A 132746-nucleotide genomic window follows, 5' to 3' on the forward strand; every position below is an offset into this window, starting at 1 on the left:
TAATCAATTTTTTTATTCATTTTTTATTCACACACGGCTAATTTTCTAAACACAATGGTACACTTTGGTTGTTTTAGGTCTTCGGACTACATGCAAGTTAACCAACTCCTGATAATCTCCAGCATTAATATTTGCTTAATAACTGTGTTGCAGGGATGCCCAGATGATGGTTGAAGATGTCAAGCGCATTGTGCAGGAACTGGAGCAGGGGCAGCAAATGTCCTCCATTGGAGTGGAGATGGTGGATAATGAACTGGCTGTTTTGTATATGAACAGCAAAAAATCTGAGGTGAGCCTTAACCTCCATTTTTGAACTGAACACATTTTCAGAATACAAAGGACAAGTAAAGCCTTCTTTAAAGGGCATGTAAAGGCAAAAAAATAAAATCCCTTTTTACTTTCTTTAATGAAAAAGAAACCTTTCTCCAATATACTTTAATTAAAAAATGTGTGACGTTTTTATAAGAAACCTGACTGTATGCAGTGAAATTCTCCCTTCATTTACTGCTGTGGATAGGAATTGTCAGACGGTCCCTAACTGCTCTGCAGGGAAACAATCATACTTATGAACAGCAGGGGGAGCCCCCGCCTTACGTCCCAGCCATGCAGAACTCAAGCAGCTTTGTTTATGACGATCCCTAAGCAGCCCATATCACACTGAGCATGTGCACAGTCTTAGTCTTGCAAAGATGTATAACAAAGTTACAAGATGGTGACCCCCTGTGGCCAACTTTGAAAGCATAAATCATTTGTTTGATTAGGCTTGTGGTGCAGTAAGTTTATGTTTAGTTTACAAAATACAGCATTTCTAGCCTTATTCTATTTTAGACTTTATATGCCCTTTAAACATAAGGAAGTGGGCAACATTGGAGCAGCCTACAAAGGCATGTATGGTAACTTAACGGACACAGGGCTGCTGGCTGTTGAAAGTTGAAGCCTTTACCCAATATTAATAAAAATAATGTTCTCTATATACATAACAGACAGATTACCGAGACTATCCTCCAGTTCTTCGTCAGGCTGTTTCCATTGCGCGGCGTATCCAGGACCCCTTGGTTGAATTCTCTCAGGTCTGCAACAGTGATGACGATATTCTGTGCTTGAAACTGCATCCGCTGCAGGTACACCTCAATCTCTCCTCTGACATTTTAAGCAGGGATAGTCATCAGCTGTTGTGTATACTCCATTTCCAAGTCATAGAATAATAACTAAGTTTTTTTTTTTTTTGTTTTTTTTTTCCAGGAACATGTAGTTAAGGAAGAGCTACTGAATGCTCTGTATTGCGAGTTCATTAACAGGGTGAATGAAGTGGGAGTTGATGTTAACAGAGCCATTGCTCACCCTTATACACAGGCTCTAATCCAGTATGTCTGTGGTCTTGGGCCACGTAAAGGTGCACATCTCCTCAAAGTAAGTTGTGTGTTTATAACATGCATTGCCTTTTAAATAAAACAATGAGCATTTAGGAGGAAAACTAGAAGGACCTTGCACAGGGCACGTATCAGCGTGCTACATATATCATATTAATACAGAGAGGTATTCCAAAAACTTGTAGTAGTGATGGTACATACGACATTGTACAATGTAAAGCAACCTTTATCCAACCTTTTGGCTTCCCTGGGCCACATTGGAATAAGAAAAATTGTCTGGGGCCACATGAAATACAGAAACACTTTTGATTTGTAAAAATAAAGAAAATGCACAGAAAAGAACTACAATACCAGTTGGATAACAAGATGGTGTTATACACTGGAATATGGGACACCTGGATATTAAATAGTAGGGATGCACCGAATCCACTTTTTTGGATTCGGCCGAACCCCCGAATCCTTCACAAAGGATTCGGCCGAATACCGAATCCGAACCCTAATTTGCATATGCAAATTAGGGGTGGGAAGGGGAAAACATTTTTTACTTCATTGTTTTCTGACAAAAAGTCACGCAATTTCCCTCCCTGCCCCTAATTTGCATATGCAAATTAGGATTCGGTTCGGCCGGGCAGAAGGATTCGGCCGAATCCTGCTGAAAAAGGCCGAATCCCGAACCGAATCCTGGATTCGGTGCATCCCTATTAAATAGACTTATATTATTACTACTAACTGGGCAATGGGCAGAGTCCCCCCTCCTGCCTATTCCTAAGCGTTTCAAGATGGGCCACATTCATATCCATCCTGGGCCGCATGTGGCCCTCGGGCCGCAGGTTAGACACCCCTGATGTAAAGCAAATGAAATTACCTTATTATCTAAATGTTCATCAGTATCTATGAAACACTTAAAACAAAACATTTCTCTTTGTGTGTGTGTTTTTTTTATCCTACAGATTTTAAAACAGAACAACACACGTCTTGAAAACCGCACGCAGTTGGTCACTATGTGCCACATGGGGCCAAAGGTTTTTATCAACTGTGCCGGCTTTATTAAGATAGACACAAATTCTCTTGGTGATAGGTCAGTTCCCTTTTCTTTCATGGTTTTAATGGTCTGCTAACAATGCATAGGCTTTTGTTCCTCTTCTTCCATTCATGTTCATAGCCATTTAAAATGTTATTGTTTATCCTACTAGTACGGACTCTTATATTGAGGTTTTGGATGGCTCTCGCGTACATCCAGAGACCTATGAATGGGCCAGGAAGATGGCTGTTGATGCATTAGAATATGATGAATCAGCGGAGGATGCTAACCCTGCAGGAGCCCTGGAGGAGATTCTGGAAAATCCAGAAAGATTAAAAGACTTGGATTTAGATGCTTTTGCAGAGGAGCTTGAGAGACAGGTAAATACAAGTAAAATAGGCATCCAAATAGTTTACCCAAATTTTTGAATGGAGCTGCATGATATTTCTGAAAAAATCAGATCATTAGTCCAATACTGAATGTAAAGCCTACATTTTCCTACAATGTATATAAGTTGGGCATATCTTCCCCACCCAAGTCGCATCATTTGTACTGCATATACCTCTTCATTTGCCAGCGCCATCACATTTTCCTAAAAAAAATGGCAGCTTTCACCTGGCAGCCATTTCCCCTCATCAGTAACATTGAGACATGTATGCTGTAAAGTTCATACAACGCAGAATGCAGGTTACACAGGCACAACATACTTTGATAAAAACTTCTGCTGGGATTCAGCACTGTAATGGTTAAACTGAGCTCAGGAGATATTTAGGAGAAAGAAATAGGATCAGACAGCTAGAGTTTCTATGGGAACCAGTAATGCTATCTCTTCATTGGTTGTTAGACTGGAGGGTGTGTTTAGTAATCTGAGCTGTGAAGAACTGAGCATGCTTATAAGCCAACAGCCAAAGTAAATTCCTGAGGGAGGGGCTGAGTGGGTTAGGGGAGGAGAAGGATTTCTATGTGATTAAGTGGATGCTGCAGCCATACTGTTAACATTTTAACATCCAGAGTGGCAGTTATCTAAAGATAAGGCTATTGGAGAGGGTTTTCTTGTCCTTTAACTCAGTGGCTGTCATATAATTTATCTCAATCTGTTTTTATCTGACTTTTCTGTAGGGGTACGGTGATAAACATATTACTTTGTATGATATTCGTGCTGAGCTCAGCTGTAGATACAAAGACCTTAGAACAACCTATCGGGCACCTAACCCAGAGGAGGTCTTCAACGTGTTAACTCGGGAGACCCCTGAGACATTTTATATAGGTAAAAAAAAAAAACAAGCATTTTGACTTCATCACTTTTTAAATACTAAAACTGTTTGGTTTGATGTGGGTGCGTTTCCTTTTATAGGCAAGCTGATCACGTGTAATGTGACTGGAATTGCACACAGGCGACCCCAAGGAGAATCCTATGATCAAGCCATTAGGAATGATGAAACTGGTCTCTGGCAGTGTCCATTTTGCCAACAGGACAACTTCCCAGAGCTTAGTGAGGTAAAGTCTTAACAAGCAAAATGTTGCTGCTTCCCTAACCCCCAGGGTTTAAGATTTGCAACACCTTTGTTTTTTAATGTTTTGTAGGTGTGGAATCACTTTGACAGTGGCTCTTGCCCTGGTCAGGCAATTGGAGTTAAAAGTAGACTAGACAATGGTGTGACTGGATTCATCCCAACCAAGTTTATCAGCGATAAAGCAGTGAAGCGACCAGAGGAGCGAGTAAAGGTATGTGACTTAAGTCCTGAGAAATGTAACGGCTTCATTTCTTTTTGTAGAAAATAAGGTACCTTGTTAAGGGTTAAACATGACCTATTTGTCTTTCAATTAAAGGGGAACTCCACAAAAACATAATTTAAGCTTTTTGAAAAGTAAACATAATTTCAAGCAACTTTGCAATATACATCAATTAAAAAATATGCAGACTTTTCATGATTATAAATGGTTTCTGACAGTTCCCTAAACCCAGCCCCCTGCTCTCCTGCTGATCTGTCTGACTACTTTGCTGAGCTGTCTGACTACTGTTACTTTGTATCAACAGCCATCTGTCCTCAGCCTGTATCCTCCAACCCCCACAATTCCCTGTACACGTGATTTCAATAAGGAAAGGAACATCCCAGTGCAATGCATTGTGGGTTATGTAGTTCCTGCATGCTGTCTGTAAGCCGTGGAGAAGTTGTTACACTTTGTTACATCAGTGTTTAGTCCCTCCTTCCCTGCCAGGATTTCAAATGATGCAGAAAGAGAAGAACTGTTAAACAGCTGGATTTCAAATCCAACCTGTGGCCCAGTCACCAGATGACATTTCTGGGCTTCGAGTTCAAAACCCTGACTCAACGGGTAACCCTACCTCGAGACAAGCAGTTAGAGATCAGAGACCAGATCAACCTTCTACTCCGCAACCGACGACCCACGGTTCACTTAGCAATGAGAGTCCTAGGACTGATGGTCTCATCCATCGAGGCGGTTCCCTTCGCACGGATACATCTCCGCTACAAGCCAACATTCTCTCAATGTGGAAGGCAGGCTCTCTCTCACAAACGTTCACCCTATTAAACACAACAAAAGAGTCTCTTGAAAACCTAGCCATTGGTCAATCCTGGGCATTAACAGACTGGACTGTTGTCACGACAGACGCAAGTCTACTAGGTTGGGGAGCAACATGGAACAATCTATCTGTACAAGGTCCATGGTCCGCTGAAGAAGCCAAGTTATCCATAAACATACTAGAACTTCGGGCGGTACGACTAGCCCTCAATCACTGGTCTCGCCAGCTTCAAACCAAGTCTGTATGTGTGCAAAGCAACAACTCCACCACGGTCGCTTACATAAACAGACAAGGAGGAACCCGCAGCAGGGCAGCTCTAGCGGAGGTACAGCAAATTCTAACTTGGGCAGAGTTCATGTCGGTAAGACTATCCACCATTCACATCCCAGGGGTGTCCAACACACGAGTGGATTTACTCAGCCGAAACCAACTGGATCCAAGCGAATGGGAACTCCATCTGGAAGCATTTGCAGAGTTGGTAGAAATATGGGGTCTTCCTCAAATCGACCTGATGACATCCAGAACCAGCCGCAAGGTACCCAAATTCTTTGCTCGTTATCGGGACCTGATAGCAATGGGAGTGGACGCCATGATTCAACCTTGCCTATGTCTTTCCTCCTCTACCTCGAGTGTTGAAGATCAGACGGTCGCAGATCACAGTAATCGTTATAGCACCATATTGGCCCAGGAGAACCTGGTTCTCAGATCTTCAGGAGATGGCCATAGCTCAGCCAATTTGTCTCACTCCCAGACACAATCTACTGCAGCAGGGTCCCATAGTCCATCACAATCCGGGGCTCTTTGCTTTGATGGGATGGCTGTTGAAGGAACCATTTGGACAGGACAAGGTGTAGCTGAAAACCTACATCATCCAGAGCTTACCACAGAGTCTGGCGAAGCTACTGGAACTGGCGCAAAGACGCAGACCTACCGCTTTTGAACCTCACTGTCCCAAGGATTTTGTCCTTTCTTCAGAGGGAACATTAGTTGGGATTGATGGGATTAAGTTCCTTGAAGGTGCAAGGATCCGCTCTGTCCGTCTTACTACAATCACGTCTGGCAATGAACAAATTCCATCCGTACCTTCTTACAGGGAGTAGCACGCATCGTTCCCCCCTTCCAGCCACCGCTCCCAGGGTGGGATCTCAACCTGGTCCTAGAAAGGGCCTGGCAGCCTCTAAGACGTCGGTTGCACGGTGGATCAGAGAGACAATTAGTCAGGCCTACCTATCCAAGGGCAGGCCTCCTCCAGAGAATGTTCGAGCACATTCAACCAGGTCCTTGGGACCATCTTGGGCATGGCATAACTCTGCTTCCTTGGATCAGATTTGCAGAGCAGCCACCTGGTCCTCAGTACATACATTTACAAAATTTTACAGCCTTGACACGTTTTCCTCAGCTGAGGCCGCCTTTGGCCACAAGGTACTGCACACTGTGGTCCAGTAACATGTCCGATCCAAATTCGCTCCTGCCCTGCTGTTCTGGGACTGCTTTAAGTCCCCAAGAGTCCCTGTGTCCCCCTGAGACAACAGAGAAAACGGGATTTTTTTGATACCTTTAAATCCGTTTCTCTCTAGTGGATAGGGGGACACAGGGCTTCCCAACCCTGCGTGAAAGTTGACCAGTTGGTCCATGGGAAACATTTTCCTGTTTTACCTTTCTTCAAGTTGTTAAATTATGATCATCCCTTTTTCAGCAGTCTCTTTGGTACAAACCGAGGGATTATGGCAGTGTGGGGTAAAAACGGAGTCCCGGACACGCCCCCTGCAAATCAGTTCTAAGTGTCCTGCCTCCTAGAGGGTGGAGCTTAACCCCAAGAGTCCCTGTGTCCCCCTATCGACTAGAGAGAAACGGATTTAACGGTGAGTATCAAAAAATCCCGTTATCTGGAACAAGCCTCAATTAATGATTAGGTTACACAGAATCAGCAGCATGTCATGTCTGTTGGTTTTCTATTACTCTACTACACCTACTAGTAAATTTGCCATGTAGGAATATAATTTCTACCAAAAACAGTGAATGCCAGGTTAGTTATGTTGGACTGCTATCATTCTGAATGCAACTGTACATCCCGTTGTGTAATTATCTGTTTTCCAGATGGAATAGAGTTAACTGTAAGTAATGAAAACCTATGTGAATTCTTTAGGTGGGAATGACTGTTCATTGTCGGATAATGAAGATTAACATTGAAAAATTTAGCGTTGACTTGACCTGCCGGTCATCAGATCTGATGGACAAAAACAATGAGTGGAAGCTGCCCAAGGACACGTATTATGATTTTGACAGTGAGTCGGCTGATCACAAGCAAGAAGAAGAACAGAAGAAAAAACAGCAGCGTACAAGTAAATGCTTCTCTTTGCCTTTTGGAGATATTGTATAGTGAATTTAATTTTTGACATTGTTGATATTTAAGAACTCTATACAGATCTTGAACCTTTGCGACTTCTCTGTTGATCTCCATTGCAGCTTACATAAAACGAGTTATTGCTCACCCTTCATTCCACAACATTAATTTTAAGCAAGCTGAAAAGATGATGGAAACCATGGACCAAGGAGATGTTATCATCCGCCCCAGCAGCAAGGGTGAAAACCACTTGACTGTAACATGGAAAGTCAGCGAAGGTATTTACCAACATGTTGATGTAAGGGAGGAAGGCAAGGAGAATGCTTTCAGCCTGGGATCTACACTCTGGATTAACAATGAGGTATTGGACTTAATATGCATCTTCATCTTTCAGGTTTATTCTGGTTGTAATGATCTACCATGTGATGGGTAAATGTATAGTCTGAATAATGGGTTCCTGAGAAAACTGACCATAGTGTGTATGAATGTGATAAGTACTTTAGACTGTAAGCTCCACTGGGTCAGGGACTAATGTGAATGGAATAACATCTTTAAAGGGATACTGTCATGGGAAAAAAATTTTTTTTCAAAATGAATCTGTTAATAGTGCTGCTCCAGCAGAATTCTGCACTGAAATCCATTTCTCAAAAGAGCAAACAGATTTTTTTATATTCAATTTTGAAATCTGACATGGGGGTAGACATATTGTCAATTTCCCAGCTGCCCCAAGTCATGTGACTTTTGCTCTGATAAACTTCAATCACTCTTTACTGCTGTACTGCAAGTTGGACTGATATTACCCCCTCCCTTTTCCCCCCCAGCAGCCAAACAAAAGAACAATGGGAAGGTAACCAGATAGCAGCTCCCTAACACAAGATAACAGCTGCCTGGTAGATCTAAGAACAACACTCAATAGTAAAAACCCATGTCCCACTGAGACACATTCAGTTACATTGAGAAGGAAAAACAGCAGCCTGCTGGAAAGCATTTCTCTCCTAAAGTGCAGGCACAAGTCACATTACATGGGGCAGCTGGGAAATTGACAATATGTCTAGCCCCATGTCAGATTTCAAAATTGAATATAAAAAAATCTGTTTGCTCTTTTGAGAAATGGATTTCAGTGCAGAATTCTGCTGGAGCAGCACTATTAACTGATTCATTTTGAAAGTATCCCTTTAAAGTGCTGTGGAATCTGTCAGTCCTTTCCTGTATGGGGCCCTCCCAAGGCTCTGCCCAACCAATATCTGGACAAAAATCATCCTTTTACCATTGCTGTGATCGGAAATTATAATCTCTTGGTGACCTCGACAAAATCTTTTTTAAGTGTATGGCCAGTTTAGGTTACAAGTTGATAAGAGCAGTGATCCTACCGGAGCCTTTTACGGCTGAAAACAGAGCACTAGCTTTATGCCACCAAGTATTCGTTTTACTTATTAATTGTCAAAAATGCCGTTGCGTTTGTGTAGTGTTTGAGTTCACAGCTTTTTGGAAAACATTGGCTGATGGCAAGTTATGGCCTTTTGCAGGAGTTTGAAGACCTGGATGAAATCATTGCCAGGTTTGTGCAGCCAATGGCATCTTTTGCAAGAGATCTGGTAAACCATAAATATTTTCAAGATTGTAACAACGGAGATAAAAAGGTAAGTAACCAGGCTTAATAAAAATCACATTATACTTTACCATTAATACTGAGGGAAGGGATACAAAGTATTACTTTGGGGCAGATTTACCTAGGGTCGAATATCGAGTGTTAATTAACCCTCGATATTCAACTGTCGAATGTAAATCCTTCGAATATTGAAGTCGAAGGATTTACCGCAAATAGTTTGATCGAATGATTTAATCCTTCTAATCGTTAGATTCTAAGGATTTTAATCCATCGATCGAACGATTTTTCTTCGACCTAAAAATTGTTACAAAGCCTATGGGGACCTTCCCCCTAGGCTAAAATGGCACCTCGGTAGGTTTTAGGTGGCGAACTAGGGGGGAAGTTTTTTATTAAAGAGACAGTACTTCGACTATCGAATGGTCAAATAGTTGAACGATTTTTAGTTCGAATTGTTCCATTCAAAGTCGTAGTCGAAGTAGCCAATTCTATGGTAGAAGTAGCCAAAAAAACATTCGAAATTCGAAGTTTTTTTTATTCTATTCCTTCACTCAAGCTCAGTAAATGGTCTCCTTTGTGTCTTCTATGTCATTTTCTGAAAAAGTATGTGAAATTCTGTTTGTATTGAAGGCCCTACAGTCTTTATACATTTCTGTGCTTCGTATAAAGAGACCTTTTTTATAACCTGGTTGCAACTTACTATTTGGTTAAATCTCAACTAGGAACACAGGGTAGCTATTTCCTTCCATCTTCACTCCCGGCATTTTGCTCAATTCTAATGTCCCAAAATGATTAAATGTTCTCTCTACTCACCCTATCGGCCCTTCCAGTTTCAGTTGACTATAAAGTCGTCTTTTGCACTTTGAATGTAAAGTCACAGGGGCAGCTGAACGATGACCGACCCCCGAGATAAGAGAGACGTTACACGTGACTGGTAGACGTTCAAAGCAAACGTAATAAATACAGATTTACCTGCCAAAGTGCGGGTCACAAATGGTCAGATGTGAAGCAGGTGCCTGACTGCTTAGCATTTATACCTGAACTTAAACAAATCTTCAATCATCCCTGTGTGAGAACTCGTGTCATTGTAATGCTTCTCAGAAATGTACCTTTTGGTTTTATCCAGAAACTAGAAGAACTGTTGTTAAAAACAAAAAAGGAAAAGCCAACGTTCATTCCATATTTCATCTCTGCCTGCAAAGAACTACCTGGCAAATTCCTTCTGGGCTACCAGCCACGAGCTAAACCAAGGTAGGTGTCATTTATTAAGTAGATGTAATAACTGGATGTTCATACCTTCTGATCACTGCCAAATTATATCCTTCTACGTGCCAGACATGTTAAAGGAATACTGTCATGGGGGAAAAACATTTTTTTCAAAATGAATCAGTTAATAGTGCTGCTCCAGCAGAATTCTGCACTGAAATCCATTTCTCAAAAGAGCAAACAGATTTTTTTATATTCACTTTTGAAACCTGACATGGGGCTAGACATATTGTCAATTTCCCAGCTGCCCCAAGTCATGTGACTTGTGCTCTGATAAACTTTGATCACTCTTTACTGCTGTACTGCAAGTTGGAGTGATATCACCCCCTCCCTTTCCCCCCAGCAGTTTCTATATCAATATCTGATGATTCAGCTCTACATAAGTGTATTGAAACGAAGAATCTTTCTTGGAAAGATGTTTTCCAAGAAAGATCGTAATTGTTACGTCTATGGCCACCTTAACAAGAGAACAATGGGAAGGTAACCAGATAACAGCTCCCTAACACAAGATAACAGCTGTCTGGTAGATCTAAGAACAACACTCAATAGTAAAATCCAGGTCCCACTGAGACACATTCAGTTACATTGAGAAGGAAAAATAGCAGCCTGCCAGAAAGCATTTCTCTCCTAAAGTGCTGGCACAAGTCACATGACCAGGGGCAGCTGGGAAATTGACAATATGTCTAGCCCCATGTCAGATTTCAAAATTGAATATAAAAAAATCTGTTTGCTCTTTTGAGAAATGGATTTCATTTCAGAATCCTGCTGGAGCAGCAATATTAACTGATGTGTTTTTGAAAAAAAACATGTTTTCCGATGACAGGATCCCTTTAACCTTATCTACATGCATATGCTGAGGATAATCCCACACACTGCGTAAATAAACCAGGCGGAGAAAACATAAACTGCTGTTTTTCACCCAATCTGCTTTTTTGACACCATTTCTTCCTCTGAAGCTGTTTTTTGCATACGCTCGTGCAACAGAGTCCATTCGCAGCATTCACTATTTTATACCATTGTCTGGATTTCTTTGCTGTTAATCCTCCGTTTCAAAAGAAGGAGAGAGAGCTAATGCTCCAAAAGCCCTGGAGGAAACAGAACAACAATATTTTTTATGATATAGTGTATCTTCTGTCTTTGTAAGGAGTAAAAGAAGAGATTAAGCACTTTAATAAAATCCTTTTACTTGAGTCAAATGAGACTCATTAGATAAAGGGGTTGCTCATGTTTCGATTAAATTTAAGTATAAAGTAGATGGTGATATACTAAGTTAATTAAAGAAGTAGGTAGAAATGTTGTACATGATATTTTGTGCTTCTGTACCAGCCCAAGGCAACCACAGCCCTTTAGCAGTAAAGGTCTGTCTCTCCAAAGATGCCCCAGTAGCTCCCCATCTTCTTTTCTGCTGATTCACTGATTCACATGCTCTGTGCTGCTGTCACTTACTGAGCTTAGGGAGCCACTCACAATATACAGTACACATAGAATAGAAATGTCACAATATAAGGCTGATTAGTAATTAATACACATAATTACTACATGGCAGCACAGAAACCAGTGCAATTAGCATCAGAATTGAATAATCAGCAAACCTGTAGCATCAGCTTATATTACAGCCAGGGAAGCTCATTTTCTGCTGGATAATTAGTGACGAGCCCTAAGCTTAGCTTCTCAACAGCCAATCAGAGCCCACTGAGCATGTGAGTGTCACAGACACTTTCCAAGATGGTGACCCCCTGTGACAAGTTTGAAGTCCTGGATCATTGCTGCTATTGACAAGCTCAAACTTTAGCCTCGTGCAATAAGTTCACTATAGAAAATAGGACATTTTCAGCCCTATTCAATTTTAGAGTTTAGTTCTCTTTAAAAGGTGAACCACCCCTTTAAGGGATGACCATTCTTCTTATGTCTCCTACATTCCTTTGCAAGTTGTGAGTTATCCTTATTTGGTTTTCTGCTGAATTCCAGGCATAATAATTTCTTTATGTTCCATAGACCCAATAACAATCTCATAAAACTTTGAGGGTTTTCACTTTTCTGTTTAAAAACGTTTACGTTAAAGGGGAACTATTGTGAAATTAAAAATGTAATAAGCTTCCTCATACTGACGTAAGAAACTTTCTACATACAATCAATTAAATATTCTGCATTGTTTCTGAAATAATCAAGTTTATCTTCACTATTCCTCTATCAGAATCTGTTTCTCTTCATTCTCTCTTCATGCAGCAGTTGGGTGTCAAATAAATGATCCAATATATCTTATAGGGGGGCTCCTTTTGCCTAGAAGATATATTAGAGCTCACTCTATTAAACTCACCAGACATCATGTCTCTCTACATGCAGAATTTGCGAAAAAGGCAGTTATTTTGTTTGTACTGGAATCAGTTATTTGAGTGAGCTCTAAGGGTTGGGGCAGACGAGCCGATACTGGGAGATTTAGTCGCTTTGCGACTAATCACCTCTTCTGCATGGCGACAGTCTCCCCAAACTGCCTTCCATCTGCTTGAATGAAGAATCACCTGCGCTAATTCATTTGTGGCGATTTGATTGTCGCCACGCAGAACAGGCGATTAGTAGCCAGGCGACTGAATCTCCCCAAATCTGCTTGTCTGCCCCAACCCTTAGAGCTCACTCAAATAACTGATTCCAGTACAAACAAAATGTAACAAAATAACTGCCTTTTGCACAAATCCTGCATGTAGAGAGACATGATGTCTGGTGAGTTTAAGAGTGAGCTCTAATACATCTTCTAGGCAAAAGGAGCCCCCCTATAAGATATAGTGGATCTAACTGTCAGTGAATATCTGACACCCAACTGCTGAATGAAGAGAAATAGATGTTGAGAGAGGAATAGTGAAGATAAACTTATTTCAGAAACTGTACAGAATATTTAATTGATTGTATTTACAAAGTTTCTTATTTCAGTATCCTGAAGCTTATAGCAGATGTATTAGAGCTCACTCAAATAACTGATTCCAGTACAAACAAAATGTAACAAAATAACTGCCTTTTGCACAAATCCTGCATGTAGAGAGACATGATGTCTGGTGAGTTTAATAGAGTGACCTCTAATACATCTTCGAGGCTAAAGGAGCCCCCCTATAAGATATATTGGATCATTCATCTGACACACAACTCTGACTGAAGACAGAATGAGGACAGATGCTGAGAAAGGAATAGTGAAGATAAACTTAATTGATTGTATTTAGAAAGTTTCTTATTACAGTATGCTGAAGCTTATATTACATTTTCATTTTCCCGATAGTTCCCCTTTAATTAAACGTCTTTTGTAATCGTGCATTTTGCAGCCAGTGGTATCCTAGAACTTATTGAATGCTGAATTTGGTTTATTCCGCCCCAAATGAAATAGTTTGTGGGCAGTGCTTGCAGCTGAAATCCTTTTTCTCTTCAAGGGTGGAATATGTGACTGTGACGCCTGAAGGCTTTCGCTATAGGGGACAAATCTTTTCAAGTGTCAATGGACTTTTCAGGTGGTTTAAAGACCATTTTCATGACCCCGTACCAGGTGAGTAAAGACCCCCACCAGCAGTCATGGTTACAGTGTGGATTTGTGTAAATGAATAGGTGTAGAGTAAGTTTAATAAAGTGCAAGCTTGTTGCTCTTTATCTGCTAGAACTGACATGAAACATTATTTTCTTTCCTTCAGGCATCACACCCAGCAGCAGCAGCAGTAGAACAAGGACTCCAGCTTCTGTCAATGCTACGCCGGCTAATATCAACCTCGCAGGTGACTGCACTATTACTTGTAGGCCATGTACCTGCCGTCATGTCTGCATTCAACTTTTATTCTCTCCCTGAATCAGTGGTACAGGCTGATACATTAGATAGGTACAAGGAAGGGTCGGATGCTTTATTCACCAGTAGCTCCTCCCAGCAGACAGGAGGGAGCCAATGAGATTAGAGGAGGGAAAGGGGTGTTACAGGGAGAGCTGGGAAGTGAATCAGTGGTACAGGCTGATACATTAGATAGGTACAAGGAAGGGTCGGATGCTTTATTCACCAGTAGCTCCTCCCAGCAGACAGGAGGGAGCCAATGAGATTAGAGGAGGGAAAGGGGTGTTACAGGGAGAGCTGGGAAGTGAATCAGGGGTACAGGCTGATACATTAGATAGGTATAAGGAAGGGTCGGATGCTTTATTCACCAGTAGCTCCTCCCAGCAGACAGGAGGGAGCCAATGAGATTAGAGGAGGGAAAGGGGTGTTACAGGGAGAGCTGGGAAGTGAATCAGGGGTACAGGCTGATACATTAGATAGGTTCAAGGAAGGGTCGGATGCTTTATTCACCAGTAGCTCTCCCAGCAGACAGGAGGGAGCCAATGAGATTAGAGGAGGGAAAGGGGTGTTACAGGGAGAGCTGGGAAGTGAATCAGTGGTACAGGCTGATACATTAGATAGGTACAAGGAAGTGTCGGATGCTTTATTCACCAGTAGCTCCTCCCAGCAGACAGGAGGGAGCCAATGAGATTAGAGGAGGGAAAGGGGTGTTACAGGGAGAGCTGGGAAGTGAATCAGTGGTACAGGCTGATACATTAGATAGGTACAAGGAAGGGTCGGATGCTTTATTCACCAGTAGCTCCTCCCAGCAGACAGGAGGGAGCCAATGAGATTAGAGGAGGGAAAGGGGTGTTACAGGGAGAGCTGGGAAGTGAATCAGGGGTACAGGCTGATACATTAGATAGGTATAAGGAAGGGTCGGATGCTTTATTCACCAGTAGCTCCTCCCAGCAGACAGGAGGGAGCCAATGAGATTAGAGGAGGGAAAGGGGTGTTACAGGGAGAGCTGGGAAGTGAATCAGGGGGTACAGGCTGATACATTAGATAGGTTCAAGGAAGGGTCGGATGCTTTATTCACCAGTAGCTCCTCCCAGCAGACAGGAGGGAGCCAATGAGATTAGAGGAGGGAAAGGGGTGTTACAGGGAGAGCTGGGAAGTGAATCAGTGGTACAGGCTGATACATTAGATAGGTACAAGGAAGTGTCGGATGCTTTATTCACCAGTAGCTCCTCCCAGCAGACAGGAGGGAGCCAATGAGATTAGAGGAGGGAAAGGGGTGTTACAGGGAGAGCTGGGAAGTGAATCAGGGGTACAGGCTGATACATTAGATAGGTATAAGGAAGGGTCGGATGCTTTATTCACCAGTAGCTCCTCCCAGCAGACAGGAGGGAGCCAATGAGATTAGAGGAGGGAAAGGGGTGTTACAGGGAGAGCTGGGAAGTGAATCAGGGGTACAGGCTGATACATTAGATAGGTTCAAGGAAGGGTCGGATGCTTTATTCACCAGTAGCTCCTCCCAGCAGACAGGAGGGAGCCAATGAGATTAGAGGAGGGAAAGGGGTGTTACAGGGAGAGCTGGGAAGTGAATCAGTGGTACAGGCTGATACATTAGATAGGTACAAGGAAGGGTCGGATGCTTTATTCATCAGTAGCTCCTCCCAGCAGACAGGAGGGAGCCAATGAGATTAGAGGAGGGAAAGGGGTGTTACAGGGAGAGCTGGGAAGTGAATCAGGGGTACAGGCTGATACATTAGATAGGTACAAGGAAGGGTCGGATGCTTTATTCACCAGTAGCTCCTCCCAGCAGACAGGAGGGAGCCAATGAGATTAGAGGAGGGAAAGGGGTGTTACAGGGAGAGCTGAGAAGTGAATCAGCGGTACAGGCTGATACATTAGATAGGTACAAGGAAGGGTCGGATGCTTTATTCACCAGTAGCTCCTCCCAGCAGACAGGAGGGAGCCAATGAGATTAGAGGAGGGAAAGGAGTGTTACAGGGAGAGCTGGGAAGTGAATCAGTGGTACAGGCTGATACATTAGATAGGTACAAGGAAGGGTCGGATGCTTTATTCACAGTAGCTCCTCCCAGCAGACATGAGGGAGCCAATGAGATTAGAGGAGGGAAAGGGGTGTTACAGGGAGAGCTGGGAAGTGAATCAGGGGTACAGGCTGATACATTAGATAGGTTCAAGGAAGGGTCGGATGCTTTATTCACCAGTAGCTCCTCCCAGCAGACAGGAGGGAGCCAATGAGATTAGAGGAGGGAAAGGGGCGTTACAGGGAGAGCTGGGAAGTGAATCAGGGGTACAGGCTGATACATTAGATAGGTTCAAGGAAGGGTCGGATGCTTTATTCACCAGTAGCTCCTCCCAGCAGACAGGAGGGAGCCATTGAGATTAGAGGAGGGAAAGGGGTGTTACAGGGAGAGCTGTGAAGATGTGGAATTGTCTCCCTGAATCAGTGGTACAGGCTGATACATTAGATAGGTACAAGGAAGGGTCGGATGCTTTATTCACCAGTAGCTCCTCCCAGCAGACAGGAGGGAGCCAATGAGATTAGAGGAGGGAAAGGAGTGTTACAGGGAGAGCTGGGAAGTGAATCAGTGGTACAGGCTGATACATTAGATACGTACAAGGAAGGGTCGGATGCTTTATTCACCAGTAGCTCCTCCCAGCAGACATGAGGGAGCCAATGAGATTAGAGGAGGGAAAGGGGTGTTACAGGGAGAGCTGGGAAGTGAATCAGGGGTACAGGCTGATACATTAGATAGGTACAAGGAAGGGTCGGAGGCTTTATTCACCAGTAGCTCCTCCAGCAGACAGGAGGGAGCCAATGAGATTAGAGGAGGGAAAGGGGTGTTACAGGGAGAGCTGGGAAGTGAATCAGGGGTACAGGCTGATACATTAGATAGGTTCAAGGAAGGGTCGGATGCTTTATTCACCAGTAGCTCCTCCCAGCAGACAGGAGGGAGCCAATGAGATTAGAGGAAGGAAAGGGGTGTTACAGGGAGAGCTGGGAAGTGAATCAGTGGTACAGGCTGATACATTAGATAGGTACAAGGAAGTGTCGGATGCTTTATTCACCAGTAGCTCCTCCCAGCAGACAGGAGGGAGCCAATGAGATTAGAGGAGGGAAAGGGGTGTTACAGGGAGAGCTGGGAAGTGAATCAGGGGTACAGGCTGATACATTAGATAGGTATAAGGAAGGGTCGGATGCTTTATTCACCAGTAGCTCCTCCCAGCAGACAGGAGGGAGCCAATGAGATTAGAGGAGGGAAAGGGGTGTTACAGGGAGAGCTGGGAAGTGAATCAGGGGTACAGGCTGATACATTAGATAGGTTCAAGGAAGGGTCGGATGCTTTATTCACCAGTAGCTCCTCCCAGCAGACAGGAGGGAGCCAATGAGATTAGAGGAGGGAAAGGGGTGTTACAGGGAGAGCTGGGAAGTGAATCAGGGGTACAGGCTGATACATTAGATAGGTACAAGGAAGGGTCGGATGCTTTATTCACCAGTAGCTCCTCCCAGCAGACAGGAGGGAGCCAATGAGATTAGAGGAGGGAAAGGGGTGTTACAGGGAGAGCTGGGAAGTGAATCAGGGGTACAGGCTGATACATTAGATAGGTACAAGGAAGGGTCGGAGGCTTTATTCACCAGTAGCTCCTCCCAGCAGACAGGAGGGAGCCAATGAGATTAGAGGAGGGAAAGGGGTGTTACAGGGAGAGCTGGGAAGTGAATCCGTGGTACAGGCTGATACATTAGATAGGTACAAGGAAGGGTCGGATGCTTTATTCACCAGTAGCTCCTCCCAGCAGACAGGAGGGAGCCAATGAGATTAGAGGAGGGAAAGGGGTGTTACAGGGAGAGCTGGGAAGTGAATCAGGGGTACAGGCTGATACATTAGATAGGTACAAGGAAGGGTCGGAGGCTTTATTCACCAGTAGCTCCTCCCAGCAGACAGGAGGGAGCCAATGAGATTAGAGGAGGGAAAGGGGTGTTACAGGGAGAGCTGGGAAGTGAATCAGGGGTACAGGCTGATACATTAGATAGGTATAAGAAGGGGTTGGATGGTGTTTAGCAAGTGAGGGAATACAGGGATATGGGAGATAGCTCATAGTACAAGTTGATCCAGGGACTGGTCCCATTGCCATTTTGGAGTCAGGAAGGAATATTTTCCCCTCTGAGGCAAATTGGAGAGACTTCAGATGGGGTTTTCACCTTCCTCTGGATCAACTGACAGTTAGGCAGGTTATATATAGACTTAAAAGGTTGAACCTGATGGACGTGTCTTTTTTCAACCTTACTTACTATGTTCTTTTTGTATTTTGCTTTCAGATCTAACCCGTGCAGTCAATGCCCTTCCGCAAAACATGACCTCACAAATGTTTAATGCTATTGCGGCTGTAACCGGGCAGCACGGCCAAAATCCCAATGCCACACCGGCCCAGTGGGCTTCCAGCCAGTATGGTTACAGCGGTGGCAGTGGTGGTGGAAGCAGTGCATATCATGTGAGTATGAGAAGAATCCTGTTTCGGGCAAATTGTAAGTTCAGTCTAGGGGTGTTGGGGATGATGCAGAGCTTGCTTTAATAACTGTGTCTACAAAACGGCGGTTGCCTCCTTGCTGTGATTGTCTCATTCTTAGTCTGAAGAAAGCAAGTTTTAAATAATCTATTTAGTGTAGGGAACGTTTATTTTGCTTGATAAATACAAGAGAGATACATTTGGAATTAAGTCTTAAGGTGACGGGTCCCCTTTAAGATGCCAAAGCCAAAGGAGACCAAACCTCTGTAACTTTAAAACTATAAAGGGAAAATGACACTTTAGCTTTCAATTCCGCTTTAATTTCAATATTTCTTGGAAATGTAAGTTCATTTATGAACCCTGGACAATTTTGCCCCGTGCTGTAACCCATAGCAACCAATCAAAGACTTGCTTTCATTATGTGCCCTAAAGGAAATTGTTCAAAGCTAACTGCTGATTGGTCGCTGTGGGAGGCAGATGTGCCTCGTTGTATCTAGTAAATAAAAGTTGGCTTTACAGAGCATATCCCATTGATTCCATGCAAAATAAGCCTCTCACTGGATAGGCTTGTGTAAAACCAGCCTTATAAAGGGGATTTGTGCAGAGAATTTAATTGAAAACTTTTTGTCTATTAAATTGTTTTTCAGGTCTTTGCTACCCCAGCACAGCAGCCTGTGGCCACGCCTCTAATGACGCCAAGCTATTCATATGCAACCCCCAGCCAGCCAATCACAACCCCTCCGTTCCATCAGCTTCCAGCCAGCGGCACACCCACCCCAGCGCCAACTCCTCAGTCCTCCCACTCGCAGAGCTCCTCCCACTCACAGAGCTCCTCCCACTCACAAAGCAGTTCCAGACACAGGCAGCAGTCCAAGTAAGTAAAAGTTTTGGGGATGGGGAATTTACCCAAAGTAAATCTAATGTAATTCTTTGTCTCAGATTTCCTACAAGTCATTGCTTGTGAAAGCTCAGCATGTATTCTGATACTTTTCATAATATTCATTTACATTGTAGATTAGGTTATTACATGACTGGGACCAGTTCCATAAATAAATACAGATATAAGGATAAATAAAGCTCAGTGTGCTAGCATTCTGTGGCCACTATGTTTTATGGAACATTAAAGGGGTGGTGTTACAGAATTACCAATTCTAAGCAACTTTTCAATTAGTCTTCATTTATTTTTTTATAGTTTTTTAAATATTTTCCTCTCTTCCAGCTTTCAAATGGGGGTCACTGACCCCATCTAAAAACAAATGCTCTGTAAGGCTACAAATTTATTGTTGTTGTTACTTTTTATTACTGATCCTTCTATTCAGGCCTCTCCTATTCATATTCCAGTCTCTTATTCAAATCAATGCATGGTTGCTAGGGGAATTTGGATCCTAGCAACCTGATTGCTCTAAACTGGAGAGCTGCTGAATAAAAAGCTAGTTAACTCCAAAACCACAAATGAAAACCATTTTCAAATTGTCTTGGAATATCACTCTCTACGTCATACTAACAGTTACCTGAAAGGTGAACAACCCCGTTAATAAAAAACGAACTGCTGATAACCCTTTTAAAGGCTAGAATTAGCTTTTTAGAAATTTGTTTTTAAAGGGATTCTGTCATGATTTTTATGGTGTAGTTTTTATCTCTAAATTACACTGCAAATAATTCACTGTACAATATAAAATGTCATTCCTGAAGCAGCAAGTGTATTTAGTTGTAATATTGGTGTGTAGGTGCATCTCAGCTCATTTTGCCTGGTCATGTGATTTCAGAAAGAGCCAGCACTTTAGGATGGAACTGCTTTCTGGCAGCCTGTTGTTTCTCCTACTCAATGTAACTGAATGTGTCTCAGTGGGACCTGGATTTTACTATTGAGTGCTGTTCTTAGATCTACCAGGCAGCTGTTATCTTGTGTTAGGGAGCTGCTATCTGGTTACCTTCCCATTGTTCTGTTGTTAAGGTAGCCATTACGATCTTTCTTGGAAAAGATGTTTCCAAGAAAGATTGTTGGTTTCAACACACACGTGTAGAGCTGAATGGTCAGATATACATATAGAAACAACAGAATTCTACCTGTATCTGATGATTCAGCACTAACAATGGCCGATGTTTGGGTTCCTTCAAAGGCACCCGATCAAAATTTTCAGTCCAGCCCGATCGACGAGCCGACCGATATCTAAGTCTTCTGCCGATATCGGTCGGCTCTTTTTCCACCATACACGCAACGAATATCGGACGATAATTCGTTTCGTACGATATTATCTGTGCGTCTATGGCCACCTTTAGGCTGCTGGGGAGCAAAGGGAGGGGGTGATATCACTCCAACTTGCAGTACAGCAGTAAAGAGTAACTGAAGTTTATCAGAGCACAAGTCACATGACTGGGGGCAGCTGGGAAATTGACAATATGTCTAGCCCCATGTCAGATTTAAAAATTAAATATAAAAATCTGTTTGCTCTTTTGAGAAACTGATTTCAGTGCAGAATTCTGCTGGAGCAGCACTATTAACTGATGTGTTTTGAAAAAACATTTTTTCCCATGACAGTATCCCTTTAATGCCTATGTTCTGTGTAGTTGCACAAAACAAAAATAAAAGCACTTCAAAAATGTAACCTTTATACAGGCGCCTAGAGCTTTTTGCAGGTTTCCTATAGGGAGCATTTATTTCGAGTACATCATAAATTACTTGGCACTTAAAGTCGACATGTTTAGGCCAGAGACACAAGTGTGTGTTTCACTTTCTACTTTTAAACACAATTTTTTAATCTTCTCCTCAGATCAAACAATCACACGGCTGTAGACTGGGGGAAAATGGCAGAGCAGTGGCTGCAGGAAAAGGAAGCCGAACGCAGGAAACAGAAACATCGGGTAACCCCGCGGCCGTCTCCCAGTCCCATGATCGAGAGCACCCCTATGTCAGTAGCGGGGGACGCCACTCCACTTCTGGATGAAATGGACCGATAGGAATACAAGAGATCCAACCGATACGGCGCATGGAGCGCCTTGAATTTTTATTTTTTAAGATTGTATAAAAGGGTCGTACGCGGTCCAGCCTGACGACGTCTGTGAATGAAGCCTTACACCAGTATCATGGACCCTAATATTCAAAGGCTGCATTTCCTCCATGAACGCAACATCTCCCTTTTCTCACCTCCATTACTATTTAAATTCACAAAAAATTAGTCATTTAAATGAATGACAATATCATATAGTGTTGCCCCGCACTGGTAAAACTGGCGTGTTTGCTTCAGAAACACTACTATAGTTTATATAAACAAGCTGCTGTGTAGCCATGGGGGCAGCCATTCAAGCACAGGATACACAGTAGATAACAGATAAGTACTACTATAGTTTATATAAACAAGCTGATGTGTAGCCATGGGGGCAGCCATTCAAGCACAGGATACACAGTAGATAACAGATAAGTACTACTATAGTTTATATAAACAAGCTGCTGTGTAGCCATGGGGGCAGCCATTCAAGCACAGGATACACAGTAGATAACAGGTAAGTACTACTATAGTTTATATAAACAAGCTGATGTGTAGCCATGGGGGCAGCCATTCAAGCACAGGATACACAGTAGATAACAGATAAGTACTACTATAGTTTATATAAACAAGCTGCTGTGTAGCCATGGGGACAGCCATTCAAGCACAGGATACACAGTAGATAACAGATAAGTACTACTATAGTTTATATAAACAAGCTGCTGTGTAGCAATGGTGGAAACTGAAAAAAGTCTATATGGCACAGGTTAAATAGTGGATAACAGATAACACCATTTTGTTCTACAGAGCTTATCTACTATCTGTGTAACCTGAACCTTTTTTCCTTTAAATGGCTGCCCCCCTGGCTACACAGCAGCATATTTATATGAACTATAGTAGTACTTATCTGTTATCTACTGTGTATCCTGTGATTGAATGGCTGCCCCCATGGCTACACATCAGCTTGTTTATATAAACTATAGTAGTACTTATCTGTTATCTACTGTGTATCCTGTGCTTGAATGGCTGCCCCCATGGCTACACAGCAGCTTGTTTATATAAACTATAGTAGTACTTATCTGTTATCTACTGTGTATCCTGTGCTTGAATGGCTGCCGCCATGGCTACACAGCAGCTTGTTTATATAAACTATAGTAGTGTTTCTGAAGCAAAAAGATCAGTTTTACCAGTACAGGACAACACTGCATTATATTTCTATTACTTATAAACACTTTTATTTTTTTGATGTTACTGTTTCTTAAAGGCAGAGGGAGCTGTTTCATGGTCTCTACACTGTTTTTATTGGCGATGTTTTAAACTTGTGAACGGGGTTCTAATTTTATTTTTACTTGTTGCATATTCTGCCAAAGAACGCAAAAAAAAACTAGAAGGAAAGGATCAGATGTGCAGCAAAGATCCCTCTCCTGAATGAATGCGCAAAGTGATGCGACCTGCTGCAACTGCTTTATAAGGGCTGATGGGAAACGTATGAAACACTCTTTCTTGTAAGAGGGATAATGTAGCTGCCGCCTCTGTTCAGCTCTTACTCGTGTCTCAAGGATTTAAAACGAGACGTGGCAAAAAAAAAAAAATCCCCAGTATCGTTGCCATTGTTCTAGAGCCGGGCAACTGTATTTATTTGTGTTTCCGCTGCTTTGTGCAGCTCTCGGCGAGGTTTCTTTCATGGCTGCAAAGACTGCGCAGTTACAGATTCAGCATTTTCTTTACCCTAAATGTTGTAGCAGTGTCGATCGATCTGAAAATACTGCTGCCATTTATAGCGTTACTAACCAATCCCTCATTTCATGGGGGTTTTTTGGTTTTTTTTTTTAGGGTTCTTTTTTTTTTTTTTTTTTGTAATTGCAGCAGACAAATAAACGGTCTGAAAAATGAAACCATATTTTGGTGTTATTTTACTCTGAAACATAAAGGGGGGAATTCACAAAAGTGGAGAGAGCAAATTTTCGGAGTAAAAGTGGTGGTAAAATACTTTCTTCATATTCACAAACAGAAATCCGCCTAAATTCCGACTCAGGCGCCACTTTTCATATTTTAGTGAAAGAGACGGTTTACTGACACTTAAATTAATTTGTCTTTCAAAATGGAGCAAAAACGAAATTTCAAACAACATTTTTCTCCCGACATTTTCAAAATGGAGTAAAGGTCAGCGTAACTCTTCCCCATTTGTCAGATCAATTCTAATATTTAGTTCAGCCAAACTTTATTTCACACCTCCTGTAGGCGCCTTATTGGGGAAATATTATCATATTAATAGGGATCAGCATTTTATAGTCGGCACAAGTTTCTGTCTCATCTTTTAGGTGTAAAAGTCTCATTACAAAGCAAGTAAAACACTAATTAAACAAAAAAGTGTATTTTATATCATTTTAACTTACAGTTGAGTTATTTTACTAGTTTTATCTGAAAGGGATCCTGTCATTGGAAAACATGTTTTTTTTCAAAATGAATCAGTTAATAGTGCTGCTCCAGCAGAATTCTGCACTGAAATCCATTTCTCAAAAAAGCAAACAGATTTTTTTATATTCAATTTTGAAATCTGACATGGGGCTAGACATTTTGTCAATTTCCCAGCTGCCCCTGGTCATGTGACTTGTGCCTGCACTTTAGGAGAGAAATGCTTTCTGGCAGGCTGCTGTTTTTCCTTCTCAATGTAACTGAATGTGTCTCAGTGGGACCTGGATTTTACTATTGAGTGTTGTTCTTAGATCTACCAGGCAGCTGTTATCTTGTGTTAAGGAGATGCTATCTGGTTACCTTCCCATTGTTCTGATATCACTCCAACTTGCAGTACAGCAGTAAAGAGTGATTGAAGTTTATCAGAGCACAAGCCACATGACTGGGGGCAGCTGGGAAACTGACAATATGTCTAGCCCCATGTCAGATTTCAAAATTAAATATAAAAAAATCTGTTTGCTCTTTTGAGAAACTGATTTCAGTGCAGAATTCTGCTGGAGCAGCACTATTAACTGATTCATTTTGAAAAAAAAAAATGTTTTTCCCATGACAGTATCCCTTTAATGAATGAGGCATTATTTGCAACTTGAGTGAATATATTTTAACAATCTAAAGGGAAAGTAAAGCCTCCCAGTCAATTTTTTAGTTTTAGCAGCACTGAGACACTTGACCTTAAATAATAAAACATTATTTTTTAAACAAATCCCTATGTTATACAAAATAGTATTTTTTTTATATTTAGACCCTTATCTCTTGTTACTGAAGTGGAATTACACAAACATCCCGAAAAAAATGATGTATAATGTTCCTAGGTAAAATAACCCCCCTCCCCCAGAAATTCCAATTTAATGTCTGTCTGACTGACAGTTGTAGTAAGAACTAAAGACAAATTCGTTAAAATGTCGCGCGAAAGACAAAACCTGAAAAGTGTAGGTTTAAAAGACAAATTCACAAAAGTGGAGATAGAGGTTTGTGAATTTGGTTTTTATCTCTACATTTTTATTTTGTCTCAATATCATCAGCACTTTTGTGAATTCCCCCCAATGTGTCTGTGATATTTACACAAACGAGGGAAAATGGAATATGATAAAACACCCGGTGGAAGTGCTAATGGTCATGTGATTAACCAGCGAATACAGTAAATATATTATAATTATATCTGTTACATGTGCAAAGGGTTGGCCAGAAGAATCAGGCAGATATCAGTCTGACAGTGTTACTGTTCAATACAGGGGTCCCCAACCACCAGCTGCGGACATTCCTGAACTGGGCCACTGAGCCTAGACCACAATTAGCACCGGCTCGCTGAATTGGACACACCGTTGCCGATGGCCCCCCTGGACCTTGCAAAATGTCTTTTCCTTTACACCGGTCCCTGGGCCAAAACAGTTTGGGGACTGCTGCTTTAATAAGTAATAAATATAAATAGTTCCATTTATTAAAGTGAAAGTAGTAAAATAGAATAAGGCTAGAAATGCTGTATTTTGTATACTAAACATAAACATGAACTTACTGCACCACAAGCCTAATCAAACAAATAATTTATGCTTTCAAAGTTGGCCACAGGGGGTCACCATCTTGTAACTTTGTTATACATCTTTGCAAGACCAAGACTGTGCACATGCTCAGTGTGGTCTGGGCTGCTTAGGGATCGTCATAAATGATCAAAACAGCACAAGTCAAATAATATCTGCCAGAAGCCGATACAACAAGACTGATTAATAATCAGAATATACAGACTGCACTGGCTCCTGTGTTGTCATGTAATCTAATGTGGATTTTATAGTTTTTGTATTGTTAAATATAAACTTTCTCCAACTCTGCAGAACCAGTGGCTGCAGCAAAATAATCCTCCCAATAGAATCCCAGTTTATCTGTTTAAATCTGGCTCCATGATCTTTGTCCCTGCAGCTGGAGTTGGAAACAGTAAAGGGGATGTAAAGGCAAAAATAAAATCCAATACAAATCTATCATATCTACTGTGTATCCTGTGCTTGAATGGCTGCCCCCATGGCTACACAGCAGCTTGTTTATATAAACTATAGTAGTACTTATCTGTTATCTACTGTGTATCCTGTGCTTGAATGGCTGCCCCCATGGCTACACAGCAGCTTGTTTATATAAACTATAGTAGTACTTATCTGTTATCTACTGTGTATCCTGTGCTTGAATGGCTGCCCCCATGGCTACACAGCAGCTTGTTTATATAAACTATAGTAGTACTTATCTGTTATCTACTGTGTATCCTGTGCTTGAATGGCTGCCCCCATGGCTACACAGCAGCTTGTTTATATAAACTATAGTAGTACTTATCTGTTATCTACTGAGTATCCTGTGCTTGAATGGCTGCCCCCATGGCTACACAGCAGCTTGTTTATATAAACTATAGTAGTACTTATCTGTTATCTACTGTGTATCCTGTGCTTGAATGGCTGCCCCCATGGCTACACAGCAGCTTGTTTATATAAACTACAGTAGTACTTATCTGTTATCTACTGTGTTTCCTGATTTGCAACAACCCTTAAAGGAGAAGGAAAGCTACAGAGGCATTTTATTGCCAATAGATTAGCTGCAATAGTGCAAGCTAGAATTCTATATTTATTCTGCAGAATGCTTTATCATACCTGAGTAAAAAGCTCTAGAAGCTCTCTCTGTTTGTTTAGGATAGCAGCTGTAGTATTAGCTTGGTGTGACATCACTTCCTGCCTGAGTCTCTCCCTGCTCACTTATAGCTCTGGGCTCAGATTACAGCAGGGAGGGAGAGTAACAAACTGAGCATGCTCAAGCCCTAGCCCTGGAGGTTTAAGCTGAAAACAGTTAGTCTGATACAGAAGCCCATGAGTACACAATAGAAGGAAAGAAATGTGCTGTTTCTTTTGACAGAGGACTCAGAGCAACATTACTTTGAGGGGTTACTGGTGTATTTATATAGACCTTTCTGATAAAGCTTACTTACTTTTAACCTTTCCTTCTCCTTTAAGATAAGCTTCTCAGTAACTACTCACTGAGCACGTGCAGTGTTACTGACACACTTGACAAAGTTCATGATGGTGACCACCCTGTGCACAACTTTAAAGGTCTGGATCATTACCGCATCAACCTAAAGGTTCTGCATCTCAATAAGTTCAGTAAAGAATATATTGCATTTCTAGCCGTTAATTATTCTGGTTTAGTTCTCCTTTAATATTTTATACCAATAAATCTAAAGATCAGTGCCACCAATTCCCTGCATGCTGTGAGTGTGCTCATCCAATCTGCAAACCCTGAATGATCGGGAAGATACCCATGAGATATGTGTCCTCAAAATACAACCTGATTGTTCAACCACTAGTTGATAAAGACTTTGCATTGAAACAAACGAGTCAATCAGCAGAATTCTGAAGATGACGGCGTCTGGTTTGATAAGTGAGGCCCAAGTTTTATTTAAGATCAGCCAATGAAAACCGCTGTCCATTCCACACGTTGGAGATATTCTCTGCTCATGTGTAATGGATCTCAGTATTGCGCATCAAGTACTTTTCACTAGTTTTGACTTTTTGTCATTTGGCTGAATCTGGATTCTTTTGCAAAAGATAAGGTTGAACCCCAAACTCAATCTGAACTCTAATTTCCATATATTTTATATACAAATTAGCACTAGTAGGGAATTGTGTATTCCACACAGATTTCAGATTGTCGAGCTTAACATGTACCACCGATTTTCTGACAGTTCTAATTCGGTTCTGCTGGGCACTTATTTACTAAGTGGCGAAAATTCGCCAGCGACGGCTTCGCAGCCATTGCAACACTTCACCAGGCAAAAATTCGCACAGACAACACTAATTTACTAAAATGCAAAGTTGCGTCCAGGGCACCGAACGCTGGCGAATTTTCTCTAGCGTTACTGCGACAATGCGAGCAAATCCTAGCGCAACTTTGTTAGGGGTCTTCGCTCAGGCTAATTTGCATACAGTGGGAAATGATTAAGTTGAATGGACGTATATGTTGCAGCAAATACATTACACTACACAAGTCCAGGGAACCTTAATAAAATAAAATAGTTGTTATAATGCCCTACACATGAGCCCACTGTATCGTATATGTTCCATATGTTAGAAAATGTATGGGGGAACCCGGTTACCCCAAAAAAAATGTAAGGACTTTTGCAGCCAATCACTCTGAAAAAAGGAAAAGACGCCAGTGTTTTTTGGACTTAGAAGATTGAGGAAGATCTATTCACTCCATTGCACTTCCCTGGTCTGAGCTGGTGAAAGCAAGTCTGGTGTTTAACGTTCAGTAAAATCCACATCTTAGTGAATTTGCGGAGTAACCTCCATTTGCCAGACCGAAAATTCGCCTGGCGATAAGAGTGAGAATCACCGCTAGCGTCTGTCTCCTTCAATAGAGAAGTGACGTCTGCGCCCGTTAGTGAATCAGTGAAGTCCCTGAAAACCGTAACGATGGCAAATCTTCACAGCGTTACTCACTGCGCCCTTTAGTAAATCTGCCCCTTGGATTTGGCTGAATCCTGGATTGGGGGCATCCCTAATTATTATATCAATGGTCATGTGTCTGATTCCATAGCTAGACACTTTAATGGTTCACTTAATTGGTTACCCAGTGAGCTAAACCATTTTTACACTTGAATGAGTCCCACTTGCTGCATCACTGGAGAAAGACGTTAAACTTAGGGCCCAGTTAGTGGGAATCCAGGGAGCACAAGTAAAAGCTCACACTCACATCTAGGCCTAAATAATGTAAGTGAGAAAGAGATTCATTAAAGGGATACTGTTGTGGGAAAAAAAAATTCTTACAAAACACATCAGTTAATAGTGCTGCTCCAGCAGAATTCTGCACTGAAATCCATTTCTCAAAAGAGCAAACAGATTTTTTTATATTCAATTTTGAAATCTGACATGGGGCTAGACATTTTGTCAATTTCCCAGCTGCCCCAAGTCATGTGACTTGTGCTCTGATAAACTTCAATCACTCTTTACTGCTGTACTGCAAGTTGGAGTGATATCACCCCAATTAGCAGTACTGCAAATTTCTTAAAGGGATCCTGTCATCAGAAAACATGTTTTTTTTCAAAACACCAGTTAAAAGCGCTACTCCAGCAGACTTCTACACTGAAATCCATTTCTCAAAAGAGCAAACAGATTTTTTATATTCAATTTTGAAATCTGACATGAGGCTAGACATTTTGTCAATTTCCCAGCTGCCCCTGGTCATGTGACTTGTGCCTGCACTTTAGGAGAGAAATGCTTTCTGGCAGGCTGCTGTTTTTCCTTCTCAATGTAACTGAATGTGTCTCAGTGGGACCTGGATTTTACTATTAAGTGTTGTTCTTAGATCTACCAGGCAGCTGTTATCTTGTGTTAGGGAGCTGCTATCTGGTTACCTTCCTATTGTTCTTTTGTTTGGCTGCTGGGGGGGGAAAGGACGGGGGTGATATTGCAGTACAGCAGTAAAGAGTGATGGGAAGCTGGGGACCTGGGAAACTGACAATATGTCTAGCCCCATGTCAGATTTTAAAATTAAATATAAAAAAATCTGTTTGCTCTTTTGAGAAATGGATTTCAGTGCAGAATTCTGCTGGAGCAGCACTATTAACTGATTCATTTTGAAAAAATGTTTTTTTCCCATGACAGTATCCCTTTAAGCATAAATAAATGCTTGGCACACACTACATCATCAGCATTTAGTTTCCCTGTAATAACTGAACCAGATAAAACCAGCGTGTTATTACATGATTAGCCAAGCCCAGTATAGGCAGGTAATGTTTTTTTTCTTCTTTTTTAGCCAAGGTTTAGCTGTTAGTGAAGACACAGACCAGAATCTTTGATAAAGGCCCTAAGATGGTCTGAAACGTTGGATACACAGATTTATGCAATAAAGAAAATTGTATTCGCTGAACATAGGAGTACGGCTTTATGTGAATTTTTATGAAAATGATTTGATCCATATAAAATGCGGATCAGAGTGCGGCTGCCTAAGACTATTTATATATATATAAAATCACTTGGGGGTGTCTATTAAAGAAGAAGGAAACCCCCTGGGCACAAAACCCCTCCCTGTGTTGCCCCCCCTCCCCCCTGGCCTACCTGTCCCCCTGGGCAAATGCCCCTAACTTGTTACTCACCCCTCTGCGCAGGTCCAGTCCACAGAGTACACAGTCGCCATCTTCTCCCACGCGCGTCACAAAGTAAAATCGGAAAACTTCGTGACATTCGGCGCATGCGCAGTAGATCCGTACCGGTAAATGCTCCTACTGCGCCTGCGCCAGAAGACGCCGGTCAAAGCAGGCAGAAGACGCGCGTGGGAGAAGATGGCGACTGTGAACTCTGTGGACTGGACCTGCGCAGAGGGGTGAGTAACAAGTTAGGGGCATTTGCCCAGGGGGACAGGTAGGCCAGGGGGGAGGGGGGGCAACACGGGGGAGGGGTTTTGTGCCCAGGGGGTTTCCTTCTCCTTTAAATATGCCTTTCCTTCTGCTTTAATTGTGGCCTATTGTGCATCTACAACTGCAGAGCCAAACCACAACCATGTCATTTCTATAGTAATAAGTCAAATCAACAGAACTTGCTGTATTTTTTTTTCTCTTGAAGACATTTCGCTAGTCATTCAACTCTCCTTCTCAATTCAGATTGACCGGTACAAAAATCTTTCTGGAGTTAAAGAGAAAGCCAATACGGCATATTCCAGTCTCTCATCGAAATCAATTCATGGTTGCTAGGGTAATTCAGACCCTAGCAACCAGATTTCGGAAATGACAAACTGGAGAGCCGCTGAATAAAAAGCGAAATAACCTTAAAACTACAAATAATACAAATATGAAAACTCGGAATATCACTCTCATCAGACTTATAACGTTGCACCTACAATTATTCTTTTGTTTATAAAAAAATCTTTTTACTGCTGTACAGGGAGAGTAGAGAGGTGAGTCAGTACTTGACAGAAATAACTAACCAGTCCTCTCTATGGACTATTTTAGCCAATCACTGTTAGATGCCGATGCTGAACTACAGCTCTATACAAAGAGGTGCACATGAACCAGGAAACAAAGGTGTATAGTTTTTATTCTTTATTGGGAACATTTTGCAGACATTTTTATTAGGCTCTTGTGCCGAAGTTGGGACCATGGTCCCCTCAATGAAGAATTAAAGCTACAGTTCTAGCTCAGAATGGAAACTTACAAAATTTTCAGCTTGAAAACAAGTAAAATCTGAATGGGACTGTGGTAGAAAAAAAATATAAAAAATAAATGCAGTTTAATCTTTATTTCTTTTTCAGTGACCTCAGCGTTTGGGGCTTGATTGGTTCTGTATAGCAGATCTAAGTTCCCATGTGAAAGTGCTTTGTCCTTCGCAAGCCGCCACCAATCGAGTAGTTTAGCAGCGCCCGTAGGTGCCGGGGGTTAACGTCTGACGGCGAGAGGGTGATGTCCCCAGTTATGTCCGTGTCCTGTTCCACTTGAATCTCTTCATCCAGGTACAACAGTGTTTGTTTCCAGTGTGTTTCCTCCCCATACGGCGACGTAGATAAAGTGACCGTTTTTTCTCCTGGAAATGTGACGGTGAACCAGAGTGCGAATCCGTGCAACAAAGACGAGCCGAAGCAGCTGAACTGGAATGAGCCGTGGAGATTTCGTACCTCCTCCTGCGTGCAGACGTTTAAATCCAGAGAGGCGAATCTGACGGGGAAAGAAAGTACATCCTCGGGCGAGAGCAAGTTGACGGCCATCTCCTTGTTCATAATACAGGAATGGGCAAAGGGTCTCATGCAGCTCATGTCTACGCCGTACAGCCCTTTAACCTCGTTCCAGAAGTCCAGGCGACTCTCGACTACGCGGTCGTTAATGGGAGCGATAAAGAGATCGGCAGCAGACGGCAGGATGATTCCTCCAGGTTTCAGCCACTTGTCGCGGGCGTAGATAACAGAAGGCAACATGGACTCATACATTAATGCGTATCCCATCCATTCACTCACAATGGCGTCCACTTGTTCAGGGATCTCAGCGCTTTCCACTGGACTGTTCAGCACTTTCACCTTGTTGTCCATTCCATTTAACGTGACCACGTGACTGGCTAGTTGGGACACAGCGCTGGCCTCCACTGCGTACACTCGTGTGGCTCCCGCTTGTACACAAAACACACTGAGAATGCCGGTGCCAGCGCCCACGTCCAGCACAGTGAGACCCTGCAGAGCACAATGATTGTGCAGAATCGCCTGCTTGTAGCCATTAGTGCGAACTGTATCCGCAATCATCTCCTCATGGATTGACACATCCGAGTAGCACTGGAAATACTCCTGGTCCTGCTCACTCCTCTCGTGCTTTCTCTTTTTCAGCAAAGCCATGTTTCAAAAGATCCCGTTTCCTCTGTGCCGTCCCAGGTCTTTGTTACAAGTCTTCCTATTGGCTCATTAAAAGCGCAGGCTCATTGGCTGTCAATTGCTTCCTGATTGCTGGACATGTCCCGCCTCCCTGTGCTCCTTTGTTTTCACTCACAGGCCCCTCCCTTTCTTGTTCTCGTGTCTGTGGAAAATGTAAAGTTTTTGTGATCCCTTTTATTGACTCAATAAGTAACGACGTGAAGCTTTCAGAGCTCACAGGCCCCTCCGTCAGGCAAAATACAAATGGAAAGGCACATTATATCAATATACTATTAGATCACTCAAAATGACTGCTGTTTCCTATATTAAACCCTTCTCTCTTGTGACTCCTTATATTTATCATTCCTGAAACTCTCCAGAGAGAATCCTCCTTCAATATCTTTAGAACTAAACTCAAAGGAAACACCTGAACTGGGAACTGGCTCTTATATAACAGTGTAACGAACTGTAACCCACAGCAGCTTAAAGGAATAGTTCGGTGTAAAAATAAAAACTGGGTAAATAGATAGTCTGTGCAAAATAAAAAAGGTTTCTAATATAGTAAGTTAGCCAAAAATGTAATGTATAAAGGCTGCAGTGAACAGATGTCTAATAAAACAGCCAGAATCTGCTTTTCAGCTCTCTAACTCTGAGTTAAGGTGGCCATACACGGGCCGATAAAAGCTGCCGACAGACCGTGTCGGCAGCTTATTGGCCCGTGTATGGGGGCCCCCGACGGGCTTCCCCGATCGAGATCTGGCCGAAAGTCGGCCAGATCTCGATCGGATGGGATTAAAATCCCGTCGGATCGCGGACGCATCTGTTCGTTGATGCGGTCCCGCGATCCGACCGCCCGTTTGGTGAACGCTAGGATCCGATCGTTGGGCCCTAGGGCCCACGATCGGATCAGCCCGATATTGCCCACCTCAAGGTGGGCATATCGGAGGGAGATCCGCTCGTTTGGCGACATCGCCAAACGAGCGGATCTATCCGTGTATGGCAACCTTTAGTCAGTGACTATAAGGGGGGCCACATGGGACATAACTGTTCAGTGAGTTTGTAATTGACCCTCAGCATTCAGCTCAGATTCAAAAGCAACAGATATGACCCATGTGGCCCCCCTTCAAGTCTCTGATTGGTTACTGCCTGGTAACCAGGGTAACCAGTCAATGTAAACCAAGAGAGCTGAAAAGCAGGAAGTAGTGTCTGACTGACATGTTATACGTCAAATCACTCCAGCCTTTATACATTACATTTTTGCCTAACTAACTATATTAAAAACATTTTTTATTTTGCACAGACATCTATTTACCCAGTTTTTATTTTTACACTGAACAATTCCTTTAATACCCCTCTGAATTGTGTCTGTATGTTACCCTCCCATTTAGACTGTAAGCTCTACGGGTTAGGCTCCTCTAGCCTTTTGTTTCCTTGACACTGAGCACTTAATCTGCATTGTAATTATATTTTATATTTATGTGAATTGTATTTCTAATAATACACTTATTGTTACTTTTTATTCCAAAGACCCCTTGTTTATTATTAATTTATTGTTTTGCTGTACAGTGCTTTGCCCTCGAGGAGCAAATAAAAATATACATACATATACATACAAAAAGGTTTCTGGGCAATAAATGAGAATGTTACAGAGAGACAGAGATAATAAAAGCAATTAGGGTGGGTTGAAAATAGTCCATGGGTCTGGATTCAGTCAGGTCACATAGATTGAACTAGACCAAGACATAATAGGGTAAGGTTAAGGGTAAGGTCACACTGGGCGATTCGGGGAGATTTAGTTGCCCGGCGACTAATCTCCTCTTCTTTGGGGCGACTAATCTCCCTGAATTGCTTCCGCCTGCTAGAATGAGAAATCGCCTGGGGCATGGTACTTGCGGCGCTTCGTTTTCTGAAGTCGCCTGAAGTTTCCTCGTGTGCCATGCCCCAGGTGATTTCTCATTCTAGCAGGTGGAAGCAATTCAGGGAGATTAGCGACTCAGAAACGCCTGGGTGCAGAGTGGTAGTTCAGCAAGTACATCCATAGCATTAACTCAAGATTATAAAGGTCTGACCTTGCTAAAGGCCTGAATATGTGACAGAAACATTGATTTGGCACAATAAAAAGGAGTTTTTTTTTCACTTTTTAAGCAAGTTCTGTGAGTGCTGAGTTATTGCTGTAGATTTGTGTGTGTATTTTTTTTCTCAGATTCAGACCTGTAGTTTTGCTGAGATGCAGTAGTCAGCCATTTATAATTCACTAAATATAAGGGCCCTTTAAGCAACTAACCCTCAGGTGGTTTCTGGCTTGTCTCCTGATACACAGATCAGCCCACTTGGAAGTAACAAGAGTCTAGAAGGTGTTTCAAACCAAATGAACTTCTTTATTGAACAAGACGGATGGTTTAACTGTATCACAGTGGTCAAATAGTAGACTCTTCAAGCACATTCAGTTCGGTCAGTGGAAAACCTTCACAACTTGAGATAGATTAATTTCAATAGTAGTACAGCCTGTCTTGGTGATTCTTCCCCAGCACTAGGGATCCCAGGAGGTATCTTGGGACATTCCCTACTCTTGAGCTCACCCACCAGTCTGGAGGCTTGTCACTGCAAGGGTGCTAACCCCAACTTCTCTCCTTGTTGGGGCACAGGGCCGCAGCCAGAATTAGCGAGGACCCATACAACAACATTTTCTAGGCGCCCTACAAGAAAATAAAAACATTTGTGGCCAGACCACTAACTAAACTGCCACTAACTTTAGCTCCTGTCCTGAAACAAACTATAACATATACTTCTATCACTAACTAAAACTGTCCCTGACTTGGCCTGACACCAACCAAGTCCCAGTCCAACCACAAATTGAGATCCAGAAGAAGAACCCTAAGCTCGTCTGCTCTCCTTTTTATATTTCTAAATACCACTACCTACTGAAAAAATACTGAACCATCAAACGACTGATATCCCCAGGCAAAGGAAAATAGCTGCCCCTAGAGTGAAACAAAGGCCTCTTTGGGCGTCCAAACAAAAAGGGGACTGTCTGAGTCAACGTACCTTCAGGGCCTACACGAAAGTATGAGATGGAAGTGCGACTTATTGTATGAGCATTTAATTCCCTCTCCGTATATTTGCAGTTATACAAATCAAAGGAAAGTGCCATAATAATACTGTTCTCTCTACCCCATCCCCTAATAGTCATATAACCACGTGGGTGACTGTGCAAATGCAAAAGGCTCCAAATGAAGAAGCCGTGAGTTCACATTGTAGCAGTATTATAAGGGGAATGGCTAGGTTATGAGCAGTACATGTGCCAATGCTTCTGGCTATACCCGTTGCTTTGCGGCGATGCGAGGCAACTTCGGTCGACTATGGAAAATGCATTGCCGCGTGTTCTTTAGTGCAGGCGACTTTTCATTATAGCCTATGGGAAAACACGCTGAGGCAGTTTGGGGAGATTGTCGCTCAGAAGACGAGGCGATTAGTCAACAGGCGACAAAATCTCCCCAAATCTCCTCGTGTGAACTAACCCTAAGGCTGTGGATAATCTTGCATAGTTTACACACTGGCAATTCGGGAGACATTTGGTTGCTTTGCATTTGAATATATTATTACTGGACACAAGGTCTGGGTTTGGGGGCATTATTATAATAGATGACGTAGTGCGGGTTGTTGCTGGATGACCCCAATAGGCACGAAACGCGTTAAGCTTTCACCTGTAATGTCCTAATAAATGTTTTTGTATTTTTGGTTGATTCTTTTGGAGAAACAATTGTTGTTTTTGCGTCTTGGTTCCGTTTGCCTGAGCCAAGCCCATTTACATCTAAACAGTGATCAGCTTTATCAATAACCAATTAACTTGTCTGTATATTTTTGGGATGAGGGAGGAAAACGGCGTAACACGTTTTTAAACAGTGCCTCATTATTGCTGTTTTCACTCAAATATAAAACACACATATAATACTACTAATAACAATAAGGCTAAAATAATCTATGATATTAAGCATTGCTGAAAATTAAAATAATGTGAGTGTAAAGCCTTGGTAGAAATCTCTCTATAATTTAAGGAATAATGCAAAAGTACATAATCATTGCATTTTACACTTTTAGTTACAGTCCCTTTTACTATATTGTATTCCACTTCAAAAAGTCAAGCTTTCATTTTTGATCCTCTTTTACCTGTGGGCCCCCAGTAGTTACAAAGCTGATATAACCAATTTATCACTTTCCCTTATGAACTGAATAAAAAACAGACCCGAATATATAATTATTTTCTTTTGCTTCTCCTATAAAAGACTAATTGGCTAAGATTGCAGTTTTGGTAATCATTGTCTGTATAGAAGGATTGCCACATGGTTCCTTGTGCCGTCTCTTAAGCCTCCTGTTGTGTTATAATGACAGATGATAGAAGGCATATTGCCCAGTAATCCAGGAATGTTGCAGCGTGTGCCATTTTTAATTGTAATTGTGGACAATTAATTGGGACTCTGTTCTTTGAAAGGGAAACTCTCACTCCACTGAGCATACCTGAAAACCTATGGCAGCATTGGTATCCCCCTCTTTAATGCCTATGAAACATGTCAGTAGAGTCTGTCTGCTGCCATTTAGGTGAATAGAAGCTACTGTCAGGCAGTGTTTGGGCAGGCAGTGTGTGACCCAAAATTGAACATTTGAGTTTTTTGGCCCAAAAACCAACCGTCACAGCTGTAATAGGTGGTTTCTATTCACATAAATGACTGGAAGCAAAAGGGAGGGTGGGAGCAGTTATACAGCCCCTAAGGGTAGGACTACATGGATGTTTTCGGCGCTATCCGACACGCTACAACAAAACGCCGGCGTCAAATCGCATGCGACGGAAATTAAGTAAGTGAATGCATTGTCGGATTGATCCGACGCGACTTTCGGATGCAGACGCTGCACGTGCTTCTGCATCTGACAGTCGTGTTGCATCAGATCAACACTGCAACGTCATCCGACATTTCCATGACTTACCTTATCTCCGTTGCATGCAATTTGACGCCAGCGTTTTGTTGGAGCACCGTGGAACGCGCCGAAAACGTCCATGTAGTCCTACCCAAAATACTGGATTTATGACAACTGTTGGCTAATGAAACTGTACTAAAACCTCCATTTGCTTTAACATAAATCAACCTTCCATGTATTGCTATAGATTCTCAGACAGACAGACATATTTTAGATTTCATGCAGCAACTGGGAATAATGATTTGTATAAAGTTCATTTCTCAGGGAGCTGCTCCAAATTCAGGAATTGGTTCCCCACCAGCTGCTAACTTGAACTCCAGCACAACAACATAAAAAATGCAGTTCTGAATATAAAAGCATGGTTTAAAAATATAATGATGAACTATAAGAATAACTTTTCTTTAAATTGCATGAGCAATACAGTTGATTGTCACTCTAGGGGTAAATTTATCAAAGAGTGAAATTCCGCAGCTCTCCATTCATTCCTATGGGATTTTGAAAGGCGTATTTATCAATGGGTGAAAGTGAAAGTTCCCCCTTTGATAAATACGCCTATAAAATCCCATAGAAATGAATGGAGAGTGGTGGAATTTCACTCTAGTGGCGGAACTTCACTATTAACTTCACGCTTTGATAAATATACCCCTTAGTCCATTAGAAAACCCTTTGACGACTCCTAGAACAGAGTAGAGCTGCAGGGCCTTTGGATTCATTTACTCTCTAAAATTGGTCTATAAAATACTTTGGTCTTCAGAAGCCGAGTGCAAATATTAAATGTGGCAGCAGAAAAGATTCACTGGCAGCAGGTGGATTTGTTTTTCTTTGTGCACTGGTACACGTTTCTGTCATTGCTGTTAATGCCTGAAATGAGAGAAAACAATATATAGGAAACTGGGAACATTTTGGACATGCGATGATCTCTTAAGAAATGCTGTTTTAAAATAGGGTGGCTGCTTTTGGGATTCCCTGGAGTTGGCAAAAGTAATGGTATAATTCCATACTACAAAATAAAGAATCTGAAAACAGTGTTTTCAGCACATCACCAAGTGGATGCTTGCCGTATAATAAATATATTGCCCCATATCTTTAAATATTAATATGCCATACTCTGCCTGCCCTATGCTCCCTGTGTGTGTCATACTGTTCCTGTGGGGTGAACCTGGGGGGTTTATTAGCATTTGAAAATACTTCCTAAGGATTCCCAAGGTGTTTAATTATGTGCTGGTAGTTGCTATGCTGTCCATAGGGAAGGAGGAGGCATATGGATTTAAGGGTATGTCTTAATATGTGTTAAAGGGATACTGTCATGGGAAAAAAAATGTTTTCAAAATGAATCAGTTAATAGTGCTGCTCCAGCAGAATTCTGCACTGAAATCCATTTCTCAAAAGAGCAAACAGATTTTTTTATATTCAATTTTGAAATCTGACATGGGGCTAGATATATTGTCAATTTCCCAGCTGCCCCAAGTCATGTGACTTGTGCCTGCACTTTATGAGAGAACTGCTTTCTGCCAGGCTGCTGTTTTTCCTTCTCAATGTAACTGAATGTGTCTCAGTGGGACCTGGATTTTTACTATTGAGTGCTGTTCTTTGATCTACCAGGCAGCTGTTATCTTGTGTTAGGGAGCTGCTATCTGGTTACCTTCCCATTGTTCTTTTGTTTGGCTGCTGGGGGGAAAAGGGAGGGGGGGATATCACTCCAACTTGCAGTACAGCAGTAAAGAGTGATTGAAGTTTATCAGAGCACAAGTCACATGACTTGGGGCAGCTGGGAAATTGACAATATGTCTAACCCCATGTCAGATTTCAAAATTGAATACAAAAAAATCTGTTGGCTCTTTTGAGAAATGGATTTCAGTGCAGAATTCTGCTGGAGCAGCACTATTGACTGATTCATTTTGGGAAAAAATGTTTTTCCATGACAGTATCCGTTTAATGAACCTTTACCACATATGAGTGATGGGTGATATCCCTGCAGTGAGCACCAACCATTTTATTTGGTGTGCCACTACCATTAATGTGGGTTTCATCTTAACATTTCTTGTGGGAGTAGTTTAAAGTGGGTGTGGTTTAAAAAGGGAGGAGTGGTCAACACTGGCTTCCATTATGGACCCATCACCGCGTAGGCCAGGAAAATTGCGTCCCTCAGGACCATAGCAGTTGGACAGCACTGATGTAATGGATCAATTCAGAAGTCTGTGGTACCATAAAAGTCTCAGGATAGGACAGTCAGACAAGCCCTGGCTTAACGCATTACCCACTACATACAGGGAGCAGATCAGATTAGTTTGTAGAAGGTCAGGAGGAAATACCTCATTTTATTTACATATCCCCACATACAAAATATGGATCTGCTGTGAGAATAGCCAAGGTTATCCACTCAGTTCCCTTGTAGTTGGATGCAGGGCGTCAAATAAATTGGGCTCTTTTTTGTTAAGATCTCTTAAAAACTGGAAAATAGTTGACTAAGATCAATTATTTATTTGCAGGAAACCAAGCTCCTTGGTACACTACACACTGGATGAGAAATAATTAGCATTTATAAATACAAGTTATAGCAAAATCCAACAGAAAAATGTGTCTATTGAGCTTTTGTTGCCTAGGAAAACACAAAAAACAGCTGGACATCCACCGACACTGAAGGAATCAAGTTGTCATCATCAGCACAGGAATATTATGGAATTTCTTACTAAGAGAACTGGCAAATAGTGATTCATTGGCTTGGGCATAATAGAGGGTGGGTGACATTTTGGCAAAAAGGGACTGTCACGGTCGGCACCCAACAACAGAACAAATGCCAAGCACCCAGGTCTCGGCTCGTGCTTCACCAGTAGTGTGACTGCCTTTGGCCTCGGGAGGAGCCCTCAGCTACTTGGATGCCACCAGGACTTAAACTAGAGGTGCAAGGCTAGAGGTTCTGGATAGACAGAGGGGCACGACTGTTAGTGAGAGTCTTAAGGCCAAGGGTCACGGTACAAAACAGGAAACCAGAATCGTCGTCAGAACAGGCCGGGTCGAGGCAGGCAGATGTAAATCGTAATCAGGCAGGCAAGGGTCAAAACAGGGTAATCAATCAGACAGGAGGATACAGCAGAAGGGGTAGTCGACATTCAGGCAAGGGTCAGATATAGAGGTCAGAATAGTCAATAGCCGGCAGGGGTCAGAATCAGAATCAGAATGCAAATACAGAAGCTCACAAAGCACCAGGAACAAGATCCTATCACAGGCAAGGTTCCACAGCCCTAATGGGCTTTAAATAGTGTTCGAATTTCACGACACTGCGCGCTGGCGTCATCACGCCAGCACCTTTATATTTCACAAGAGCACGCCGCGCGCGCCCTAAGACACCGGCGCCTGCGGCCTAATGGAAACCGCTTGACTTGGCAGGCGTCCCCGCCGAGGGGGCTGCAGGCGTCCCTGCCATCCCCCCTACTAGACCACCAGGTACGTTCCTCACAGGGCCCTAGCATTGATAGTTATTTGAGCCAGGGAGGTCATGTTTAATCTCTTGTTCAGATGAACTGGCAACTGGCCTACGGACATTCTTGCTTGCTGACAATTGCTGAACAATTCACATATACATACAGTCAATGGTAGGTCAATGTTTGTGTATGAGGAAAAATACTGGTCACCCAGACAAGTACATTCTGGTCATGTATGTCAGATATCCTAGAGCAGCTTTTCAGCTCCACGCCTTGTTCTACTCCTTCCATTCATGTACAGGGTGTTTATCTCTTCCAAACCAGCTTCTGGCATCTTCTCCTTATGTTACAAAACTACTAATGTATAATATTGAGTCTACTTTCAGAAAATACCACCAGATGGACTTCAGGAGTAGACTACAGCAATATTGCTCACTTATTACTTGTACTTGAACATTATACAGCAAAAGAATGTTAATATCATGACAAACATGCTGCCCTCCTACAAATAACACACTGTGCTTGGATAAGATGATAATTATCTGGATAATATTACTCAAATTCCATCTCTCATCAGCTCCTGTACTATCTGAGAGAGGTCAGTGCATTTCTACCCTCATGCCCAGCTGTTCTGTATGCATTTCATGTTCAGCTTGGCAGCAAACCCAAACCCCAGTTCCCATGCCAAGACAAATGTTATGTAATACATCCGACTGGGTTTATTAGTGAATAAGAAACTAATTTCAAAAACTGCTTTCAAAAACTTAGTAAATCTTCAAACTACAGTGTCTGATATTGTATTAACTAGAGTTAAATGCTTAACTTCATTAACCTTATCTTCTGTAATCTTCTTTCCTGCGGAGTCTATTTTTCCAAACTCCCAAGGCCACATTGTAGGCATAACCATCAAAGGCCTGCTGTATTTCATGGCTGTTCGATTGAACTATAATTGGGGTAGGTAGTAGGAAATGGTGTAGCTATACCAATATATCTTTAGTTGGATTATTAGCATCAAGGAACAATTTTGGCAGCAGAGGATTTAAACATGAAACATGCAAATTACACACAAATATTAACAAAGGTACCGTATATACTCGAGTATAAGCCGTCCCGAGTATAAGCCGAGGTACCTAATTTTACCTCCAAAAACTGGGAAAGCTTATTGACTCGAGTATAAGCCTAGGGTGAGCAATGCAGCAGCTTCTGGTAAGTTTCAATCAAAAAATTGAGGGTTTCTGCTCCCATTGGAGGTGCCGGCGTCTTGTTTTTGGTTGCGGCGAATCTTCTTGGAGACTATTCTTGGACGCCGGCGACTATTCTTGGCGACCGTTTTTGCGCTTGACCTGAGTATAAGCCGAGGTAGCATATTTTGGGGGCTGAAAAACTCAGCTTATTCTCGAGTATATACGGTAAGAGGGCCCTGCTCATTAGATTATAGAAATAATATGTCCTGCTCTCCAAATTACTTACGCACAACTTCGCCGATCCTTCTAGCATAAGTCTTCTCCAGCTCTGCCAGCACATTAGACTCAAAGGTTAAGGATGCCACACGGAAGAAGAATTCCTTCACGTTTTCCCCTGAAAGAAGAGATGTTTAATGCAGCTGTATATTTATGGCTAAACAACGTATACGATTAAGGTGAATACCGGATAATAGCCAAGCAACAGAGCATCTTACATAAGTAGACATTTAAATATGCACAAAATTAAATGTGTTGTACTCACTACATCATCGGCATGTACAGCAGTTTTCCTGTAATACCTGACATGATGGAATCAGCTAATTATTATATGATTATCCATGCCCACTATAGGCAGACATTCAACAAAATCTTAGCGTGGTGTTGGCGGAGCCCACCCAACATTGGGGGAAATTTACTAAAGGGAGATACGGCTAACGGCGTGATGTCATTTCAGCACTTCGCCAATTTACTAATGGTAGCTGGCGTAAATTCGCTGGTGTAATTTCGCCAAGGAAAAAGACTCTGACGCAACTTCGCACTCTAACGCCAGGAGAATTTTCGGTCTGGCAAAAGAGCTTTACTACGCAAATTCACTACGTTTTTTATTTTACTGACCGTTACCTCTATCGCCAGACTTGCCTTCACCACCTCAGACCAGGCGAAGTGCAATAGAGTAGATAGGACTTCCTCAAAAAAAAGTCCCAAAAAACACTGGCGTTTTTTCCTATTTAAAGGGTAATAGACTGAAAAAGATCGTAAATTTTTTTTTGGGGTACCCTCCTTCCCCCCTACATTTGTCAACATATAGCACCTTAACTATACAGTGGACACATGTGTAGGGCAATATAACAACTTTATATAATTTTTTTAAGGTTCCCTGGCCTTGTGTAGTGTAATGTATTTGCTGCAGCTTATACGTCCATTGTACTTTAACTGCACGCCGTATGCAAATTAGCCAACGCTGGCGTAACTTCGAACTGCTGAGTGTAATTTCGCTGGCGTAATTTCGCCATCATTCGGTACCCTGTGCGTGATCTTCGGGAATTAGCGTTGTCCAGGTGAATTTACGGCTGGTGAAGTGTTGCGATGTGCACAAAGCCAGCGCTGGCGAATTTTCGCCGGTTAGTGAATTTGCCCCTTCATATCCCCTGATCGCAAGATCACTTCTGAGCGCTGAAGCACACATAATCAGATTACAGCCAAGGTTTACCTGTTAGTGAAGACACAGACCAGTACTCGGCCTGCATTTCCTTTGCAACCTTTATGGCATCTTTTTCCATTAGTGCATACTGAGATGGGGACTAGAGAAAAAAACACAGACAATTAGATACAGTGAGTAAAGAGAATGTGTTTTCAGTACAATTGATCTACTGATATTGTATGGTAAAAAATTGTGAATATGTAGTAAATAAAGTTCCCCTATTTTAAAATATAAGGATATTATAAGTTACCGAGGAGTTTCATGACCATATAAAAGTATGAGGCCAAAGGCCGAGAGGTAACTTCTAATATCCTCATATTTTATAACTGGGGGTACTTTATATATTATAATACACAAATTTCAGTGAGTCATGTGACAGAAATGACATCAGAACTCACCGTTTATAACTGATGACATCAGAACTCACCGTTTATAAAGATATAATTTACAAGATGTTCATTGCAAAATGCCGGCTGTATACATACAATGCTACTATATTGTATTATTTACTGCAGAGCTCAGAAAAACATTGATACTTACACTGAGGTCCTTCTTTGATCCAACTAGGAAAAGGAGCACAGACGAAGCGTCATTTTCCTTTAGTGCATCTTGTAGCCACTGCCTGCCAATCAGATAAAGCAGAGTTAATTGTGCATAGCAATCCATGATCATGCTACATGTCCCTAGATTATTTACCTTTCAACAGAGTTTAGATCAACAATTCTGGCCACTGCTTCCTCATTGTTGGCTTCAGATACTATTAGGGTTGCCACCTTTTCTGGAAAAAAATACTGGCCTTCCTATATATATTATTTCCTTAAATTGGGTCACTGACCTTCCTATATATTTATCTTTATTCCCCTATTAATAACATTGGGATCACTGACCTTCCTATATATTTATCTTTATTCCCTATTAATAACATTGGGATCACTGACCTTCCTATATATTTATCTTTATTCCCTATTAATAACATTGGGATCACTGACCTTCCTATATATTTATCTTTATTCCCCTATTAATAACATTGGGATCACTGACCTTCCTATATATTTATCTTTATTCCCTATTAATAACATTGGGATCACTGACCTTCCTATATATTTATCTTTATTCCCTATTAATAACATTGGGATCACTGACCTTCCTATATATTTATCTTTATTCCCTATTAATAACATTGGGATCACTGACCTTCCTATATATTTATCTTTATTCCCTATTAATAACATTGGGATCACTGACCTTCCTATATATTTATCTTTATTCCCTATTAATAACATTGGGATCACTGACCTTCCTATATATTTATCTTTATTCCCTATTAATAACATTGGGATCACTGACCTTCTATATATTTATCTTTATTCCCTATTAATAACATTGGGATCACTGCCTTCCTATATATTTCTCTTTATTCCCTATTAATAACATTGGGATCACTGACCTTCCTATATATTTATCTTTATTCCCTATTAATAACATTGGGATCACTGACCTTCCTATATATTTATCTTTATTCCCTATTAATAACATTGGGATCACTGACCTTCCTATATATTTATCTTTATTCCCTATTAATAACATTGGGATCACTGGCCTTCCTATATATTTCTCTTTATTCCCTATTAATAACATTGGGATCACTGACCTTCCTATATATTTCTCTTTATTCCCTATTAATAACATTGGGATCACTGACCTTCCTATATATTTATCTTTATCCCCTATTAATAACATTGGGATCAACCATCATTTGTAACGGCCAGGTCAGTAAAATAGCGGCCAGGTGGCAACCGTAGATACTATTCATGGCTGTTGCAAACCACAAACACTCTCAGTATAGGACTTACTGAGCCATCTATATAGCCAGAATTTAAATACTGTCAGCTTTTATATATGCTTTCAGTGCTGACACAGCAGCCATTCTAGCATATGTTTGTTCATTAAGTCTAGACCAGTGAATGGCTGCCCCCATGGCTACACAGCAGCTTGTTTATATAAACTATAGTAGTACTTATCTGTTATCTACTGTGTATCCTGTGCTTGAATGGCTGCCCCCATGGCTACACAGCAGCTTGTTTATATAAACTATAGTAGTGCTACAGGAAGGATAATAAAAATAACGACTTCTGCTTACCTGGTGTGTTCTAAGGTGGAAACATCAGTCAAATCGAAGGCAATGATTATAGCTGGAACAGAAGGAGATAGAAGAGATCAGAGATAGGACAAAATGTAGCAGTTATGTCATCTGTTTTTGACATGTCATTTGTAGGATTATTTATCATTTCAGTGGTTTTATAGTCTTTAAAAGCAAGACTAAACTCACATTCTCTAAAACCACAAATATCAGGAAATTTATTAAAAGATTTGAATATAAAAATCTGCTTAACAATGCCCGAATTGATTAAAAGTGGTCCTATAAGATCGGCGAAGCTCCTATTGGCTTATATAGCACCTCAACAACTTTTACTTGTTTTGCATTAAAGGTTTTCGTGGTTTTTATACTGAATAAATGTTACATTTTTAGCACTTTAGCAGCAGGAAGGAGCAATTACTGCAGGCACTTTTTGGGGTATTTTCCTTAGTGATTTACAATAGGATTTCTTCCAATAGGGTTTATAGTGGCAAACATGAAACATGAACTAAGGTTAGAGGGGGTGAAATGTGCAGAGTGTGTTTGCACTGGAGCCAATAAGCTTCTGGAGATGAACAGAGAAGAAGATTCTGCTAGTGGTCAGGGGCTGAAATTGGCCTGCGGATTTTAGCAGGCAGATGTCAGCCCTGTCTGGCCATAGCCTAATAGTGTAAAAGCTTCTGCCTTACTTATCTATCTTAATGGTGCAGTTTATGTTAACATGGCTTAAGGTGGCCATACACGGCTGATAAAAGCTGTTGACAGATTGAGTTGGCACCTTATTGGCCTGTGCGTAGGGCCCTCTGACAGGCTTCCCGGTCGATATCTGGCAAAAGTCGGCAGATGTCGATTGGGCAGTGGTAAAAATCTTGTTGGATCGTTGACCACATCTGTCCGTTGATGTGGTCAGGCGATCCTACTGCCCGTATTATTTACATTATGATGTGATCGTTGGGCCCTAGTGCCCATGATCGGATCAGCCCAATATCACCCCCCTTAAGGTCGGTATATCGGGGAGAGATCCGCTCGCTTGGCGACATCGGATATCTCTGTGTATGGCCACCTTAAGGTGAATGACTAGAATAATGCAGTGATATAGACAGTGATATTTTGAGACATTTTTTATTCAGATTTAAAGCAGTTTTTGTTTATAGTTTTCTGTTGTGTGGTTCTGGAAACAATGCAGCCAGTCAGATCTCCTTTAGGTCTGTAAGGGTAAAGCCACGTGGGGCTGTTATAACTTAGCGTAAGACTGACTCATAGAGCTCTTCTGAGCACTTTTTAATTTTCATATATTACCATTTTTCCACTATTAACAACATGAATGTGGAATCTGACGACCTCTGCTGTTTGGCCCGGATGAAGGTCAGACAGATTGGCAATCTCAGTTCTATTGACAGGAGTAATAGCGCAATCAGCCCAATTTGCTCAATATATGGGTGGTAACATCAGGTTAAGATGTGCTTAAGTGTATGACCAACTTTAAAGAAGAGATGAAAATAATATGCCAATTTAAACCTCAAGGTACAGAAAACTAATGGTTTAGGGAGCTGAAAAGAAGGTCTCTTGGTGGAAGGAGCAGGACAATTTACCAGCTACAACTGTATTGCAACCAGAAATAGGTTGGATTTTTGAGTTTCCTTTTTTATAATATGATTGTGATAACTAACCTGTAGCATTCCTTGTCTCGCTTTACATCTATTGCATTTACATGATCACTAAAAACACTGTATAAAAGGCAAGTATATGCAGTAGTTGAGGCATTTAAGATATTGTGCTCTCAACCAATGCTTTTAACTGTCAACTCAATCAAAGCTTTCATCTCTTACTTTCTGTATTTACAGCTTTGTGACTGTCCTCCAATAAGCAAACTGTCAGGAAGGAAACTACCCCAGGCACTTTGCTCTTTCATTTATTAGTTAGAAGGTGGAGATGGGATAAACCTTATTATAACAGTTTTGAACCAAGAATAAAAACATACCTTGGGCCCCTCTGTAATATGTAGAAGCAATGCATTTAAATCTCTCTTGTCCTGCTGTGTCCCAGCTACAGAACAAAAAAATATTCACTTTGTGATGGACAGACACAAAACACACAGTACATGGAAATGAACACGCTGGATAATAAACATACATGTTCTTCTGTAAAGTGTGAGTACATATTAAGGGCTGAACCTTTTTTTTAAAGGGCCAAAAACAAGGACTCTTACACCCATATGTAATAAATGGCACTAAGTTTGCCCAGTGGCAGTGACCCATAGCAACCAATAAGATGATTACTTTTAAACAGGTGACCAGTAAATGCTACCTGCTGATTGGTTGCTGTGGGTTACTGCTCCTGGGCAAACTTAGTGCCTATTATTACATAACCCCCTTAGACAGGGGCACATTTACCTGTATTCCTGTGTAGTGGTTTTGCATAATGCATGAATTAACAGATCCATTCTCTTCTATAGTGACAGTACCCACTGAATCTAACCTGCATTAAGAGGTTTAATGGGTAGGACAACTATAGGATACAATTAGTCAGTTAACTCATGTTATCTCAAGTGTTCATTTCAGTGTGTTTGTTATATGATCTGCTGTGTTTGTGGACAAGCCTAATAATGACCAAAAAATCTTGTGCCACAAAAATGATGAGGGGAGAGCAGGGGTTCATAAATTAAGGGGCACATTTACTTAGCTCGAGTGAATGAATAGAATAAAAAATACTTCGAATTTTGAATGTTTTTTTTTGGCTACTTCGACCTACGACTCGAACAATTCGAACTAAAAATCGTTCAACTATTCGACCATTCGATAGTCGAAGTACTGTCTCTTTAAAAAAAACTTCGACCCCCTACTTCGCCAACTAAAACCTACCGAACATCAATGTTAGCCTATGGGGAAGGTCCCCATAGGCTTTCCTGACAATTTGGGATCGAAGGAAAATCGTTCTATTCGAAGGATTTAATCGTTCGATCGAACGATTTTTCCTATGATCGATCGAACGAATGAAATGCGGTAAATTCAAAGTCGAAGGATTTTACTTCGACGGTCGAATATTGAGGGTTAATTAACCCTCGATATTCGACCCATAGTAAATGTGCCCCTAAGTGTCACTGAACTGCTGTAAATAGGAAATACTACAGCAGTCCTCTGCATCAATCCAAAGTTATCTAATTTTGTTAAAGTACTAAGCGATCCCACAGAAAGAGTAAGAAAGAGATATTGCCTTGGTACTTACAGCTGCAAGCTGAATGGCACCCCTAAAATTTCAAATCGCTCCATCTCAAAGTCCACTCCAATTGTGGCTTTATAATTCTTGTCAAACGTGTCTTTACAAAACCTTAAGTCATGAAAAAAAAATTGGCAAATGATTAAAAATCTGTACTCGGTATCTGAATCAGTATATACAGTATAATTAGATCTGTGGAACCAGCCGCCTAGGGACTGAGCTAAATCAAGGTGCCAGAAATGCTTTATTCCATGATCATGGCTGGTACAAAGACCAAAGTCGGACTGGGCCACCAGGATACCAGTAAAACTTCCAGTGGGGAGAGGTGTCAGTGTATCTATTGCTTCTAACCATTTGGCCATTGTCATGGCAACTCCATATTTCTTTATGGGAACAAAGAGGCTAAATACATTGAAGCATAGGTTATAGTATGTAAAGAAATGAGACAAGGAGAATAAAGAGGTTGAGTGAGGAGGAAAATCAGTTGGGCCTATAAAGAGTAGGCCTATGGTCTAAGGTTTTCTGGTAGACCCATGGCATCCTAGTTCTTTTTGCATGCATCAATCAGGGAGATGGCGGAAGGAGGGCCGCAGACAAGGCTCCACTGTATATGAGTCTGGTGTTAATCATTTTCTCACAGCTGAGAAACAGATAACAGGTTCTTAAAGGGGTTGTTTACCTTTAAGTTAACCTTTAATATACAATGTTCTAGTCTTAGTAACTTTTCAGTTGGGCGTTACTTTTTTTTAAAATTATTTTTGTTTTTCTTCTGCCTCTTTCCAGCTGTCAGAAGGGGGTCACTGACCTTGGCAGAAAAAACTATTAACCAAAGTGACTACAATATTGTATTGTTGCTTTTGTTTTTATTACTTCTATCCAGACCCTCTGCTATTCATCTTGCATTCTCTCATTCAATCCACTGCCTGGTTGCTTGGATAAACTCACATAAACCTCACAACCAAATAACAGCTACATTCTAAACCAGATAGTTACTGAACAAAAACCTAAATAATTAAAAAACCATAAAAAATTAATTGTAATTACTCTTAGAATATTCCCTCCTTCATCATGTGAAAAGTTAGTTCAAAGGTGAAAAACCCCCTTTAAATATCTGAATCCTGTGGACAATATATCTGCCCCCCAGAACTTCTTTGCTCTCTCAGAAAAAAATGTGTCTTTGTATTCAGAGCTACTTGCACTTGCATATCACTTCTCCCTCTCACAATTTCAATCCTGAACAACCTCCCTATGGAAATGACAAAGTACTTTGTGTATGGTGTGTATGGGGCATGATATCGCACTCTTTAGATCACACAGTAAATGAACCATGAGTTCATCAAAAGAACAAGTCTCCTCTTACCTATTGATCAAGCATGTCTTTCCCACTGACAGGTCCCCAACCACAATCACTTTGGAGATCCTATATCTGCTGGAAGATGAAGACATTAGCTTTTATACAAAGGGGAAACAAATATTTAAATAAATAACGTATAAATGGCCTGTTGACAAAATATATTATGTAGTAGCAAGTAGTCAGCACATTGTCGGACACTCGCACTGGGAGGGAGCTCCCACTCCAAGCGGCCATGTCGGTCAGAGCACATGAGCATAATGTGCAAAGTGCGGCATTCACTCATTATGCGCATGCGTGTGCCCCAACATGGCCGCTCAAATAGGGAGCTCTCTCCTAGTGCGGGTGTCCTAGCGCTGGCGGGGGGGCATTAAAAAAAATAAAACTACTGTTACTGTTCATTGAATGTATGCTCCGAGCCAGGTGAGACAGTACGTTCTAACATTTGAGATGTGGAAACACAATACACTTTATAACAATACCAAAAATAGCACACCACTTCCACATGGGTGTCAAAGCAAATAAAAATACCTTGCGACTGGAAACTGTGGGGGTCTGGGGCCTAATGGGGTTGCCACGTCAAGGCCCCCCCCTACAACAGCCCCCCATGCCAGCCCTCCACCATGTACCTTTATTCTTGATGAAATATAATGGGGCCAGTAGGGGAGGTCCGAGAGCAGTGCGGGGTCTGGGTCAGCGGGACCCACTGTTTTTTTCAAATCACTGTGTGTAAAACATGAATTACCTCTGAGGACAATCTCACATGATTATGCAATTTATATTTTTTACCCACTGTGGCTCCTGTGCAATAAAGAGGTATTTTTTGAAATTGTCTCTTCAGTAGGTGAAGAAATTCCAAAGGCAAGACCAAGGAATGGGAGATAAGGAGATCTTCATTCTCTTCCACACTGTATATCTAGTGGGTACCAAAAATCCCATTCTATTGGCAAAAAAATACTTTTGTTTTGTAGTCAGACTGAATCTCCAGACTATTATTATTAACATTAAATAAAAGCAGCACCAAAGTCATCACTGCTGTACAAAATCTTACCCTCTGTTTCCCCCTTAAAACTATAGTGTTAAGAGAAACCACCTTGGGAGCAGGTTTCCACAGACACTGAATGAGTTAAAGTGTAAAGTCAAGTTATTCCATCAGGAGAGTGGTCACCATAGCAAACATGATGCTACTATATCTTTATATTAATGAACAGGGACCACTGCTACAGGGAAAGCGCTGGAAAAAATAACGATCAGCTGCCAATTTGCCTTAAAGAGGCGCAGCCTGGGTGGGAGATGAATAAATCCACCCCGGGAGCAATTCATGTACAGTATGTATAAAAATCCAAACCCAGCCCAGATGATGTCCTTTCCATGAACTGAACATTCCAGCAACATTACTTAAAAAGCACAGACTCATGCAGCCACAAATTACTATAGCTCTGTGACACTCTGTGATTAGAGTTGTCAGCTTTTTTGGAAAAACATACTGGGCTCCCTGTATTTTTACCTTTCATCCCCTATTGATAAAATTATCATTAATCATAATTTAATGGCAGTAAAATACCGACCTGGTGGCAACCCCATGGGCGTCCACCAATAGGGGCATGGGGGGCCCCTTGGAATTTTGTACGCCTTAAAGCTCACAGCCCACTGTCCCAGATTTCTGTTGAAATGGCCCTGCTTGACATAGTTTCTTCTCAGCTCCCTGCTTCTAAAGAAAAATAATCTAAGATGGCCGTGCATTCCACTGTGGAACAAACAGCCATTTTAGTTTTTTTTTTTTACAAGAACCAGGTAGAGAGACAATCAGCGTGGGGGCAGCAAGAAACCAAGTGTAGGTAGGGTTGCCACCTGGCCAGTAAAAATGCCGGTTGACCCCAATGTTACTAATAGGGAAAAATGATAAATCTATAGGAAGGCCCGTACTTTTGTCCAGAGAAGGTGGCAACCCTAAGGGGCCAATTCATTAACTTCGAGTGAAGGAATAGAAGAAAAAAAAACTTCGAATTTCGAAGTATTTTTTTGGCTACTTCGACCATCGAATGGGCTACTTCGACCTTCGACTACGACTTCGAATCGAAGGATTCGAACTAAAAATCGTTTGACTATTCGACCATTCCATAGTCGAAGTACTGTCTCTTTAAGAAAAAACTTCAACCCCCTTGTTCGCCACCTAAAAGCTACCGAACCCAATGTTAGCCTATGGGGAAGGTCCCCATAGGCTTGCCTAACTTTTTTTTTCGAGGGATAATCCTTCGATCGTTGGATTCGAAGGATTTAATCGTTCGTACGATTATTCCTTCGATCAAAGTATTTGCGCAAAATCCTTCAACTTCGATATTCGAAGTCAAAGGATTTTAATTACCAGTCGAATATCGAGGGTTAATTAACCCTCGATATTCGACCCTTGATGAATTTGTGTAGGTGAAGGAATCCATTCAATCTATCCACTTCTGCATTCATTTTACTGGAATATCTGGAGTTAATGGACTGCTCATTGGCCATTTTTCTTTGATCTCATTGGCTGTCTGGGGTTAAAGGAGAGCTCATTGGTCATTCCTACAGTGATTATACTGGCACGTATGTGGTTAATATGCAGGTTATCCATTTTCCATAGTAATTATGCTGGCTCCCCAGCCCATGGCCAAGCCTATCTGTAATTAGGTATACAGCCCAATGATCACAAAAGGCATCCAGAGCCACCAGTGAAACAGTGCTCTCTAGGTAGTCAACAGATGGTTAGAAGACTAGTGGCTAGATCAGTGATCACCATCATGAGTAACATGTTGCTCTCCGACCCCTTGGATGTTGCTCCCAGTGGTCTCAAAGCAGGTGCTTATCTTTCAATTCCAGGCTTGGAGGCAAGTTTTATGAGTCTCTTGTAGGTTGACAATCCACAAAGGAACTACCAAATGGCCAATCAAAGCCAAACATTTTTCATACTTGTGTTGCTCCCCAACTCCTTTTACATCTGAATGTAGCTCATAGGTTAAAAAAAGGAATGTTAGCATATTTAGTGTTTGCATAACACACTTACCCCACAGTCCCTGTACGTTGCTGCTTACAGGCACTGGTGACTTTAGAATGAAAAGACTCTCGGGTGTGCAGACATGACTCTTTACTGAAGCACTATAAGTGGAAGTAAAATATTAGCTTGTGTCATAGACAACTATAAGCAGATTAGTCGCCCCGAAGAAGAGCAGATTTTTCGCCGGGCGACTAATCTTCCCGAATCTGAGTGTGTGTCTCTGCTCTTAAAAGCAAAATTCTCATATATACTCTGAGGCTTATTTTGCAAACTGTTAGGTGCAATGCTTCTATGGTAAACTGTAAATTTGTTTTTCAAAGAAAGAAAGAATTGGTTTGGCATCCCTAAAAAATAACCTTTTTCTACATAAAAACTCTGTCTCCCCCCTACCCCGTGCTGATATTGATGCTTGTCACACATAATATTTGCTGTGTCTATGCTCCCATAGCAGATAATCTAGGCAAAAACTGGGGGAGGTAACTGTTACTGTATATCCTGTCTGGAATTAGATTACTTGCTTAAATTCGCTTGCTCAGACACATAGGCTGCACCCATAAGATAGAAAGCTGGGACCACACAAGCAGAACAAGGATACAAGCTAAATAACATGACTGGCACAAGAAGCAGGTGTATTCTGTATAAAATGAAATTAGCCCTAATCTTAATAAACTAAACTACACAGGAGATTTTGTGGGTCAGACTTTATCTGATCTTGCCATGCAACATCACACAACAGCACGAGATTTTTGTAGGATCCTACGAAATCAGATCCCCCTATATTTAGAATATAAAGTCGGATCAAATAAAGTCAGATAGTGTCGTATGTTTATGCAACCACTTTCAACATTAAAAGTACTGTATTTCAATGGGGAAAAAAGACACCAAAAGATTTTGTCGCTGGATGAAGTCACAGCATACTGCGTTCACATACGACAGTTGTGTGTTATGTTGGATGGAAAATTTTCCACGCAGTTTACCCATCAGATTTTTGAATGAGTCCCATCGGGACTAGACTCCACTGGAGGTTCCGTAGGATGATGTCAGATCAACAAAACACAACTTACAAGTCGATGCAGTTGCATGGGCCAAAATATTATGGGACTGATTTAAAAACCTGATTTGTAAACTACATGGAAAGGATGGGAACACAGCATGCTATATATTCATCCACGAGATAACGTCTGATGGTGTCTGACCAACTTTTCTTCCCATTGGAATACAATGACTGTCGAATGTTGATGCACAAACAAATTACACCACCCAACTTTACATTCTAGCAATAGGGGGATCAGATTTTGTAGAATGCTACAAATCTCATGCTGTTGAGTGGTGTTGCATGGCAAGATCAGATGAAATCTAAACCATAAAATCTGACCAAAATCTCATGTGTAGTTTTCCATGATATTTTGACCCATGCGACTATATCCAACACCATCCTACAAAATCTTCCATTGAGTTTAGTCCTTAGTATCCATAGTCATCTCTAGACCCATATAAAGTAAGATTTAGGAAGCATTTAATAGTTTGCTGTTTGAAACCAAATATCTGATTAGTCGTTGTGGGTTACTAGAGTTGTACCTCTTATTATATTGCAGTTACAATGAAGGGATGGATAATGGATGCACTTTAAACCGTGTTACCTGTAACCGATGTTTCATCAGCTACAGTTCACGTTATGTGGCAGCCACAATGTGCTCCCTGTATAATAGTCATGTGATCACTATACAGCCTTGCGTGACAGCTGGGATCCAGGGACCAAATGGCAGGACAGACAAGTATAATCCCTTATAAAAAATAAAGGAAAACTAAACCTGCAACTGAGGGATACAAATGTTTTAACATAGGATCATGTTCATCAGCCACAGGCCCCGTTATGTGGCAGCCACTATTTTCAACCTATTACAACTAAGTAGTAGCTGTGTTTTCTGCATGGCAGTCGGGACCTAGGGAACAAATGGCAGGACAGAAAAGTATAAGCCCTAATAATGAAATAAAGTAAAACTAAACCTGAACTAGGGCTTGCTCCTATCAGAGAGAATGAAGTAACAAACAATTTCATAAAACTATATGTAAGAAATGGCCAGCTCAGTGTGTGTGTGTGGGGGGGGGGGTGTTGTTTTGAACAAACTATGGGGTATATTTATAAAAGAGTGAATTTAGAGATCACTACAGTCACCACAGTGATCTCTAACTTCACTTTTTGTATAAATATACCCCAATATATATGGCCAGGTCCAGACTGAGAATTAAAATAGGCCCTGGCATTTCAAGTACACAGCAGCCCAAAGAGCATCCCACCAGCCCAATATACAGTGACTGTCTATGGAATTTACAGCAGCCCTCTGGCATTTGCCACAACGCACAGATTGCCAGTCGGGGCCTGTATATGGCTTACAGGACAAGCATAGAGAGAGAATCTGGTTTGTTACCTGGGGTAGCTCTGCCACAATCCTGTCCCTGCGCACAGGAGGAAGGACGCTCATTATTAGATGTTAATACTCACATTGGCTTCCTGTGGGAAATAAAGCAGACAATTAGTCACCAATGTAAAGGAATGAATTAGCAATTAAATAGCTAAATAACAAGTCATTCAAAATGTAAATGTAACCCGCTTCTGCAATAACAAAATACATCCCCTGGGGGCTTGTGTACTGACATAAAACATGTCTTGGTTTATTTCTGTTAAAAAAAACAATTCTCTAGACTCTACTAACTACCCAAAGGGGTTGTTTACCTAATGCTCCACCATCAGCTGCCGCCTTGCCCCATACTTGGTACCAGAATTCCATCAAGGAGCTGGGGCAGCCACGTTGGCTCGGCTCACTGCTGATGTGGATACTCCCTGCGTTGACTGCATCACAATTAAATCCAGGACACAATCAGCTTCATTTTGCTTTTTCCTTCTCAGCAATCACCGTTTGGAAGCCAACATATCAGACATGGCAGCCATCAACCCTACTGAACTACTCTCTTTTCGGTACAGGGGTTTTTTCCCTTTTAAGATCAACTTTTAAAATGGACAGCAGAATTCTAAGACAGTTTGCAGTTGCTCTTCAAATGATATCCATTATTTGCTCTGCAGGTCTCAAAGTAAACTAAGCCTCTGTGGGGCATTTTATTTCACCTTTGATAAATGTATCCCATGGAATTTACTAATAATAACTGATATCTCTTTGCTTGGGGTTAATTACCTTGGCAACTATAGAGCAATCTTCAAGTCAATGAAAAGATGAACAGTAAAAGTAATTGATAAAATAAAAAGAATATTGGTAAAGATAAACAGTGCAGTCAATTTATTGTTTTTGCTGCTGGGAGTCAGGGACCTCTAACAGCCAGATCATATTTTCAGCTGGAGGCTGGAAACAGTTGGAACATTGAGGCATATCATACAAACCACATACAAAATAAATAACGTAGACCAATTTAATAGTTGAAAGAGTTATTTTAAGACTTTGAAAGTCTAGAACTATTCTTAATTGTGCCATATAGAGTAGCTGCATTATTTGCCTATACGTTGCTTTCTGTTCAGGAAAAGGTTTCCATTTGGCCGGGCAGCCAAGTTCAAAGTATAATTCCATTGTGAATGATATATTTGACACTGACAAGACTCAGGAGGCCTCTTTGACACTGTAGAAACAAACACAACTAATCCCAATCAGTTGGGTTTATGTAGAAAGTTGTTTTAACTATCTGAGCTTCAAAAAAGACATCTATGATTCCAAGAGACCTAAACGAAATCAAGATAGTCTTGTGCAAGCCATTTCCTTGTCCCCGTAGGCTCGCAGAGTCATTCATCCCCTCCCTCATCTTTTTAATTTGTAAAGTGCTAATGTTAGTAGATCAGTCCCTGAGTGACGTATAGTTTAGTAATGTGATCCTGATATTTAATAATATGAAAGCAATACATTATTCATTGGCAGCTTGTGGTTCCTCGGCAACATTACAACAGGATAAACACATGCATCATGACATGGTAGTTATACCTCTGCAGAACACTACCCTACTAAATTAGACACAACATATTGTTAATTTCTGCTTCAGGAGCTCTCCAATTCAGGGTTGGATAAAGGCATTGCTGATAAGTGGGGGCAAGGTGGTGCCCAAAATTTAGGGCACTGGCCCCATGTCCCGCTACTTATGCCACAGTGGGAATCTGGAACTGGGTCTCCAGATGGAAAGCCCTGCTCCAAATAAGGATCAAACACAACAAAAAACCCTTGTTAATCAGATTATTTATTAGGGGAGATTTAGCACCAAATCATAGAGACTCCAAAAACATAATGACAGGTGAATTAACCGTGAAATAGGCCACAGTGTGTATATGAGATAAGGACCTTAGAATGTAAGCTCCACTGGGGCAGGGACAGATGTGAATGACGTATAATCTCTGTAAAGTGCCATGGAATTTTCATGCCATATAAAGAATAATAATGGAGAGGCACAATGAGCCACATTCAGTGTAAAAAATATTATGTTCTGATTCTGTTCTTGATCTGCGCATACATTTCATTTGTATTGTTTTTGGATAAACTAATATTTTCTCATTTAATTCAGACTGATCTGATAAGTGAAAAGGCACAGCTGACTTTTCTGTATGTGTATGCTGGCTGGCCTGATGATCCTGACCAATATCTATGTACTATGGATATCAGTTAGTTCATCAATCCAGGGTAAGACAAATGTATTGTTATTGCTACTTCTTTCTATTCACATCACACCTTTCTGTTCAGGCCCTTGCCTAGTCATAGTCTGCTCTCTTATTCAAATCAGTGCATGGTTGCTAGGGTAATCTGGATCCTAACAACCAGATTTGGAGACTGCAAACTAGAGAGCTGCTGAATAAAAAGCTAAATAACTGAAAACCACAAATAAAAAAAAATGAAAACCAATTGCAAATACTATAAGATAGTTAAAAGGGTTAACATCACCTTGATTTTATTTCTGTATTTTCTGTTAGTGTCAAAATATGACACTATTATCCTATATTTACATAACACTGATCTTTTCTAAAGCACATCAGAGACAATAAATTATTTACAGTCCCGGCAGAGCTTACCATCTAAGGTCCCTATCACATACACACATTATGGTCGCATTTATCAGGAGCCAATTCGGATTGTGGGAAAAAACTGACAAGTGGACTCAGGCCGGGATACAGGGTCAGACTGGGCTGGTGGGACACCGGGCTAACGATAATGTGGGCCCCCAATCCTGATCAGAGCTAGGTAAAGCAAAATGCAGCAAGTTGTTCTGCTCTCATGTCTGGGGTGGGGGTCTTGTGACAGATGGGGGGGCTGAGGTGACAGCGCCGGTGGGCCCCCACATTCCCAGTGTCGGACTGGCCCACTGGGTTACCAGGAAAGATCCTGGTGGGCCCAGGTGTCAGTGGCCCTCATGCTGCTAAACATTTGTACTATTTAATGGCCATTCCTTATTTCTATTAAAAACAGAGGGGAAAAAATCAAATGTTTCCCTTTACAACTCCCTCTGCTTGAGTTGTATGATTCCATCTCTTATGGGTGTATGCCAGTGAGTTATGGGTGTATGCCTCGTCTATGCACAGCCTGTTGTACAGAGAACAGAATACAGAGTACAGAATGCAGAGTACAGAATACAGAGTACAGAGTGCAGAGTACAGAATGCAGAGTGCAGAGTAGAGAATACAAAGTACAGAATACAGAGTAGAGAATACAGAGCACAGAATACACACGGTACCTCATTAGTGGTGCCAGATGCATCTCAGGGAGGAGAGAGCTACGGACTGTGTAGAAGTGCGAGACCGCTGTACTGGGGGGAATATATTTGGAGTAATTTGAGAGCAGGAAATTCCAAGGGATCTGAAACGCATTTAAAGTGCAGACTGAAGCTCAGAGGAACAGCACAAAGCTGCATAGCAACCGCTTGGGGCATCACACAACAATCACCCTGATGAGGCAGAAGTGTGTCAATCTCTGCACTCTCTCTCCTGCATTCTCTTCTGCACTCTGACCTGCACTCTCTCTCTCCTGTACCCTCTCTTCTGCACTCTCACCTGCACTCTCTCTCTCCTGCATTCTCTTCTGCTCTCTCTCTCTCTCTCTCTCTCTCTCCTGCACTCTCCCCAATCGTGTAATGTGTGTAGTTATTATATCAGAGCTGAGAGCCTGGGCGAAAAAATAATATTTGTCCCATATCCCTCAAATTATCCCTCACACACTCTGTAAAATCTGAACCAAACTGTGAGGGACACAAACTCCTTCTTTAGCCGCCGTTACTAATAATTTCTACCCGTCAGCCTCTGCGTGCTGGCTGAACAATACACACAGGTCTGGACTGGGATAAATATGTTGGCACTATATAAATACATGTTAATAATAAAATAAATAACAGGCCCTGGCATGTGAAGTAGACAGAGGCACAATAAACAGTGACTGTGTCTGTGGAAACTTCCAGCAGCCTCTCTGGTATTTGCCAGAAGCTACAGATTGTCAGTCCAGTCCTGAATACACCATACCTCCCAACATTTTGGAAGTAAAAAGAGGGACAACATTTTTTTTCCCACACGTAGGGCAGCAATTTCTTTGACCACACCCCTTTCAGTGGCCACACCCCCTAATTACCATGTTTGTTTTACAGAATTTGGCAGGTTATGAAAGTTTGAAAATATTTCTCCTTATCTAAACTGTGTTTTTGTGTCTCAAAATTGTTACAAAGTATCTTATTTGCACCTGTTAGCTGTTCTGGGCTCTCTGCTAAAAGCCAATTAAGTAAGAAACTTTGTTTCTTTTTCTGGCTGTTCAGTGCAGAGAAGAGAGGGACTTTCCAGTACAAATGAGGGACTGCGGGTTGAGCTGTCAAAAGAGGGACTGTCCCTCCGAAAAAGGGACAGTTGGGAGGTATGATACACACACTGACATTAATTCAGTTTTCCAGACATATAATCCACATCTCTCTGATACACTGCAGCTCAGCATGATGGGAAATGTAGTTCTGAAAACTGGAAGCAACTAAACGTCTCTTTCCTTGTGAACTTCATTTCCCCTGAGAGAACAAGCGGGTTTTAGGGACTGGAATGTTTTGTCACGTTTACATTTTACTCGCACACACGTTTATTGTTTTCTGTGTTTCATAGTTATTGTAATAATCAATAACACTGATAACTTCGTTTACATATACGTAAAGCTAAGAAGGCGTCGCAGCCGCCAAGAAAATACCCGTGACGTAATTACGTTATAGAGCCTCACGCTATCCGTAGGCCATATAACAAGAAAAACTACAACTCCCGTGATGCCTTTCGCTGTGGCGTTGATATCGCGAGAATCTCGGGCGCTGGTCCCTGTAATATTGTACGAGAAACCCTTTAGACTTCCTTTTGCCCAAGATGGCTCCTAAAGCGAAGAAGGAAGGTGAGGGCCGCGCCGAAGCGTTCTGTTATTGGGCGCATTTGAGTTGTAGCGTTTGTTCTCTCGGCACCTCACGTTGTGTGCTTGTTGTCCGTGGGCCGCACGGACTATTTCGTTCTGATTTAGCTTTCGCGTAAGGTTATAACACTGGTTTGTGTGAGGCGGTTGTACCGCGTGTGTATCTGGTTCTAGTGAACTCTAGGCCGGGGCTTCTTTACCTCAGTCTCTCCACACATCAGACTATTGTCGCTTAGAATCAGTACATGGAAGTTACACGCTGTCTGTGCGCCGGAGCTAAATGTGGCGCTAGGGAAGGTCTGGTGCAGATGATGTTGTAAAGCGATCAAAGTATGAGACTAATGATTCCAATCCTGTTACTACTGATGCACCTGAGACACGTGACACACTTCTCTTTATATTCCAGTCAGACTGAGGAGAAATAATGTGACATTCACCTTTTATAGGGGCACAAAGCGGATTCTGTACACGTGATCAATAAGGGGCGCCTGATTGGTTCATATGGAAAGTCATGTGTTCTCTACTTGTACAGCTGCATTGTCACTATTCATCACATTTGTCTTTGTGTTCACAACAACTTAATTGTCTAATTCATGTAAATGCTGAGTCTACCTTGTTTTATCCACATGATCCTTATATTGTTTATATATATTGACATTCACAGTGTGTGGCACTTACTCATTACTCAAGGGATTCTAATGCAGAGCTAATGTTACATAATAATCATTTTGAGACATTGAAAATGGCACAGGATACACAGTAGATAACAGATAAGTACTACTATAGTTTATATAAACAAGCTGCTGTGTAGCCATGGGGGCAGCCATTCAAGCACAGGATACACAGTAGATAACAGATAAGTACTACTATAGTTTATATAAACAAGCTGCTGTGTAGCCATGGGGGCAGCCATTCAAGCACAGGATACACAAAAGATAACTTAAGTTATAATAAAAAAAAAAATCACATTGTATACTACAGTGTTTATCTGTTATCTGCAGATAACCTGTACCATTTCTCCTTTTTCTCCCAGCTTGCATGGCTGCCCCCATGGCTACACAGCAGCTTGTTTATATAAACTATAGTAGTACTTATCTGTTATCTACTGTGTATCCTGTGCTTGAATGGCTGCCCCCATGGCTACACAGCAGCTTGTTTATATAAACTATAGTAGTACTTATCTGTTATCTACTGTGTATCCTGTGCTTGAATGGCTGCCCCCATGGCTACACAGCAGCTTGTTTATATAAACTATAGTAGTACTTATCTGTTATCTACTGTGTATCCTGTGCTTGAATGGCTGCCCCATGACTACACAAAGAAGCCTCTTCATATCTTGCTATTGAATGTACACATGATGGGTGAACCTGTGTGAAAATACTATTTAGCGTTTTGGTGTCCTGCTGTGACTGTCGCTTCTCAATGTACAACTTTCCATTCTGCAGGTTCAGAGCAGTGATTTTATCCAATAATGTTCTTACGTGAGGGTAGTGGCAGACATAATGGCCCATATGCCACAGACATTAGGATGATACAGTGCTACGCAATATGTTGGCGCTATATAAATACATGTTAATAATAATAATTGAATCTGGTTCCCAGTCAAACTGAGCAAATGGTTAAAGTCACATAATCATCGCTCGGCTCTGATGTGTTTAATGTTATATTTTAGCTGTCCCTCCAAAGACTGAGGCTAAGTCTAAGGCTCTCAAGGCCAAAAAGGCTGTTTTGAAAGGAGTCCACAGTCACAAGAAAAAGAAAATCAGGACCTCACCAACTTTCAGGAGGCCGAAGACATTGAGACTGAGGAGGCAACCCAAGTATCCTAGAAAGAGCGCCCCCACAAGGAACAAGTATGTATTGGTTGGGTTTATTTCTGTAAAAGGTTATGGCAGAGAGACCTGATGTGCTGTACACATAATAGAAACTCTTGGCTTGTGACATTTATGTTCAATTTAGCTTTTTAATTTTCTGTCAAACATTGGGGGGGACAGATGATGTGACGTTAATAGCGATCAAAGCCTGAAAACCTGTGATTGGATCTTCATTAACTGATGTGCCCCCCAATGTCACAGTCCATTTTGCTTTTTGTTAAATCAGTGGCTTTCTGGCTGTATAGCTGTAAAGAGAAATTATTGCTCATATGTCTTGACTAGTAACACACGAGTGGGCTGCCCTACTAAGTATATTGCTCCTGTGTCTAGTAACACATGGGTGGGCTGCCCTACTAAGTATTACTAAGTATATTGCTGATATGTCTGGCTAGTAACACACGAGTGGGCTGCCCTACTAAGTATTTTGCCTGATACAGTAGGCATGCTCTCCAAGTTGACTGATGGCATTGAACAGTTGGCCAGATTGTGGATCTGTGCAGTCCCAGGTCATTGGTTTGATTGACTTGCTGTTTTGACTGAAAATATGGTATGTTCATATTAAAATGTGATTGTAATAAAGTATTCTTCACAGCCCTCCCAGCCACACGCAGAATCATGACGTTTAGTTGGCACTCTAATATGGAAAACCTCCCATTAATGCATGTAAGGTAGTGGTGTACATGTAGGCGTTCAGTACTGACCTTTGCCTGTGGTGAATTACAGCCTTGGCTTGTTTAATGAAAAACTTTTTAGATTAGATGCTGCCAGCACTTGTCAAATAGTACAACTTGTTGTAGACTGTGCTTTTCTGTAGATAAAGGAGAGGGCTTCCATAAACAAGGTTTTATAATGAAAGAAATGTAATCCTTTTAAAGGAAAAATCAACCTGTTCTGAAAAAGACCCTATCCCCCACCCCAGGTAGACTCCCTCCCTCCTCCCGCCAGGCTAACTACCACTCTGGGGAAATGCCCCAACTTTGTACTTACCCTTGGTGCAGATACTTCCAGCGAAGTTCCATGCGTCCATCTTCTGTGTCCTCGGTAAGCTGACTGAGAGATCGTCTAATTCCACGCAGTTGCGCAAACTGCTCCAACTGCACATGCGCAGAAATACCGATCTCCCAGTCAGCTTACTGAGGACACCGAAGATGGACACGTGGAACTTCGCTGGAAGAATCTGCAGCGAGAGGTAAGTATGGAGTATGGGGCATCTCGCCGGGAGTGTAGTTAGCCTGAGGGAAGAGGGGTCTACCTCGGGTGAGGGGTACAGGGTTTTTTTTTCAGAGCAGGTTGATTTCTCCTTTGTTTCAAAATGTAATACCACTAAATACAACCCAAATTTGTTATTCAGTGTGTAACTTTGTCTAGTGTCCCTCGTAGCCTTATGGGTGTAGTAAATGCTTTTTAGTCATTGTTATAGGACTTAAATTGTTTTCACCCAATCTCAACCCAACTGGGCTGCATCTGTGATAACAAATCTGCGTTCTTCCCAAATTCTCACCCTAACTGGCCTTCATTCGGAGCCTGCAAAGGTTGCCAGTCCTACAGTATGTGAACCACTGATGTTGATTATTTGCAGTTGACTTTTATTTTTACATTTTACGTGTCTTCATTCATAGGTGTTTGTTGTAGCCTCGTCCATTAAATTCATATGCTTTTTTTAATACTTTAGGCTTGATCATTATGCTATTATCAAGTTCCCACTGACCACTGAGTCGGCCATGAAGAAGATTGAAGACAACAACACTCTGGTTTTCATAGTTGATGTCAAAGCAAACAAGCACCAGATCAAGCAGGCAGTGAAGAAACTCTATGACATTGACGTACAAAAAGTGAACACCTTGATCAGGTAAGACCTAGCATGATTAATATGCTGTAGTGTAGTAAATGGGTAACCGATGTGCAGTTTCTTGTGCGAATGATGGAAAACTTATTAATGCTGAGAATCTTGATGTTTCCAAAGGAACCACTGATGCATAAGCTAAAACTTAAAAATGTCTTCTCACTCCCTTTCCTTCTGTATTAACTGTTGTCTTTGTGTTTTAGGCCTGATGGTGAAAAGAAAGCATATGTCCGCCTGGCTCCCGATTATGATGCCTTGGATGTTGCAAATAAGGTAACTGTTCGCCTTCAATACTAGAGTTCTTGATTGGTTTCTGTAAATTCAATTGCCCGAGGTTCTCAACACGAAATTTGTTGTATTATAGATTTGCCATTGCCAAACTTTTGCAGTTTAAACTTTGCAAATGATGAAAATGTTAATTGGACTGAATACATTGATGAACTCAAAGGAACCACTGATGCACAGTAACTGCAAACATTTTAGTTTGGCCAATATCTATATCGTAAAACAGATTTGCATTTGTGCAGAACTTGTCAAGCTTAATTTATCCATAAACCATTTGTCTGCTCTGTGCTTATGTTATGTGTAATTACTCACATGCACCTAAGGCTTATGGTACACAAGGGTGACATGACATCTCCTTATAAAGTAAACGTAACCTTTAAAAATAATCGGCTATAATAAAGACCCCTTATTGTCCAAACCATTGGTGTCATAGGCCACCGATATCATCCATCTTTGTTGCTATGATTGACCAAACATATGATTCAATCACCGCTTGGCCATTTTAGGAGTGGATAACTAGCACAAGCCATTCTAAATTAGTAGTCCGCATATTTCACTTGGTAAATACAGCAGTAATTATCCATTAGTTGTTATAAAATGTCTCTTGGCTCTGTAATTGGTGATTCAGTTTGTTACAAAGGATTTTACTAGAATTAGCCAATTTAGAACTTTGTTTTCTTAAACTAATAGAATTTTCCTTTTTATTTTACAGATTGGCATCATCTAAACCTGCATCATCAAAAACTGTACAGAAATAAACTTTTTTTTTTTCTGCCCATTTGTGTGACCGTGTCCTATAAGTATTTGCTGCCACACAATGAGCAATCCACCTCCTGCAATAGAGGTGCAGACTTCCATAGAATGGCAGACATGTCATGCAATGCAAAATATTAAGGTAGTCACACACATTTTACATAACATTATTGTGACCGAGTGTTGGCAAAAAGGTAGAAAGTCTAATGCACAGGAGTAAAGGAGTGTTGGTGGGTGTATTACACTTAAAACTGTCTTTCTATAAAACCATAATTCAGCCAAAGTTAAGGTGCCCATCCACAAGCCAATATAAGCTGTCAACAGATTGTCTGCAGCTTATTGGGCAATGTATGTGGCCCTCTGACAGGCTTCCATAATAGTTATCTGGCCAAAAGTTGAACCTTATTTATAACATGTGGCCATTTCTCAATGACAGCCTGGAGCAAGCATTAAAACATTTCACTTTATATTGTATTCTGCGTTTAGAGGAACAAGAGCAACACCAAAGAATGTGTTTTAAATAAGTAGATAACAGATAAGTACTACTATAATTTATATAAACAAGCTGCTGTGTAGCCATGGGGGCAGCCATTCAAGCACAGGATACACAGTAGATAACAGATAAGTACTACTATAGTTTATATAAACAAGCTGCTGTGTAGCCATGGGGGCAGCCATTCAAGCACAGGATACACAGTACATAACACAAGATTTGAAGAATCTTGATGTATACTGCAGAGCTTATCTGTTATCTGCTGTGTTTATGTGCCTTTACTTTTTTAGCTTTGAATGGCTGCCCCATTGGCTACACAGCAGCTTGTTTATATAAACTATAGTAGTACTTATCTGTTATCTACTGTGTATCCTGTGCTTGAATTGCTGCCCCCATGGCTACACAGCAGCTTGTTTATATAAACTATAGTAGTACTTATCTGTTATCTACTGTGTATCCTGTGCTTGAATGGCTGCCCCATGGCTACACAGCAGCTTGTTTATATAAACTATAGTAGTACTTATCTGTTATCTACTGTGTATCCTGTGCTTGAATGGCTGCCCCCATGGCTACACAGCAGCTTGTTTATATAAACTACTGTATAGTAGTGCGTATCTGTTATCTACTGTGTAGAGGCTACATGCATATACTAATATGTGGCCAAGCCTTCACACATTTCGTAGCCTTGTTTGGGGCAAATATTTCCTTGCTGCCTAACTACCTGGATATGCATGGCCATAAGCAGGATCAATGCTTTATTTCTCCACAACTACAACTGGGAAAAAAGAACAGGTTTCTGTTGCTTTGCCCATAAGCACCTGTGCTATGTATTTTAGTTCTGTCATTTTCCACCTCTACTGCTGCTATTTAAGCAAGTGTTGGCACAATGCCCTTCAGCAGATTACCAGCTAGTGCTTCAGCAGGGGGTGCTTTTGTTAAATAATGCAAATGTTTTATTTACTCTGCCTACTAAAGGTTTTTATTTTAGTCTCAAGTTAATTCAACTTTATCACAGATTTTCTTCACTTCTCGGGAAATGGTCAAATAGCCACAAATATTGTAAATGCTACAGCGACATGCAAAGAGAATCAGATCCTTGCCAAAATAGTGTATCCTTAGATGTCTAAAACCCACTTATAACTGTACTAGGAGTACTTTTCCCATAAGTTGCTTTTTTTTTTTTTTTTTTTTTAGATTTCGTGACATTAGCAGTTTTCACTGCTAATATTAATGTGTAAGAGGAAGTTACTCTGTCCAAGTGGGGGCCTGGCAGAAAAATAAAAAACTGATTTAGGAGTAGTCCAGATACAGGTAGATCAGCTAAGGGCACTCCTGTTATACATTCATCACATAAGTGGTAAACAATTACTAATATAAAAGCAAAAATTACGAACGTTTTCAAGAGTATAAGCTGACCCCGGACATTGCTCGCGTGTGCCTCAGGATCTGCACTGGGGGTAACGAGCGGTGGCAAAATACTATGTGGGACTGATATTCATCTGAAAAATTGCAGTGTCCCTAAAGCTCCAGTAGAGGGAAACAAAGTTTTATTAATAGGTTTCCTTTAAAAGCTGTGACTTCTCAAATGTTGCAGCACAAGTGTTCCTGTTGTAATATGACTTGGACTCATTTAAGACTGGGATTTGAGATTTCTTTATTTATTTTTATATATATATATATATATATATATATAAATACTGTGCAGATTTTATTTACTAACAGTAGCAGTATTGCTCAAATTCAGTAATCTATGACATCCAATTAGATTTTTTTTCATTGTTTTAAAGGGTTGGTTATAGAATGGCTAATGCTAAGCAATTTTTCAATTGGCTTTCATTTTTTCTTAGCTTCTGAATTCTTTGCTTTTTTACTAGGGATGCACCGAATCCACTATTTTGGATTCGGCCGAACCCCCGAATCCTTTGCTAAAGATTTGGCTGAATACCGAATCCGAGTCCTAATTTGCATATGCAAATTAGGGGTGGGAAGGGGAAACCATTGTTTACTTCCTTGTTTTCTGACAGTCACGCGATTTCCCTCCCCACCCCTAATTTGCAGAAAGATTTGGCTGAATCCTGCTGAAAAAGGCTGAATCCCGAACCGAATCCTGGATTCGGTGCATCCCTACTTTCTACTGACCCTTTCTTGTTGACCCCTATCTAAAAAGACAAATGCTCTGTAAGGCTATGAATGTTCAAACTGATGGAAATGGAGCATGAAGCAGATCCAATTCTCTCAGCCTTTGGCCTTATGCTTTATGTTCTTATTAATAGAAATACGATAAAACACAGCTAGTAAAAGTCTAACTGACTGATAATGGTACACCCACAGTATATGTGATTATAATGACCATAGTTTAATAACACAGCAATACTATTAGTGGCTAAATGAAAGAATAATCCCAGATGACCACTAGGGTGCACAACAGTATAAAATAATCTGCATGACACTTGGCAACATTCCTGGCAGTTTTGTTTGAGTTCATATGTGTCAGTCTTATGCCCTGCAGAGGATCAGCTGATCAGTAGAATTGCAGCCAGAAATGTTTGGAATGTCTCAAAGTATCAGGAATCCATGGACAGTTACTGAGTAATGGTGGCCATACACGGGCAGATAAAGCTGCCGATATCGGTCGTTTGGACCAATTTGTCAGCTTATCTGCCCGTGTATGGGGGCTTCCAACGGGTCTTCCCGATCGATATCTGGCCACGATATAGATCGGGAAGGTTTGATTTTTAACCGACCGACCCGTCGGAGCCCCTTGCCGCATCGTAATTCGATCGTTCGGCCATATGGCCGAACGTTCAAACTACAAAAAATACATATAATTAAAATATTCTCCATCGATATACAGATTAAAATTTACTCCTTTAAAACTAAATTAACGATAAATCATACTTAAATCATATTCCCTGTTGAGGCCATGGGGAGCTAAAGTTCCCAATTTTCTGATCCATCTAGCTTCTTTTTTAAGTAATAATTTTACTCGATCTCCACCTCTCCGTAATTTAGGTACACTGTCTATTATTTGATATTTTAATTGTTGTACCCCATGGCCTGCAACAAGGAAATGACCTGCAACTGCTTGATCACTCTTTTTTGTATTGATAGCGGACCTGTGTTCTCTTATGCGTTCTTTTGCGCTTCGTGTAGTTTGTCCAACGTAGGCTAGCCCACATCTCAAATTAAGAGGTCAGTACCAAAATCCCAATTCAGCAGGGTTAAAAGAATAGTGTCTGATTAGAAATCCGATTACACCAAATGCAAACAAAATTTGAAGACAGAGGATATCCGGTGGGACTCCTAAAAAACAACGTCTTGATGTACAGAATGACAGTAAAATTCAAAAAAACCAAAACAAACAGAAAGATAGAATTCCATTTGTATCTCGCTATAGCACAGTAAGTACCCAAGTAGAAAAGGCCATAAAAAAACATTGGTCAATATTGGGGGAAGGTTTACCTGAGATAAATTATTTTAAACACCCCCCAATTATTTCCTATAAAAAATCTAAAACAATCGGGTCAATGGCCATACGAGGCGGTGTAGGAGGAACTCTTTCAGAAGAGCGACAGCTGCGTCCCAGGAAAAATGGAACATTTCCATGCCTGGGATGCAGTTGCTGTTCAAACTGTCAGAAGGGAGAGGTGTTATACCATCCGAGGAAAGGCACAGCTATTAAGATAAATGGCTTTTATACATGTGAAAGTACCTTTGTGGTATATGTGATAAAATGCCCATGTGGGCTAGCTTACGTTGGACAAACTACACGAAGCGCAAAAGAACGCATAAGAGAACACAAGTCCGCTATCAATACAAAAAAGAGTGATCAAGCAGTTGCAGGTCATTTCCTTGATGCAGGCCATGGGGTACAACAATTAAAATATCAAATAATAAAGAGTGTACCTAAATTACGGAGAGGTGGAGATCGAGTAAAATTATTACTTAAAAAAGAAGCTAGATGGATCAGAAAATTGGAAACTTTAGCTCCCCATGGCCTCAACAGGGAATATGATTTAAGTATGATTTATCGTTAATTTAGTTTTAAAGGAGTAAATTTTAATCTGTATATCGATGGAGAATATTTTAATTATATGTATTTTTTGTATTTTTACAGTGTAATTTTTTCACGAGAAAACTTATGGACACTATCGAAAAGGATATTGCACTAAGGTAGATAGAATGTATCCACATGTAATTTAAATGTAATGATATTGAGACAATGTTGCAGACTGCATATGTGACACAATTTTTTTCAGGTGTTTGTAAATGTTTTAATGCACCAGTAGGGGGCACTGTGATGTAATGTATAAATGATTGTGCACAGGTGTTGCCAGGGTGGCTTGACAAAAGACCGATGGCGGTCTGAAACGTTGCCGAATTCAATGCCAAATGAGCGGATCTTTAAGTCTATGGACAGCTTAAGGTACGCGCCTCAAGTGCAACTCATAACTGCTGTGTCCTAAATATGCTGTGAAAACAAATGCACATCATTGTGTCATTCTAGCAGTAAATACAACATTAAAGTAATTTAAATAGAGGCGCTTTGAACATGCCTGATATTTTTTACATGGCTGATTTAATCATATAGGTGTTCAATTGCATCAGTCCAGCCGCCAGTAAAAGCAAAGAGATGATTATTGTTGACTGGCGGTTGGGCCAAATAATTCTGATACCATAATAAAGCCCCAGGGTTAAAGACTGGAGTCAATGTAGTCCATGACCAGTTGGTTGGCTAGGCTTTTGGTTGGTTCCCACACATGAGCCATTAAAATAAAAGCTAGTTGTAGTGATGCAAAAAGTGATTTATTTAGGCCAAAAAACAAATATCAAAAGGGCAACGTTTCGGCCCCTCTGGGGGCAGGTTGTTCTTGCAGGAGGACAGTATAAGAAATGAATCATCAAAGGTGCTGGGAAGAGAAAACCAATTTTTTAAAAGTAAACAGTCCATCAAAGCCTGAACAGCACATCGAAATAGCACATCTGTGTATGTTATCTATACATGTCTAAGGACACCTACAGATCTGATATTTTCAATTTCATAATGTGAACCATTATACAGGAACGGGAAGCAATGGCAGTCTGTTCATAGGATAATCGTGATCATCAACCGGCAGATCAATGTGGGTTTCTGGTCGAGTCTCTAAACTCCCCATAGACGCGACGATTCTTCTTGCCGAACGACCGATTTTAGGGAAGTCCGACCAATCCTTCGAAATTATCGTGCGGTTAGTGGGATTCGAACGATCGTACATCTTACGATTTTTCGGCCGACATCTCTCAGGAAATTGATCGGCCAGGTCAAAAAATCTTTGTCGGTCCCAGTGCAATCTCTCTATGTTTGCAGGGCCAATCAGGCAGCTCCCCTTTGTTTTCCTGCCAAATTGGTCTTTTTAGTTGATGGGCAATTCGTACGATCATTCTGAGATAATCGTGGTCTCACGATCAGGATCTGATCTTTTAAAAATCTCAACATCTATGACCAGCTTTACTCATAAAAACATTTCCTCCACCCCCATAGGCTCACAGTGCAACTCCCCCCTCAACTTGTTTCAGTGTGAAGTGATGGATTCTGGGACTTGATGTCCCTTTCCTATCCATAATAGGTGACTCTTGAATGCAGAAAGGCTTCAGTGTACACGTTCAGTGCTTACCTTTTTTTTTTGTTTAATATTTTTATGTTAAAAGGATCAATAAAAATCTGGCCAATACAGCTTAGTTTTTGTCTATAAAATACTGTAGGTCATTGCTAAAAAGTTTTTTTAAACCTGCCAACTTACTGGTTACTTTATTTGCTCTGAAACAGTTCTGCATTCATAGAGGTCAGTCCAATGCTGGTGGCTGTGATGATGGCTGGAATGAAAGGCTTCTTCTTCTTCTCCCCACCCGCCAAGACCAGTGTCTCCTGTTTGATGTTTTTGGGTCACCGACAGACTTGACTGGCCAGTCTCTAGCTTTAGTACATGGTTGTTAATGTACAAAGGAGATTTTTTGCACTGTCTGAAGAACAACGATGGTGACTCCATCCCCCAAGCCCCTCAGCAACTCCCACTACCCTCTAAGCACCCATGTGACAGTGGCTAATTACTCCAGGGCTAAGGCAATTAGAAGAGATTATGGATCAGAAGCAACATGTCATCACATGGGTATTTAAGAGCAATAAAAATGGTATTTGATTAGCTGGGGTTGAACAGTTAAAGATTTCACATTGTGTCCTACTGTTCTCAGACAACCCCCTGCAAGTGCCATCAGGACCAGCACAAAATGCTCTTTACAATTAGCAATTAGATTTTCACCTCTGCAGCCAGCAGTTATTTCCCCTTCTTCTTCCACAAAGTCTGTCGTTTTAATTCCTGGCAATGTAAAGAGTTGCTAGCGGTTCTATGTCATAGCAAGGGCACCTGATCCTGTACAAAACTCTTTCATGTTACCCCCCACCTCAAACAAATCTGTCTGGAATATAATCTTTTATTCAGTTTCTGTTGTACATCATTCCAGCCCCTTTAAAGGAACAGTAACACCAAAAAATGAAAGTGTTTTAAAGTAAATCAAACTTGCACTGGTAAAACTGCTGTGTTTGCTTCAGAAACACTACTATAGTTCATATAAACAAGCTGCTGTGTAGCAATGGCAGAAATGAAAAAAGACTATATGGCACAGGTTACATAGTGGATAACAGATAACATTATGTTCTACAGAGCCCCTTATTTGCATATGAAAATTTGGATTCAGTTCATATGGGCAGAAAGATTCTGCCGATTCCAAATCCTGCTGAAAAAGCCCGAATCCTGACCGAATTCCGAACTGAATCCTGGATTCGGTGCATCCCTACTTTTTTGGGAAGCCCTGTCCCCCAAGTTGACATTGCCTCTGACAAGAGTCTTGTCTGGTGGGGGGTTGTTGTTCTCTGTTGGAGGTAGGGTTGCCACCTTTCAATAAAATTTGCACCTGCCAGTGTTGGGGGCGGTAAAAAAGGGGTGGGCCTTGACGCCAAAGGGGTGGGTGTGATGCCAAAGGGGGCGCGTCGTGCGATTGGCCAGGAGGAGAAAAAAAGGTATGTTTTGAGCAGATTGGGCCAGGTCAAGGGCTTTGGTTAGGGATATTACAAATTTACCGGTAGCTACATTGCCGGTAAATTTGTAATACCGACCGCAGCATTGGTGGGTGTTTTACGGGCTAAGCCAGTAAAATACCGGCTGGATGGCAACCCTAGTTGGAGGGCAGTAGCAGTCAAAATGCCCAGTGTGCCATTTCCCTTTATAGACATTACAGTGATTCTGCAAGATATATCGGCTTAGTAAGGCAAATATACCATCTAATTTTCCTATGTCCCTACGCAATGTAAAGTAGGAGTATTTGCAAGATGTAATACAAGATACACATGAAATAAAAAATAAAGCAATTGCAAAAAGTTATAATATGAATGTCTACATCTTACTAAAAGTGAATGTAAAGGATTGGGGTCACAAGTTGGATGTTCTCCCAGTGGCTTTCCTTCGGGAACTCCTTTTCCCAAAAAACACTCCAAAAACATTCTCAAAGGAGGCCCAAACATGTAGTACAAAGATACATATCAAGTAAAATTGAATCTTACGTAAAACTTGCGTCAAAAAACGTTTGTGACTTGCCTAGAAACGTAAAAAAAAGCTTCTGAAACTTGTGTATCAAGTAGGGATGCACCGAATCCAGGATTCGGCCTTTTTCAGCAGGATTTGGATTCGGCCAAATCCTTCTGCCCTGCCAAATTGGGGGTGGGGAGAGAAATTGTGTGACTTTTTGTCACAAAACAAGGAAATAAATTTTTTTTCCCCCTTCCCACCCCTAATTTGCATATGCAAATTAGGATTCGGTTCGGTATTTGGCCGAATCTTTCACAAAGGATTCCGGGGTTCGGCCGAATCCAAAATAGTGAATTCGGTGCATCCCTAGTTCAAGTAATTGCAATTCAGAGCATTGCGACAGGTACAGTTAAAGCATTGGGCAAATTCCACTGCCCCATAATGAACTGACTAATTAGCACATTAAAGTGGACCCGTCACCCAGACATAAAAATCTGTATAATAAAAGTCCTTCTTAAATTAAATATGAAATCCAATTTATTTTTTTATTAAAGCATTCATAGCTGTTGTAAACTCATTTAAAAATATCAGCTGTCAATCAAGTATTGCCTACCCCTCCTCTATGCCTAGGCATAGAGGCGGGGCAAGCAATTACTTTCACTTTCCATTCAGCACTTCCTAGATGTCACTGCTCTCCCTACATTCCCCCAGTTCTCTTAACGATTTAATTGTGTAACCAGGGCATGGGGTTGGACATTGGGTCCCTGTCCCCTGGAGCACAAACAAGATTCTGAGATGATGCAAGGCTTGTCTTAATAACAGTGTCCACAAAATGGCTCCTTCCTGGTGGCTATAATTATGAGTTCCCAGACTGATGGAAACAAGATTCAAATAATTTATACAGTGTAATTAAAGTTCATTTTGCTTGACTAACATTATAAAATAGGATTTGGATAATTTTGTTTGGGTGACGGGTCCCCTTTAAGGGGCAGATTTATCAAGGGTCGAATTTCGAAGTTGAAAATACTTCGAAATTCGACCATCGAATTTAAACACTTCGAATATTGAATTCGAAGTTTTTTCAACAAATTTGGCAATCGATCGATCGAATTAAAATCCTTCGATCAAACGATTAAATCCTTCGAATCGAACGTTTCGAAGGATTTCAGCGATCGATCGAAGGATTTTAATTTGATTTGTAAAGACTTGGAAAAAGTTTGTAGAAGGACCCCATAGGCTAACATAGCACTTCGGCAGGTTTAATTTGGCGAAGTATTGAAGTTTTTTTAAAGAGACAGTACTTTGATTATCGAATGGTCGAACATTCTAAAGTCGTGACTATTCAAAGTCGTAGTATCCTATTCGATGGTCGAAGTATCCAAAAAATGACTTCGAATTTTTTTACTTCAAAAATTCCCTCGAATTCACTTGGACCCTTGATAAATCTGCAACTAAGTACTGGAACTATTTATTATTTATTAAAGAGTGACATCAAGTATTTATATTGGGATCTATTTACTGAATAATATGAGCTGTGAACTACATGAGCTTTTCATTAGTGGAAGGATTAAGAAACAGAAATCATTTCATCGTTTCACTGCACTTGGATTTGACACGTTCAGCTCTGTCAGCGTCACGTACACGCACACACACGCACACACACGCGCACGTACTACAAAGTGAATTCCTGTCGCTGTAGTCGCTTGATCACAGATATCTGCGCATGCGCTATCTACCAGTTTGTCCTCCCGCCCCTCAAATTCCCCGGATGCGTTTCCATGGAGACAGCGCGGAGTTTGTGACTATGGGGCTGAAACATGGAGAAATACAAGAAGATCCGGGTAGTCGGCCGCGGGGCCTTTGGGTGAGAACTCTGTGCGGAGGGTGGGGACATACATGATGTTTCCTTGTTAGAAATACAAGTATTAACCCTTTTCCCGGCGTTGGCCTCATCCCATTGCTCTGAGCAAATCCATCCGCCTCTGATTTGGAAACTGGTTCGATAATGCAGGTCACGTGATTTCCCGGAAGTGTGTCTGTCACTAGATTAGATTATTGTGGGCCTGTAGCCCAGTCTCTTACAAAACTTCATCTCACATATTTACATGGGGCCCTATAGTTTGGGGAATGAGGAGACAAGTAGAAAAGACCTTTGTTAGTTGCCCTGTTAGTTGTCCTGTGTGTGTCCCTCCAGCTGCTGTTGGGCTCCCTTAGGCTGTAGCTGGGAATCTGCTGCTGTTCAACTACAAGGCTGGAAGGGGTTGTTCACCTTTACATCTCCCTTAAATGTGACGTACAGAGGGATATTTTGAAACTATTTCCAGTTGGTCTTCATCTTTTATGTTTTTTTTAATTATTTTTTTTTGCGGCTTTCCAGTTTGACATTTATCCTAGCAATGCCATACCTCCCAACATTTTGGAAGTAAAAAGAGGGACAAAAATTTTTTTTCCGCACGTTGCACAGCAATTTTTTGACCACACCCCTTTCTGTGGCCACACCCCCTAATTACCATGTTTGTTTTACAAAATTTGGCAGGTTATGAAAGTCTAAACTGTGTTTTTGTGTCTCGAAATTGTTACAAAGTATCTTATTTGCACCTGTTAGCTGTTCTGGGCTCTCTGCTAAAAGCCAATTAAGTGAGAAACTTTGTTTCTTTTTCTGGCTGCTCAGTGCAGAGAAAAGAGGGACTTTCCAGTACAAATGAGGGACTGCGGGTTGAAATGTCAAAAGAGGGACTGTCCCTCCGAAAAAGGGACAGTTGGGAGGTATGCAATGCAGGCACTGTGAGGGAAGGTTGGGACTGGGTCCTTTGGATGAAGTAGTAATAAATAACTATTTACACAGAGTCTATATATATATATACAAACTGGAATGCTCACATGTATACACTTTATAGGGTTTACAGATGGCACAGATGGCTGAAATTGCAAACTGGAGAGCTGCTGAATAAAAAGCTAAATAATGCAAAAACCACAAATAATAACTAAAAACCAATTGCAAATTGTCTCAGAATATCACTGTCTACATCATACTAAAAGTTAACTCAAAGGTGAACAATCCTCTTGAAGTAGAAGGAAAGGCTAAAAGTAAGTAAGTTTTATCAGAAAGGTCTATATAAATACACCAGTAAAGCCTCAAAGTAATGCTGCTCTGAGTCCTCTGTCAAAAGAAACAGCACATTTCTTTCCTTCTATTGTGTACTCATGGGCTTCTGTATCAGACTTCCTGTTTTCAGCTTAAACCTCCAGGGCTAGGGCTTGAGCATGCTCAGTTTGCTTCTCTCTCCTTCTATTGTGTACTCATAGGCTTCTGTATCAGACTTCCTGTTTTCAGCTTAAACCTCCAGGGCTAGGGCTTGGGCATGCTCAGTTTGCTCCTCTCTCCTTCTATTGTGTACTCATAGGCTTCTGTATCAGACTTCCGATTTTCATCTTAAACCTCTAGGGATAGGGCTTGAGCATGCTCAGTTTGCTCCTCTTCTGTAATCTGAGCTCAGAGCTATGAGTGAGCAGAGAGAGAGGCTCAGGCAGAAAGGGATGTCACAACAAGCTAATATGGCAGCTGCTATCCTAAACAAACAGAGAGAGCTTCTAGAGCGGTTTTCTCAGATATGTTAAAGCATTCTACAGAATAAATATAGTGTTATAGCTTGTACTATTGTGGCTAATCTGTTGGCAATAAACTGCTTTGGTAGCTTTCCTTCTCCTTTAAGCCAAATGGCAGCACATCTGTTGTTATTGAGGTGCAACCCCCGGCACAGATGACTTGTGTTTGTTGTGGAATGAGTTGCAAACAATCGGTGGCACTACTGAGACGCACAAGCATCGTTTGGATAATGTCTATCTAAAGCAAATGTGCCTGGAAGAATGGGCCAGTATCACTCCAGAACAGTGAGCAAAGCTGGTACTTATCCCAAAATACCATTTTTATTGCTTTAGCTCCATTAAACACAAGGCATTCTGAATCCAGCTGCACTTATTTCTAGGAGAATAGTATGACCAGTTCTGTAGTTGGTGCTTGCCAACCAGTGGAAATGGATTTCTCATAATCCTCTGCATTAACCACCAAGTACAGAAATAATGCCTGTTGTGCCAGAGCCAAATAGGATGAAAATACTCCGGTATCCTGATATCCTTATTGTTTTCCATGTCCTACCACTAATTGTGGCAGCAAAGAATGTCCCATGATGCAGGTTTATGCCAATATGTATAAATAATTCATTCATTAGTGTGTGTTTGTCTTAAATGTGTATCATTTGCCTACAGAATTGTGCACCTGTGCCTTCGGAAAGCAGACCAGAAGCTGGTTATATTGAAACAGATACCTGTGGAACAGATGACCAAAGATGAGCGCCTGGCTGCTCAGAATGAATGCCAAGTTTTAAAGTTGCTCAGCCATCCAAACATCATTGAATACTATGAAAACTTCTTGGAGGACAAGGCTCTCATGATTGCCATGGAGTATGCTCCAGGTGAGCTCCTGTCATTCATTATATTTGCATTATTCTGCTGCTTGAATTTGCTCTTTGAACTTCTTTGATTTCATTGTAGTAGTGGCCTTAATTGCCTGCTTGCCATGTCCATGGTTTGGATTTCAAGCTTATAGGTTAAATATTAGGGATGTGCCAAGCCCACTTTTTGGGTATTCCACCCAGTGTTGGACTGGGATGCCAAAAACCTTAGACCATGGGCCCATGTTCTAAACTATTATTCCTCCTCTACTCACTTAACCTCTTTATTCTCCTAGTCTATTATATGTACTTACGATACTCTATTGTTTCAATATTTAGCCTCTTTTTTTCCTAAAAAGAAATGGGGAATGACCATGAAATAGGCCAAATGGTTAGAAGCAAGAGGCCCACTGACACCTGGGCCCACCAAGAGTTTTTCTGGTATCCTTGTGGGCCAGTCCAACACTGATTCCACCAAATCTATAATGAAGCACTTGTGTAGCCATATTAAATTGCTTGATATTTCATTAATTTTAATGCCAAATGTGCTTGAAATTTGCTGACACTCACTGTAGGTAGTAGCTAGAGAGGCATTTCAAGACTACCTGAACTCTACCTCTGTTTTCTAGTGTAGAAGTTGCTTTAAAGCATTACTACTGTTACTTGTAAAGCAAGTGTTATTGGAAATGTTATTGGAAATATGGTAGTCCTCTCAGAATTGGTCTGTGTGCCATTGCCCTAAAGCAGTGATCCCTAACCAGTGGCTTGTGAGTAACATGTTGCTCACCAACCCCTTGGATGTTGGCCTGAAAGCAGGTGCTTAATATGGAATTCCAGGTTTGGAGGCAAGTTTTGGTTGTATAAAAACCAGGTGTACTGCCAAAGTGTCCTTTAGGCTTCCAGTCAACATAGGGGCTATCAAATAGCCAATCACAGCCCTTATTTGGCATTCACCGAGTCTTTTTTCATGCTTATGTTGCTCCACAACTGTTTTTGCAATTGAATGTGGCTCACAGGTAAAAAAAAGGTTGGAGACCCCTGCCCTAAAGGATAATGTCACTGTGAGTTTGAGCCTCTGCTATCTCAAAATAAATAATGATTAAAGGGATCCTGTCATCGGAAAACATGTTTTTTTCAAGACGCATCAGTTAATAGTGCTACTCCAGCAGAATTCTGCACTGAAATCCATTTCTCAAAAGAGCAAACAGATTTTTTTTATATTAAATTTTGAAATCTGACATGGGGCTAGACATTTTGTCAATTTCCCAGCTGCCCCAGGTCATGTGACAGCTGCTGTTTTTCCTTCTCAATGTAACTGAATGTGTCTCAGTGGGACATGGGTTTTTACTATTGAGTGTTGTTCTTAGATCTACCAGGCAGCTGTTATCTTGTGTTAGGGAGCTGCTATCTGATTACCTTCCCATTGTTCTGTTGTTTGGCTGCTGGGGGGGAAAAGGGAGGGGGTGATATCAGTCCAACTTGCAGTACAGCAGTAAAGAGTGATTGAAGTTTATCAGAGCACAAGTCACATGACTTGGGGCAGCTGGGAAATTGACAATATGTCTAGCCCCATGTCAGATTTCAAAATTGAATATAAAAAAATCTGTTTGCTCTTTTGAGAAATGGATTTCAGTGCAGAATTCTGCTGGAGCAGCACTATTAACTGATTCATTTTGAAAAAAAATGTTTTTTCCCATGACAGTATCCCTTTAAAGTATCCCTTTAATGTGTGTTTTTCTGCATTGTTTCCTTTAAGTAACTTTTCTTCTTTCACCATCTGGATCTGATATGTTACACTGCCATTTTTATCGAGGGATATATTGAAATAAAACCACCCCTTTCTGTATTGTGCTAGATCTTGCATGACTGCATTCTCCTTGCTGTCTATGCTTTCTGTGCCACCAGCTTAAATAAACTGACATTTATAGTGCCCTTTAATGTTGGATCATAAACCTAATCTCATTCTGTCTGGCAGCAGCTTGTAAAGAAATCAGCAATAGATGGCGTAACAAAACCACAGATCACCAGCTGCAATGCCCTGCTGATTTCTTTAGTGCCCACTGACTATAACTACTCCTAATTTAATCCTTTTACGTGTGTACAATATTAGGTTTATAATATTTCTACTTGGTTGTCTTAAGCTGGCCATAGACGTTCAGATTTCACCCTTGTATCGGACGAACTATCTTCCTACCTGCAACTAATCATTCTTAGATACAGTAGTAAAAGAACAAATCAGACGATGTTCTGGCCGTTACAGCAATTGTACGAAAGTTATGTCCAACAAATTCTAGTGACAGTCACCCACATCATCAGATAGGGTAGGCAATACATCCAGAGAAATTATCGTTAGCCGACAAATCTTTTAACCTGTCTGGTCAACTAATGACATATCGCCATGGTATGAAAAATGTTGGGACGATCCACACACAGTCCAAAAATCATACGAAACTTCAACTTGTACGACTATATATTTTTGTCTATTGTTATTCTTAATTTGCAACTGTTATATGATTTTTGTAACCCTCTCTTTTTTCCTTGTATCCATCTGACAGTTTCTGGCTCTTGTTGTCAAGGGTTGTTTTGCACATTTTTACTTGTGATCTGATAACAGGGCCGAAACCAACTTCCATTCCAAATGCCGGCCAGAAACTAGTGTGACTCATATTGTTGACATAGGGAAGGTCATTGTTGTTTTACAATAATTATTGCACTACAATAATTATTGGAATGTGGCCTTTGCTTGTGCTGCATAAGCACCACCATGGACATTAATCTCATCTGTAAACACATTTTTGTAGTGTGAAAACACTTCAGCATTCAATGGGCATCAGGTTTTATTTTCAGATCACCTTGACTGACATCAAAGTCTGCTGTCTGTGGTTTTCTGTACACTAGCTGATCGGTCTTCGGTTTTTATTTGCTAAGGGTAGTGGGGAGGCAACTTCGGGCGATTTAGCGTTATGTTAGACACAACGCTAGCGATTTCAATAACCAGCAATGGAGAGTCATTTTCAGGAGATTCGTCGCCTGCAGCCGCATCGAAACAATCTTGGGCGACAAATCTTCCTGTGTGCCACTTTTTTATGTTATCTGACCAATAGTTGTATAATTGGGGCCGCACAAGTCCTTCCTCCACCTGCATATTTCAGATGTGGATGAGTGCCTGGAACCACCCCTGCGGTTTCCCTTGAAATGAGAGCACATTTATAAAGGCAAATCCAGTGTGCGAAGTGGAATTTCAAGTAACTGTGTTTTTTACCCACAAAGCAGAGTTGCAATTGTGCAACTTATCATCTATTAAAAACATATGTCACGCTTTGAAATGAAAAGTACAACAAAGGAGACCCCAAACTGTTGAGGAGCTGAAATTTTATAACAGGCATAAATAGGAAAACTTTTAAAACGACAAATGGTCTTCTCAGTTCCCAGACTGTTACAGAGTATTGTTAAATACGATTTAACAATCGTATTTAAATAGCAATGGGTAATGGACCATTACCCATTGCTATTTAATGGGAATGTTCACAGAGGGTAACCTGCCCCAGTCCCAACGTTTTAAAAATGTGTTGCTGGCTTCAAATTCAATTCAAAATGAGCTTATTTCTGCCTATGACTAAGTGCTGGGTAAGCATGAAACGCGTTAGGCGTTAGAGGGAATACTATACATGTTTTTTAACTACTGATGTGAATAAAATTTATATTTTTTTACTTTAATAGCATGTGTTGGAGAAATTTTTGAGATTGTATTCTTATTTATTTCAGACAATAACATTTCTCAGTTTCAACATTTGATATGTTGTCTTTGATCCATTTACAATTAAATATATGGTTTAACTGAGTTGCAAATTCCTCATGTTATATTCTTATGCATTTTCACCAATCTCCTTCATGAATTTATCATACTATGTGCACTGGTAGATTTGAGTGCACTGGTATAAGGTCAGTCAAAAATGAAGGCACCCAGAGCACTTTAGGGCAAGCTCCGGAGCGATTATATGAGCACCAGGAGATTGAGTTTCTGAAACGAACATATTAAAGAGATGTTTTATTTGGCTTGCAGGTGGAACATTGGCTGAGTACATCCAGAAGCGCTGTAATTCGCTGTTAGATGAGGATACCATACTACATTTCTTTGTGCAGATCCTTTTGGCTCTTCATCATGTCCATACCAAGCTTATCTTACACAGAGATCTGAAGACCCAGAACATCCTGCTGGACAAACACCAGATGATTGTCAAGATTGGGGACTTTGGAATCTCAAAGATCTTGAGTAGCAAGAGTAAAGCTTATACTGTGAGTATGAGATATTGAAAGTATACACAATGTAATGGGAATTTGCTTTTATTTTGCCCTGTTCCTTCATTGGCTGTCTAGCCCCCTCCACAGGGTCAACTTTTACCAGCATAAGTCTAGAGCCTCTTGTAGCCTCAAATATAGTTTACATTTGTATTCTAGACTTCTGAAAGATTTGTCTAGAGCTGTGTGCTTTTGGTTCTCTCTTCTTTTTGCTTGATATAGATCCTAAAATTTCTTCACAATGTACATGGCCTTCTTTATTTTTTGCTAGCTGGTCATCATATTCTTTATATTATATCTTGACCCACAATAGTTAATTCTTTGAGACCGCTTGGCCACCCGACATATTTAGTGGCTAGCAGCTGTTCTTTTTATTTGACCATTCCACATTCTAACCATTTAAAACATTTCTATATCTGTTTTTATTCCCATTAAATAGCAATGGGTAATGGTCCATTAATAGATAGCTTCTGTTTTCTTTATTATCTCAATCGCTAGGGTAATTCTCTTCAATTCAAACCCTGCAGTGATTCTAACAGTGGGTTTCACATGAGATCTCTGACCACTGTGATGTCAGTACCCTTTTATAAAGATAGGTAGAATCTCAGCCATAAGGCAAGACAAAACTGCTGCTCAGTGATGGAAACTTGACCATTTAATTATACTGCCCTTTGCAAGTACATATGCAACTATATTTTTATTTAGAATGTAAATTGCTTTATTTCCCTAGAATTACATATCCATTATGTGATGTTATCATTAGGAATGCACCGAATCCAGGATTCGGTTCGGGATTCGGCCTTTTTCAGCAGGATTCAGGTTCGGCCGAATCCTTCTGCCCGGCCGAACCGAATCCGAATCCTAATTTGCATATGCAAATTAGGGGCAGGGAGGGAAATTGCGTGACTTTTTGTCAGAAAACAAGGAAGTAAAAAATGTTTTCCCCTTCCCACCCCTAATTTGCATATGCAAATTAGGGTTCGGTATTCGGCCGAATCCTTCGTGAAGGATTCGGGGGTTCGGCCGAATCCAAAAAAGTGGATTCGGTGCATCCCTAGTTATCATGTACAGATACAAATGATAGTGTCCCTTTACTAGGGATGCACCAAATCCAGGGTTCGGTTCGGGATTCGGCCAGGATTCGGCCTTTTTCAGCAGGATTCTGATGCCGCCGAATCCTTCTGCCCGGCTAAACAGAATCCAAATCCTAATTTGCATATGCAAATTAGGGTCTTGAGGGAAATCGTCTGACTTTTTGTGAAAAAACAAGGAAGTAAAAAGTGTTTTCCCCTTCCCACCCTTCATTTGCATATGCAAATTAGGATTCGGATTCGGTTCGGTATTCGGCCCAATCTTTCACGAAGGATTCGGGGGTTCAGCCGAATCCAAAATAGTGGATTCGGTGCATCCCTACCCTTTACTGCATTCCCTTCATGCAAATCAAGGTTGGAAGGAAACATCATAGGGAGAGTTGCTTTCAGATTCAGTCCAAATCTATTTCCATTGTAATTAAAGGCAACTTCTTTCTATTCTTGCAGCATTGACTGCATTTCTTACAATTTCCTTGTTTTTTTTAATGTGACTTTTATAAATTCACACAGAGGCACCTAGAAGCTTATATTATCATCTTATTCTTGCTTTGCACTTTCACCTTTAGGTGTTCAGAATTCAGAACCTAGAAGGCAACATGTTTTTAAAGATTGTTATTTGCATATAGAAACAAAATGTAATTCTAAGCAACTCTCCAATATACAATAATAACAAAATTGTGATGGTTTTCAAATTATTTGTACATAAAACTGCAATTGAAAACAGCACCTTCCTAATCCTTACTACAGTGCTGGTTCTGATTTTTGAAGCAATTTAGTAGAAACTTGGAGCAGAACTGAGTTTTGCTACATTGTTTCATGAGTCTGAATCAGAGAGTAGAAAGTGTTAAATACTGTCATGGGAAAAAATGTTTTTTTTTTTAAACGCATCAGTTAATAGTGCTGCTCTAGCAGAATTCTGCACTGAAATCTGTTTCTCAAAAGAGCAAACTGATTTTTTTTATATTTAATTTTGAAATCTGACATGAGGCTAGACATATTGTCAGTTTCCCAGCTGCCCCCAGTCATGTGACTTGTGCTCTGATAAACTGCAGTCACTCTTTACTGCTGTACTGCAAGTTGGAGTGATATCACCCCCTCCCTTTCCCCCAGCAGCCTAACAACAGAACAATGGGAAGGTAACCAGATAGCAGCTCCCTAACACAAGATAACAGCTGCCTGGTAGATCTAAGAACAACACTCAATAGTAAAATCCAGGTCCCACTGAGACACATTCAGTTACATTGAGTAGGAGAAACAACAGCCTGCCAGAAAGCAGTTCCATCCTAAAGTGCTGGCTCTTTCTGAAATCACATGACCAGGCAAAATGACCTGAGATGCACCTACACACCAATATTACAACTAAATACACTTGCTGGTTCAGGAATGACATTTTATATTGTACAGTGAATTATTTGCAGTGTAAAAACAGTGTCATTTAGAAATAAAAACAACATCATAAAAATCATGACAGAATCCCTTTATCTTTAAATAGCAATTCCATTTCATGTTATTAGTATCAGTGCTTGATCATATTTCCTGTAATGCAACATGTTCTAATAACAGGTTTATAAATAATATGTGACTGAAGTCATGTTATATTTGTGGAGTCCTTATTAAACTGCACTGCTTTATTTCCTGCAGGTTGTGGGGACTCCGTGCTACATCTCCCCAGAGCTTTGCGAAGGAAAACCTTATAACCAGAAAAGTGACATCTGGGCATTGGGATGTGTTCTCTATGAACTTACAAGTCTTAAGAGGGCATTTGAAGCTGGTGTAAGTAATACCTACAATTGTTTGGAAATTCCAAGACATCAGAAAAATAATGCATTTTGTACGACCACCTGGAATAAGAAAAATAAATATTGTGAGAGTGGCTAGAATAATATTCTGATCAATTTTCATTTTTTTGTGGAAGGATAACATTTTCTTGAAGTGTCATGTTCAGTCTGATAATGATAAATATCTGCACCTTTAGTATGAATGGCAAAACATTTTTGCTCTTCTGGGAAAGTTTGTGTAGTAAAACAATTTCTGGTCTCTCCAAATGATAGCGGACCTATGCAGATTTTTTTTTGTTCCTAAAAACAGCCACACTGAGGGTCATCAATGGAATTATATGGCTCTGGTGTGGGTTAAAGGGGTGGTTCAAGTTAAAGTTTAGTATATTCTAGAATTAGGGATGCACCGAATCCTATTCAGCCGAATCCTTGATGAAAGATTCATCTGAATACCGAACCAAATCCGAATCCTAATTTGCATATTCAAATTAGGGGCAGGGAAGGAAAAAAGTGGAAAAAAATCTTCTTTTGTGATGAAAAGTCACATGATTTACCTTCCTGCCCTTAATTTACATATGCAAATTAGGATTCGGATTCTATTCAGCCAAATCCAAATCTTGCTGAAAAAGGCAGAATCCTGAACTGAATCCTGGATTCGGTGCATCCCTATCTAGAATGGCCAATTCTGAACATCTTTTCAATTGGTATTCATTTTTTATTTTTCATAGTATTTGAACTATTTGCCTTCTTCTGCTGACTCTTTCTAGCTTTCAAATGGGGGTCACTGACCCCATCTAAAAAACAAATGTTCTGTAAAGCTACACATTTATTGTTATTGCTACTTTTTATGACTCATCTTTCTATTCAGGCCTCTCCTATTCATATTCCAGTCTCGTATTCAAATCAGTGCATGGTTGCTAGGGGAATTTGAACCCTAGCAACCAGATGGCTGAAATTGCAAACTGGAGAGCTGCTGAATAAAAAGCTAAATAAGTCAAAAACCACAAATAATAAAAAATGAAAACCAATTGCAATTTGTCTCAGAATATCACTCTCTACATCATACTAACAGTTAATTTAAAGGTGAACAACCCCTTTAAGGCAGACTCAAAACAAGAAGACGCTGTTCATAAGTATCTTTCTCACTGTGTCAAACAAGGCAGACTGTAGCCTTTGTGTAATTATTTGGCTTACTATACGTGGGTTACAAATGCATCTCCCTGCTATGTGCCTCAGCAAGGCAGTGATGATACATGCATTTAATTCTGATAATAACTGTCAGTTATCACTTTATGTTATTTGCTGTATTTATTATGCTTTTCCTTTACCACAATTGATTTTAATCTGGCCCATAACCTGTTATTATAAATAGATTGTTGTAGCTGCATCATTTACTCTATATAGGGGCACATTTACTAAGCTCGAGTGAAGGATTTGAAGTAAAAAAAACTTCGAATTTCTAAGTATTTTTTTGGGTACTTCGACCATCGAATAGGCTACTACGACCTTCGACTTCCATTCGAACTAAAAATCGTTCGACTATTCGACCATTCGATAGTCGAAGTACTGTCTCTTTAAAAAAAAACTTTGACTACATACTTCGGTAGTTTAAACCTACCGAGGTACAATGTTAGCCTATGGGGACCTTCCCCATTACTTTTCTAAGGTTTTTTAGATCGAAGGAAAATCCTTCGATCGATGGATTAAAATCCTTTGATTTCGAATTTTTCATCGATCGTAGGATTTGCGGTAAATCCTACGAATTCGATATTCGAATTCGTAGGATTTTTACCTCGAGGGTCGAATTCGAGGGTTTATTAACCCTCGATATTCGACCCTTAGTAAATGTGCCCCTAAGGGTCAGAGCACACGGGCAGATTCGGGGAGATTAGACTCTTCTTTGGGTGACAATCTCCCTGAACTGCCTTCCCCTACCTTCCCGCCGGCTAGAATGAAAAATCGCGGTGCTTCGTTTTCCGAATTTGCCCAAAGTTGCCTCACTAGGAAACTTCAGACGACTTCAGAAAATGAAGCGCCGCTAGTCCCACCCCGCTGGTGACTAATCTCCCCGAATCTGCCCATGTGCCCTTACCCTAAAAATGACCCATGAGCTGCACCCATCAGAAAGCAAGGGGCCCCATACTACTAAGTTAGCTGGGTGATCTCTTCAGCATACTTCATTATTTAGCCAGACAGACAGTGGGCTGTAGGTCCTGCCAACTAAGTAGAATAGGACACTAATTAAAAATAAATTGCTAATTGCATGTCTCATCCATGTTCTGTCCAAACTCTGCCCAGTTATCCATAATCCCAAATCCCCATTGTAACTTGCCCTGACTGGTCTCTCCTGTGATGGTGGCCCTGCCAATGAGTTGCATTGAATTATGGAAACGATATAATAATATATATTATATTATAATATTATATTATATTATAATTTTGCCTATACATATTGATATAATATATTCTACACAATAATATCTTCTATCAATATATAAGTAGGAGCTGCCATCATTGCCCTCATCATGTTATCCAAACATTTTAATGTTCAAGTTAATCTCTCTTTAAAGAAAAGCAAAAAACGTGTCTGCTCTGTCTATTATTCTCCATTACACATTTCTAACAATTGCTGATTATACAGACTAATTAGGCCTTTTGATCCCCCTGCGTTGCCTCAAACACTCAGTACAGAACCATTTGGGCTGTGGGAGCAAATCCTCTCTGTAATGTAACATTTCTTCCCGTTGACTTTGTTAATTTGTTTTGCGGGAAAAAAATCAGATTTTCTTGATTATTCCGTATTTTTCCATCCGATTTTCAAAATTTTTTTTTGGAATTTTCACCCGAAAACTCCAAAAACTTTGGGATATTGCACAAAACCCAGCGCACATCAAAAGATCTTCTTCCATTGACTTATATGCAACCTCAACAGGTCTGAGATGCCGGATCTTCTGGGAAGGGAATAAGACACAGTGGGGCACATTTACTTAGCTCAAGTGAAGGAATAGAATAAAAAATACTTCGAATTTCGAAGTATTTTTTTGGCTACTTCGACCATCGAATTGGCTACTTCGACCACGACTTTGAATCGAACGATTCAAACTAAAAATAGTTCGGCTATTCAACCATTCGATAGTCGAAGTACTGTCTCTTTAAAAAAAAAACTTCGACCACCTACTTCGCCATCTAAAACCTACCGAGCACCAATGTTAGCCTATGGGGAAGGTCCCCATAGGCTTTCCTAGCTTTTTTTGATCGAAGGAAAATCGTTCGATCGATGGATTAAAATCCTTCGAATCGTTCGATTCGAAGGATTTAATCGTTCGATCAAACGATTTTTCCTCCGATCGTTCGATCATACTAAGTGCGGTAAATCCTTAAATTTAAATTAACCCTCGATATTCGACCCTAAGTAAATGTTCAGCACGGTGTGGGAGTGGGCAGGATCAGAATTAAGTGAGCGAGAGATGTAGTATTGGATGTGGTATTGCATATGTGATTATGCATATAGCATATGGCTAGTGTTCTCTGTGCTGGTTCTGAGAAGCATTTTGTCAGTCTATCAAAGAAGCTGTCTCTGCTTTGCTGATTATTAATCATTTCTGATGCAGAATGCACTGGTGTCTACGTAGCCATGTAACATGATTCTGAATTAATTGATAGTCATCCTGACTTTATAGGAAAATATACCCCAGTTGCTCTGACTGCACATTTGGAAAAGGCTTGTGTGCAACATCTAAACTGTGGTTGCAACTCGTATTAATATATTTAAATATGTACAGACATTTTCAGTGCTCCCAGATGGATGCGTCGCATATTGTATTGGCAGTTTAAAGAGGGGATTAAGTTTATTTATAATGCAAGATCGTGTGCATGTATACTAACTGTGTTTAATTGTGTGTTTTCAGAACTTGCCTGCCCTGGTTTTGAAGATCATGAGTGGAACATTTGCCCCCATCTCTGACCGGTATAGCCCTGAGCTCCGACATCTCATCCTTAGTATGTTGAACCTTGACCCCTCCAAGAGACCTCAGTTGAATGAAATCATGGCTCACCCCATCTGTATCCCTGCACTTCTCAACCTATACAGCGACATTGGTAGTGTAAAAATGCGGTGAGTCTTTTCAGGTTAAACAGAACCATGTTATTGAATAATGCGTGGTACGGCCTTATATTGCATTTATTTTAAATACTATAATATACAGTTTTGTGCAAGGTCCATTGCAGAGTATAAGCATTATTCATATCTGGAGTATCAATTCCTGAACTAATTTAGCCACCTTTATTAACATAAGGCATCCGTTTTCTGCAGACTTGCGTTTATACCTAGGAGTGGTTTCCTTTTATTATAGTTGCACAGTATAGCACCAATTTGTCGTCCAAGATCATCCAGCATGCCTCTGTGTATCACCCCAGGGAGCAGGGTACTTGATATTTACTTAGATACTAGGTGCCCTGTACTGAGTGCTTCTGATTGATTGATATTATAATGTATTGTATTTGATCTAATCTAAAATATAATTAATCCTTATTGGAGTCCATACAATCCTTTATTGGTTAATTCATGTTTAAATGATTGTTTAGTATGGTAATACAAATAACTGACAGACTCGTTATCTGGAAAACCCCGAGTCCCAAGCATTCTGGATAACAGATCCCATACTTGTACCGTATAATACTAATAATACAAGTATTTATGTTTTTAAACCATTTAGAAATTTTGCAGGTAAAACTTTCTGAGATGCTTGCGCCAAATGGCCACCTGCACAGTTCTTTGTATAGAATAACGCAGATATTTTTTCTTACTGACCTGCAGAGTGGAAAAACCTCTTGCTTCAGTACCAGCAGCGAGTCGTGTGCGGCCTGCATCAAGGATCCCTAGTGCAAGATCCAGAGGTGAGAATGGCTGATGTTGGACTCTGCTAATAGGCATATACCGTATATACTTGAGTATAAGCCGTCCAGAGTATAAGCCAAGGTACCTAATTTTACCTCCAAAAACTGGGAAAGCTTATTGACTCGAGTATAAGCCTAGGATGAGAAATGCAGCAGCTTCTGGTAAGTTTCAATCAAAAAATTGAGGGTTTTTGCTGCCATTGGAGGTGCTGGCGTCTCGTTTTTGGATGCCGGCGAATATTCTTGGACGCCGGCGACTATACTTGGACGCCGGCGACCGTTTTTGCGCTTGACCCGAGTATAAGCCGAGGTAGAGTTTTTCAGCATATTTTGCGGGTTGAAAAACTCAGCTTATACTCGAGTATATACGGTAAATGGATTTGAACAGCTGTTCCTCCTAAAAAAATATGCAATGGCTTTCTGGTGACATTAAACAAAAGCATGGTACGTGCTGTTTAAAACAGCTTGAGCATGCACCTCTCAGACCCTCATAGGCCTATGATTAAGTGTGCACCTCTGCGAGGAGTTTGTAAGTATCACACTGAATGAATCAGAATTTCAACGTGTAAAATAAAACTGATAAAAAGGGCATTCAACAGCTGGCACTTGTTTATAATTGACATCATAATAGGCCAACTGTGATATGAGTGTGTTCAAAAAGATGTACATATTTAGTCATATCCAAGAGACAAAAGTATTATTTAGTGCTAAATTACAAGCATCTTTAACAGGGGCAACACAGTGGTGCAATGACTAGAATTCTGGGATTATAATTTCAGTTATAGCCAGGGCACCTCTGCAAGGAGTGTGTAAATCACACACACACACAATGCATCAGGATTTTAAAATGTAAAATAAAGCAGAATTGAATTAACCTCTGCCTGAGGGTCTGCGGAGTGTACACTCAAGCTACATTCGTTCACCTTCACTTTTTTCAGTTCAGTTGGTTTCAGATAGTTCCCCAGAAATAAAGACTTTTTTCCAATTACTTTACATTTTCTATTTGTAACTGTTTTTCTAGTATTGAAGTGTAAAGTTTTATTTTTCACCTTCTAAAGCAGCTCTGGGAGGGGGGGTCGCCGACCCTGTAAACTGTTCTAAATTGAGTCCCTGAGTTTCATTAAAGGCAGCTGTTAGACTTGATACAATAGTTGCTAATACTCCACAGATACTGCTGAGAAATGTATCAACAAAATGTAGCAAATTGTTACAGTTCAGATGCTCCTGGATTACTGAGCTGCCAGATCTTGATGTGCGGGTCGGGATTTCCCCGACCCTAATCCTCCCTCCCTTAGCCCACACCCGCATCTGCGCTTCCGGGTTGCTTTTATAGACCCGCCCACCGATGACATCACAAAAGGGGCGGGACGAGCAGGCACAGCGTATGTAAAAAACGAAGTCGGCATTTGACTGTGGCAGGCGGAGAGGGCAGGAGAAGAGCTCAACCCGCAAAGAAGTGTGTGAGGTCGGCCTGAAAAACCAGAGACAGGAACATTACACTTGGATGTCGCGTTTAAGCGACTTTCTGTGTATTAATGAGATTTAAACTTAATCTTGAATATAAATATTATAATCTATAAAAGAAGAGCCAAGCTTTGAGCACCCAAATTTCCCTTTTGAGTGATGAAGAGCTGTTTAATAAAATCTGCTTTATTTTTAACACACAGCCGCCAGAATTCCAGCAGAAACTCTTAAAAGCTCGAGCTGAAAGTAATTTTAAAAATTCTTAGCACATGTTGTTAACAATAGTATAATTTCCATTGTGCATGAATATTTGTCCTAACAGTTTGTTGCCAGAGGGCCTCCTACACAAGTAAGCAACCAAGTGTGCAAATGCTTTTACATATTTATATTCTTTTTTTGTCCTTACATGCTCTATTACTTTTCCCATTGAATCCTCTGTAATATTTACTAAATTCAGAATAAAGGTCCCCATACTACACAGGCAGATATAAACTGCTGACAGATAAAGTCGGCACCTTATTGGGCTTTCCCACGGGCTTCTCTGATTGATATCTGATGTTGATTGGGCAGGTTTAAAAATCCCATTGGATCAAGGACTACATTGGCTTGTTGATGTGGTTCTCATTCCGACCACCCTTTATATTCTCCTCCTTGTGATCCAATCGTTGGGCCCTAGGGCTTACGATCAGATAAGCCTGATGTCACCTACAAGGTGGCATATTGGGGACAGATCCGCAACCTTGCCAAACAAGCAAATATCTGTATGTATGGCCAGTTTAAGGCTCTCATTGTGCAATGCTGGAAGGGATTGACATGAGGAATATATAAACTCTTTACAGCACTGTGGAATATGTCAGTGATATATAAATAAAGCATAAAAATAAGAACAGGCTTCTGAACATTACATTGATGTTATTGCTGAGAATGTTGTTAAGTGGATCAGTGGTTACAGTAAATTGTAATATACTGAATTGTTATAGGTGGCCGAATTGGACATTCTCCAGCAAAGCCAAGTATCCCACCTCCTCTCTCTTCTGTATACACTTGGGGAAGTGGGATTTCAAACCCTTTACGCCTCCCCATGTTGAACACTGAAGTTGTACAGGTCTCAGCAGGGAGAACTCAGAAGGCCGGAGTCACCAAATCTGGACGACTAATCATGTGGGAGGTAAGTAGGTGCAAACACAAACCCAGGCCCATTCCTATGTTAGAGTCAGAAGTTTCTTGCAGTAATGTAGATGAAGTACTTCTTTAGATTAAGCAACTTCAACAATAACCCTGGCCTTATGGGAAAGAATGAAAGTATAGATGACTTAGGGATACTCATGGCTCCTCTGTACTTGCAGAAGGTTGTGCCCACATTGATATTTATATTACAAGTTACAGCACACTCTGGAGCAAGGCAGCAGTGCACTTTACCTGTATCACAACTAGGGATGCACCGAATCCAGGATTCGGTTCGGGATTTGGCCAGGATTCGGCCTTTTTCAGCAGGATTCGGCCGAATCCTTCTACCCGGCAGAACCGAATCCGAATCCTAATTTGCATATGCAAATTAGGAGCGGGGAGGGAAATTGCGTGACTTTTTGTCAGAGAACAAGGAAGTAAAAAATGTTTTCCCCTTCCCGCCCCTAATTTGCATATGCAAATTAGGGTTCGGATCCGGATTCGGACTCTTTCACGAAGGATTGGGGGGTTCAGCCGAATCCAAAAAAGTGGATTCGGTGCATCCCTAATCACAACCAGGCAATAAGTACAGGGATCCCCTTGTGTGACACAAAGGAATGCTCGTGTTGCCATCCAAAAACATCTCGTGCATCTTTTGCAAAGCAAACACAACTTTTGCACCAGGATTGACATATAACTCACACATTTTGGAATGTCATTTTAAATGGAAGAAAAAGTGGTATAAATGGAAGGAAATAAATGGAAGAAAAAATACATTGAGTTTAAACTAATTGTTCAGTGTAAAGATAAAAACTGGGTAAATATATTGTATGTACAAAATAACAAATGTATCTAATATAGTTAGTTAGGCAAAAATGTAATGTATAAAGGCTGGAGTGAGTGGATGTGTAACATAATAGCCAGAACACTACTTCCTGCTTTTCAGCACTCTTGGTTTCCACCGATTGGTTACCAGGCAGTAACCAATCAGTGACCTGAGGGGGGGCCACATGGGACATATCTGTTGCTTTTGAATCTGAGCTGAATGCTGAGGATCAATAACAAACTCACTGAACAGAAATGTCCCATGTGGCCCCCCGTATAGTCACTGACTAACTCAGAGTTAAAGAACTGAAAAGCAGTTCTGGCTATTATGTTACACATCCAGTCACTCCAGCCTTTATACATTACATTTTTGTAACTATATTAGATACAGGAATCTATTTACCCAGTTGTTATTTTTACCCTGAACTGTTCCTTTAAGGTTCAGTTTATCACATAGGCGCCACAGTTGGCTTCACCGACCAGCATGATCCCTGCAGGGATTTTAACTCTGCAAAGTGCAGCTGAGTTCTCTCAAATAGGCCCACATGCGGGCAACAAGACCTTTACTAGCAATTCTACTGCTGCTCTTCATGGACGTGGCAGTGAAACAAACTGACACTTAATATCCTTTGATGTCACCTAGGAAGAGCAATAGCACCCCAAATCATTAGTAGTTCATTGCACAGCCCTGTATTTAGTGTTACTCATTGCTAATAATACAGACTGGGATTACAGCATATCCCCAGCAAGTATTGCTGGAAAAGCATTTCTCAGTGAGTGTAACTGCAGCCTGGCAGTAGTCACTAAGGGGTAATTTACTAAAAACTGATTTTTTATGGTCTGAGTTTTAAAAGGGAAACCCCACTTTTTGTGGAAAAAAAACCTAGAATTTTTCAAGATTTATTATTTCCCCAGGCTGCTAAAAGTAAAAAGTACAGGTATGGTAGCTTTTATCCAGAATACTCAGGACCTGAGCATTCTGGATAGATCTTCCTAGGTCTACTAGAAAATCATATAAACATTAAATAAACCCAAGAAGCTGGGTTTGCGTCCAATAAGGATTCATTATATCTTAGTTTGGATGAAGTACATGGTATGGTTTTATTATTAAAGGGAAATAGAAAATAATATCCCATACCTGTACTCCATCTCAAACCTGCCAAGGTCATGCAGAAGTGAATGGCAGATGTCCCTTTTACAATTGGAAGATATCATGATCTGCACTGGATTTCATACAATAATCCAAATAATTCACGTTTTTTTGGGGCGATAATACAAAAAAAAATCACATCTGGAAAAAAAAACGTTCGGATGTATTCACGATTCTATCGAGCCTTTTCCTGCACCCGAGTTTTTCGAGTTAATTTATTAATAAATAAGGTAAAATTGTGGATGAGCGTTTGGTCCAAGTTTTTTTTACTAAAATAATGAGACATTTAGAGATTTTAGTAAAAATGTCTGTTTTCAGGGTTTATTTAGTGAAGGAGGTGCAAGGATTTGCTCCAGTTAGGAACTTGTGTGCAGGAGCATAAAATGTATGTACACGAATGAAGAATTTATAAGAAGCTTTTGTAATTCCATTTATCTGCTCCTGTTTAATTGGTTTGAGTGAACTGGTTGTCGTGTGCATCCAGATTTCTTCTAAATATTTGTTTTCTGTTTGCAACCACGTGCAATTGAAGGCTTCCTCATAGGTGAGAAAAATAACTTCATTCTGTGCCTGTATCTTGATTTGTGTGTGTGTCGTACTGATTAATGCATCATTTTAATGTATGTGAAAACACAATCGTTTTCATTTCAAAGGTAATTCATTTATGCAAGTTGTGCAAAGATCAATCTGTAATTAGCCGAGTGTTATATAATGGGATTATTATCTCTGTTCATTTCAAGCACTTAGAATATGTAAGTGAACGTTACAAAACTATTCTATACATGATGGATAATTTGCACTTGTTATTCTCCCTCACTTTATGAACTTAAGGTGCATCTGTTGCAAAACATTTTTTAATTAGTCACATGCATTAATACATACTGTTATTTTCAGGCAACTCCTGTTGGAACTGGATCTTCTTCCCTTCCTGGATCCATTGACCATGCTCAGCCTCAGTTCATCTCTCGTTTCTTAGAGGGCCAATCTGGAGTTACGATCAAGCACGTTTCTTGTGGAGACCTATTTACTGCATGCCTAACAGGTACACACCAACTTGCTCTATTACTGTGCATTTAATCTTAAAGGAGAATTCAACCCTTTTCCAAAAAAAAACCCTACCCCCCCAGCTTAGCTGCCCCAGGGAAATGCCCCTAACTTTATACTTACCCCTCGGTGCAGATTCAGGGATCGCAGTTCACGGCAGCCATCTTCGGGGTCTTTGGTAATCTGAGAATGAGATTGGCGCATGCGCAGTTGGAGCAATTCCCTGGTTTGCGGCAACTCCCCATGTGTCGAATTCGACGGAAATTGCAGAATCGCAAGAATAAGACATGAAGACCCAGATGGCTGCCATGAACTGTGATCCCTGAATCTGCACCGAGGGGTTAGTATAAAGTTAGGGGCATTTCCCCGTTGGGGGGCAGCTAGGCTGGGGGGGAGGAGGGAGGGGGTCTGTGAGGGGTGGGAGGTAGGGTTTTTTTTGGTAAAGGGTTGAATTCTCCTTTAAAGGAGAAGGGAAGGAAGGATTGTAATCACTCACAGGGCAGCCATCAGGGGGTTAAAGGGGATAGAGTTGTAGGGGGCCCGAGGGTAAGAGAGGCCTGGCCACGCTGCACTTTCTTGATTAGCCGGGCCCCCTGCTTTCTTGAGAGCTGCTGACTTCGGGAAGGCAGGGCGGGAGCACATGGGGAGGTATCTTCTGTCCATTACTTCCCCTTATTGGTCACTGAGTTTAAGTCCCAGCTCAGCTGCTCAGAGATTGGATAGCTGAGGTTTGAACTTCTCCTCCAGCTCATCCAATCACCATGCAGCTTTACCAGGACTTGAAATTCTGTGACCAATAAGGGAAGACAATGCTTCTGTAGTTGGCAGCTCACTTACAGCAGGTGGGCCACACTAATGAAGTAAGTGTAACATGGCAGGGCCCCCCTAAAGGTAACCCTTTGTGGTCCCTGTTGTGTGGTGGGGCCCTGGGCACCAAATTTTTTTTAAACTTCAGGGGGGCAAGTTTTTTTACATGGACGTTTAAGTGGGCCCTGGCCACCAATTTTCTTATAATGTGGGGGGGGGGCCCTGGCCACCAATTTTTTTCCCCATGTGGGGTCCTAGCTACCAATATTTTTTAATGGGGGGTCCTGACCACAAATGTTTTTTTCAATGGGGAGGCCCTGACCACCAATATTTTTTTATTAACATGTGGGAACCATAGCCACCAATGTATTTTCTTTTTAGTGTGAACCTGTAGGTGGGGCTTTTGGTGGGCGCAGCCCAGGAAATGTTTTCGTATGGGGCCCTGAGATTTCTGATGGCGGCCCTGATCACTCACCTCCTACCTCATTGGTGTAGAGTTAAAAGTAGGGATACACCGAATCCGCTATTTTGGATTCGGCCAAACCCCCGAATACTTTGCCAAAGATTCAGCCGAATAACGAACCAAATCCTAATTTGCAAATTAGGTTGGGTAGGGGGAAAAAATTTTACTTCCTTGTTTTGTGAGAAAAGTCACGCGATTTCCTTCCCTGCCCCTAATTTTCATATGCAGAGTAGGATTCGGATTAGGTTCGGCCGGGCAGAAGGATTCTGCTGAAAAAGGCCAAATCCTGGCCGAATCCCGAACCGAATCCTGGATTCGATGCATCCATAGTTAAAAGCCAGCTTTTATGCTCTGCTGCACATCGGTCACTGGGTTTTGAAGATAGAAGGAAGGAAAAGGATTGTTTACTATAACACATGTGAGCCTTAATGGTAGGGGTGCACCGAATCCAGGATTCGGTTCGGGATTCGGCCTTTTTCAGAAGGATTCGACCTAAACTGAGAATGAGACGGAAATTGCCGAAGCACCGGAAGAAGACACATATGCAAATTAGGATTCGGTTCAGTATTCGGCTGAATCTTTTGTGAAGGGATTTGGGGGTTCAGCCGAATCCAAAATAGTGGATTCGGTGCATCCCTACTTAAAGGAAAAGTAACATCAAAAAATGATAGTGTTTTAAAGTAATGAAAATATCATGTAGTGTTACCCTGCAAATGTGTTTGCACTTTCATTTTTTTATGTCACTGTTCCTTTAAGCGAGATGCTTAAAGTTTCTTTTCATTTTCACTATATTTTTCTTGTGTTAAGGTAACCCTGTTAAGTCCTAATGTGCTCATCAGAGAAGAGAAGCTTTGTTTCTCTTTGGCAGTTGATGTTAGACTGGTTTCTGATTTCTGTAGAAGTTAATGTTGTGTGACTACTTTCTGACTTTCTGACTGTCGGCGTTGTGTGACTGCTTCCTGCCATTAGCCTCAGATGTTCTCAATATTAAATGTTCTAGAAATGATGTGCAGCAGATAATGATTTTCTTCCTATTTCCAGACAGGGGTATTATTATGACATTTGGTAGTGGGAGCAATGGTTGCCTTGGACATGACAATTTTAATGATGTTACTCAGGTAAGAGTGATTTTCTATATACTGTATTTAACATGGTTATGTAGCACAGAGACACCAGCTTTTAGGGCCTTGTAGAGATATGCTACTGTAAATATTATAAAAATGAATTAAAAAAAACTGATGGTTATAATGCACTTAAAGGAATTGTTCAGTATAAAAATAAAAACTGGGTAAATAAATAGGCTGTGCAAAATAAAAAATGTATCTAATATAGTTAATTAGGCAAAAATGTAATGTATAAAGGCTGGAGTGACTGGATGTCTAACATAATAGCCAGAACACTACTTCCTGACTGTACTTCTAACTGACTAGCGTATATACTCGAGTATAAGCCGAGTTTTTCAGCCCCCAAAATATGCTGAAAAACTCTACCTCGGCTTATACTCGGGTCAAGCGCATAAACGGTCGCCGGCGTCTAAGAGTAGTCGCCCGCGCCTAAGAATAGTCGCCGGCGTCCAAGAATAGTCTCCAAGAATATTCACCGGCATCCAAGAATGGTCGCCGGCATCCAAAAACGAGACGCCGGCACCTCCAATGGGAGCAGAAACCCTCAATTTTTTGATTGAAACTTACCAGAAGCTGCTGCATTTCTCACCCTAGGCTTATACTCGAGTCAATAAGCTTTCCCAGTTTTTGGAGGTAAAATTAGGTACCTCGGCTTAGGTACCTCGGCGTATATACGGTACATTGAAAAATGTTTTATTTTGCACAGCCTATTTACCCAGTTTTTATTTTTACACTGAACTGTTCCTTTAAGTGTTATGAAAGTAATATGGTTATTTTCAGTATATGCCAATGATATGCTGAAGATCTGACATTACTTGATTATATTAAAGGATGCGTATTGCTATATTATCAACTAAAATTTAGTGCACAGAATTAGTATAAATGCTACAGGCTCAGTGCTTCATATACAGATCACATAACCAGTAATTCTTCTCTTGCCTTTATTCATATCTGCCATTCACATTATTATTAAGCATGTGCAGGATGCATTATTTTTTGTTTTAAATCATACAACAAAATTGAAATTTTCATATTTCCATATACGCACAACTTCCCTTAGCATTTCAGATATTGGTTTATGTGAACTGAATGATATGAGACATTTATTGGCTTTGTGCACAATTTGCATTGGACCATTATTCATTCCGCTACATTTTACTTGTACAACTCAATTCCCTCTCCCTCTAATCTTAACTCTTGCCTCAAAATCTTTGCACCTAATCCCACCTTTGCAACATCCCCTTACTAACCACTCCCTATTACAGCCAAATTATCTTCTAACATACACACAAACTGTTTCTCTGCAATGCCCTTACCTGTCACTGTCAAGTCACAGAACTAGTTACCAACCACATTTTTCCATTAGAGGTTGTCCAACTAGATGACATGCCATTTCTTGGTCAGCTTATAAGTCTTTATTGATTGTACATATTATACACTAAAACATACACAGACATACAGTGGAGTAACTACATATCACTGGACCCCACAGCAAATTATTTTTTAGGCCCCCAAAATGTCCTGTTTTACCAATATTTATTGAAATTGTATATAAATGAAAGACTCATGGGGCCCCTATACCTCTTGGGGCCCCCCTGCAGCTGCAGGGTCTGCTTCCTCTGTAGTTACGCCCCTGCAGACATACACTAGCACTGATAAAACTAAAACGTATTTGATATTTATTATTGACATACTCTCCATAATAAACAGTGAGAATTGCCTTTAAGGGTAAGGGCACACGCTGCTATTACAGGAGATTAGTCACCCAGCGATAAATCGCTTCTTCGGGCGACTAATCTTCCCGAACTGCCTTCCTGCTGGCTAGAATCTAAATCGCCAGCAGGATGGCACTCGGAGCGATTCGTTTTCCGAAGTCGCCTGAAGTTGCCTCACGAGGAAACTTTGGGCGACTTCAGAAAGTCAAAGCGATCCGACTGCCATCCTGCTGGCTAGAATGTAAATCACTGCCGGGAGTTCAGGGAGATTATTCGTCTGAAGAAGAAGCGATTTGTCGCTACGCGTCTAATCTCCCGAAATAGCAGCATGTGCCCTAGCCCTAAAGGACAACTAAACCCAAAAATGAATATGGTTAAAATGCCATATTTTATATAGTGAACTTATTGCAGGAGGCTAAAGTTTGAGCTTGTCAATAGCAGCAATGATCCAGGACTTCAAACTTGTCACAGAGGGTCACCATCTTGGAAAGTGTCTGTGACACTCACATGCTCAGTGGGCTCTGATTGGCTGTTGAGAAGCTAAGTTTAGGGCTCGTCACTAATTATCCAGCAGAAAATGAGCTTCCCTGGCTGTAATATAAGCTGATTGAATGCTGATTATTCAATTCTGATGCTAATTGCGCTGGTTTCTGTGCTGCCATGTAGTAATTATGTGTATTAATTACTAATCAGCCTTATATTGTGACATTTCTATTCTATGTGTACTGTATATTGTGAGTGGCTCCCTAAGCTCAGTAAGTGACAGCAGCACAGAGCATGTGAATCAGTGAATCAGCAGAAAAGAAGATGGGGAGCTACTGGGGCATCTTTGGAGACACAGATCTTTACTGCTAAAGGGCTGTGGTTGCCTTGGGCTGGTACAGAAGCACAAAAACATCATTTCTAACTACTTCTTTAGTTAGACTTAAGTATGGCATCCTGGTGTGATTATTGCGTAAATATGGAATTGGTTATTGAAGGAAGTGAGTAAAAATACAAGAAAGTATGTGATAATACCCTGAGGGCAAAGTCACATGAGGTAATTACAGGCTCTTTCACTAATTAAGTCATGGCCAGATGCCGACAAAGGTCAGGGACAACCCTGGGAACATTAGTGCTTGACTGGTACATTGTGATTGCTAGCCAATGAATCAACAATATCTTAATAAACATGAGTAAAGATTGGTGCAATTAAGGAAGACCGAGTCCCTCCACTTGAGAAACAATTGAAGAATGTCTGTCCTGCAACCTTCGATTTGTCTGATTGATGCTGGGGGCTATAGTTCAACACATCGGGGGCTGCAGTTTAAACATCATGGATAGAAATGCTGAAAATATCCATCACATACTGTGCAATTTTTAAACGTTCTCCTAAGGTTTAGGCCAAACCCTTAAACGGGCAACATTCAGCTGTTCCTGAGCCAGTGTCAAGACTGACACCCCCGTGCTGTTTTGGTCATAGAGAACACACTGTCCCATGTACTGTAGAGTCATTTTCTGTGGAATATTCACCAAATGTGCCATAATAATTAGTTTGAGTTGACTTTAAATAATAAACTCCCAGCCAGTCTCCAGTTTCTATCATATTACCATTCATGTGTCTTATTCCTGATCCCAAATAAAATGATTATCTCCTCAATCCTGTTATAATTCTAAGAAAACAAAATCACTATCTTAAAAAGTCTAGATAATTCCTGTTTATATGGAAGAGACTTGCACTGGGCTGTCAGTTTTGACGTTGGTGAGACAGTGACCTTGCTGTCAGACATATTGTGAGTATATTCTGATTTAGCGCTGGTTTGAGTGAAGCTTTCTTTGCTCTTCCCACAGCCAAAGATCGTGGAGGCTCTCCTGGGCTATGAGATAGTTCACGTGTCCTGCGGGGCTTCACATGCCATTGCCGTATCCAATGAAAAGGAGGTGTTTTCCTGGGGCCGCGGGGACAATGGTGAGGCTTGTGCTCATCTTTCTGCACCTAAATCTTTGCCTTTCTCTGTAAACTTGTCATTATCACACAGATTATGCAGAACACACATCACGTCTTGTTAACTAATGTTTTTCCCCATGAACAGCTTATTGGTGCGTACATGAAGCCCAGAGCAATACTGGGTGATTCAGTGTAGATGGTGGCAGCAAAGTGGCTTCACTATATATATATATATATATATATATATATATATATATATATATATATATATATATATATATATATATATATGATTTGACAATGGTTATTGTGACGTAAATATTATTATTATTATTATATATAAGTGATGTTGGATTGTCACCTGGCTACAAACTGCCTCTTCTTCGGACGACTAATCTCCCCGAAAAGCCTTCCCGCCGGCTAGAATCTAAATCGCCGGCGGGATGGCACTCGGAACGCTTTGTTTTCAGAAGTCGCCCGAAGTTGCCTCACGGGGAAACTTCAGAAAACTATGTGCTCCGAGTGCCATCCTGCCAGCGATTTAGATTCTAGCCGGCGGGAAGGCTTTTCGGGGAGATTAGTCGTCTGAAAAAGAGGCAGTTTGTCGATGGGCAACTAAATTTTCCCGAATCTTAGCGTGTACCCTTACCCTAAAGCTCCCCATAGACGCTACGATTCTTCTTGCCGAACGACCGATTTTTAGTGAAGTCCGACCAATCCTTTGAAATTATTGTGCGGTTAGTGGGATTCGAACGATCGTACATCTTTCGACTTTTCGGCCGACATCTGTCAGGAAATTGATTGGCCAGGTCAAATAAATCTTTGTGGGTCCCAGTGCAATGTATCTATGTTTGCAGGGCCAATCAAGCAGCTCCCCTTTGTTTTCCTGCCAAATTGGTCTTTTTAGTTGATGGTAAATTCGTACGATCGTTCTGAGAAGATCGTGGTCTCACGATGAGGATCTGATCTTTTAAAATTCTCAGCATCTATGGCCAGCTTAAGTCTACTAGAAAATTATTTAAACATTAAATAAACCCAATAGGCTGCTTCTTTTTCCAATAAGGATTAATTATATCTTAGTTGGGATCAAGTACAGGCTACTGTTTTTTTATTACAAAGAAAAAATAAATCATTTATGAAAATTTGGATTATTTGGATAAAATAGAGTCTATGGAAGACGGCCTTCTGTAATTTGGAGCTTTCTGGATAACGGGTTTCCGGATAACGGATCCCATACCTGTTCATGGTAGTGACGTTTTTGCACTTTTTTCAAACTAACTTACTATGTATTTACAATGGTTGTAAAGGTATTTGTATAATATTTGCTGTTGTGTCTCTTGCTGTCTACTGCACTGCTGGTTCTGACTATTCAACAATGTATGAACTGAGAAACCTTTGAAGAAGAAGGCAAAAACCATCGGTGAGCTGGTTTTGCTCCATTGTTTCAAGAACTACGATTGCAGAAAGTGACAGGCAGATACTGCTCTTCAGTGACAAATAGCTTTAAAACATTTAAAGGAGAAGGAAAGTTTAAAACTATGTAAGCTTCATCAGAAAGTTCTATATAAATACACCAGTAAACCCTCAAAGTAATGCTGCTCTGAGTCCTTTGTCAAAAGAAACAGCACATTTCTTTCCTTCTATTGTGTACTCATGGGCTTCTGTATCAGACTAACTGTTTTCATCTTAAACCTCTTTGCCCTGGGCTTGAGCATGCTCAGTTTGCTCCTCTCTCCCTCCCTGCTGTAATCTGAGCCCAGAGCTATGAGTGAGCAGGGAGAGACTCAGGCAGGAAGTGATGTCACATCAAGCTAATATGACAGCTGCTATCCTAAACAAACAGTGAGAGCTTCTAGAGCTGATTACTCAGGTATGATAAAGCATTCTACAGAATAAATATAGTGTTATAGCTTGTACTATTGTGGCTAATGTATTGGCAATAAACTGTTTCAGTAGCTTTCCTTCTCTTTTAATGTGAATGTATTTTAGAAAGATGCTTAGAATTACAATCTCTTTCATTATGCTGCTGGTTGTATTTTTGGTTTACATCGCCTTTAATATATAGCCTTGCCCATTGTATCCAATGATACATTTATGTTCTAATTGCTGCAATTTCCATCGTTTCTCTTGGCAGGGAGACTGGGTTTAGGCAGTCAGGATTCTCATAACTCTCCCCAGCAAGTCCACATCCCACAGGAGTACGAAGCGCAGAAGATCGTGTGCGGCATCGACAGCTCCATGATACTCACAGTTGCCAATCAGCTCTTGGCCTGTGGGAGTAACAGGTGAGCATTCCATCTTGCTCCAGGGCAGTCAGAACACCCCATTCTGCTGTCAATTAAAAATGAAAATTCAAGTTAAATAATTCATAACTAAAAAATGCGCTTTGGAATGAGGAATGGAATTTTTCCTTTTTAATATATTCAATGACTTTGTGTCAGAATGATTCTATCAGACATACTTCCCTCTGTTAATTCATTGGGTACAAAGGGTGTTTGGCAAACGCCACTCCTTGTAGGTGTTCTGGCTAAACAACACATTTCCTGCAATGCCTGAGATATGAAGCAAATCAGCCGGCGTAAATAGGGTGTTGTTACACAGATTTGCTATCATAGCATCAATTAAGCTGCTTTACACAGATCCAGTCCTGTTCTTTTCTTTACAGTGGATTTACAAACGGCCATCTTGCTGCAAAAGGTGTAGTCTACACTGGGGTAGCAGTGTTTTTATAGTTTTTGAATAATTTGCCATCTTCTTCTGACAGGGGCGATTCTTGCTATAATGCCGCCCGAGGCGGCCTTCTTTCGCCGACCCCACCCCTCCCCACGGCACTAAACTTTACAGCGCACATGGATGTCACTGACCCCATCTAAAAACAAATGCTCAGTAACAGGGTTGGACTGGGGGGCCCGGGGCCCACCAGGGCTGCTTCCTTAGGGCCCCCTCCGCGCGTGTGCACAATAGGAGCGAACAAGTGCACTATGTTTTTGCAGCGACTGAAGTGGCTCAGGGTGTGAATCTGGGCCGACGAGGCCCATAATAGACAGAGGTCCACTGGGTTCTTTTCCAGGAGCCCTCCGGCCAAGTCCGACCCTGCTCCGTAAGATTACAAATGTATTGTTATTGCTACTTTTTATTACTTGTCTTTCTATTCAGGCCTCTCCTTTTCATATTCCAGTCTCATATTCAAATCAGTGCATGGTTGCTAGGGTAAATGGGACCCTAGCAACCAGATGAAATTGGAAACTGGAGAGCTGCTGCATAAAGATCTAAATAACCCAAGAACCACAAATAATAAAAAACAAAACCAACTGCAAATTATCTTAGAATATCCCTCTCTACATCCTACTAAAGGTTAATTTAAAGGTGAACAACCCCTTTAAGAGAGGGGCTTATTCATTTCAAATGTATAATGAGCTGCTGTTTTTTCCTGTTACATCCTAAAGTTGCTGTTTATACTAGGGATACACCGAATCCAGGTTTCCGTTCGGGATTCAACCAGGATTTGACCTTTTTCAGCAGGATTCAGCCAAGTCCTTGTTCCTGGCCGAACTGAATCCGAATTCTAATTTGCATATGCAAATTGTGGGCAGGGTGGGAATTCATGTGACTTTTCGTCACAAAACAAGGAAGGAAACAAATTTTTTCCACTTTTTCCTTTACCACCCCTAATTTGCATATGCAAACTAGGATTCGGTTCGGTATTCGGCTGAATCTTCCACAAGTGATTTGGGGATTAGACCGAATCTAAAATAGTGGATTTGGTGCATCCCTAGTGACAAGTGACCCAGCCTTCTGATGGCTTGGAATAAATAAGGAACGGCAACTTATGTATAAATTCCAAAATTAATAAAAGCTCTTTTCTGTTATTCAGAATGATATAAAGTCATTAACCTACCTGCACCTTTGGGTGGTATAAAACAACCGCTTTATAGAGGTTGTTCTAATATTCATGAATTAGGCATTTGAATATCTATTGATTAAAAAGAGATTTCATACCAGTTCTAGTCCATATTCCGAATTCTTCCAACTTTGTGCATTTCTCCCACGGTCACATTATGTCAAGGGAGCAATAAAAATGACTGAAAAATGTGATCATGCAGGTCTGTGGCACACTCTCAATGTAAGTTGCTTTAACATCTGCCTGCAAGGGATTGGCTAGCTGCAGTTGCGATTCCGGTGAAGAATCCGCCTGAAGCAGCTCCTGTCTTGTTTTTTTTTTCGTTGTACAGTAACGAATTTTTAAAAACATTTTTTTGATGTTACTGGTCCCTTAAACTGTATGATTCCAGTAATGCAGATGCAGTCAGGGCGCAGGAGGGACAGGGCTTTTAATGCTGGATTTAGGGTGGATCATGGTTCGGGTGCATAATGATGTTTGACGTGGCAAGTTGGCTTTGTGAGGATGGTGGAATGTAGGAATTGTTTTTGCTTTATTGGTGTCTACTAAGTGGGCAGGATCTATAGCTCTGTGTTATCAAGTCGGGAGTGAACTAATAACTGGGCCGTCATTGTCTCTGAGATCCTTGCTAAGTAGTACAGGGCTCCATGATTTCTGATGGTGGCCCCGGCAATCAGTATTTCGTATAGAACAATAACCATGTTTACTGCTCATTAAAATACAGATTGCTTTAGATTTTTTACCGTTTTTCTGCCCTGGAATGATTTGTTCCAGCACATAAAATAAAAGCACTGATCTTGAACCCCCATATAACAGTATGGTGTGCCACCGCTCAACATATAAATACATTCATCTGCTTTGTTACTTGCAGCAGTGTTAATAAACGCTAAAAAACAGGGGTGTTCAAAAGGTAGATTGGGATCTACCAGTAGACCCTTCGGGTCAGGGCACACAGGCAGATTCAGGGAGATTACTTGCCCGGCGCAAATCTCCTCTTCTTTCGGGGCGACTAATCTCCCTGAACTGCCTCCCCTGCCTTCCCGTCGGCTAAAATGTAAACTGCCGATGGGATGGCACTCGGATCACTTCAGCTTTCCAAAGTTTCCTTGTGAGGCAACTTAGGGCGTCTTCGGAAAACGAATCACTTGGGGGCCCATTCACTAAGCTCGAGTGAAGGATTCGAGGAAAAGACGTAGAATTTTGAAGTGTTTTTTGGGCTACTTCGACCATCGAATGGGCTACTTCGACCTTCGACTTCAAATCGAAGGATTCAAACTAAAAATCGTTCGACTATTCAACCATTCGATAGTCGAAGTACTGTCTCTTTAAGAAAAAACTTCGACCCCCCCCTAGTTCGCCATCTAAAACCTACCGAACTCAATGTTAGCCTATGGGGAAAGTCCCCATAGGCTTTCCTAAATTTTTTTGGTCGAAGGATATTCCTTCGATCGTTGGATTAAAATCCTTCGAATCGTTCGATTCAAAGGATTTAATCGTTCGATTCAAAGGATTTAATCGTTCGATTCAAAGGATTTAATCGTTCGATTCAAAGGATTTAATCGTTCGATTCAAAGGATTTAATCGTTCGATCGAAGGATTATTCCTTCGATCGTTCGATCGCAGTATTTGCGCTAAAATCCTTCGACTTCGATATTCGAAGTCGAAGGATTTTAATTCCCAGTCGAATATCGAGGGTTAATTAACCCTCGATATTCGACCCTTGATGAATTTGCCCCTTAGAGTGCCATTCTGCCTGCAATTTACATTTTAGCCGACGGTAAGGTAGTTTGGGGAGATTAGTCGCCCAAAGAAGAGGAGATTTGTCGCTGGACGACTAATCTCCCCAAATCTGCCTGTGTGCCCTGACCCTTAGGTGGTGATCAGTAGATCTCAAGACACTGTCAACAAACAGCTTGTCTAAATCACCCTCCTGTTTCATTCTTTTCATTCAGATATTTATTATGTTAAGGTTACATAAGAAATCGTTTTTTTGTCAAATATACAATTTTCGGATAAATAAATATTTAAGTAATATTTTCTATGGAACAGAATTCTAACAGTGCTGTTATGGATGTAGATCATAATGAGACAACTTCACTAAAAGTAGATCCTGCATTAGTAAAGTATGGGCCCTCCTGTGTTAGGATTAAATGTGCCCCCTAATTTTAGTTAGCACAGCCTGAACTGCATTTATATCTTCTTAAAGCTTTTTATCTGATTAAAATAGCAACAGGCATTGCATTTATTACATTAGTGCATATCTAAATTTACTGGAAGCAGTTATAAATTATTCATGAAAAGTATATATATGTTAACTGTGCTACTTAAAAGCAGCATTAACTTATCAGCTAAGGAGGGAGGCTCAGAGAATAAGGAAACTGTTCCAAATAGCAGGAAAGCTGGGGGGGGGGGTTAATGGTTTGCATTGCATGGAATTAACCCACAAGCTTTTTGGTAGATGAAAAATTCGCCCAAAAAGCTTTTTCACTCCTGTGACACAGACATTTATTTTATCATCCTTTCCCCTAAGACCCTGTGCCCTCCTCCTGGCTCAAGCATGGCCCTAATGTTCCCACTCCTACATGAACAGACATTTGGATTCTATTCTGTCTTCCACCACATTCCATTGTTCTTTTAATTATACCGAAATAATGCCAAGTCAGCTGCCTTTGACCCCCCTGTACTTGTACCTGCCATACAACTTTGTTCTTATTCCTCGACTTAAAAACCTCTGGAATGTGTTATCTTCTTTTGGATTAACGGCTATCTTATTGCCCAGAAACTTCTTTACTCAATGCAAATGCAGCTTTTTGGGTAGGACTTCATGGACGATTTCCGCGTGATCCGACGCACTGTGCAAAAGTGCAGGCGTCACGTCGGATGCAACAGAAATAAGGTAAGTAATGGAAATGTCTGATGAAGTCTCAGCATTGATCCGACACTACACGACTGTCGGATGCAGACGCAGCGTCTGCATCCGACAGTCGTGTCGCGGCGGATCAACATTGCGACACCATCCGACAATGCATTCACTTACCTTATTTCTGTCGCATCCGATTTGACGCCTGCATTTTTGTACAGCTCCAAAATCGTCCGTGCAGGGGGGCCCAGGTGGGATAGGGGGCCCCATGAGGTCTTAACTAATGAACAATTATAATATATATTGGTAAAACAGTGCAATCTCTGGATATAATGGGGACCCTAAAATTCATTGGCTGTGGGGCCCAGTAACATCAAGTTATACCAATGTTTAAAGAAATCATCTTTTTCTATTTATTTAATATATATAATTTTCAGTTTCTCTATATCCTACAGTTTTTATTGATTCCTACTCCCTTTATGAAAATTTACATTCTCTATTCACAAGTAATAATCCCCAGCTCTGCTGATGTTTAGGGTTTATGAATCCTCTGTATAGTTTGTATAGCGCAAGGAACTGACAATCGAAGGACTGCAACAACGAACTGGACAGGAGAGATTAGAAATAGAGGTACATTAGAAAAGAGCTGTAGGTAAAATATACCGGAGCAGAGCAAAATGATGCTTAATAAAGAAGTATCGTAAATACTCGAGTATAAGCCGTCCCGAATATAAGCCGAGGTACCTAATTTTACCTCCAAAAACTGGGAAAGCTTATTGACTCGAGTATAAGCCTAGGGTGAGAAATGCAGCAGTTTCTGGTAAGTTTCAATCAAAAAATTGAGGGTTTCTGCTCCCATTGGAGGTGCCGGCGTCTCGTTTTTGGATGCCGGTGACCATTCTTGGATGCCGGTGAATATTCTTGGAGTCTATTCTTGGACGCCGGCGACTATTCTTGGACGCCGGCGACTATTCTTGGACGCCGGCGACTATTCTTGGACGCCGGCGACTATTCTTGGACGCCGGCGACTATTCTTGGACGCCGGCGACTATTCTTGGACGCCGGCGACTATTCTTGGACGCCGGCGACTATTCTTGGACGCCGCCGACTATTCTTGGACGCCGCCGACTATTCTTGGACGCCGCCGACTATTCTTGGACGCCGCCGACTATTCTTGGACGCCGGCGACTATTCTTGGACGCCGGCGACTATTCTTGGACGCCGGCGACTATTCTTGGACGCCGCCGACTATTCTTGGACGCCGCCGACTATTCTTGGACGCCGCCGACTATTCTTGGACGCCGCCGACTATTCTTAGATGCCGGCGGCCGTTTATGCGCTTGACCCGAGTATAAGCCGAGCTAGAGTTTTTCAGCATATTTTGGGGGCTGAAAAACTCGGCTTATACTCGAGTAAATACGGTAGGCAGAAAATGTTATACATTGTGTTTTGGGGTTCTCTATCAGCCCCCACAGCCCTTAAGCAGGGAAGATCTATGACTCTGAAGATGCCGATATTCACAAGGGGCTGGAGGAGAGAGGCACATTCACTGGGATTGCTTGTGCTCTAAATAAATTATCCTTGTCTGGCCATCCCATAATGCATGAGTAATGTTTTTGTATAATACTTACTAAGAAGTGACTATAACCTATCTAGAATTACAATCAACTTTATTTCTTTGTTATGTTTTGGCTTTGTTAGATTTAATAAACTGGGACTAGATCACATCTTATCTGCAAGTGAGCCTTATTCAGAGGAGCAGGTGGAAGAGGCCTATACCTTCACTCCCATCCAATCAGCACCTCTGAATCAAGAAGCCATCCTGTGTGCAGACGTAGGCACCTCACATTCAGCAGTTGTAACAGGTGAGTAGTACAAAAATATGACAGGGGCATAACTATGGAAGAAGCAGACCCTGTTACTGCTGGGAGCACGGGAAGTATAGGGTCCCAGTGGGGCATTGATTGATAAGCAGTTTCATTTAATTACCCTAAAATGATTTTGCTCTGGGGTCCAGTAACTTCTTGTTAAGCTCCCCATAGACGCGACGATTCTTCTTGCCGAACGACCGATTTTAGGGAAGTCCGACCAATCCTTCGAAATTATCGTGCGGTTAGTGGGATTCAAACGATCGTACATCTTACGATTTTTCGGCCGACATCTGTCAGGAAATTGATCGGCCAGGTCTAAAAATCTTTGTGGGTCTCAGTGCAATGTATCTATGTTTGCAGGGACAAGCAGCTCCCCTTTGTTTTTCTGGTAAATTGGTCTTTTTAGTTGATGGTAAATTTGTACGATCGTTCCGAGAAGATCGTGGTCTCACGATGAGGATCTGATCTTTTAAAAATCTCAACATCTATGGCCAGCTTTAGACCCGGACATATGGGCAGCGTTTCAATTGTATTTCACCGAGGAATATTGCTCCACATGTTACTGACTTCTGCTACTGCCCTCTTGAAGCCCTCTTCATCCCATAACAGCCAACTGCTTTCAGGCTACCAATGTGAGATCACAGTTAGATCTTCTCCTTGCAGTAAACTGTCATAATTCCTTTCAACTTTTTTTCCCTGCCAACTTCATATGCGCTATATTGTCTAGCATATACATTTCTGTGTTTAAGAATATGAAATAGAATGCCTTGCCTAGCAACTGTTTTTCTGGAAGGGCCCTTAAAGGGGAACTATCGGGAAAATTAAAATTTAATATAAGCTTCATCATACTGAAATAAGAAACATTTTTTTAAAACAAACAATTAAAAATTCTTTAACGTTTCTGAAATAATCAAGTATATCTTCACTGTCCCTCTCTAAACATCTGTTTCTCTTTATTCTCTCTTCATTCAGCAGTTGGGTGTCAGATATTCACTGACAGTTAGATCCAATATATCTTATAGGGGGCTCCTTTTGCCTAGAAGATGTATTAGAGCTCACTCTATTAAACTCACCAGACATCATGTCTCTCTACATGCAGAAGTTGTGCAAAAGGCAGTTATTTTGTTTGTATTGGAATCAGTTATCTGAGTGAGCTCAAATAACTTCCTTGTTATTGTGACAAAAAGTCATGTGATTTCCCTCCCCACCCATAATTTGCATATGCAAATTAGGATTCGGTTCAGGCGGACAGAAGGATTCGGTGAATCCGCACCCAGCTGAAAAAGGCCAAATCCTGAATCGAATCCTGGATTTGGCGCATCCCTAATTATTATAGGCACTCATGATTTATGGGAAAAGTGTTGCTATCCCTTTACTTTGTCTTTTTTCCTGTGAAGCAGGGTTGTAGCAGTGGTGACTCTATATTGTTTTTATTATTATCACATGTTGTGCGACTCTTTACAATAGATGTGGTGTATACACATAACAATACAACCGGGATTACTGATGAACCTTAGCCTGAAGTGTTTGAGAAACTATAATAAGATGAAGCAAATCGTGTGACTAAAGGGCAGTTTTAGGCACAAATGTTTGGAGTAAGAGGGGGACATGGATTTGTATGTTTGCAATAGGTTTATAATCTATATATTTAGATTTAATAGGCTTATAACTGCCAATCCTTTTGAATGACTGGCCTTTGTGCATGGATAGTAAGTCGCATTACTAAAACTTACCTTCCAGTTGACACAGTGCCAATAATGCAAACACACATATATATATTTACCTGTTAGATGTGTGGGGGAAGGGATTTGACTTGAGGTGAGTGCAGAATTTTATGAGCCATTTTTTAACATCAGTGTCTCTTTTTCAGCATTGGGTCAGTGTTACACCTTTGGCAGTAACCAACATGGACAACTCGGCACCAGTGTGCACCGAAACAGCCGCATGCCTTGCCTTGTGACTGCTCTGCAAGGTCTAACGGTGACAATGGCGGCATGCGGGGATGCGTACACTGTCGCAGTGGGTGCAGGTGAGTGCAACAGGAAATTTAATTTGTAATCTTATCACGCCCCGCTTTCGTGACCTCCGAAACATTGCACTCCGCATTAAAACACGCACGGCAGTCTTGCTTGCATCAATCCTGTGTGCCGTTGGATTTTATTCTATGGAACTGTTCTTGTGAAGCGGCCGAACCTCTACATTTTGAGCACCAGGTACCTTTACCATTAATTTTGATAGGGAGTGCGAGAGCCAAATCTGTTGGAGTGACTCTAAAGGTGGCCATACTGTAAAGATCTGCTCCTTGAGGTGGACAATATCAAGCAGATCCAATCATTTGCCAATGACTAGCCTATAGTTTCTGCTATCTAGGTACAAGTGCTGCATCTATAAGCAGAAGCGGTCCTGAACCTGATGGAAAAATCAGACCTGACTGATCAACGTATTTATAATTTTTGGCTCCAGATTTTTAAGCTTTTATTGGCTTATGCATCGCCACCTTAAAGGGATACTGTCATAGGAAAAAAAAATTTTTTTCAATGCATCAGTTAAAGGAAAACTATACCCCCCAAACAATGTAGGTCCCTATAAAAAAATATTGCATAAAACAGCTCATGTGTAAAGCCCTGCTTCATGTAAATAAACCATTTTCATAATAATATACTTTTCTAGTAGTATGTGCCATTGGGTAATCATAAATAGAAAACAGCCATTTTAAAAAATAAGGGCCGCCCCCTGGGATCGTAGGATTCACTGTACTGTTTGTTAGGTCACATGGGCCAATTAACAGACAGAGTTGTGTCTTTTCTTCCTGTTACAGTTAAAGGAAAACTATACCCCCAAAATGAATACTTACGCAACAGATAGTTTATATCAAATTGAATGACATATTAAAGAATCTTACCAAACTGGAATATATATTTACATAAATATTGCCCTTTTACATCTCTTGCCTTGAACCACCATTTCGTGACTCTATCTGTGCTGCCTCAGAGATCACCTGACCAGAAATACTGCAGCTCTAACTGTAACAGGAAGAGATCACCTGACCAGAAATACTACAACACTAACTGTAACAGGAAGAAGTGAGGAAGCAAAAGGCAGAACTCTGTCTGTTAATTGGCTCATGTGACCTTACATGTGGTTTGTATGTGTGCACAGTGAATCTTACGATCTCAGGAGGCGGCCCTTATTTTTTAAAATGGTAATTTTCTATTTATCATTACCCAATGGCACATACTACTAAAAAAGTATATTATTATGATAATGGTTCATTTACATGAAGCAGGGTTTTACACATGAACTGTTTTACTCAGTATCTTTTAATAGAGACCTACATTATTTGGGGGGTATAGTTTTCCTTTAATAGTGCTGCTCCAGCAGAATTCTGCACTGAAATCCATTTCTCAAAAGAGCAAACAGATTTTTTTTATATTTAATTTTGAAATCTGACATGGGGCTAGACATATTGTCAATTTCCCAGCTGCCCCCAGTCATGTAACTTGTGCTCTGATAAACTTCAGTCACTCTTTACTGCTGTACTGCAAGTTGGAGTGATATCACACCCTCCCATTCCCCCCCAGCAGCCTAACAACAGAACAATGGGAAGGTAACCAGATAGCAGCTCCCTAACACAAGATAACAGCTGCCTGGTAGATCTAAGAACAGCACTCAATAGTAAAATCCAGGTCCCACTGAGACACATTCAGTTACATTGAGTAGGAGAAACAACAGCCTGCCAGAAAGCAGTTCCATCCTAAAGTGCTGGCTCTTTCTGAAATCACATGACCAGGCAAAATGAGCTGAGATGCACCTACACACCAATATTACAACTAAATACACTTGCTGCTTCAGGAATGACATTTTATATTGTAGAGGGAATTATTTGCAGTGTAAACAGTGTCATTTAGAAATAAAAACAACACCATAAAAATCATGACAGAATCCCTTTAAGTTTTAATGTAAAAGGGGAATTAAAATGTTTTTGTAAGGGTGCATTTCCCTTAGATAAGTCAGTGGGATATTATAGTTTGTGTCCGGAAGCATCACAGTTACAGCTTTACTTATAATGTTCACTAGTGATCACTATGATTTCAGATTTCTTATGGCAACTCTGTTTAAAGTGTATCAGAGTTTAATAGCTATATAAAAGGGTTCCCTCAGCAAAAACACAAACTGTGGCCTCCTCGGCCTGGTGCATGCTCTCGGAGATGTAACCCATGATCCTCTGTGGTTGCACATGTGACCCTCTCTCCCTGGTCTCCCCCCACAGTCGTGAGATCTGTAGTTACACTTATAACTACATTAAGATGATATCTAACTCAGGAATGAAAGGGAAATCTGTTAGGTTGAAACTGAATTAATTATGATTTTATACATAACTTGCAAACATTGCTTTTAATGTTAGAGACCAGGGACATTGTCACTTCCAGCACAGGTATATGTTATCCAGAATGCTCGGGACCTGGGGTTTTCCGGATAACGGATCTTTCTGTACTTTGGATCTCCATACCTAAGGGTAAGGGCTCACCTGGAGATTTGGGGAGATTTAGTCGCCCGGTTACTGATCACCTCTTCTTTGGGGCGACTTCAGAAATCGAAGCGCCGCGAGTGCATTGGCGCAGGCGTTTTTTCATTGAAGCAGATGGAAGACACTGGGAAGCAGTTCGTTAAAAAATGTTGGGATAACAACAGCTGCACTACTGTACAATTGGCATCCTTTTAAAGGAGAAGGAAAGCTACTGAAGCAGTTTATTTCTAATAGATTAACCACAATAGTGCAGCTATAAGACTATACTTATTCTGCAGAATGTTTTACCTTACCTGAGTAATCAGCTCTAGAAGCTCTCTGTTTGTTTAGGATAGCAACTGCCATATTAGCTTGTTGTGACATCACTTCCTGCCCTCTCCCTGCTCACTCATAGCTCTGGGCTCAGATTACAGCAGGGAGGGGAGAGGAACAAACTGAGCATGCTCAAGCCCAAGCCCTGGAGGTTTAAGCTGAAAACAGTTAGTCTGATACAGAAGCCCATGAGTACACAATAGAAGGAAAGAAATGTGCTGTTTCTTTTGACAGGGGACTCAGAGCAGCATTATTTTGAGGGTTTACTGGTGTAATTATACAGACCTTTCTGATAAAGCTTATTTACTTTTAGCCTTTCCTTCTCCTTTAAGCCAAGCTGTGGTTAATGGGTAATTAGAGCTCAGCTACAGTTTGAATCCCACTTTCCCATTAAAACAATTAGCAAATCCTTTTTTACATTCACATTGCAGAGGGCCAAGTGTTCACGTGGGGAAAGGGAGCGAGGGGTCGTTTAGGACGCAGAGACGAGGGAATTGGGATACCCAAAATTGTGCAGCTGGAGGAAAGCCACCCCTATGTTGTGACATCAGTCGCTTGTTGCCATGGAAATACTCTCTTAGCTGTGAAACGTAAGTAAATTCCTTAATTATGTATATGTGAGTAACTTGGGTGCTGTTGGGCAATATAAAGCATAAATAGATATGTGTCATGTACATTTATTTACATTTACAGCACATACTCACGGAAAGAATAGCCAAGAGCAGAAAGTAATCATCTCTTCCCTGTAAAGCAGTGCTGGCTGCTGTTTAATTATAACACAGGGATTATCATTATTATTATTATTATTATTATTATGGATACAGATATAGCAGGCCTAATACATCTATCCCAGGATCATTAAACACCCTTTTTTATGGGAAAACGGTGTGTCTGTGTGTGACAGATGCCCCTCTGCACATTTGCTTGATTGTAATATTTTGGGCCCACTATGCATTAATTCAAGTTATGCGTGTCCAGTATATTTATTTCCATCACATTTGTGGCTTGGAACCAATATATATTTAGTATGCTTTTCTATCAAACTGGTGGCTAGAGGAACATTTTCCACTATATATTACTATATGTGTGGGTTTGCTTCTCCCGGCTACCTTGGGATATAACAGGGAGGTAGAAAGTATATCAGAGATACCAACCCTGATTGGAACTTGTCTATTGACCAACCACAACCTAGTTCTGCCCTACCTCCCTATCTCTGATTGGTTGTTCTGGACGGTTTTGGATGATGTTTCTGTGCATTTTAAAGGAGAAGGAAAGTCGTTAATCACTTGGGGGTAGGGTTCTGGAAAAAAATACCGGCCTTCCCATATATTTATTATTTTTTTCCTATTAATAACATTGGGATCAACCATCATTTTTACCGGCCAGGTAGCAACCCTACTTGGTGCTGTCAAATGTTAAGCACCCTAAGTGAATGTATTGACTTACCTGAAACCCCAGGCTGGTGCTCCTATCAGCAGAAAACTGCACCGGCCCGGGGTTATACCAGTGAGCACCACAGAGAGATCCTCTTTATGATAACTAAAAATTTGGCTTTTTTCATTCTACTGCGCATGCGTTTGTCCTGGAAAATTTGAAGAAAGAAGAAGCCGGAAGATTAGCACTCCGTGGTGCTCACTGGTATAACCCCGGGCCGGTGCAGTTTTCTGCTGATCCGGCCCAGGGTTTCAGGTAAGTCAATACAATCACTTGGGGTGCATAACATTTGGCACCCCCAAGTGGTTAATGACTTTCCTTCTCCTTTAATACATCAGGTGAGGGTTTGGATACAAATTACTGACAGTGGGTGAGGTCTGTTACCGTGGGTGTTATGGCGAAAAGGGACTCCCACAAAATGTTGATGAGTTGCTCTTGTCTGTAATAATTTTGTCTATGACCTGAGTGATTTGACTGTAGCTGCCTCCCTAGACTCTACTTGACTCTCCATATTTGCCTGTAAAGAGTCAATTTACACTTTAGATATTTATTCTCAATACCTCTCCCTTTGAGTCATTTAAGGTTAGACGGGATACATGTTATTTACTCTTTTGGGTTATCCAGTATTTATATTTGTCCTAGGATTATTTTATCTAACTTTTTGTGTATTTAGGCACAATGACAGCATTGCTTTAGCAGCGCCATTCCTCTGTTATTATGCAATTGTTTTTAACTTTTATATGATCATTTTGTTGCCAAAATTACTATCTTAAAGGGATACTGTCATCGGAACATGTTTTTTTCAAAACACATCAGTTAATAGTGCTACTCCAGCAGAATTCTGCACTGAAATCCATTTCTCAAAAGAGCAAACAGATTTTTTTATATTCAATTTTGAAATCTGACATGGGGCTAGACATTTTGTCAATTTCCCAGCTGCCCCTGGTCATGTGACTTGTGCCTGCACTTTAGGAGAGAAATGCTTTCTGGCAGGCTGCTGTTTTTCCTTCTCAATGTAACTGAATGTGTCTCAGTGGGACATGGGATTTTACTATTGAGTGTTGTTCTTAGATCTACCAGGCAGCTGTTATCTTGTGTTAGGGAGCTGCTATCTGGTTACCTTCCCATTGTTCTGTTGTTTGGCTGCTGGGGGGGGGGAAAGGGAGGGGGGTGATATCACTTCAACTTGCAGTACAGCAGTAAAGAGTGATTGAAGTTTATCAGAGCACAAGTCACATGACTTGGGGCAGCTGGGAAACTGACAAAATGTCTAGTCCCATGTCAGATTTCAAAATTGAATATAAAAAAATCTGTTTGCTCTTTTGAGAAATGGATTTCAGTGCAGAATTCTGCTGGAGCAGCACTATTAACTGATTCATTTTGAAAAAAAATCATTTTTCCCATGACAGTATCCCTTTAATTTTACTCTTTCCTTTTAAACACAAACTACAGACACGTGTGATCAGTACAGAACAGTAATGGGTTTGCTGTATGCCTGCTAATAAGCCAAGTTGTTCTCACTGTGTGATGTGCCTTGTCCATTCTGTTTGTCCTTGTGAAGTCATTTTTTGTTTCTTTGCTTTTTCAGCAAGTCTAGAAGATATTTCTGTGTGAAGCGAGGGTCTCGGATGGATGTCGGGACACAAGTCTCTGTGTGGGAAGCTTCCAGGGACAAGTCACATTCCAATAAGCCTTCCTTATGATTGATCTTCCGAAGCAGCATTGCCTTTCCCCGAGACACAGAGTAAATAGATCTTATGTCTGACAGGCTTGGGCATCACAGCTACACAAATGTCCAGGTCCGGACTGAGAATTAAAATAGGTCCTGGCATTTCAGGTACACAGAGGCCCAATCAGCCCACACAGAGGCCCAAACAGCCCCCACCAGCCCACTAAATACTGACTTTCTATGGCACCTTATAGCAGCCCCTCTGGCATTTGCCAGAACTCACAGATTGCCAGTCCGGACCTGCAAATGTCACTGCCCAAAATGGTGCCACAGTAGATAGTAAAGCAATGAGGAGCTCCGTTACCTTCTTACGGGGCATTTGTGTGAAGTCTTTCCAGATTGAAATCCCCCTGTTCTTAGTAACATACATTATCTGTGTTGCTGGGGGAGGACAATGTTATTATATGCTACAATAGCTGATTATTCCCCCACTATAGTATAGGAACCAGCAATAACTCTCACGGATAGGGAATCTTTTGCCAAAAATGTCATAAACTTGGAACCTTTTTTTGGATCCTGTCATCGGAAAACATGTTTTTTTCAAAACGCACCAGTTAATCTCGAGCAGAATTCTGCACTGAAATCCATTTCTCAAAAGAGCAAACAGATTTTTTTATATTCAATTTTGAAATCTGACATGGGGCTAGACATATTGTCATTTTCCCAGCTGCCCCAGGTCATGTGACTTGTGCCTGCACTTTAGGAGAGAAATGCTTTCTGGCAGGCTGCTGTTTTTCCTTCTCAATGTAACTGAATGTGTCTCAGTGGGACCTGGATTTTACTATTGAGTGTTGTTCTTAGATCTACCAGGCAGCTGTTATCTTGTGTTAGGGAGCTGCTATCTGGTTACCTTCCCATTGTTCTTTTGTTTGGCTGCTGGGGGGGAAAAGGGAGGGGGTGATATCAGTCCAACTTGCAGTACAGCAGTAAAGAGTGATTGAAGTTTATCAGAGCAAGTCACATGACTTGGGGCAGCTGGGAAATTTACATTATGTCTAGCCCCATGTCAGATTTCAAAATTGAATATAAAAAAATCTGTTTGCTCTTTTGAGAAATGGATTTCAGTGCAGAATTCTGCTGGAGCAGCACTATTAACTGATTCATTTTGAAAAAACATGTTTTTTCCCATGACAGTATCCCTTTAAAGTTTAATGTTCTTGTCTCTACTGTTTCGGTCTGGCAGCTCAGTGATCCAGGAGCATCCGAATTGTTCCAATTTATAGAGGAAATAAGGATGGACAAAAGGGATTTTACCTATGCTGGGGCCCAGTAGGAGATCATCTGATACTCTGATATGCCAGTCTGTTCCCAAACCTTTTTATAGCAGCTAGTAATCACTCCATGTGATCTATGCCAAAATCTCATTTGCATAGAATCAATCCATCATAGAGCTTGTCTGGGTTTCATATCAATTAATCATAAAGGAGTGGTGAAGTTCCAGGTCCTTCTCCAGGTGCAATAAGGGACCAGATGGATCACGAGGATGCTGTGCACTTAAAGGAGAACTAAACCATAAAAATGAATGTGGCTAAAAATGTCCTACTTTATATAGTGAACTTATTGCAGGAGGCTAAAGTTTGAGCTTGTCAATAGCAGCAATGATCCAGGACTTCAAACTTGTCACAGGGGGTCACCATCTTGGAAAGTGTCTGTGACACTCACATGCTCAGTGGGCTCTGATTGGCTGTTGAGAAGCTAAGCTTAGGGCTCGTCACTAATTATCCAGCAGCAGAAAATGAGCTTCCCTGGCTGTAATATAAGCTGATGCTACAGGTTTGCTGATTATTCAATTCTGATGCTAATTGCACTGGTTTCTGTGCTGCCATGTAGTAATTATGTGTATTAATTACTAATCAGCCTTATATTGTGACATTTCTATTCTATGTGTACTGTATATTGTGAGTGGCTCCCTAAGCTCAGTAAGTGACAGCAGCACAGAGCATGTGCAGTGAATCAGCAGAAAAGAAGATGGGGAGCTACTGGGGCATCTTTGGAGACACAGATCTTTACTGCTAAAGGGCTGTGGTTGCCTTGGGCTGGTACAGAAGCACAAAACATCATGTACAACATTTTTACCTACTTCTTTAGTTTCCTTGTCCTTTTAGCATTGGAGGCACCTATGCTGGCACTCAAGTCTTGATTGAAATTTTAAGATCAGAGGCCTATAGCATCTAGGGTTGCCACTGTCTGGTATGTCAGTTGGCAAAATATCAGCCAGGGCAATGTACTTACCAGTAAATTTGTACTAACTGGTCCTCCATCCCCGGGCCGGCCTCCGATCTGCCCCAACCTGCCTCCTATCCCCTCCCCCAACTTCCCCTCGAGCCCTCCCTACTGATGGGGTATATTTATCAAAGAGTGAAGTTAGAGACCACCACAGTCCTCTAGAGTGAAATCTCTCCACTCTCAATTCATTTCTATGGGATTTTGAAAAACGTTTTTATCAAAGTATGAATTTTCACCCATTAAAAATCCCATAGAAATGAATGGAGAGTGGGGGAATTTCACTCTAGAGGACTGTGGTGGTCTCTAACTTCACTCTTTGATAAATATACCCCATTGTTGCCCCTTTTATGTAGTCCATGTTGCAGCGCCGATTCAGACTAAGGAGCCGCCTGAGGCGGCTCCTGCAATGCCGCCCCCCCTCATCAACTTACGTGTCGGGAGGGGAGGCAGAAACAGTATTGCGGAGAGCGCAATTGCGCTCTCTCGCAATAGTAGAGCCGAATTTCCGGTTCAAAAACCGGAAATTCGGCTCTTAAAGGTGCAGGAGCGGCTTTTTGCCGCCCCTGGAATCCTTTCAGGCACTGCCGCCTGAGGCAAGCGGCTCAGCCCCTGCCACGTTGTCTTGCCTCCACTCCAATGTACGTCACAACTAGGGATGCACCGAATCCAGGATTCCGTTCGGCCTTTTTCATCAGAATTCAGATTCGGCCAAACCCTTCTTCCAGGACGAATCTGAATCCTAATTTGCATATGCAAATTAGGGTGGGGAGGGAAATTGCCTGCCTTTTTGTCACAAAACAAGGAAGTAAAAAATGTTTTCCCCTTCCCACCCCTAATTTCCAACTGCAAATTAGAATTCTGTTCGGTATTCAGCTGAATCTTCCGCAAAGGATTTGGGGGTTCGGCTGAATCCAAAATAGTGGATACGGTGCATCCCTAGTCACAACTCTGCCCCCTCATGGACCCACAGCCGAAATATGGCAAACTTAATGGCATCTTACAGTATTTGCCACAACTACACATTCTGGGCCTGCTGGTGCTTTCAAAGGGTTTGTCTCCTGAAAACCTAACAATACGCACTGTGGATTTTATATGTTTATCTCCATGTCCCAAATTAGATCTTAGTCCTATTGAATCTTTACATAGCAAACAAAAGATTGGGAGAAATTGAGAAAAAACCTTTTGATTTTACATACAAAAGGTCATGCCAACGAAAGCCTTCGAAATGGATTTGTTTTATAATCCCAAAATGAAAGGAGCAAATAAAAAAGTAAGTCGGTGATTTATTTTGGCAGATGAGCACAATATTCAGGTTCTACCTTGGGGGAAAGAGTGGGTGCGGCATAAAAACCGAAATTCATTTTTTTCCCTGTATGTTAAAAAAACCCCACATCATTGGTATCATCGTCAATTCCCTATTTACCTGTCAACCTCCATAGAAATCGATATAATCAGATCCAGATCCTGTTCATCCCTAAATGTAAAAACTCTGGACAGGGGTGAGTAATATTTTTTGTTCAAAGTTGCAGGTTTTTCTTTAAATGTTTCAATGCAAATGAATGATACTTTTTGGTGAAATCTTTAGTAGAGAATTTAGTATAACAGAAAAATCCTAAAACCCAGAGACATAACCAAGAGTGAGTTTGATTCCAGCTCTGACATCTGCCTGTTTTCTCTGTCCCATCATCATGGCGTTACTGTTGCATTAAAGTGACAATGTTTATTCTATGTCAACCCTTTATTTTGCACAAATATGCTCCATAGGGTTGAATAAAATCTATTGTTTCAAAAAGTTCTACAATATACTGTACCGATATGGGACCTGCCAGCAGAATGCTCGGGACCTGGAGTTTTCTGGATAATGGATCTTTCTGTAATTTGGATCTTCATTCACGAAGGGGGTTATTTATCAAAGTCATATCTACATTCTCACTAAAAAATCGGGTAAAAAAAAAACTTAGATTATTCAAAGTCCACCAATTGACTCCAAATGGGTTCTAGGAGGTCCCCCATAGACTAAAACAGCAATTCAGCAGGTTTAAGAAGTCGAATTTTTAAAGAGACAGTATATCTACATTTTCGAATTTTTAAAGAGACAGTATATCTACATTTTCACAAAAAAATCTGGTACGGAAAAAGATGATAAAATCATAAAAATATCCAAATTGTATGATTTTTTTTCGGATTTGATGCCCAAAAACTCAGATTTATGGATTATCGCCTAAAAACCACAATTATTGAGATGATTGTACGAAACCCAGCGCAGATCATGATATCTTCCAATTGTAAACGGGATATCTGCCATTGATTTCTACAGGACCTCAGCAGGTTTGAGATGGAGTATTTTTTTAAAAAAACTTAGATTATTCAAAGTCCACCAATTGACTCCAAATAGGTTCTAGGAAGTCCCCCATAGACTAAAACAGCAATTCAGCAGGTTTATGATGGCGAATATTCAAAGTCGAATTTTTAAAGAGACAGTACATGATAAATTTTGATATTCGAATTTTTTCATTTTTTGCAAATTCGAATTGAATTTGGACTATTCCCTAGTCAAAGTACACAAAAATAGCTCGAAATTTGAATTTTTTCAATTGAAAATCCACCTTGACCTTTAATAAATCTGCAATATCTTTTTATAGAGACCTACATTGTTTGAGGGTATAGTTTTCCTTTAAGAGGTGCAAACATTTGCACAAATATGCTCCATAGTGTTGAATAAAATCTTTTGTTTCAAAGCTCTCTACAATATACTGTACCGATATGGGACCTTCCAGCAGAATGCTCGGGACCTGGAGTTTTCTGGATAATGGATCTTTCTGTAATTTGGATCTTCATTCATGAAGGGGGTTATTTATCAAAGTCATATCTACATTTTCACAAAAAAATCTTGTGCGGAAAAAGACGATAAAATCATGAAAATATCCCAATCGTACAATTTGATGCCCAAAAATTCAGATTTTTCGGATTATTGCCTAAAAACCACAATTATTCCAATGATTGTACGAAACCCAGCGCAGATCATGATATCTTCCAATTGTAAATGGAACATCTGCCATTGATTTCTACAGGACCTCAGCAGGTTTGAGATGGAGTATTTTTTTTACTGAACTTTTACCACCCTTGGGGTTTAATAAGTTTTTTTTTTCTTCTCCGAATTGTTTTTCCCTTTAAAAGTCTAACCAGAAAAAACGGACATTAGTGAATACCCCCTTAATCGACTAGAAAATCATATAAACATGAAATAAACCCAATAGGCTGGTTTTGCTTCCAATAAGGATTAATTATATCTTAGTTGGAATCAAGTACAAGGTAATGTTTTATTGATAAACATTTGGATTATTTGGATAAAATGGAGTCTATGGGAGACGGCCTTTCCATAATTTGGAGCTTTCTGGATAACTGATCCAATACCTGTATGGGACCTGTTATCAGAATGCTTGGGACCTGGGGCTTTCTGAAATTTGGATCGTCATACCTTAAGGGACATATTTATCAAGGGTCGAATTTTCAAATTGAAAAAATTTCGAAATTCAAAAAGAATAAGCCAAAGTTTTTTTTGGGTTGAATAGGTCGGTTCGGCTGAATACGAATCGAAGGAATAGCGCATTTGATTGAATTCCCCAAAAAAACTTAGATTTTTCAAAGTCCACCAATTGACTCCAAATAGGTTCTAGGAGGTCCCCCATAGACTAAAACAGCAATTCAGCAAGATGGCGAATATTCAAAGTCGAATTTTTAAAGAGACAGTACATGATAAATTTGGATATTCGAATTTTTTCATTTTTTGCAAATTCGAATTGAATTTGGACTATTCCCTAGTCAAAGTACACAAAAATAGCTCGAAATTTGAATTTTTTCAATTGAAAATTCACCTCGACCTTTAATAAATCTGCCCCTAACTCTACTAGAAAATCATATCAACATGAAATAAAGCCAATAGGCTGGTTTTGCTTCCAATAAGGATTAATTATATCTTAGTTGGGATCAAGTACAAGCGACTGTTTTATTATACAGAGATAAACATTTGGATTATTTGGATAAAATGGAGTCTATGGGAGACGGCCTTTCCATAATTTGGAGCTTTCTGGATAACTGATCCAATACCTGTATGGGACCTGTTATCAGAATGCTTGGGACCTGGGGCTTTCTGAAATTTGGATCGTCATACCTTAAGGGGCACATTTATCAAGGGTTGAATTTCAAATTGAAAAAATTTCGAAATTCAAAAAGAATAAGCCAAAGTTTTTTTTGGGTTGAATAGGTCGGTTCGGCTAAATACGAATCGAAGGAATAGCGCATTCGATTGAATTCCCCAAAAAAACTTAGATTTTTCAGAGTCCACCAATTGACTCCAAAAAGGTTCTAGGAGGTCCCCCATAGATTAAAACAGCAATTCAGCAAGTCGAATTGCGAGTGGAGTCTATGGGAGACGGCCTTTCCATAATTTGGAGCTTTCTGGATAACTGATCCAATACCTGTATGAGACCTGTTATCAGAATGCTTGGGACCTGGGGCTTTCTGAAATTTGGATCAAGGGTCAAATTTCAAATTAAAAAAATTCGAAATTCAAAAAGAATAAGCCAAAGTTTTTTTTGGGTTGAATAGGTCGGTTCGGCTGAATACGAATCGAAGGAATAGCGCATTTGATTGAATTCCCCAAAAAAACTTAGATTTTTCAAAGTCCACCAATTGACTCCAAATAGGTTCTAGGAGGTCCCCCATAGACTAAAACAGCAATTCAGCAAGATGGCGAATATTCAAAGTCGAATTTTTAAAGAGACAGTACATGATAAATTTGGATATTCGAATTTTTTCATTTTTTGCAAATTCGAATTGAATTTGGACTATTCCCTAGTCAAAGTACACAAAAATAGCTCGAAATTTGAATTTTTTCAATTGAAAATTCACCTCGACCTTTAATAAATCTGCCCCTAACTCTACTAGAAAATCATATCAACATGAAATAAAGCCAATAGGCTGGTTTTGCTTCCAATAAGGATTAATTATATCTTAGTTGGGATCAAGTACAAGCGACTGTTTTATTATACAGAGATAAACATTTGGATTATTTGGATAAAATGGAGTCTATGGGAGACGGCCTTTCCATAATTTGGAGCTTTCTGGATAACTGATCCAATACCTGTATGGGACCTGTTATCAGAATGCTTGGGACCTGGGGCTTTCTGAAATTTGGATCGTCATACCTTAAGGGGCACATTTATCAAGGGTTGAATTTCAAATTGAAAAAATTTCGAAATTCAAAAAGAATAAGCCAAAGTTTTTTTTGGGTTGAATAGGTCGGTTCGGCTAAATACGAATCGAAGGAATAGCGCATTCGATTGAATTCCCCAAAAAAACTTAGATTTTTCAGAGTCCACCAATTGACTCCAAAAAGGTTCTAGGAGGTCCCCCATAGATTAAAACAGCAATTCAGCAAGTCGAATTGCGAGTGGAGTCTATGGGAGACGGCCTTTCCATAATTTGGAGCTTTCTGGATAACTGATCCAATACCTGTATGAGACCTGTTATCAGAATGCTTGGGACCTGGGGCTTTCTGAAATTTGGATCAAGGGTCAAATTTCAAATTAAAAAAATTCGAAATTCAAAAAGAATAAGCCAAAGTTTTTTTGGGTTGAATAGGTCGGTTCGGCTGAATACGAATCGAAGGAATAGCGCATTTGATTGAATTCCCCAAAAAAACTTAGATTTTTCAAAGTCCACCAATTGACTCCAAATAGGTTCTAGGAGGTCCCCCATAGACTAAAACAGCAATTCAGCAAGATGGCGAATATTCAAAGTCGAATTTTTAAAGAGACAGTACATGATAAATTTTGATATTCGAATTTTTTCATTTTTTGCAAATTCGAATTGAATTTGGACTATTCCCTAGTCAAAGTACACAAAAATAGCTCGAAATTTGAATTTTTTCAATTGAAAATTCACCTCGACCTTTAATAAATCTGCCCCTAACTCTACTAGAAAATCATATCAACATGAAATAAAGCCAATAGGCTGGTTTTGCTTCCAATAAGGATTAATTATATCTTAGTTGGGATCAAGTACAAGCGACTGTTTTATTATACAGAGATAAACATTTGGATTATTTGGATAAAATGGAGTCTATGGGAGACGGCCTTTCCATAATTTGGAGCTTTCTGGATAACTGATCCAATACCTGTATGGGACCTGTTATCAGAATGCTTGGGACCTGGGGCTTTCTGAAATTTGGATCGTCATACCTTAAGGGGCACATTTATCAAGGGTTGAATTTCAAATTGAAAAAATTTCGAAATTCAAAAAGAATAAGCCAAAGTTTTTTTTGGGTTGAATAGGTCGGTTCGGCTAAATACGAATCGAAGGAATAGCGCATTCGATTGAATTCCCCAAAAAAACTTAGATTTTCAGAGTCCACCAATTGACTCCAAATAGGTTCTAGGAGGTCCCCCATAGATTAAAACAGCAATTCAGCAAGTCGAATTGCGAGTGGAGTCTATGGGAGACGGCCTTTCCATAATTTGGAGCTTTCTGGATAACTGATCCAATACCTGTATGAGACCTGTTATCAGAATGCTTGGGACCTGGGGCTTTCTGAAATTTGGATCAAGGGTCAAATTTCAAATTAAAAAAATTCGAAATTCAAAAAGAATAAGCCAAAGTTTTTTTTGGGTTGAATAGGTCGGTTCGGCTGAATACGAATCGAAGGAATAGCGCATTTGATTGAATTCCCCAAAAAAACTTAGATTTTTCAAAGTCAACCAATTGACTCCAAATAGGTTCTAGGAGGTCCCCCATAGACTAAAACAGCAATTCAGCAAGATGGCGAATATTCAAAGTCGAATTTTTAAAGAGACAGTACATGATAAATTTTGATATTCGAATTTTTTCATTTTTTGCAAATTCGAATTGAATTTGGACTATTCCCTAGTCAAAGTACACAAAAATAGCTCGAAATTTGAATTTTTTCAATTGAAAATTCACCTCGACCCTTAATAAATCTGCCCCTAACTCTACTAGAAAACCATGTAAACATGAAATAAAGCCAATAGGCTGGTTTTGCTTCCAATAAGGATTAATTATATCTTAGTTGGGATCAAGTACAAGCGACTGTTTTATTATTACACAGAAAAAGGAAATCATTTTTAAAAATCTGGATTATTTGGATAAAATGGAGTCTATGGGAGACGGCCTTTCTGTAATTCAGGGTTTTCTGGATAAGGGGTTTCTGGATAACAGATTCCATGCCTGTACAATATTCCTGTGTATTACAATAGCTTATCCCAATGATAATCATGAAGAAGCAATAGGGATGTTCATATTCAAATTTAAGCAAATAAAACAATGCATCATTAGTCAACAAAAATTTACAACTGTCATTTGTGCAGAGCTTTATAGTCGTACGAAGAAGCAAAACGCTGACATTGCAATGAATATTCAGTAGCACATTGTATAAACACACATAAGAGGTGTTATCAGAGATATTCCAAGTGTAGTGCGAAATTCATGAATTTAAAGTCCTACAAATCATTTGATATTTGGGCAGTGATAAATAGACAACAAGGAAAGTGGAAATTGCAAGCTGCAAATTTAAAGAAAGTTGTTAGATATGAACATTACTAGATGTGCCAAGTATATATTTGCATAAATTAGCATAGTGCATACAGTATCTTTGCACCTCTTAAAGGAAAACTATACCTTGTAGGTCTCTATAAAAAGATATTGCATAAAACAGCTCATATGTAAAACTCTGCTTCATGTAAATAAACCATTTTCATAAAAATATATTTATTTAGTAGTATGTGCCATTGGGTAATCCCATACCTTCCAACATTTTGGAAATCAAAAGACCGACAAAAAGTTTTGCTGCGGACATATTTTTTCCACCCATTTTTGTGACCACACCCCCTAATTACCATGTTCATGTTACAAGATTTGAAAGTTTGAACACATTTCCGTGGTTTTTATGTGTTATTACAGTTTTGCTAATGAAGGTGCATTGCCCTTTAAGATGCAAGTCACAGTTTCCCCAAGAGACCTGCTTATCTTAAATTGTTACAACAGCTTCTTTGCTTATCTTAAATTGTTACAAAAGTATCCAAGTGCACCTGGGGAGCATTCTGGGCTCCAAAAGCCAATTGAGTTATAAACGTTGTATCTTTTTCTGACTGTTCAGTGCAGGACATCAAAGAGAAAGTCAGGATATTTCAGTAGCAATCCGGGACTGAGGGTTGAGCTTTCAAAATCATGACTGTCCCATGAAAAAAAAATTTTAATTGTTTTTTTTTTCTGTAATAATAAAACAGTCGCTTGTACTTGATCCCAACTAAGATATAATTAATCCTTATTGGAGGCAAAACCAGCCTATTGGGCCTAATTCCTGCTTAAACAATTTTTTTAAGACGATTCAAATTTTGGAAAGAGCTCTTATCCAGAAACCCTACAGGTGGCTGTGCATTCTGCATAACAGGTCCCACACCTGTACAATTAGGGCAGAGACAGACGAGAAGATTCGGGTAGATTTAGTCGCCCGGCGACAAATCCCCTCTTCTTCGGGCGACTAATCTCCCCGAACTGCCGGAAAACTAATTGATCCGAGTGCCATCCCGCCGGTGAATTAGATTGTAGCCAGCGGTGAGGCGGTGCGTGGGAGATTAGTCACCGGAAGAAAAATCGATTTGTCACCGTGCGACTAAATTTCCCAGAATTTTCTCGTATGTTTCTGCCCTTAAAGGGGATACACATTAAACACACAAATGACATACAATAACTAATCAACACAGAAGGTCTCAATAGAGCTTAATTAAAGCAGCGCAGTTTATACCAATTAATATAAATTGCCGGCAGTTCTTTTGTTATGCCCCCAGCACAAGCTTTTTATTTGCCTGACACCTACGTGTATGGTGCGAAAAGAGCCGACCGATATCGGCAGAAGATTCGCAAATCGGTCGGCTCGTCGATCAGGCTGGACGGAAAATTTTAATAAAGTGCCTTTGAAGGGACCCAAACATCAGCCATTGTTAGTGCTGAATCATCAGATACAGGTAGAATTCTATTGTTTCTATTGTATTGGAACAAGGATGAAGCAGAGCACACTCTTCAATTTTGTATAAGAAGCCCCGGTGCACAGCGTAGAGGGTGCGGCAATCCCCAGACGAATACTTCAGGTAAGAATACACTGGCACACGAGGTACAATGCAATGCAGGGTGACCCCTTGCTTATTTATTTGTGCGGACGTGCAACGTTTCGGGGTGAGCCCCTTTCTCAAGCATCTATTGTATATCTGACCATTCAGCTCTACACGTCTGAATTGAAACTAACAATCTTTCTTGTAATTGTTACGTCTATGGCCACCTTCCTCAAAGATCTTTTCTCCTGTAAACTGAGAACAGAATATAAAATAGCTGCAACAAAGCAAAGTCTTCAGAACCCAGACAAAGGAAGGCAAGAATTCATAATGTAGATGTTCTATGCCGGGAAAGTTCTAGGAACATTATCCACCAACGTTTAAGGGCAGCGGCACAGAAAGCTACTGGAGGAGATTAGTCGCCCAGTGACAAGATTAACATAAAGAACGCTCAACTGGAGTTTGTGAAACACACCTGAATGAGCCAAAATCCTTCTGGGAAAATGTCTTGGGAACAGATGAAGTGAACTAAGAGCTTTTTGGTAAAGTACAACATCCCTACAGTCAAATATGGAGGAGGTTTGGTGATGTTTTCAGGTTGCTCTGCTGTCCTTGGAACTGGTGCAATTAGTCTGTGAAAGCCGTTGTGACATCATGAAATTGCCATGTCATTATATCATGATGTCATGCATAATACTGAACCCAATGTCAGAGAGCTGGGACTCTGTGGCGGATCCTTGATCTTCTAGGAGGACATTGACTTGCAGCGCCCAAATATTCAGTTTATGGAGTCAATACATTTTCCAATGTAATTTTGTTTTTCAGATCTGAACGGATACGGTAAGTTATGAATGGGAAGCAGTTCTGTAATGTTAATTCTTAAACAAGGAACCTGGTTTTGTCAACTTCAAACCTATTTTTGCAGCAGATCAATTTATAATTTTAGAAAAAAGTGCAAAGTTGCCAATATTTCTGTCCGCCGCCGTAGGTCGGGCCTTTTGATGTTTAAAGACCAAGCACGAAAAAAGAAACAACTTTCAATCATCCTAAGTGCATTCTTCATGGGAGACTAAGTCTTTCAGTTTATCTAAGATTTGAAATAACAGGTTTGTTGTGTATGTCGTTCCCAAGTGGGGAGGTGGAAAGGCTGAAATGTCATGTTCAGTAACGGAATTCTTTCTCTCTGGCCAAAGTCAACAATACTGCAAATATATATATATATCTATCTACTGTATCTATTGAACTTATCAAAAGGGAAGGAACAATGGAACACTTAAAGGGATACTGTCATGGGAAAAAAAATTTTTTTCAAAATGAATCAGTTAATAGTGCTGCTCCAGCAGAATTCTGCACTGAAATCCATTTCTCAAAAGAGCAAACTGATTTTTTTATATTCAATTTTGAAATCTGACATGGGGCTAGACATTTTGTCAATTTCCCAGTTGCCCCTGGTCATGTGACTTGTGCCTGCACTTTAGGAGAGAAATGCTTTCTGGCAGGCTGCTGTTTTTCCTTCTCAATGTAACTGAATGTGTCTCAGTGAGACATGGATTTTACTATTGAGTGCTGTTCTTAGATCTACCAGGCAGCTGTTATCTTGTGTTAGGGAGCTGCTATCTGGTTACCTTCCCATTGTTCTTTTTGTTTGGCTGCTGGGGGGGAAAAGGGAGGGGGTGATATCACTCCAACTTGCAGTACAGCAGTAAAGAGTGACTGAAGTTTATCAGAGCACAAGTCACATGACATGGGGCACCTGGGAAATTGACAAAATGTCTAGCCCCATGTCAGATTTCAAAATTGAATATAAAAAAATCTGTTTGCTCTTTTGAGAAATGGATTTCAGTGCAGAATTCTGCTGGAGCAGCACTATTAACTGATTCATTTTTTTCCCATGACAGTATCCCTTTAAAGGGAGTTGAGAAATGCAAGTCAGGGCTTGTTAGTGTTACTGCGGAGAAAAACTGAGCCAGAAACCTAAAAAAGGCTGATTTCACTCAAATTTCAATATCCTGCAATGGAAATTGTTTGTACGGTAGAAGCAATACCAACAATTCTAGTGTTTTGCCGGAGGGAGAACTAAACCTAAAATCAGATCGGCTACAATGCCGTATTTAATATACTGAATTTAGTGACCCATACTTTCAAATTTGTCTACAGCCGCTCCCCATCTTGGATCTTGTTACTATTACTCTACATAGTGTAACATATTGTGAAGCGCTTTACAGGTATTATCCATCGTTCCCACCAGTCCCTGTCCCAGAGATGCTACAGGCACTGCCGCCATGATGGGGGCACAGGGGGACCTGACTGTGTTCCTCTTTTCGAAATAACCGGGCCCCCCTTGACAGCGCCGAAGTCGTGCTGCACCGCTGAAGTCTCGAAGAGCCGAAGTCCCGAATCCCAAAGCGGCGATTGGAGCGGAAGCTGCGAAAAGACCCAAAGTTAAATTCCTGAAGCTGCGAAAAGACCCAAAGCCACGAATGGAGCCAAAGTCCCAAAGCCAGGAAAGGACCAAAGTTAAAAACCTGAAGCCACGAGTTCAATTCTACTGAACACCAATGTATTTTTTTATTTTATTAAACCCCTAGCCACCAATGTATTATTTTAATACTCTATAGGCCCCAATGTTCTTTTAAAAAATATTCTATGGGGCCCCAATGTTCATTTTTACCTTGTAAGGGGGGCCATGGCACCAATGTTTTTTTTAAAAAAAATGTATGCGGGGCCCTGGTACCAATGTTTTTTTTTTAACTTATAGGGGGCCCTGACCACCAATGATTTTTTAAAAACTTTTCTAATGGGGGACTGACAGCCTACAGGAGACTCTGTTAGTCAGTACATTTGGTTTTTATACAACCAAAACTTGCCTCCAAGCCTGGAAGTCAAAAATGTTAAATGGGACGTATTTGCTATAAGAGGATGACTGGTTTTTGCTGTGATTGATTTATGTTACCCTGGCTGTTTGAAATAGGAGAAATCTCATAGCTTGTCAATCTGCATACCTCCCAACTGTCCCTTTTTTGGAGGGACAGTCCCTCTTTTGACAGCTCAACCCGCAGTCCCTCATTTGTACTGGAAAGTCCCTCTTTATTCTGCACTGAACAGCCAGAAAAAGAAACAAAGTTTCTCACTTAATTGGCTTTTAGCAGAGAGCCCAGAACAGTAACAGGTGCAAATAAGATACTTTGTAACAATTTCGAGAAAACAAAAACACAGTTTAGATAAGGAGAAATATTTTCAAACTTTCATAACCTGCCAAATTTTGTAAAATGAACATGGTAATTAG

General features: G+C 40.7%; 5 protein-coding genes and 4 non-coding genes across 11 annotated transcripts in view; 7 read left to right on the forward strand and 2 right to left on the reverse strand.

Annotated features, from left to right (window-relative positions):
• The window catches only part of supt6h.S (SPT6 homolog, histone chaperone S homeolog), a 47935-nt gene extending 26260 nt beyond the window's left edge, over positions 1-21675 (forward strand). The window contains exons 21-37 of the mRNA XM_041583317.1: positions 154-289; positions 984-1121; positions 1243-1410; positions 2321-2448; positions 2564-2771; positions 3511-3658; positions 3746-3888; positions 3976-4116; positions 7083-7278; positions 7403-7641; positions 8807-8920; positions 10013-10137; positions 13566-13678; positions 13821-13901; positions 18279-18451; positions 19114-19340; positions 21238-21675. Coding sequence (XP_041439251.1) covers positions 154-289; positions 984-1121; positions 1243-1410; positions 2321-2448; positions 2564-2771; positions 3511-3658; positions 3746-3888; positions 3976-4116; positions 7083-7278; positions 7403-7641; positions 8807-8920; positions 10013-10137; positions 13566-13678; positions 13821-13901; positions 18279-18451; positions 19114-19340; positions 21238-21424 — 2665 coding nt within the window. The 3' untranslated portion in view covers positions 21425-21675. The remainder of the gene's footprint in view (positions 1-153; positions 290-983; positions 1122-1242; positions 1411-2320; positions 2449-2563; positions 2772-3510; positions 3659-3745; positions 3889-3975; positions 4117-7082; positions 7279-7402; positions 7642-8806; positions 8921-10012; positions 10138-13565; positions 13679-13820; positions 13902-18278; positions 18452-19113; positions 19341-21237) is intronic.
• Positions 21676-30975: 9300 nt separating this feature from the next.
• On the reverse strand, positions 30976-32289 carry prmt6.S (protein arginine methyltransferase 6 S homeolog). Its single transcript, NM_001094051.1, is given in 1 exon segment — positions 30976-32289. A coding segment is annotated over 1 exon segment (1023 nt). The 5' UTR covers positions 32263-32289; the 3' UTR covers positions 30976-31239.
• Positions 32290-37803: 5514 nt separating this feature from the next.
• rab34.S (RAB34, member RAS oncogene family S homeolog) lies at positions 37804-61247 on the reverse strand. Of its 3 annotated transcripts, none has more exons than XM_018248781.2 (11): positions 60667-61247; positions 55496-55578; positions 53076-53167; positions 50048-50116; positions 48697-48798; positions 47453-47517; positions 45475-45526; positions 43875-43956; positions 43344-43434; positions 42141-42248; positions 37804-38109 (listed from the first exon to the last, which is right to left on the reverse strand). In XM_018248781.2, exons 2-11 carry the CDS (start codon positions 55547-55549, stop codon positions 38042-38044), a joined length of 783 nt encoding a protein of 260 aa, XP_018104270.1. In that variant the 5' UTR covers positions 55550-55578; positions 60667-61247; the 3' UTR covers positions 37804-38041. The 3 variants fall into 3 exon arrangements, with proteins under 3 accessions (XP_018104270.1, XP_018104269.1, XP_018104271.1); XM_018248780.2 differs by lacking the exon at positions 60667-61247 and adding an exon at positions 58782-59563; XM_018248782.2 differs by lacking the exon at positions 60667-61247 and adding an exon at positions 58782-59562 and having other exon boundaries at positions 50048-50113.
• Positions 60415-65244, forward strand: rpl23a.S (ribosomal protein L23a S homeolog). The gene is given in 5 exon segments (NM_001093830.2): positions 60415-60451; positions 62139-62319; positions 64013-64189; positions 64387-64456; positions 65181-65244. Coding segments are annotated over 5 exon segments (468 nt in total). The 5' UTR covers positions 60415-60426; the 3' UTR covers positions 65196-65244.
• Positions 60768-60838, forward strand: LOC121400849. The gene has a single exon (XR_005965972.1). It is a non-coding gene; the product is annotated as a small nucleolar RNA Z17 (small nucleolar RNA).
• Positions 62454-62527, forward strand: LOC121400848. The gene has a single exon (XR_005965971.1). It is a non-coding gene; the product is annotated as a small nucleolar RNA Z17 (small nucleolar RNA).
• Positions 64253-64318, forward strand: LOC121400841. Its single transcript, XR_005965965.1, has one exon. It is a non-coding gene; the product is annotated as a small nucleolar RNA SNORD42 (small nucleolar RNA).
• On the forward strand, positions 64581-64646 carry LOC121400842. Its single transcript, XR_005965966.1, has one exon. It is a non-coding gene; the product is annotated as a small nucleolar RNA SNORD42 (small nucleolar RNA).
• Positions 65245-76066: 10822 nt separating the features above from the next.
• On the forward strand, positions 76067-118620 carry nek8.S (NIMA-related kinase 8 S homeolog; the record flags this gene model as incomplete). The annotated part of the gene is given in 15 exon segments (NM_001096769.1): positions 76067-76360; positions 77540-77745; positions 81788-82020; positions 84756-84887; positions 88801-89006; positions 89709-89788; positions 92233-92420; positions 95289-95436; positions 97750-97826; positions 101378-101495; positions 103609-103759; positions 109937-110100; positions 111977-112135; positions 115378-115536; positions 117969-118620. Coding segments are annotated over 14 exon segments (1977 nt in total). The 5' UTR covers positions 76067-76360; positions 77540-77609.
• Positions 118621-132746: the final 14126 nt, after the last annotated feature.

This window comes from Xenopus laevis, chromosome 2S (genome assembly GCF_017654675.1).
Source record: "Xenopus laevis strain J_2021 chromosome 2S, Xenopus_laevis_v10.1, whole genome shotgun sequence".
NCBI classification, from domain to species: Eukaryota; Metazoa; Chordata; class Amphibia; order Anura; family Pipidae; genus Xenopus; species Xenopus laevis.

Excerpts from the sequence above, each read along its gene's own strand:
- rab34.S (XM_018248781.2), bottom strand. The coding sequence starts at position 55,549 with ATGAGCGTCCTTCCTCCTGTGCGCAGGGACAGGATTGTGGCAGAGCTA. Across the intron at positions 45,527-47,452 it reads ATATTACAGAGGGGCCCAAG|CTATAATCATTGCCTTCGAT; the intron begins GTATGTTTTTAT and ends CTTCTGTTCCAG. Across the intron at positions 43,957-45,474 it reads TCCACCTTAGAACACACCAG|GCAGTGGCTACAAGATGCAC; the intron begins GTAAGCAGAAGT and ends TCTGATTGGCAG.